Source organism: Patiria miniata, unplaced genomic scaffold (genome assembly GCF_015706575.1).
Source record: "Patiria miniata isolate m_02_andy unplaced genomic scaffold, ASM1570657v1 HiC_scaffold_2, whole genome shotgun sequence".
NCBI classification, from domain to species: domain Eukaryota; kingdom Metazoa; phylum Echinodermata; class Asteroidea; order Valvatida; family Asterinidae; genus Patiria; species Patiria miniata.
The window spans coordinates 12,586,865-12,731,043 of NW_024037058.1; the positions used below are offsets into that span (position 1 = coordinate 12,586,865).

The window sequence follows — 144,179 nt, forward strand, 5'->3', positions numbered from 1 at the left end:
ATTTCAATTTCTACAGAATGAGATTTTTAAGGAGTCACAACTGTCACAGGTATTTTGAATTAAATTATGTATCAATATAAGTTTGAATTAGAATACTTGAACAATAATTATGTTCTATGGTTGTCGAATGGTGGCTGGACTGACAGGTTACCTTTTCAGCCAATCGTCCGATCCGTTCATTCGGTTCAGTCTTTGGTTGGGTGAAACCCAATGGGAAAAAAACTTAAAGTGCATTTTTATGTTCAAAAAATTGCGATAAGTTGTCATTGAATCCTGCATTTCAGTGAAACGTTTTCAATGAATTCCGTATTCCAGAGATTCGTTATAATTAAATGTTGCGTATCTAAGATAACATTATGGTTGAAAGATACGGTTCCGTGATGAAGAATTATTGAATTTTGTATTTTAAAAAAAAAATCTTTGAAATCCGTGTTATCAGGTGTGCGTTTCTGTGTTCCCACGATAAAATAAATGTGGTAACGCGGTAACTTGGATGGTCATAATGTACGCTACTGCACTCATGGTATAGGGATGCAAGACATGGCCAAGTACTTCGGAGACAGGTAAGCATGCACGGTATATTTATAAGTACATATACATTATATAGACCACGTGCCGTGTGACGTCAAACCAACGGGCAACCGAGGGGAAACCGACGGACAACCCAAAAACCTGTGGCACGTTATTTTGCCCACTTTAGAAAACAGTTCATTTTACAACATTTCAAGAGAAACGTGTAAACACATGGGGTGCAGAAGAGAGCAGTTTCCTAAAATTTGGCAGCACGTGACCACACAAACCAACTTAGACCCAAACAGCTGTTAGAACATTACATTGCTCTCCGGTTAGAATGTTACAATTCTCTAAGGAGACTGATACAATTAGAAGTGACATGTAATATGCAGCGTTGAGAATGTTATAGTGAATACTAACTAGAGGTGTCGATTTTTTTTAAATAAATACAAATGGTGACAAAGTACATGTAATACAGTGATCTCGTATATAACACAGTTTTAAACCGCTTTTGACGGCGACCAGTTTCATTGACTCCAGCCTTAATAAGGAAATGCCGTCTAAAGGGCCGTTTTCTATGATGCGCTAATACGCCGTGACGACACAATTAATATTTTGGGCAATTCTGTGCAAGATGGACACGGCTGAAAGTGGAACATTTTGTCTTCGGAATTACAGCATCACAACCTCAATTGTGGAATCACATAAAAGAGGACAACAAAACATTTTTTTCGAGAGATGTGCGTTTTATTTGTTCAAGGCAGAGACAAAATGGTTCTTTTTATAAAAGTATTTCACAGAACTTAGCATACCACGATTCAATGTGCTTTTATCGCATGCAAAATTGACACGTAATTATGTCCATAACAACAAAGTCATGATATTGACCATCAAAGGAGCTTTTTTTGTAAAATGTCATTAGTGTTTGTGTAGAGTGAAGCTACATATCTACCACAACATACTTATTTCATTAAATCATTGCAAGAAACTTATATAACAGTGTAAACTTATGTAACGGTAACGTATATATAACGGTCCTTTACAGCATATGTCATATTACTTCAGCTAACACTAAGTTATCGACTGCATGGTCATGTTACACATTAAGGTCTGAACCTTTCACTGCAAGTAGTTTATTCATTTCCTTTTTTTCAAATTGGTCGGTGGCCTTGCGTGTTACGTCCGTAACGATGCAGTTACCAATTTGCGTTCGCTTTCCAACCGAATACCAAGAGCCGACATCAGGCAATCGCTTTCGAGGCACCAAACCACCCTCCTGTCCTCTCCACAGATGGCACTCAACTCAAAGAGGTGCCAGGCTTCAAATATCTGGGTTCATATATAGCTGACAGCAAGAAGGACTTTGTCACACGAAAGGCACAAGCTTGGAATGCGTGCAACAAACTCCACTCTATCTGGAAATCCAACAAATCTCAATCCACCAAGCTTGCTTTCTTCCGATCCTCTGTCGAAAGTATCCTGCTCTACGGTGCCGAGGCATGGTCTATGAAAGAGCAGCTCAAACAGAGACTAGATGGCACCTATTCAGTGTGGCGCATGCAAAAACATGATATTTCCAAACAACAAAAACATGACATTTCCAAAGCATCAAAGGAGATTTTATTAAAATGTCTAGTGTTTGTAAACAAAGTTGTTTCATTAAATTTCTTGAAAGAAACTTCAGACTTTTATCAATGTGTATACATGGCCCAAGTCAAAACCTATGTAACGTATGTAACGGTCGTTTACAGCATATCTCTCATATTATTTCGGCTAACACTTAAATGTGTCGACTGGTCATGTTACATATTAATGTCTGAGCCTGTACCGGGTATTCATTTCCTATTTTTGTCAAATTGGTCGGTGGCCTCTGCATGTTACGTCCGTAACGATGCAGTTACCAATTTGCGTCCGCTTTCCTACCGAATACCAAGAACCGACATCAGGCAATCATTTTCGATTAATTAACACAACCGGAGTTTCTTAAGTACCTCCTTGCAGTCTTGTCTAAAACGTCTGTTTGCGATTCCGTAGATTAACGGGTTCACAACGTTGTTGATGAACAAACAGGCAAATGAAAAGGACTTCAGCATGCGTCGAAAAGTCGGGTGAATTGGTGCTCCGCCAAGGAAGGCATACTCTACAGCGATGTATGTCCAATACGGCAGCCAGGTTAGTACGAACACTGCACTGGTTATGAACAACATCCTCGTTGTCTTACGCTGAAGGTTAACCGCTTTGACCTTTCGAGTTTGTTCTCCTTTCGCCTTTCTATCCGATGATGTACCTGGAATTGCCCGAGATGACGAGCAAGCATCCGTTCCCTTTATGGTAGACAGTCCCTTCATTTTCAGTGGTGAGGTTTTGACGTCCATCTCAACGGACCATGACACGCCGGAACGGGCCGTGCCTGAAACGTCACTGCAACACCTCTCACCATCATGACCCCCGACGCTCAGCCCAGCTTTAGAGTGAACACCAACTTTGACGTGCTTCCGGATGGCCATGTAAACTAGTTGATAGCATACGGCGATCATCACCAGTGCGGTCACGAAAAGCACAATTTGGAACGCGAACACCAACATTCTCACGACTGCATTTGAAGGGTCGGTGGACAACGCTAAATAAAAGGCTGGGATGTTGATGACAAACGAAAACACAAATGTTATTATGACTGTTACCTGTGCCCGTTTCTTGGTGAAAAATCGATTGCGTGCTCGGCACACGCAGTCGTAGCGGTCGGCTGCAATGACCGCGGTCATCAGAACGGAAACTCCAATAAACGAATTCGTAAATGCCCAGGCGATTAATATAACGCGTGGTGTCTCATGTCCCCCTGCCAAAAGAATAGCTTCTTCTGAAACGCGGTGCCATCTTTGCATGCAGACGGCCAGGTCAGCCCAGGCTAAGGCCATGATGAAGACATGGGTGCTGGTCTTGTGAGCCTTAGTCCAGTAGACTCGGAGAATCAGGCAGTTGCCTGGTACGCCGATTAGAAACACTATCACGTGGACAACAAGCGTGAATGTGTCCCCACCAGCAGCGGTAGATACTGCAGTAGGTAGAACACCCTTATGAGGCAAAGTGGGGATTGCTTTAGAGTGATCTTCCATGGTGATCTCACAATTGATACTGATGAGAAATTAACCATACGGTTGCACTTGTACTAAAGTTTTGCAAGTTGCAATAGGATAATTACTAACATTCAGTTTTGAAAGTTCCTCGACATGTAGGCCTATACTATAGCTGCGTCGGATCGGCGGGCAAACAATTTTGGTCCTTAAATACGTTGTGCAACAATACCGGTACCCCTTTTAACATAAGCTCTCAATTTCACGTGACGTAAAAGGAATTACATGGTAGTAAGTTTAGTATAATGGAGTAATGATGGATAAAATAAAAGACCAACTTCGTTCTCATGATGGTGTCAAGCAGTATGCTGTCACAAAAGTAACTACTCGCACATGGTATTCATTGTTTGGCTTCCTCAAATTCTGATTGGGTTTACACGAGGAGGGGAGGTATTGGCTTTGCTTAAGACGCGTGCTCCGCCACCCCCTCCCCCTCACCCCTCCCCTCTCACCCCCTCCCCCTCTTAGTTATGCCACTGTTCCATGGTATATGGACGGTGTCCTTGGCAAAGTCGAATTCCAAAGCAATTTCTCGAGACTTCAAATCGGATCGAAAAACAAACGATTTTTTTAAAGTTACAACGCGACAATCGTTTTCATCCGTCATGCAATGTTATAAAAAAAATATAATAAATATAACTGAAAGAGTTGAAACATTGAAACCTAGTACACTATACACGAAAAGCTAACCATGATTTTGGTCCGCTGTTGGGACCGACAATGAACCCCGGGACCGAGCAGGTAGAGTTTGAGAGACGAAACTTTGTGCACTCTTTCTCATTATTGTATTCGTAAACAAACCACACAGGACTTTTTTTCCAAAGACTCAGCTACTTATTCAGATGAAAGGTTGTCATGTCAACCAAGTACCTTTCCGTGTCGATGCATTTATGTTCAACTTGCGCATTATCAACGGACGTTGGTAATTGAAAAGGTATACATCAAAAACATACTCATGGGGATTGATTTGAATTCACGAAAAAAATTCGGATTAAATGGGCGTATTTACCAAACTGACTGTAATGTACGATACGTATTGCCCGCGGGAGATTAATTAAAAACTAATCGGATAGATTCTTTTCAAAAACACACAAAACTGTAGCTTAATTTTTCATCGCATTATTTTTTTCTAATGCCCATTAGTCGTTAATGACGTGCAATATGAGGAGTTGCATGCTTTGTTTAGGTATTTTATCGGAAAACGAAAGGGAAGAAGCCTGGTCGTTTAACTTTGTACTCTCAGTTTCCATGAACCTAATACTAGCCTATACCTTCTCATGTACCGAATAAGCACCAGAAATGGTACAGCGTGGGGCTCAGAAACTGCTTGAATATTCCGAGCCCCTCTGACTCACTAAGTGGAACATCTTTTTAAATTTGAACATATTAAGTTGCAACTTTATTTTTGATTCGCCCAGTTGACTGTACCACATAAAAATTGAGTTTGACATTTCCGTTGAAAAATCTGAAAGTGACCGTAGTACGTCCACGATGAAGGGAAACAGCAAATACCTGCTAAAGATGTATACGCGGTGGAGGATCTCGCTCCGCGGGCCCGCAGCGAATTGATTCTGTGTTTACCCTGTTCTGTTGTAAGGAAATGATAATTGACTTTTGTAGAATTAAGGTCTAATTGAACCAGTTGCCATAAACAGAAGAAATGTGGAAATTGTAGATTGTTTTAAATTTCTTGGTACATTTATAACAACACCCTGCCTTGGTCTACTCAAGTAACTGAAAATTTGAAAAAAAGGCCCATCAAAGCTTGTATTTTTTTTACGTAGACTGAAATCCTTTGGCATAAGCAGACATAATTATTTGGATTACTTTGTATATAGATGTGTAATCTAGCCTGACCAGCTGTATTATTGTCTGTTTAATGTCACTCCTAAGTGTGAAATTGATAATCTGAATCGGGTGGCTAAAAATGCGTCGCACACACAGTAAACTCCGACCAGTCGACATCGTGCAACTCGTCAAACTTTCGCTGAAGTCGGCCGTCCGACTGAAGTTCCGATTGTCTCCAATGCTTTTCGATCGGATTTGTTATTTCTAAGTCGGCTTTTAGAAGTCGCCATTTCGCTCAAGTCGTCGTGTTACTCTCGGTCCCCTTTCCATAAAAAGCGTAACAAAATCCCTTGTGTAAGTCGGCATTCAAAAAATCACACACTGGCATCGACTTCCTGCACTGCAGTTGGCAAAAAGTGTCGAGTGAAAATTTGGCCGGCGTGGCCCACGTGATCATGATCATGTCACTGCACAGCCAAGCTTAGGGGTTTCCACTGCATCGTGAGCATATCAAGTACCTCCTCTAGTCGGGTGCATAACTATGTTCCCCAATACGGATGTTCCCCAATACCGATGTTCCCCGAAATCCTTGCCATATAACCGAAATCCTAACCCTAACCCTAATCCTTAGGATTTCGGGGAACATCGGGTAGCCCCCTCCACCTAGTCCTGTACGCATGCGCTCTGTCCATTTTGGGGGTCGTTTTATTGTATTTTATTTTATTGTAATCTTTAACGAGGTAGTCCATTTCAGTTTAAGAAAACTGCTTTCCAAAGGAGCCCTCACATTAAAATTACATGGAAATAAAATTAGACAAAGAAAATAAAATTACAAAAGTAGACAAGACTTTACATAAAAACTTACACCAAACATATAGACAAAGTATGAGTAAAAAACTAACTGATGAGTGGAGAGAGCATTAAAACCACTTATTGCACATTCATACAAAATAATCTGCAGAGTAAAAAAAATATATATGTAATATATATTTACCTATAAATGAATTCTTGATGGAAAAGAATTACATGGAGTCCTCCAGCAGACCTTAAAAAAAAAACAGGTTGTGAAAAAACTTTGAAAAAAAAAAAAAACTCGCACACACACACACACACAGTTTGCCAAAGTGGGAGTTTGCCAAAGTTGGAGTTGACAGAGTTAAAGGCAATGTTTTTGTTGGCATTAGGCCAAGTATTGTAGGAATGAACATTTAAATGAGAATGGATCTCTGAGGACAAGTACAGAGGAGCTAATCGATTAATACAATTGTACATCAAAGTGGCATTAAAGTACATCATACGTTGGTTGATCTTCATCCATCCAAGTTTGTTAAACAGATCATCGACATGAAGGTCTCTTATTTGGCAACCCAAAACTAATCTAGCAGCACGGTTTTGAAGAATCTGAATTTTATTGAGATATTTTTCAGAGGTGGTAAACCAAACTGGGAGGCAATAATCTATGTCAGGAAGAACAAGAGAGTTGTATAGTATATGAAGCGTTGATTGATTGATTGACACAATAACGTAATCATTTGAGTATTCTAAGTGTTTGGGCTAGTTTGTTACACACGGCATCTATGTGTTTGTTCCTCTTAAGATTACAATCATACCACAAGCCAAGGTATTTAAATTCAGAGACAGTCTCTAAAACATAACCTTTTAGTCTAATATTGAAACCATGAGAGGAATTAGTTTTGGTTTGGGATGATCCAAGGAGCATGGTCTTAGATTTTGCGATATTCAGGGTATAGCCTAAAGGGCGAGTCAAAAAAAGCGGAACCCAAACCCCATAAAATATATTTCATATTTAAAAAAAATATGTAGCACCACAAATAATAATGACTGGAAAGCCAATTTCATAAGCTACTTTTAGATGAAAAAGACATTACTGAAATTGCTCAACCCGTTCAAAGAATATCACCATTTAAACACCATGACCCTGAAACCTGTCTCGTCCAAAAAAAAGCAATTCATTGTGTGTTTTGACTGTTTGGAACAACAAAGACACAGAATACTTGTTTCAACAACTGTCACCAACTGTAGTACAGACTATCTTATTCAACAACCATGGTTAGGCAAACAATATGATTTATAAAATCTACTTGTATTAGAGGCAAAGGGATTCTGTTGAATATTTTTAACGTTTAAACTGAGATTGTATCGCTGGTGATATTTGAAGACAATTGCGTCGACAATTCTTGAAATCGCATTTTTTTTTTGCACGAGACAAGTCTTAGGGACATTCTGTTTAAATGGTGATATTTTTTGAACGGATTGACAAATTTCAGTCATTTTTTCATCTAAAAGTACCTTATGAAATTGGGTTTCGAGTCATGATTACTTTGGTGCTACATATTTTTTTAAATATGAAATATAATTTTTTGGGGTTTGGGTTCCGCTTTTTTGGACTCACCCTGAACATCCAGTCAGAGATTGTTATGGTTTCATGGTTGAGAATGCTTTCAATATCAGAAATATGTTCAGAACCATATAGAATAACCGTGTCATCAGCGTATAACACAATCTTACATTGAGAAACAGAATAAGGTAAATCATTAATAAAAATGATGAACAACAAAGGGCCTAGAACTAAACCCTGGGGGACTTCATGTTTTATGTTTTTACTTGCATCGAGTCAATAACAACAATTTGTTCACGATAATTCATGCTAATTCTTTCCATTGGACTCCATACTGAGATAACTTGGCTAGTAGGACATGGTGATCTACAGTATCGAAGGCCTTAGTAAGGCCTAAAAAAAAATCAGCGCCAACTGAGTAACACTTATCCAAGTTAGATAAATTGAAATCACACATCAACATTGGCGGTCAGGGTAGTGCGCTGAGGTCTAAATCCGGATTGAACATGTGAAAGAAGGTCATTAATATGCAAATGATCATAAACCTGAGCGTGTAAAGCCCTCTCAAGAATTTTAGATATGAATGGCAAAACTGAGATGGGGCGATAATTGTTACATTCGATTTTACAACCACTCTTGTATACAGGATGAACAATCGCTTTTTGCCATACTTGGGGTATGCTAGCATATGATCTATAGTCAGATTGATAATGTAAGTCAGGGGAATACAGATTTGTTTAGCACCAACCTTTAAAAGTTTATCAATACCAGTAGGTTTGCCCAATTTTAACCTGGCGAGCTCGTCTGTCACAAAACTAACATCAATATGGTCAAAACATAACTCGCCATAAAACTGAGTAGGTGTGAAACATGAACCAGCATAGTTCAATTTAGAAGCCAGTGTCTTGGCTATGCCAGTGAAAAAAATCGTTGAGAATATTAACAACCGATTTGAGATCCTTCACACAGTAGCCATCAATGTTTAATTCATGAACAGGTTCTTTTGTCTTTTGAGGAAGAGCCGGTTTGATGATTTTCCAATGTTTTTTTTACTATCATGTTTATTTTCCCGAATGGAGCTGATGTAGTAATCACGTTTGGATTGGGTAATCAGATTGTTGGTTTTGTTTCTTGCTTTACGATATTTCGCCCAGTCATTGATATGTTTGGTTCTTTGGGCAACTGATTTTAGATGATCACGATCCTTGGATAAAGACAGAACATCATTAAACCATGGTGGTAAGTGGCCCGTGATCCTAACAGAGACAACAGGAGCATGTTCATCAGAAATGGCAAGGAATTTCTGTTTGAAGATATCCCAAGCTGAATCTGGATTAACAGTGGTAAAAGGTTCGTCCCAATTTACACCATCAAGATCTTATTGGAATTGATCAGAATCAAAATTACTAGATATTCTGGTCTTACAAGAACTACTAGGAGTTTTCTTAGGGTGGAAAGCTTTAATAGCAACATAAATCAGGTTATGAGCACTCAGTCCTGTAGTAATGTTACCAACCGAGAAAACTTCGTTCTTATTAGAGACCATTATCACATCAATACAAGTCGAGCTAGTTTCTGTGATCCGAGTCGCAGTGTTAACGACCACTGAAATTTCTGACATAATCTTTTGACAATCTAATTAGCTGTCTTGGTTACAAGTAAATCAAGATTTAAATCACCCGTAACAACAATATCATGATTCTGAAATTAATCAGTGACGTTGGTCAAGTGATTCTCAAGATTAGTCATATATCGATACAAGCAGATGGTCTGTACATGGTTCATATAAGAATAGGTTTGGTCTTAGGTAAATGAATTTCTGACCAGACAGTTTCTACAGAGTCATCATTAATGTCAGTTCTTGTCGTAGGATGAAGTTTATCCGAGATGTACTTTGCCACACCTCCATTATGTCGATTTCTGTCCTTGCGTAATAGTTTGTAGCCATTGATGACAACTTCATCAGAACTGATGGTCGGAGAGAGTCGAGTCTCATTAAGGCAAAGGACATCAACAGGGCTGTTCCTTAGCTCCAGTCGTACATGTATGGTGTCAATGCGAGCCACAAGGGAGACAATGTTTAGATGGGCAATGATGATCCCTTTCCTTGATTTCAAGGATCAAAGGAACTTGAAGGGATTGGACCAGAGCCATCACCAGTAGCCCTCGCAGATGGATCATGGTCTCCATCGCACGGGTTGGGCTCCTTGTCGTGGTTGATTGATGCATTCATGTCCAGATCATGCAGACACACTGAACCTGAGGGACTCGTTGGAGGAGTCATAGTCTCAGAGCTGGTTGACGACATGAATGAGGAGTTGGAGAAAGGTAGGTTGGCGAGGTGACACGCGTTGCAAAACCAAGGATCCGTTGCGCATGTTGAGTTGCTGAGGATGTCATAAGTTGAATTGTTCATTCCTGTGCATTTAGCGTGATACCAGGATTCACAGGAGTCGCAAAACACACTCTTTGGGTTACGTTTAACAGGTCTATTGCAACCCGAGCTGCGTGGATATTTAAATAAAGGCTCAGGATTCAAAGCAATGTCACCAGACAGCAGGAGTGTAGCCCAGCTGATGATCCGTGTGGCATTAATTCGAAAAGGGCATGCATGCTTACAGCCGCCATCTTGGTTTCACGGCCCACACGAGATCCAAAGGGGTGCGGACAAGTTTATGATGATGGCCAGGAGTGATGAGAAAGTACTCAAATGATGTGTAGTTGCCATCCTTCAAGTTGACATTTGGGAGGGAAGTCTGGGTGACTGATGTTAATGTGCAGATGAAAGTTATAGAGTACGTGGCAAATAATAAGCCACCGAGTCCTAGCGCCATCATAGGTGCACACTGATAATGATGTTAGTTGAACAGGTGAAAAAAACATCCAAAAACGGTACGAAAACGGAACGAAACACTAAAAATATATCCCTGTGCCGGTTCTTGACGCAGTAAAAAAAGCTGTTACCACAAGGTCAAAAACGGGGATGGGCAGATTTTAGAATTTAAAATTTCCGCGATATCATGGGAAAAGCCTGTCTATAGCTTGCGTGACAGCGCCCTCAAATGTATGTCGTCTTGTGTGCGGCCCCCCCCCCCCCTCCCCCAAAATAATGTCAATTACACTATATAATATCGGCCTGTGCACATAATTTTGTCAGAACCAACTGGTTTACGGGGTCCGGGTATTTCTTTTCTATTCTGTAGTATAGTGTTGATGATTGCCGGATTTTAACAGCGCCCCCATTGAAAGTGTGGTATTGACATTAATTAATGACAATAAAAACCTGCACCCCTAAAATACATATATATTCAAATAATACTTCACAAGCGTCCCCCCGGAAAAAAAAAAACAATCCCATAAAAAGTCGTTAATTTCCATTTGGAATGCTTGGTTTATTCAATGTGTATCCTATACTGTACACATTTTTTTGCCGCTTCTTAATGGCAGATCATTGAATTGAACTTTACTCTTTTAACTTCTAGGATTCATAAAAAAAATACAAGCCTTTTTCCCCCAATTCCAAACGGAACTGCCTTGTACAAATAGTGATTTTTTTTCTGCTACAACCAAAAACTACAGCAATTTAAGTTCAATATGTAACAGTTTAAAACAAAAACATTATTTTTATCTTAGGGTCCTCCTGCAGTGCCTAATATGATGTAGACTGCTAGTAAAAAAAAAATGTTTTTCTTCATCGATTTGTTATTGGGAATGATTACGATGCAGTCAGGCACGAATCCGGGGGGGGGGGGAGGAGGAGGAAGCCCAGCTTTGCAAAAAAAAAAAAAACTGTTCAATAGAAATTCATGAAAAAAATGCAACCATACTGAATACACATTAGAGTTGCTTTATCAGAGGCAAAAAAGTGCATCACTGTTGTTGAGGCAACTGTTAAAGTTTAAACAGTTCTTTGAAATTATACATATTAACATCCCTGTGCAATAGTCGCAAAATGTTAAGTCTGTTTTTTTAGGGCTGCACATGCCCAAAACCTAGGATTTTTGTTAAAATAATACACTCAACATTCGTTAGGAGAAAACAGAAACTGATATTTCTTGTAAAGCAAGGATCGTACATCTTGTAGGCAGAACAAAAATGACAAGATATTTGTTTCATAACAATGCTGGCAACCATAATTGGTGACTCACATAAATTGAAAATTAAATGTGGTTTGACGATTTATGGAAAGGTCAAATAAAGTGGTAAGTTTGTAGAATTCAGCGCATCCATGACCAAGTGCAAATCTGCAAATAACCAATCTTGAGATAGGGCTGTCCTGAATATACCAAAAATTGATCATCAAGTGAATATTCGAATAGCTTTTTACCGGTCGGAATATTAGAAGACAAAATTTGTTTGCACATACACACACAACTGTGATGTTGTTTTGTTGTAAAGTTGCAGTTGCATTTTTTGTAGACGGTAACTTTTTGTTGACGTTTCATTATTCATTTCGGTTCATTAGTCCCATTAGCAGGTTAAAATACTTACCGCAAAACACTCCCAAGTAACAGCTCATATTGATCGCCGCACTCAAATTTTAACTTGTGCGCTGTGCGTGTGACTTTTGAACAGCGTGGCACAAAGTTGCAGCTGGCAGTTTCGAACATCCGAATATTCGGTCAAATGCCATTTCAAGCAATCGAATACTAGATTGTTCGAAAATGGACAGGCCTATCGTGAGAATTGCTTTAAACGTTTGGCACAATGTACTCTGTCCATCCTTAGAAGATTGGAAATGATTAGCAACTGTACTGCTTTGTCTTTATTCACTGATGATCCATACAAGTGATACCGCATGTGTCGCCTTCTTCCCCATTAGTTTTGTGTTCATAAAAAGTCAAATTGTTTGCATTTTTAATCAACACTGAAAAACTGCCTGGTTTAATTTTACCCAAGAAAGGGTGAAAACTGCAACTACCCAAACTTGGGTTGTTCTATATAACCAATTGTTTGGGTTAGAATTTTCTGCTAAATTCCACCAAAACTTGTGGTCATTCTAGACCAAATTTGATTTGGTCTTGAATGACTACAACTTTTGGTTGAATTTAACATAAATTCTAGCCCAAACAATTGGTTATAGAACAACCCAAGTTTGGGTAGTTGCAGTTTTCACCCTTTCTTGGGTAAAATTAACCCAGCCAATTTTTCAGTGAACGACCTCATCAATGACCCCTACATGACCTTTGACTTCCAATTTGATGGAGTTGACATGAACCCCCACCCAAGGATCACTCCATCCAAGTTACATTAAAATCCATGAAATTATAAAACATTTGAAGCATATTTGACCACTGACCTCTAATGACCCCTAAATAACCTTTGACCTCAGTAATCCGATGAAGAATTGTGTCTACCAAAACAAGGGTCACGGCAACCAAGTTTCATCAAAATCCGTTTAAATGTTATAAAAAAAATTCAAAACTTAATAAAATACGGGTCTACCTCCGTACAGAAATTAGGACTCTGGTACATGTCTCATAAAGGCTTTGTTCAGGCACAAATACTATAGAGTGCTCAAGCGGTTTAGATACTACAGTGACAAGTGGCCTAAATCTGGTTATATTATTGTTTTGCTGTTTTCGTGATTTTTTATCAGAGTGTCATTAAACTTATCCTGGTAAAGATATCAATGATACGACATTACAAAAATGGTAATTTTCTCTTCACTCTTAAAAACTACAAGATCGATCTGTCTACATGTACATGTATTTGTTTTTAATTACATATTTGCACCATTTACATTTTGTACAAGCCTGTCCACACAGGAATAGAAACTATTGATTAACTCATCTCGCTGCCTCTCTATTAAACTAGTTATTATTAGATTTACATGATAGCATTGTACGTTCAATGTCCGACGTGCATGACTTCTTATAGTAGGTCAATTAGATTCTCCTTGTTGGTACGTGTACCGGTGCTTCCCTGACACACAGCAGCCTTTGGAAGCTGGAGTATTTTAAAAAGCGGAGTAAAAGAAAAAGATAGTGAGACTATAGCAAAAAAGAAACCTAAAACCGCCCAAAAAAGTCCACACTCATTGGAGGGGTCATAATTTTGAGTCTGATCGTCTTATGATAAGGTCATTTATATAGACCTTTTGGGAATGTTGTTAGCTACATTTTGATACCCCGTTTGCTACCAAAGACTGTAAATTGTCCAACATCGACAACAGTTTATGAAAAATCATGCAGTCAAAAGTTGCTATGTGACAATGTTACACTGCTGAAAGGAACGGTAGGGAATACCGATCGCACATGTGCTTGTGTGCATGGAAGCACGCGAAATTGAATTACCCGCGCTTTGTTCGGGCACTGTGCAGTTGATAGGGGCCAATTACGTGCGTGTGTGTTAGCGCTTAGCAATTTCTCTTTAAATTTGCAACTTTTCAAACTGCATCATTTTTCATAAACTGTTGTCAATCGTGGACGATTTACAATGTTTGGTAGCAAACGGGGTATCAAAATGTAGCTAACAAAATTCCCCAAAGGTCTACATAAATGACGTCATCATAAGACGATCAGATTCAAAATGATGACCCCTCCAATGAGTGTGGACTTGCTTTTTTGCGGTTTATGAAAACTACATATTTTTACAATCAAAAGGCCACTTACTTCTACATTTGGATCATTAGTAATACAAAAGTTACATTTTATGATTCACCTTTTCTTCAGATGTTTCGGTCTTGATATCAATGAGCTGAAAGGAAAAAAATATACACAAATATAATCATCTATTCACAAAATGGCTGCATCGAGCTGTATACTCCCCAGAGAGTTGGAATTGGAATATGAGCCCAATGATCAGGGGTGATAATAATAATAGAAAAGGCTTTGATTTTAGTTAAAAGCGCTATACAAAATTCCCATTATTATTATTATTGTTGTTATTAAATACTTAGGACAGTTATACCTATTCCTATAGGTCGAGAGCCCATCAGGAGAGTTTTGGACCACCGTTTAAATACTGCTGAGAAGTGTTTTAAACTAGCCAGTTAAAAACATGGCTCCTGAATCAGGACAACATATTTCTGCTTTCGTATTTGTATTTTATTCATGATTTAAAATGAAAGGGCATAATTTTGTTGGGTGCACCATGAAGTGAAGGATTGTCTATGGACTTTGTGCACATGATACGTCACTGTACATGTACATGGTAAAGGCAACTATCCACGATACGTGAATCCGTGGTGCTACTGTTGATTTATTCTCCAAAGATGTAAGGTGTTGAAGTTTTTACTAAGGGTTATGTGCTGACCGTTAAAGAACTTGTACATTAAAACGGACTACAGGCCTGGTCACAGATAGTGACCCAAGCCGAAGACGAGGCACATTATCTGCGACCAGTCCCCTAGCGGTTTTAAACCTACCTTAAAACCGGCCAAGCACATATTTCAGTATTCCTATTCATAAATACCTTTTAAAAGTCAAAACAATTAAAAGTCAAACGATTTTGTTCAACAATTTTACTTCATATTTGTGAAACTGGCCATATGTCTATGGTATGTGCCTTGCGTGCATACAGTAGTGCTAAAAATCTGCTTACAAGTATATAGAGATTGGAACGCGCGCTGCGCATACTGAGCGATGTGGCGCAGAACGCAGCGGTGTTTTACTGGCGGTTTAAACCAATCACGTGACGTGCTCTCGACCAATAGGAATGGGTAAACCGTCTCAGGTATTTTATGAATAAACGTTTCACATTGCTGACTGCTCCATCACATTATTCCTATGGGAGAATATGGGAGAATGAAATGTTCACTGCACAATTAGAGGATCATGAATTGTACTGCAGCACTTTCTATTCTGAGGGCTAGAATCATTCTTAAGGCAAAAAAAACCAAGTCTCCGGTTTCTGGATTACGCACGCGTCGCCATAGCCATGCAGGGCAAAATATAAAAAAAATTCAATGTAAGATGATGTCTCAAAACCGCCAAACTCACAGGTTTGATTGGTATCCTGCTGTTGCACAATTTTAACGTGTTTTTAGATGGGGTTACGATCGGGTATCAGCTTTATGTGGCCTCTCTGGGCTCCCATATATTTTGCACTAAATTTAGTCAGGCATCATTGGCAGATGGTGTTGCAATTCTGTAATTGTGCATCTGTAAGCCAGACTGAGGGAGCGATGGTCGTGTATCTGGAACATGTAAAGGCTTTTTAATTAGCGCAATTAAAGGGAGCGGACTAATGCCAGCCTGGCAGCACATGCACGATGTCGCTGTATATGGTCTGACGCTGTATATGGTCTGACGTTACTCTTTACTCTGATTTTTGTCTTGAAATGTTTGTGTCGGTCGAGACCATATAAGTGGGTGCAAAACAAACAAAAATCCTGCATCACCGCACCACTTTTGGGGCAAGCTCCGTACCAGAAACCGAAGACTCATTTTTTGGCCTAATCATAAACGTTTGAATGTTTACAATGCATAGTTGGAGTAATGTTTCAATTTAGAACTCACCAAGCCAACAACTGGGGAGCTCTTCCTCTCTCCCACCAAGTTAGTCTTGGTCTCCAGCGCGGGCCTCCCGTTGCGTGGAGTGACCTCTTTGGGGCGGGCTGGAGAAGAGTCTAGGTCCAGCTTGATAGCGCCCTCTTTGGCCGTCGGTGGAGCAGGCTTGTGAGGGAATGGTGAGCCCGAGGGACTGGAGGTAGTGGTGGATGTCCTTTGGCCTCGGAATCTCATTGGACTGAGGATATGAACAGTGACACAACAAAATTGTTTTAGGCATGCACACCCATCCTAATGGGAAAGACCATTGTTTCCCTTCTTTTGTTCTCTGTTTCTATTAAAATCTAAAACTCCATGCCGTTTTCCTAGTGTAAGGCCGATTTCTAAAGACTGACCTGTGGGATCTATTGTCCCTATTGTTATTCTGTGCGCTTGCAGGGCTGCCAACTCTTTCAATGCGCGGGACTCAAGCATTTCAGGTTGTTCTGACGCTCTCACAGGACTTCTCAAATGATGTTTAAATGATTATCTTTTGCTAAAAAGAAATTGGTTAAAGTGGTCAGAAATTGCCTCAGATCGCACCACAGAGCGTCTAGAATGCAAACATTTTCGGGGCCCTGAAGTGGCCCCTGAACCCACGCCGTTAGGGCTTTGCGCTTCGCATTAATGATTAATTCTGATCAAGCTCCATCGCCAAAATTCTCACTCTCGGCTCTTACTCAAAGTTGGCAGCCCTGCGTTTGGTGCCCCACAACGAACCATGTGTATGTACACATGTATGCAGGTTCATGTATGAATTGGCACCACTAGAAATTATATGAGAACGTGGAGAAATATGTGGCTTGGGCTGCTAATTCTCAGTTGAACGCATTTCATACCAGGGCAACTTATGCAACAACTAGTTGCTGCCGTCAAATTGACATATCTGGTCCCATTCACATGAAGTGTGAAATGACCTAGTGGCAATTGGCTGACTAAAGGTACAAACTGTTTAGAACGTTGAACTGGATTGAAATGGTCAATGAGCACGGACGCAAAATGGTCAACTTTCTTAGAAAGTGGCCTCAAATACATATTTTTATCAATCGTAAGATTGCCCCTCATACACCACTACTAATGGGTAAACACTCTTCTGAAGAAATCCAAGGGAGAAAGATTCAGCAGCTACGTACCTTGGATTAGAAATGGTACTACTGGTGGAACCGAGCCTCGAGGTAGATGCAATGGATCGTCTGGAGGGTGTCGGGATGCCAGACCGGCGCCGTGCTGATCCAGCACTGGCTGGAACCACCTTGGAGTCTGAGCGGGATGGCGTAGAAGGGGGCATCAGTTTAGACCGAGGCGTGGGGATGGTCGATGTGCTGAGTGACCTGGAAAGAAGAGCAAACAGTGGTTGGATAATTAGTACAGTGTATGTGTACATTTTTTTCAAGCATGAATTGTTTCTCACAAGTTCTCGGACACATGCCGTGAATCCTATTTTAACAGAACAGCTGGACTTTAGTTGCCCCTCAGCGAAGGCATTCTGAAGGCCAACTGAATACCTTCCTGCAGGTCTCCACCAAACCAACAGGATTTGACCTCCCAAAAAAGGAGTGGTGCCACCTCAAAAGACTCAAAACTGCTGCTTTAACGCCTCCATGCATGCCTGGAATTCTCTCCAGCACCGCGACATGCGAGTGCGGTGCACCTCAGACAGCAGATAACCTTGTTGACCATGTGTACCATCCACCGACTTAAAGGCGGCTGGGACTCCCTAAATGAGCTCAATGAGGAAGCAAGATTGAAGAACCTGGCTTCGATTTGCTAACGTCACAACCTGGGCAGTCCCAATCAGACCACACGAAAGAAGAAGAATAATAAGGACGCTTTACCTTCCCACAGGCTTAGTGGCAGATTGATCACTGCTCAGGAGACGTTTGGGGACAGCCTTCTTGTCCTGGTGGACAGGAGTACTTGGTGTACTAGGCAAACGGCTGGGTGTCTGCCTGACGCTTGCTGCAAGTAACCAAATTAAAAGAAACAGCTAGATAGTGATCGAGGTTCAAATAGCAGATTTTTGGAAAGATTTAAAGTTTCGCTTTAAATTTCATATTTATTGTGGAGAAACTGTTGCAAAACTTGGTCAGGTATGGTATGGTGGTGATTTAACAGATACATATACCTGTCCACGTATAATAACCGATATTAATAAATACCTAAGACAGTGTGCCCATTCCTATTGGTCGAGAGCGTTGGTGGTTTTAAACGGTTGATAAAACACCGGCTGGCTGGTTTTAAACACTTGTCCGTGTCGCATGAAATTTAGACCCCTATGAAATCTGGTCCCTTTTGGTTGAATGTTCACAATTTACACTTAGACAGGCGCAACACTACCGAGGACTCTGTATTTCGAGAGTCCTACATTCACACTACACCGGCACAGCTGCGTTCTGCACCACATCCAACAGTACGCACCATGAGCGCACCAATCTCCATACAAGGAGATGTTTGCGACTTGCGACTTACGGCACATACCATAACACAGCCACAGGGGTGTTTGAAAAAACATGAAGTAAAACTGTTGAACAAAATCGTTGGAAATTTATAATTTTTGACTTGTTTTGACTGTGTTTTAAATATGTGCTTAACCAGTATTAAACAAGTCCAGCTTGGGACATGGTCGCGATAATGGCCCGATCCGAAGCGTAAAGGCCCAAAGCAAAAACCAGCGGACTTGTTTAAAACCAGCTAGGCACATACATTTATTTATTCCCTTATTTCTTTTTAAAAGGTCATGCTGAATCAACCTCTCACTTCTCTGAAACATTCTAAACTGTAGTATCCTTACATGATAGCTATGTATTGCACCACATGAACTAAAACCACACACCCAGACCCAGACATTACCTCATCCACATTGGAATGCATGAACCTCAACTGACTAAATGAATAATGTATAAGGCCCCAACTTAGGTAAGATTACACCCTAGAACACACAGAACCTCGGGTGATGAACTGAGACACAATAAACCAACCAAGCATCAAAACAACAACTATTATCCATGGGCTAGTGACAAGCTCACTACATTACATAAACCAACTTACAATTTCTTTGTACTGAGTGATTCATTCCCAACATGTAAAGACTAATATGCAGTTTTTCCATAGATTTGCTACGTGTGTAACGCTATTAAAAACATAAAAATTGGAGGACTTTTTATGTGTGCTGGAACTTATAATAATAGTAAACGCATTTGTAACAAAATTTCAAGCAGTCTAGCATTCCTCAATAACAAGGGATTGAGCATTGCACCCAGTACCATTTACCTGCTTTCTTAGGTGTAGCTTTTGTGGCTTCTTTGGCACTCGGCACTTTTGCCACTCCGACCACTGCCTTGACCGGCTGCGGCTTGCTGGACAACTGCAAGGACCCTCGTTGACCGGGCTTGACAAGTTTGAGCGGTCGGCTGGCCTGCACCATCCGTCGCTGCAGCGTGCCTTGCTGCAGCAGGCTGGGCTTGGCCGTTGGTGCCTTGATGCATGCCGCTGTGCAGAAGTAAGTCATGGTCAAAGTGAAATATTTGTAATACCTGATTTACAGCTGACCATCATTATATAAATTTGGTTGAAACAAAATTCTTGTTATAGTGCAGAATGAATTGAACTATAGGGCTGTCAAATTTAGTCTTTTTTATTACTCGAAACTGTGTTTGACTATTTGATGTGATCTGACTGTTGGTATCGGTATAAACTAGCCTGTGCAAAGTGATAAAGCATAGCAGGGGAATTTAGTGAATGTTGACTGTCCCAACCTGTTGATTTTTGCTGGTGTGATTCAGCAGATGGGGTTGCAGCTTTTGCTGGCGGCCGTAGTCCACTGGTCCACTGTTGATTAAATAAGATACAATAAGTTCATGTACATGTAAGATTCAGATTTTTTGGTCCCTGCTCTTAATTCTCGAATAAAAAATAACCAAACCCAAATCCTTTGAAGCCACAGTAAATCAGATTTTGTTCATGTTTGGGGTTAAATTTTTATCTTGCGGAGCGCTGTGGTCCAATGGTTACGGTGTTCGATTCATGTGCCAAGGTGCGTGGGTTCGAACCCTGGCGGGGAACATGGGTGCTTGTGTCCTTGGGCAAGACACTTTACTACAATTGCCTCTCTCCACCCAGGAGTACAAATTGGTACCTGTGAAGGTAGAGACCATAATGCGCTGATCTCGAGCAGCTGCAGAAAAATAGTTTCATTCCTGATGAACAGGGGTAATAATTGTAAAGCGCGTTGAGACCTTTGGTATAAAGTGCTATAATAAGCATTACATTATTATCCACACATCCAAAGCTTTGTGAGAGTAAATTTACCAATCGCAACTGACCTTGGGGAGAAAGCTCCCTGGTTGAGGGCGCTTTCCCTTGGGTACTCCCATCGACAAGCCTGCAGTCTCCGACGTCTCTGATGCAACACTGCTGGCTTCCGAGCCCAGATCCTCCGACTCGCAGCTGTTGAGCCGTTTGCGTTTCGGGGGACTGCTCAACTTTTTCCGGAGCAGTTTGTCGGTGCTCATGCCACTTGATGGCTACAGTGTGTACATATGCAGAAGAAAAAATTCCAATTGTGAAATGAATTTCTGCTAATGTAAATGTACTTGCTGAGGGGGCTGGTTTGACTGTTTCTACAAGTGTTGTAGTCTCAAAAAGTCAATCACAAGTTGAGACTTTAAGATGGACAATGTGATGCACTTAACTTCAACGATTTTTTCATGAAGATGAGAGATGCCCTCCATTTAATGAACATACACATATTTATGATGCCATTTTAACTTTTAGAACCCAAATTGTTGGATGTATTCAAGTCACACTCATCAGTACATGTACAATGTACGTTTGCGTCAAACTTGGGTTAAAAAGGAGTTTTTGACATGGAGAATTGAATCTTTAGCATTGCACATGTATACATGTACATACGTGCATAACCCATTTCCCTCATCTTCGACTTTGATCCCTTGAAATACATTGTACACATATGACTGCGGAGAGTTGGTCCTGGGTAGTTCAAAATTCTTTCTCAAAGAAAATGCTTTTCTAATCAGTGGAAAATGGCAGGGCCCTAAAGAGCAAGCTACACGTATATAGATTTTTGTTGGAACATTCCTGGCTCCTCCCAAATCAACTAATGGGCAGGAACTACATGTATAGGAACACTGTTTGCAAACTTTAAAATCAATATCAAGTGTTGTATGTATACGTACAGTGTACATGTATGAAAGAGATAGTAACTGGACCCTACCATGTATGTACCTTCTTAACTCCTGTAAATCCTCCAAAACCATGGTGTGTTTTCTAACGATTCTCGCAAGGATAATTTAACAATCTCTATTCTCCATTGTACAAGACATGCTTTGCATTTATCCATGGACTTACATTAGGAGATGGTATCATTTTCTGCAGTCCACCCTTCGTGGGCAGCTTGGATCTCCTGGTTCCTTTCACGGGTAACTTGGACTGCGGAGCCTTCAGCGACGGCTGCTTGCGACTTCCAACAGCACTGAAATTCAACGTCTCAGGCTTATCCCTAGTCAGTTTGGACACACAATCGTCGGCGGATGGTAAGTGCGGCGGCGGGGGCGTATTGGCCGGGCTGACCGATATCGTGTAGGTCCCGCGACGCGGGCTGCGCATTTCCTTACGAACGAGCCTCTTGAAGGTCCTAACTTCTGCTTTCCCAGGCAGGTTGGCTAGGCCATCCCTCTCCCCAGTCTGACAATCTGATACTTCAATGGAGGGTTTTGTTTCAGAGGACTGTTCCGATTTGTCATCAACCCCACCAGTCTCTTTGTCTTTACTTTCCTGACTGTCAGACCCTTGCGACTCGTCGCTTTCCTTTCGGCTTGTGAGCTCCATGGCCACTTTGTTGGCCTCCAGGAAGAGTTCCACGTATTGCTCAACGTTGAGAGGGCTGAGGGGTTTGCACTCGGTTGGGGATTGGCTTTTCAGCTGTGTTTTCTTGGCGATGCAGGCCTCAGTCAAACCGATCGGGCCGAAAAACACTTCATCGTCATCATCAACTTCAACCTTTGCACTGTCAGAGAATTAAGCCCAACAAAATATGAATGTACTGTACTTTCAAATGTGAAGCCAGGAAATGATACACATGGATGCTTTTGATATTAAAGACTCAGGCATGCAACTAAGAAGTAACAAATAAAAGAGGATGATTCCAAGCTTTCCAAGCCTTTGAGTGGTTTTAACTTTTGATGGCTTAAGTGTGAAGTTATAAATGTGATGCGAACAAGCTAAATGAGTCGTTTGTCGACCCTGGTCAAAATTTGTTTTATTAAAGATTTGAAAAGAGCACAATCTCAGCATTACTGCTGTGAAAACCACATGGTGATACCATCTTAAGTTAAAAAATTATGAAGCGGGAACACCTAGAGATGTGATGAAGTGATAATGAAAATGCCCGACAAACGACTCATGTGACTTGATGGTATCACAAATGAGTAAATTAGCTGATCCAGAAGTTGCATGTTTGAAAACTACTAAATGATTTGACAGTTAATACACGGTACATGCACTTCCACAAGTCAAACCAATGTAAAGAATAAAATATGAGGTAAACTTTCAGAGTGACACAGTACAAAAGTACATGTACATGTACAAGCTTCAATGCACAAAACCCAAAAGTATTAGCAACACATATAGACCCAAATAACATGAATGGACTGGTTTCAGGTAACTGTTGCTCCAACATGTACATTCTAACTGTTTCAAACTCTTAACTTTTCTTTTATTTAATTCAAATCTTGGCAATTGTATGCATACATGTTTGGTCAGAAATGGACGCGAGTTTTGTGTAAGTGTACAAAATGAACTGGATCAATGAGAGAGCTTATGCGAGTCCAAGGAAAATATCCACAACTACACGTACATGTACATGAAAACATGTTTAACCCTCCTGCTCTGTGGAGCCTCCTGCCGAAACCACAGTGATTTTCACAAAGTGTGAGATTCTTACCTCTCTACTGGTGACACTGGCAGGTCAAAATCAAACTGCTCACTCTCAATCAGGTGCTCATCTGCGTGTGCATTATGTAAAAATATGAGAAATACATATACAAGTGAGATCAATGGGACTAATTGTCTATCTGAAAACACAAAAACATGTACCCCCGGTACATGTACATACCGGTACATGTACTAGCACAGTCAATCAATTTGGAGCTGTCAAATGAAGAGTGCTGTGGCCTATAGTGGTCAGGTGCATTGAACTCTAGGGTGTGCATTGATGGGTAGTACAAGAACCGGGTACAGGACTGAAAAAACCAACAACAAAAACATGGGTATCCGGGTACCCGTTCAAGAAACCCAACACCAAACATGCCAAAATTCAAACCTCCGAAGTTGCTGTTGAGTCCGCACGATAATACTACCGCATCAGCGCAGCAATACAGCAAGATACAAGTGTGTACAGTGAGCTAAATCATATAGCTTCACGGTGTAAACTGCAGCTTTTGCGATTGTCATCAATGTGAAATATGTTTTGTTTTCCCATATGGCCTGGTTTTCATTTTGAAAATTCCCCACAAATGACTTCAAAACCTTTCTTTTTCATTGTCTGAGAAATAACTTAGTAATTTGTCAAGTTGGTTATGGGTACCCGATCCCATAGTCTGGAACCGGTTCCTAACATTAACGGTCGGGTACTCGGGTACCCGGTTCCGATGCACAGCCCTATTGAACTCATGAAGATCTTGTGGGTATGAGTATGTTTCATTCTGTTGGCTGCAGGTTCGAGTCCACTCCGTGGAGATGCAATGTGTGTGTCATTGGGCAAGATGCCTTTTCAGTGCACCCCAATCGTGCAAATTAACCCACAAGTAAAGCGCAGAAACTTGTGTTTGAATTAGCCGTGTGCAGTAAAATGCAGTACTCAACAAATCAAAAAAGTTATGTAGTCAACAAATGATCCCCATTGGAACTTGCCTCGGGGTTGTCAGAATAACTGCCTGTGCCATATTTTAACAAAAATGTCTGGTTCCCTACCTGCTACATCTGCCCAAAGTGGGGATTCTTCAGTAGTCCCGGTGTCCTGACTACACCTGGCTGTATCATTGTTTGCACTGTTCTGTTGATCTTCACGTTCTGTATCTCCCCGGTTAGTGGCCAGTTTACCGTCCAGTTTATCAGCTGGAACATGAAGCAATTCCTCAAAGGCCACTTTAGTAGCCTCTTCAGGGGCATCCTCACTGTTGACATTGACTTGGACTGCGGAGTTATAGGGTAACCCAAAATCAAGCAATATGCCCACCTCAGGCTCTGCATTTGAGACAAAGGTCATGTTATTACATTGTACACATGCTGACATGCACAGAGACTGAGAAAAATTACATGATTAAATCTTAATTTTTAAAAGCGTAACAATGTTTACAAACGTGTACATTCGATTTTCACTTGCAAAAAAAAAAGAAAGAAGCAATTTACATGATTTAAATGTACTTCGTAAATTTTGATTTTTTTTTTCCGACACGCTCTAGTTCTTTGTACATGGTGTACATCATGCATGGTATTATGTGACATGTTCTTGCAACATTCAAATGTAGACGCAATGAGGGAAGGGGGAGGGGTGTCTCTAAAGGGTCTCCAGAGTTTAGCATTTTCAGGCACTGATATGTTTTCTTTATTCTAATATAATTCTAAGACAATTACGAGCAATTATGAAAAAAAAATTCTCAAATTTAAGGTAAAGATGACTATTTCACCACCAAAGTTTCATGTTAGTTATAATGTTGGTCCAAGGTTTGACTTGTACTTTACTTCCCTTAAAGTTTAAACAGCCACTCCATAAAAAAACGAGTTCGCTATCAACAAGATGAATCAAATCCAGCCTTGGCAACATTGGCAGCGCTACCCAGGAAATTCCGAGCATAGCTCACGCATGTTGTACTCAAGCTAATGCACCCATATGAGGTACATTTGTAGGCCTGTTGTGCCCATTCTTGAAAATCACGCAATCTTAAGAATGCGCGCGCATTCTTAAGAATGAGCGCGCATTCTTAAGAATGAGCACGCGTTCTGAAGAATGAGCGCTCATTCTTAAGATTGCGCGGGAATATCACGTGCACAATTTATGAATTTTGCGCAATCTTAACAAACATTGCACGACATAATTATGTTAAATGAAATGTATAGCGGTTAAAAGGGAAACAATTCATATAAAGAGGAAAGAAAATGTTCTATGCTTCTGTACTCGTATAACTACGATAATTTGAATCAAATTAAACCTGTTATTATTGCTTTTTTCTGCCCACTATGGGAAGTTTTGTAATAACGGAGGAATGGGAACTACGGTAGTCTGGGAAGTGCTTTGTTTAGGCTAGACAAGTATAAGTCCCTGTATGTATCATATGCATGCCACGAAAAAAAAACGATGTCCAGAAGCTGCCAAAATTGCTCTTTTGACTAGATAGAATCCAGCTCTGCGGCATAATGGTGGGGGTGTAAACAATAAATTGGTGGCAATTTAAATAAGGGAATAAATGTGTGCTCTGGAGGTTTTTATCACTCTGTTTAAGACCACTTAGAGTCTGGGTGCTGATAATTACCCGAGCCGGAGGCCGAGGGTAATTATCAGCACCCAGACTCTAAGCGGTATTAAACAGAGTGATAAATACCGACTGAGCACATATTTATTCCCATTCATAAATACCTTTTTGGTAAAAAATATCAAATAATTCGTTCAAAAAATACCGATTTGTTCAACAAGTTCACTTCATGCTTTTTGAAACATCCCTCTAGCAAAATGATGGAGTGTTCAGCTGGCGAGTAAGATGTAAACAGCCGTTTTATGGAGATTGACGCGCGCGTGGCATGTTCTGAGCGATGTCGCGCAGAACGCACCTGGCGCGTTGCGTTTTGAATTTAGAACTATCAAATTCTGACTCGCTTGTAGTGTTGCGCATGCCTACGTGAGGATTGTGAACGTTCAACCAATGAAACGGTAAGAGGCACTGGATTTTTAGGGGTCTACATTTTATTGTGACACTGGAAAAGTGTTTAAGACCAGCTAGCCATGTCTTTATCATCCGTTTAAGACCGGCCACGTGATGGGCTCTCGACCAATAGGAATGGCTAAACTGTCTGAGGTATTTATTAATGGGAAATAGCATTAGCACTATGGGATGTCACAGTATTCATTCTCATTCTTCATTCTTACGCCCCCCCCCCCCCCCCCCCCCGCCTTTATTATCCCAAAAATCAGAATTCTTTCCAAGACACTATTATTATGTCTCTTATTTTTTTCCCGGTCCCCCCCCCCCTAATACGCGCGTATACTTTTCATATCCACTCTACTTTTCAGCGCCTTGCGTTGCAACAGTATAAATTATTAAGAATCAGTGAACGAGGATGCAGCTAAACTTGCCAAGCGCAGCAGGTGCTCGGCATCGACAAGACCGTTATCTTGTCGCGCATTCTTAAGAATGTGCGCTCAATCTGGAAGAGTTATTTTTTGCGAAGATTGCGCAAGGATCCAGTTGCACATTCTTAAGAATGCGTGATTTTCAAGAAAGCGCACAACAGGCCTACCGCATTTACTATGCTCAGAATGCCCGGACAACGTTGCCAATATTGTCAAGACTGGATTTGATTAATCTTTTTGACATGTTTGATAGAGACCTCCATTGCCATGGCAACTCATGGAGGAAGGATCCCCGTTTGTCAAGTGAGTAGCTGCAAAATTGCAGAATAATAATTCAAATCCAGTCTTTGACCTAGCTGGTTAGTACGGAAGCAATTCTCTCTTCAACTCACCATTACCTTTGCCTGTTCTTGATGAGGATTCCATTTTGAAGTAGTAACGTTACTGTTAAATATGACCTGAAAATGAAATAAAGACAAGAAAAAAGGGACATGTAGATAGGGCATATTTAGCCAAATACACAATGAAATATGTAAGCCTGCTAGAAATGCACAGCACCCTCTTTGATGCGTATACATTGCTGACAAACTTCAAATTCATTCAGTGAAATACTGGTTCATTGTAGAACCAGTATTCTTACCTCATTATTAATGCTTGCTATTTAACCTCAATGAACAATTTTGGCGTCATGAAATTTAATCCGAAATTCAAAAGTTTGGTGTCCGGAAATTGGTCACAAATCGGTTGAGTGTTCCCTAACGAGTAACGTGGCGCACTTGAATAAATGTCGGAAAAAATTCAATTAACATTTAGGAATTTCTGTCAACGTGGTAAAGTGGATAGGCCTACCCTAAATTCTGATAAACCAATACATGTATCTCTGAGAGCAACCTGAGGCTAGATCATGTAGATCAGGGGTTGTGTAATGGAGTTGGATCGAGTCAAGAAAATTTCTAAGTAGGCCCTACATGTATTTTCTAACAAAATTGGAAATGTTTCTTACTCTTATGAATCTGGGCATGCTGGGTCACTAAGAGTCTTAGTGACCCAGCATGCCCAGATTCATCATGTTCATGTCTTTTTAATATTCATCATTTTTGCAATGACTGACCTTTGGCTTCATTCAATAGGATGATATATGAAAAAAAAAGCAGCGTCAAGTTGCAACATTCTTTCCCCCATGCAGCTTCAAAGTGCAGTGTTCACGTGTTGTACGCACAGGCCCGGCGGGACGTAATCTATAATTTATAAACCTATCCTTCCTCCGTGTTTAGACTCGAGTCTTAAATAAACACATAGGCCAGCTATATCCCGGCCGTAAATAACCACTTTTCCCGTAAGTAACGAATAACAAATATATATATTAAATCGATTACAAACAATTATAATAATCCTGAAAGTACTAGGGGCCTAATCATGCTAATGTTTCTTATAAGATCGAAAGAACTCACCACAATTCTTGTCCTATTTCGTTTACCAGTTTACTGTTTTAAAACTGGTACGGGTTTTTAATTCATCATGTGATGATTGTATCCGTTTGTGATTGGAAGACCAGTTAACCCCCTTCTCAAGGTGGGGATCCAATTTAAAAACATGAAAGTGTAAATTATCTAATATGGTTTCAAAAACACATAAACACTTTGGAAAATGAAAAATATTCCGGAAAAAAAAACAATCGGTTAATTTCTTTGCGTGTTACATCGAGTAATTATCAGGTGAGGATGTTTCTTGTCAGATTTTTTTAATATTTAAACAGTGAAGATGGGACCTCACCTAACTAATAATGGTCTAGTCCAATTGGAAATTTTCAACAGCGCCACCACCTTTTTGTCAGCGACGACTAGCGCGTTCACTGACAAAATGACTGATGTGTACTATGTGACAACACTTGCGTAGTTTGCAGAGGTAACTTTACGGGGTTTTTGGTGGATTTAAACTATTCAAGTATCCCGCCGACTTGCGTTGTCAGGATATACATGCTTTAGAATGATAGTCTCGTTGTAATGTTTTTTGAGAACCTGGGTTTCGTAAAATCCACATGGATTATTAGGACTGTCACTTGATGCCACACCCAGTTGCCTATGCTACAACAAAAGTACAAGTACAATGTGTAGCCTATGCAGTTTGCTTGCTATGCCCAGTTTACGGACAGAATTCCAAACACTGCTCTTTTTCAACCCTTTTCTTCCTGAGTCCTAGTCCCATAAATGTAACTGAAACTCTGGACCACCTCCGTCATGTCCGTATTTTCAGTCACACTTTGTACATATGCATGGATAATCCCGCTGCTAGGGGCCAGGAGCCGAAAATCAATTTATGATCAAAATTATTTTGTCACTTGACAATGACATTCAGTGACATAATGACAAGGGTGAACATGGTGAAGAGGGACAGTCATGACAGTTTTCGTTTCAGTACCTGAAAATGTGTATAAATAATGTCCTTATTGTTTTTATTTTTGTGTAAAACAGGAATACTTGCCGACATTCGCCCGATGAGAGAACACTTGGACACTGGAATATTGAACAATAAATACCAACGTACATTACATTTGAATTGGATTATTGTTTTTGTGTGCTAACTGTATAGGCCTACCTGTACCGTAGGCATGGGCTGTAAAGGGTCCTTTGGTTGTGTGCTGTCAGTGGCTGCCAAGGTCTTGTGCATCCTTGTGCTGATAACACAATCAGCGTTGTTGGATTACGTCATCATACGGTTGGACACCACGGCATCCGATGCAGGACGTTACATCTGGATAGCCCTGGATTCCATCGTTGTCATCTTCTGGATAATTGCCTTGGTTCTTTCTTACCGGTTTTTCCACTTTCCAAGCCAAGAGAAAGTGCCAACTGAAGGATACAGTGGAAAGCAGATCATCAAACTTGCCCTGAAGGAGCTCCCGTTTGCATACGTTTCGTGGCTTCTGTATGCCGTCATCCTCGTCGCAAAGATCAATCGAATGTTTGTGGCATTCGCCGAGGATTTAACATCCACAAATGAATCCCTGCAGACAAACACATCCCTGAAGATCATCCTCTCTCTGGCTGGTGTCATCTTTGCCCTGCTGGCCTACGCTCACCATAACGAAGCCCATAACTCCAAATACAAACTCTTGATCGAGAAGCTGGGCACGGCCGCTAGTATTGACCTCCTGGATGTTGTCATGTTGCTTGACATTTTGTTCATTGAGGACAATCGCGTGGAGATTACGTTTACTCTGGATAGAACCATCCGGGTGTTTTCCTCCATCTGCATCCTGCTGCCGGTGTTTCCACTCATCGCCTTGCGGGTGATATCCTCCAGCGGGTCGGCGAAGACTGACAAGGTCTTCCCGATTGTGATGGTGCTCAACACCGCCTTGTACCTCTTCCTGGTTAACATCCCGCTGTTGAGCATCCGGATGTTCCTGTGGTTTCACCACGACGTGGACATCACAACCTGGCTGACCAAGAACGTCATGGCCATCTGCAAGGGGGTGCTGGACATTTATCGGGAGCTGGTGACCTGGAGACGGGAGGTAGCCAAGGAGGAGCATGGTACAGATGATGCAGTTCAGATGGAGCCGGTTCCTGTGTGAAAACTCCTGCAGGCACATGTACATGGCACTTAGTGACCACTCAAACTGGGAATGAAAATGTTGAGAACAGATACATGTCCGTGTACATGTACCCGGTACCGGGTAACATGAGGTGATGATGTACTCTGTTGATTCCATCATACATCTGTTGTGTACGTATATTGTACGAACTACACGTACATGTATTGGAGTATAAATGTGAGGTCCAAACGTGTGACATTTTGGCATCCCTGTTACACCTGACCTGTGTATAATTTGATATGAAAATATCATTGAAATTGACTTCAAACTACATGTATATTAAATAGTTTAGCAGGTAATTTGCAAATTTCATAATCACTCTTGGAGGTAGAAGGCATGAAAAAACATATTCTAAATTTACAAGATCTGATGTCGATGTAACACGGACATCAAAAAAATTGGACCCTAAATGAACTTTTCTATACCAATTAAATTTTACAATCTAATACCGTTAGGCATTGTATACTTTAATTAATTAACTCCAGTGTACAGGTGCCTGAATCCCTCAAAATCCACATCCCTGTTTTGTAGGATTTCGGTGGATTCAGTATACCTCCACATTGAAAATGTTGGGGGATTTTGATGGATTCAGGACAAAGCCAAGTGGTACTGCAGGATTTTGATGTATTCAGGATACCCCCACATTGAGCAGTTGGGGGACTTTGACAGATTCAGGATCTCAACAGTTCAACTCTGGCTACATGTATGTTTGGTGTGTACGAGGTACAATGTACTACAGTGGTGGATTCTGATGGACTCGAGTGGATTCTGATGGACTCAGGACACCAACATTTTTTTTTGCATGACAAAATTGGTGGATTTTGGCGGATGCAGGATTCTTTCTAGTAAAAGTGCTCAAGGGGTTAGGGTTAAGTTTGTGACCTCATGCCTCATTCTCCACATGAACAATGTACATGTATTGCCCCAGAAGGCAACCAATGTGAGCAGCGCAAATGATGTACATGTACATGTACCAGTACATGTACATACATGTACCTTGTACTGGGTACATACATGTACATGTACAATCAATTCTCCATCAGCCACCCTGAAGAACATTTTTTAATGGAATGTTATGCTGTGTCTATTGGCCAATTTCATGTGTTTGAGGTATGGCAGACACAATACATGTACATGTAGGAGGGCGGTGCTTGATTTCCGTAAAGTCTTTTAGTGAGTTTTACCTGCAATGTACATTGTAAACTAAATTGCTTCCTCATATGGTGTCAGCCATAAATATGGTGTCAGCCATATAAAAATAGGCCAATGACATTTATTTAAAATGCATGACTAATAACCTAAACAAGTGTGATTACATGTGTAATTGTATGCTGCATGTTTTTATATTGTGCTGCACTGCATGTACATGACGTGTACATCATGCTATCAGTATTCATTCTTTTGATACCGTATGTTTATAAATATAATGCTGAATGTACAATGTATTACGAAATGTATTTTCAGTCTTGTATTCAGGGAGCTATTGTAGTACATGAGTTTTAACATTTGGGTTCAACATGGAGGTGCAGGTACATGTGGGAATCCTTCATGGGTTCAGCCTCTTACCGATCCAATTTTATCAATTGATCTGTTTGTTTCTCCTGTTGAGTACTCAGGCTGCTTTCATGTGTGTCATTATCTCCTTGAAACCAGAACATTGAATGTAAAGAGTCAATCTGTAATTTTAATTAACCATTTGCATCTGTTCTCTTGCCTAAGTTGTCTTAACCTTGAAGACTTGTTTTCAAGTGACCATTATGATCTGAAGTGAAAGCTAATTAAACAGATCCACAACTGCGTGTGATTGATGTCCATTGCAACATGTATGTCCGACATGCGTGCACAGTACTACATGTACAAATACATGTAATAAGATCATAGTGACCGTTTTAGCCAATTTTCAGCTTTTTTGTTGAAAAGGAGTTTGACAGAAAATTTGAAAGAATGGATTTTTTGGCAGATTTCTGGCAGAATTATGCAAAAATGGTTGTTGGACAAAAAAAACATACATGTACAATGTAGCAAATTTGAAAAAAGATACATTTGTTAAAAAAAAAAAGCTTCAACCGATCTTTCTTAACAAACCCTTGCATAATGGGACAGATTGGCTGGTGTACAAATGCTGTAGGAGCTGAGGTTATTATTATTATAACTATTATTTATTGGGCATTAAAAATAAATAATAATAATAATAATAATTAATAATCTCAGCACCTACTGGGAACCGGACATTGTTGTAACGCGAGTCGTGCGACAGTGTTTTGCCTGACATTTACGCAATTTCATAACATGTTTATGTGGCAATAGAGTGTTTATAATGTAATTTGAAACTTCGTACATGTAGTTGAAATTCATAGTATCATGTACAATCTTAAATTGTATTTTTAAGAATGAAATGTTTGTACATGTATGCTGCAACCTGTACATTTACGCAAAGGTTTGACTTTCCTTAAAAGTTCGAATGGGTATGTCTGTACGTGTACCCGCACATTTATGTCAGCAGTGGCAAGGGTCATTCAATAAAAGCATGTGATCTTCCTTTTTCTGTACTTTGCTCGCTGTTATAACAGTATGCCATTGCAGTGCTTTTATCAATCATTCTGTAAATAGTATGTAAATTTTTATTCAGCCCAAGGTGAGTCAGTGTCTTGTGTATTTAGCTTGATCTGCAAACTTGTACCAGTGTGTAGTCCGTACATTTGTAGGTGTGCATTTGTAGTCATAATCACTGTAGTGTAACTGGAAGTTGTGAATGTTCATGTAAATAGTTCAAAACAACAAAGTATGGCATATATATTATTGTTCCCTGGTCATGCTGGTTGGGGAACAACAGTGTGTTGAATCAGCTGTGCACATGGGGATTTCATGAGTATTAATGGTACGTAGTAAAGTGATGTAATTTCATGTAATTCATTCATGTAATTTTGTGCATCTACTTTGTACATGTATTACTGAATTGTTTAAGTTAGTAAATTCTCAACCGCTGCACTCATAACTTGTACATATATACGTATATGGACTCTATGAGCTCCGTGCGCTACCAAAAGAGGGCACCCTTTTACCTAGCAACGACGTCCCATTGGCGGTACATTTCGCTGGTTGACGCGCACCGTTCCTTGTGTGTGACGCGCGTACACCAGGGGATTTGTTCTATGTACACGCAGTGGCCGCGCACCCCCAACTGTACTAATCCTTTGCCGGTGAGGGGGTACTTGTGAACGGAGCGGATAGGGTTGAACTGGATGGTTTCATTGATCAACATGATCTAATTGCAAAATAGCAGCAGCAGTGCACAGTTTCAGAAAAGTGCTTACATACATGTACTGTTACAGTAAGCAGTAATTATAGACCCAACAAGTCTGATGTTTCATGCAGTTAAACTTCATTTTGAGATGGTGCTTTATAAAAGTTATGAAGCTACATTTTTATTATTAAAATTGCTGAGTGAGAAATACTTTTTAAAAGAATGAAGAACTGTTTCTTATTTGAAAGTACATTTGTATCACGCTTACATGTAAATGTTAGTCTGAGTATCACCCATTATCCACAGAGCCAAAAGTCTCCTGTATAACAACTGATATAGGTAGACATGCAGATTGTACCGGTATACACAATGTACATGAACATGCAAGATCGCTGGCCAATCGGAGTTGACTTTACTAAATCTTGACGTCATTTCATTCCCAAATCAGGACTACATTGTAAATGGTTTGATTGGTCAATTCGAATGCAGTGTTTTGTAATACAACAGCAGCCAGGCGCATTATCGCGTAACATGATACAGACTCCTGAGCGCGTGACACAGGGTTTTTTTCTCCATTGTCTATAATGCGCAACGGGTGAATGACCAAAGACCCGATATATAGAAAGCGCCCGCTTATTGGTCAAAACCTAGAGGTCAAGAGGTGGTTGTCTTGCCTAATTAATCAGCGAATCTGCTCACATACAATGTATATCATAGACCTATTGCATGGACTACATGTACCTGAATGCTTGCATGCTACCATATGGGCTTTACAATGAGCAGACATGCCTATTTTACCTGTACTTGTATACTGTCTACTTTCAGGAAGCCTTGTTCCTAGTACACCATGGCCATCTGCAAAAACTTCAAAATTGGCTTGAATGCTACAGCCAAAGTCATCTCTGTTCTGCTGTTGATCATCCAATCCGCAATTCTTGACTTCATCATCCTAAAGTTGGATCATTTGGCTCCCAAGCCAAGCCGCTATGTGTGGCCAGTCATAGACGCCATCGTCGCACTGTTCTGGATCCTCGCCATGGCTGGGTCTTTCTGGTACTTCACCAAGCCCCCGGAGCTGGAGGTGCGAGGCCGGAAGAAAATGGTGAAAGTCGTCATGCGAGAGCTCAGCTTCCCTCACGTTTACTGGCTGGTGTACTCGGCAGTCCTCGTGGCCAAAATACAGCGGGTGTTTGAGTTCAGGGATGACCTGTTCAAAGTTGACCCGAGTTGCCCCATCTGCACTGTGACGACGTTCAAGATTGTCCTGTCCCTGGCTGGGATCATGTTTCCTCTCTTGGCTTACAGTCGCGACGAGGTAGGCCATACCGAGAAGTACAAATACCTGTTGAGACAACTCGGCACATCGGCCAGCCTCGACATCTTGGATTCTGTCATGGTTCTGGATATTCTTTTCACCGTGTACGATGACCAGCCTCTGGATAGTGCCATGGAGAAAGCCATCAACACTTTCTCTTCACTCTGCCTCTTGCTTCCCGTCGTGCCACTGCTTGCACTCCGCATCGCATCCACTATTGTCGAGTCGGGACAGAGCAAGATTTTGGACTTGGCCCTTGTGATAAACTCCACCCTGTACCTCATCACTGTAAACGTGCCGTTACTCTGCATCCGCCTGGTGCTCTGGGCAAGGCGCGACATCGACGTCTCAACATTTCTAATCAAGAATCTGATTGGCATCATCAAGGGTGTGATGGACATTCACCAGGAGGTCAAGATCATCAGGGCATGGAACAGTAACCAAAACGCATGCGATGCCACGCCCAGAGACACGCCCACAAACATGCCTACTGACATGACAATGAACATGCCTGCTGGCGGGGATAAAACATTACTGATAAATAACGATGCCGATTACCAGTTCATCTAAATGAATTACATGTACATACATGTACATGTACCCTACCCATAAAAGTATTAGCATTTGTAAATAATGTGCCATCAATAAGTATTCTCCTTAACCGGTGTATCTGTCAAACCTGAAATTTGCTCTAATACATTAAACACCAACATTTCTTGCACCAGTCCACCGCATCTTCGGAAACTTGTGATCTTTGAAAACTTGTGATGTGCATGTACACATAGCCTCTTGGTTTGGAAACAAGACTACCGGTATATGGACTCCGTGCACAAGTACCCCATCAACGGCCAGAAAAAGGAGAGTTGGGGGTGACCTACATGTAGACTGGTTCCCAGTCCACCCACTGCGTAATTCAAATGATCCAAAGTTATTGGGGTCAGGGATTAGTCTGGGAGACCATCGCTAGTTAAATTTGAATGTTTTGAACGTATTCACGCGCCGACGACGCATAACACTTGCGCGAAGACACTGTGGCTTGGCTTTGTGCGTTCAAATTTTTTTTAAAAGTCGTGCCTACTACGCGCACGAATTACACGGGGATAGTGCCGTCCAAGGGGCTCTCAGCAGTGGCGTCGCCAAGGGGGGGCCAGGGGGGGCACGTGCCCCCCCTGGAAAACCTAGTGCCCCCCCGAGTGCCCCCCCATCTGAGATTTGGGTTGGTAAAAAAATATATATATATTTTGTTATATTCAACTCCCATCATCTGAGTTGGTTAAATAGCAATTTCTGGAGATATCTTCAGATCGAATTTAGCATCAAATGTGGTACCATTTTGCATCTAGCCCATCCTCCGTATGCGAAAATTTTCCAAAGGGGAGGGGGGCACCCCCTCCCCTTAGACCCCTCCCCCAGGACGGCGATCCGTATCCACCTAAGTGCCCCCCATCAAATGCTGGTGCCCCCCCTGTGCCCCCCCAGACTGAAAAGTCTGGTGACGCCACTGGCTCTCAGAAGTGGTAAAAGTGCGCCCTCTGTTGTTAGCGTACTCAGCCTATAGGCTTACCGAGTCCAGCTGTACAAGGAAATCGTAGTTCAGGAATTTTTTTATACTAAATGACTCAGTCAGTCAGCCAGTCAGGCTTGTCCTTCCGGTCCAACAAAACTGGGCAATCATAATCCGGATAGACTTTCAAATAGACCATTCAAACTATATAATTTTATTTACAAGCCATTTATAATTACAACAAATACTCTCTTTTTTATATATACAATGTATTTTAATATTAACGTTTACACTTGTCAAGTTCCGGTCAACCAATGCAAACGGGCAAATACATCTTACCGGTACATTTCACCATGTTCATGATGTTCACACAGATAAATCTGTTATGTTTGTTAAATTATTCCACTGAAACAACAATTTCAGGGTTCGACTTTAGCGGTAGCCCACTAGCCAAATCCTAGTCAAAACAGTGGGTTTTAAGCTACAAGCACTTTTAAGTTTTGCTTTATTGGATGCTACGGTATTCTATTACTACATGTAGGCTATGTACATGAACATTAGAACCCATTCATGCATGCCATGTGCAGCCCGGAACTCCACCATGCAGATTGCCTGTAAACCCATTTGTCAATCGTGTCTTGGATAATGCAACTTCATTGCTTAAATACACTGCCTTTCATAAAAACACCAGGTTGCATTTACATGTACATGTACATGTGCCGGTAACTTATACAGGGTGAGTCAAAAAAAGCGGAACCCAAACCCCAACAATTATTTTTCATAATTAAAAAAATATGTAGCACCAAAAATAATAATGACTGGAGAGCCCATTTCATAAGCTACTTTTGGATGAAAAAATTACTGAAATTGGTCAATCCGTTTGAAGAATATCACCATTTAAACACAATGACCCCTAAAACCTGTCTCGTCCAAATATGCGATTTCAAGAAGAATCCAATCGTCGTCACAATTGTCTTCAACAAATATTCAACAAAGTCCTTTTGAAGGCCCGTCTTTTAAAAAAAAGTAGATTTGATTGTCTGCCTAAACAGGGTTGTTAATAAAGATACTGTGTACTACAGTTGGTGACAGTTGTTGAAACAAGTACTCTGTGTCATTTTCTTTGCTGTTCCAAACAGTCAAAACACAGAAAAAATTGCTATTTTTTTGGACTAGACAGGTTTTAGGGTCATTGCGTTTAAATTGTGATTTTTTTTTAACGAATTAAGCAATTTCAGTAATTTTTATATCTGAAAGTAGCTTATGAAATTGGCTTTCCAGTCATTATTATTTTTGGTGCTGCATATTTTTTTTAAAATATGAATTAAAAAATTGTGGGGTTCCGCTTTTTTAAAACTCACCCTGTACAGCCTGTCTCAAAAAAAATGGTACAATCAGAAAAAAAAATGTTTAAATATGAAATTTCAAAATAAGTCATTCTTACTTGGCATAATATTAAAGAACATAGACTGGGCTTCCAATAGTATTTGTTTGATCTTATTTGCTTCTGTCAATTCAGAGATATAAGCAATCTAGTGCGATACACCAAAATCGATTTTGTGCCACTTTTATGCATGGGCAGAGTTGTTTCGAGTACTGTGCCATGCTGTCTTGAAGCTCACAAAAGATTGCAACTTGGCAAAAGAAACAAACTCGATTTTTGTGCTCCGCAGTAAACTGGAGTTATCTCTGGATTGACAAAAGCAAATGAGATGAAACAAAAAGTATTGGAAAGCCTGGTCTTTTTTCTTTAATGTGATGCTCAAAACGACTTACTTATGTTGAGATTTAATATTGAAAAAAAAAAATGTTTTCGATTGTACCATTTTTTTTAGACAGGCTGTACTACCCACGTTTGAAGGGCCTGTGCACCTTCAGAGAACTGCAACTTCACAATCTCATGTCTGGCACTAAAGCTTACAGTAAAAGGTTCTAATGTAGTGAGTCAAAAACCTTTATCTTTGTGACTTCTTGGCATGATTGAATTTACAAAAATAGTTGTTGAGTGATGTGATGTGGCGTTTTTAACCCCCTCGGGGCACATAGCACCCGAGGCGATGTATGTGCCCCTCGGGTCCTACGTGCCCTGCGGCAAGGGCGGATCCAGGGGGGGGGGGGGCCAAAGGGGGCCATGGCCCCCCCCCCCAAACGAAACCAATTTTTTTATTTTTTTTATGTGACATCGCAATAAAGGCAGGCAATGAGTACACCACCATCTTTTCTTCAAAAAAACATTGGTTAAAGTGGTCAGAAATTGCCTCAGATCGCACCACAGAGCATCTAGAATCAAAACAAAATTTCGGGGCCCTTAAGCGGGCCCTGAACCCCACGCCGTAATTTTTTTGACCCACTTTTTTGGGGGACCAAAATTTTTTTGGGCCCCCCCAAAAAAAATTGTGTTCTGGATCCGCCCTTGCCCTGCGGGTGTTACAAACACCATACATGTATCCCACATCACAGAAGTTAACAATACTCATGCCTAAAATGGTAATCGGGAATAGCCCATGTTAAGACAAATTATGGGTTCTTAATAAATTGCAAGAATTCATGATCATCAACTTGCCAAAGCTATCATACATGAAACATTTTCAACTGATTTTCACAATTCACTGCCAAATTTGCTAGGCTCAACGTGCTCAATGACCTGAAAAGTTGTAAAGTATTATTCCAAGGCTAAAACATTTGTACATTCGCTACATTGAAGTATGCTGTACAGTGCTGCTTTCTGAAGTTTGACCGTTGAAATCACACTGCCCACACTGATACATTCCTGTAAGAGTTACTTTGCTTGGAAGAACATCATATGATATACATGTACAACTGTACGTGTAAAAGAAATTATACATATTAAGAAATGTTGTCTTATAAATAACCGAAAAGAACATTGTGAAAATTACTCTCAATGAACATTAGCTTTTAAAGTTGTAGTTTATTGTAGATGTACATGTACCTATGGAACTCAAGTGGATAACGCATTGTGATATCAGCACCTCACACCATTAAAGCTACAGTCCATTATTTGCAGCTATCCAAAAAGAAACTGACATAATCATTGTTGAAGAGCACTTGGTTGAAAGATAGTCCAAAGACGCATCTTTGGAAATTTCCGTTAGTAGTTGGTTTTTTTATTCGGCAAAGCGCATGCAAGCGTTGACACGACGCACACGCGCCAAGGTTGCTATAATTCGTCGGATCAGTGCGCAACATCGTGTAGCTGCAATCGGCTAGTGAGAACGTGTCTCGGACGTTTAATTCAGGGCCAATCAAAACATGTTTCAGCAGCTTCTGATTTGAAATCGAGATCCTAGAATTTTTTTTCTCGAAATATACAGCTAAGCTTAGCTGAAACTTCATCGGATAGTTGTTCAGCGCCCTTCTTTAGATTTTGAGAACTTTTGTTGCTTCAAACGTCCACAAAAAATCCACAAATTACAAATGATGGACTGTACCTTTAAATCAAGAATGCTGAAGATTATTAAAAGTCCAACCTTTCTGAATCCACCAAACCTAAAAGTGGGCAATTTGTGTTACATCTACCGGTAGGCAGAGAACAAAAGACATATGAAAACAAAAGACGTTTGACAAAATGAGATGGAACTGGGCACAGGTCATATGGAGAAAAATGAAAAAATCTTTTTGTAATTTGTAATCTTTTATACGTCTACTACACATATTTTCAAAGTCGTGGAATAAAAGTGTTTTCAAGGAAAAACAATTGGCATCTTTCGTTTTTACAAATAGAAAACTCAAAACATTAAAAGGCTTTTTTCTCTGTATTTTTTTTTTTTTTATATGTTGACAAATGCAAACCTTAATATAAGCGGCCATATCTTCTCAACAAAACGTCCGCTTGCAGTGCAATAAACAGTATTGTAAAGAAACTTTCATTTCTTTCATAATACCCGCAAAACCTCATTTCGCCCCTTGCCCAGTTCTGCCTCATTTGCCAGAACGCCTCAAAAATGTCAACCAAAGTGGGAGGAAGGTACTCATACCTGGGGTTAAGGTTGGCCTCATTTGCACAACCTTTTTTTGTCTATATGTAAGGAAACTCTTCAATTGCAGGTTGCACTTTTCCCAAATGTGACCAACTCATATAAGGTGACGTTTGAGCTGATACGTCCGCTGGTTGTCTCTAGCAGGCATCATTTTTAGCTGATTTATCGGCAAGCCATACACAGAGAGACAACTCGACTGATTCATAACAGGAACACCTGCAAGCAAGCTTCAAATCAGAGGCAGTTCCGTCTCCTGACTGGCCTCCTTCAAACCAGGCTGCACAGCCGACCTGGTCAGACCCCAGAACATCTCAGGCTTGAGTTTCCTCTTGGCGGCCGTGAACTTCCAGCCCATGTGACGGGTGCAGCGCCGGCACTGCAGGATGGTCCAGGCATAGCTGGAGGAATAAAAAATGTAGTAATAATAATTATAATAATATTAATAATAACAAGTTCTTATATAGCGCTTCTAACTAAGTTCAATGCGTTTTACATTATGATTACCCCTGATTATTGGGCCAATTAAACATTCCAAATACAATCTCAGCTCCCTGGGGAGTATACAGCTCGATGCAGCCTGTTAGGCGCAAGGAAGCTAATTCAATCACAAGAACCATCTCTGCCCTCACAGGTACCCATTTACTCTTGGGTGGAGAGAAGCAATGAGTGACAAAGTGTCTTGCCCAAGGGCACATGCACCATGACCCCAGGCTGGACTCGAACCCACAACCTGCAGCTTTACTCGCAGACCACGATTCCAATGCCCTTAACCACAAGGCCACAGCACTCCATAAGCAAAACAAAGTCCACTGAAGGCTTCATACTTTCCATAAATCTCAGAGTTTACTCTAGTAATCTTTATCATTTTTTAATCACAAGTCATCCAGTTTCAGGTTACGTCACATGATACTCAACTGGAGCATGCCATCAATCAATTTTCAATCAAAATCATCCAGTCTCGATGTCGGTCACAAACTATTCAACTTGCATGTAACTGTGACAAAGGCATTTTCTTTGTCACTGCTCATTGTTACTTCTAGGGGTGTTGCATTTATGGGAATTGGGTGGCCGATTAAAAAAAAACACGGGTACCTGGGTACCCGTTAAAGAAACCCAACCCCAAAGTTTAAATCTCGGAAGTTGCCGTACAGATTGCTCATAAAGGTCCGCACGATAATACTAACACATCGGTGCATTTTATATAGCAAGATACAAGTGTATAAAGTAGCTTTACAGTGCATTAACCCTAACAGCCCATAACCAATCAAACTCCAACAGTAGGTTAGTGTTTAAATCTGTTGGGATAGGTACAGTACCCCTAAACAGATGGTCTTTTACACTGGGGTTGGCATACCTCCAGAAACTAAGTCCAACAGTGTGTGTGTACAATTTGCCATGTGGGTGTTGGAATTTGCCTGAATGGGTATGGTTCCTAGTAAATTAGGCTGGGGAGTTAGGGTTAATTGCATTTGCGCACGCATCATAAACGTGAATTTGTTAGTTTTTTTCCATGTAGCCTGGTTTTCATTTTTAGAAATTCCCCATAAATGACATTCAAAACCTTTCTATTTCATTGTCTTAGAAGTTACTATTAAGTAATATGTAAAGTTGGTTATGGGTACTTGATTCCATAATCTGGAACCGGTTTCTGACATCAGCGGTCGGGTGCTCGGGTACCCGCTTCCGATGCACAGGCCTAGTTACTTGTCAACGGCCTTTGAAGTGACTTGTAATGTGAATTGTGAATCGCAACAGCCTATGACTGACCAGGTTACCACAAATTTTACTTTTTGCAAAGGATGAATGTAATATTTAAGACAGGATGGCAGTGGTACAACACAAAGTTTAGATCTTTTTGAGCTTAGATCTTTTTGAAGTTCTATTGTATCCTGTTCAGGTCTACAAACTTTCACAACTCTCTCACTGTTGATTTTATGAAATTCAGAGGTAATTAATGTTTATTTTTTAAAGCCTGGGGGAAAAGACATTAAACATGTACAGGTAGGCTCCAAAAGTAACAATTCAAAAATTGAATATTAGGAAGTACTGCAGAAGAGATGTACATTTTGTAAAGTCAAAAAGTTATTAAATCGGAATATGGCTCCCTGATCACAATTGACCTATTGCGGTAGAATTGCGTTGGAATCACGTCAACGCAGCTTGTGAAATATTGTCCAACTACAAGATATACACATAGACGCGGAACGCGCAAAGTCTGAGACAAACAAAAACTTAATGCACAAAATTCCATAGGGTTGTCTAAGGGGCGTGGCTAACTCGCAAAAGGTGATAGGTCCATACCAAGTGAAAGTGACTGACATATATCACCGGAGCAAAGTTAAATCAGTGTTTTAAGAACTAAGGGGCCCTCCCTGTCAATCAAACAGTGTGCATTGACCAATCTCACCATGACTTTTGGTCAGATGACAACGGTACTTGGTTACAAGCATCATCAGAACTGTACACAAACCAAATGTGGGTGGTGCTTTAATAATTATGGCAGGATTTGGAATGGTCCATTAGTCAAGGCCCATCATGCCCATTAGCTTTGGTATTTGAATCTAAGAGTGTGGAACCAATGAACTTACCCAGGGAACCAGCTGTGTTCCTGTGACGGTCTACCAATCAGGACCATGTTGTGAGCACGGTATAACGTCAGTGTATCGTGAACAAAGCCACCTGGGTTGACGTAGGCTGCCATTGGACCGTCAAGTGACATGCTGCAGGTGAGATCAACGTACTTACTATGAGCATTCAATAACAGACCAGCACCCCAATTTCAAGAAACTCATCATAACCTACGATGCATCTCGGCACTGCCACATGTGGTACGTATCCTTAGATGCCAGGCTAATTCGTATTTGCCTGGATGTATTTTCTATTTACAATATCACACACATTGCCTCGGTACTATAGTCTTGTTTATGTAATTTTTATGGCATAAAACTGCCTAAGAAAAGGACATTTTCTTATTTTATGCATCGTGTTTTAAGCCGTCAAAGACGCATTCAACACATCATAGGTTTTGGGAAATGGAACATACAACTCATTGCAAGCTGTGACGTGTCACGCGTGGCATCTCGTGTTGCGACCCATCGCAGCGCTTCGTGAAATCAGCTGCAGGGGTTATGTGTTTGAACCATTAATTAGACTCTGTACTGCCCCAAACCGCCCTGCCTATATCCTCCCTGTGCAATAAATGCCCAAGCTGGAAAAAAAATGGTTTTATTGTTCATCAGCAAGTAGGTACCACATGTAGGTACAATGAAATACAATGTAGCACATGTGCCAATGGGTTGAAAAAGCGTTTCACAACATAGGTTCTTTCGTTTAGCTCAGCCATGTCGACTCGGGTAGCGCTGTGCTGTGCGATTGGCTTGGACATCAGTCATCCATATTTAATATTCGTGTATTTTACTGTATTTGTTTCTCTAACAGACTCACCTGAAAACATCACTCTTTTTGGCAATATCCTGGCCACAATCGGTGCAGGTTAACATTGTACACTGTATGTAAAAAATGGAAACAATCAATAATTGGTTAAAGAATTTCTTCCATCATACATGTAATTAAATTCTAGGTTTAAGTGTGAACAAAAGGTTTAAACAACACAGTGACAGTACAATGCTTTAACAATGCCGAAGCATCGATCAGTACAACTTGTGACTTTCAAACTTTTGGGGGCTGGACATTTTGGGAGATTGTGCATATTATCCATAGAGCTATATTAAATTACTAGAGGATTAACTCTTCATTCTTGCGCGCGGAGAAGTTTGAAGTCGCTCTGGGCACAGACATTTTGAATTTATGTGCGTGTTTGTAGAACACAATCAAAACAGATGGACTGAATTTTAAAAGTGTACTCCAAATGCAACGTGCAAGTAGAAGATACGCAAACAATTTTAGCGCATCATGACGATTCAAAAAACGTCACAGCGAAAAGCACCTGCAGCGGAGGGACGCGCACGCGTTGCGCTGTTTGCGTAGAGCAAAATGAAACGCTCATTTGCTGATCGTGCGTTTCGGTTTTGGACGTATCGGCTTCGATGACGCACCAGTATGGAATACAAATGCAGATATGCAAATAGACGTACAAAATACGTACACAATTTCCAGTTCTCCAGGTTTGTGTACAAACATGGATGCGCCCAGCAGGCATCACTTTGTACATAAGTAAGCGCTCTAGTAATTTAATATAGCTCTATATTATCATAGGTAATACTCTATTATTATACTCGAGAGGGTTGTAGTCAGAGGCAGAATGCAAAATGCTGTATAATTTCAGCTTTGATTTGAATTCATTTAACCAACAAAATCGAGCAAATAAAAAAAGGGTCACTGATTTCAGTACTTGCCACTATGAACTACAACTAGGAACAACTGAAGGCAAAGCACACAAGAGTTCCAGTGTGGGAAACAAAATGTGAGCGTACTGCAGTCGATTTCAAGAACATTTACGCAATGGCACTACCTGCCATTTATTCCACATTTTATTGCTTTACTTGCGCAACATTTCAATCATTTCAGCTATAACATGTGAAACATTTCAGCCATAACATATTTCAACTTACTCAACAGAGATATTTCAGACCAACGCAACAAATTAAGACAAATGTTACGCAGTATATTTTCAGGTGGTGCAAGTTATGGTGTAGCAAATTACAACAGACTATTACACTGACCAAGCGTGATCAATGTGGAGCCTGTCACTACTCAATTAATCAAGGTCGATACAAGAAACTAACAGCTATTTTAGAAGCAAAAGAACTGCTATTCTACCCGTGGCAAATTATAAGAGTTGCCACATGATTCCGAAGAAAGTCGGACAAATCTAGTTTCTACATAGCAGGCGGAGGTGATTTAACAACTGTTTCGTGACTGAACAGAAATCATTAACAAACAAAAGCTGTTATTATCCTTGTCCCAGATGATTAAAAACAAATCTAAAACGTTGCACAGCTACATGTAGTTTCGTGAAATCGCTCTTAAGTTTATTGCGCCGCTGCGTAACAAATCTGCCGCGTAAATCCTACACATGGCGTAAGTAACACACCAGCTGGTTTGAGCGTGTGTGGTGCAAATTAATTAAGTACACCTAATTGTATGTCTTCCGCATAGCATATTCTCGTGAGCGTCAGAGATGCACCAGAAATGCGTTCAAGAGACGGACCTACATGTAGCTCTCTTATTATAAGATAGCACTGGGTCCATGGGTTTTAATAAATTTGACAGTACATGGGTAATCGGTTGGAACAATTCCTAAGTTTAACAGGTACCTTCCGGAGTGTATCCAGTTCAAGCCTTAACCTCTGCACAGGGCAATTGATCTGGAGTAGCTTCAGCCGCTGTGTGTCATTCAATGGCAGATTACTGGCAACCCAAAAGGAAAAGTCTGAAATCAATCAGAAAAAAATAACCAATAAAAGATCCAATAAAGCCTTTTGGTTTCTTTCCCAAAGGACAAACTTCATGGAGTTGTTAAAAAAATAAAAGATTTTGCTTGGCAAATAAAGCTGGTTATACCAGCCAACAACGATCACTGTATAAACGCCTCACTATATAAGGAGCTGCGGTATCGCCTCAGGAACATAGGACCTCTAAGAGCAGGATTGACCATCTTGGTGAAAGAGCATCCACCAGGGTATCAAGCATTTTGAAGAACAACGTGACGAATGCAAACTTCAATCCCGCCTTATCCTTAGTCAAGGCAGTCGACGATAGAGTCCAATGATCGATTGTTGGCCGTGAATAACAGTAGCCGTACGCTATACACACACTCACATGTACTGCACGAAGCACGAACAGCGACCTCAAGCGGCTAGGCTATAATATGCAAATCAGTTGGTGCTGAATGAACGCCTTAAACTGTGCACCTTAGCTTTGCTCAGGGGCGGTGGAATGCTTTTCAAACTGGGGGGCAACACCAAATAGGGACACTTGCTCAGAAAAAGGGGCACCTTCTGCGGTGTGAAAGTGGAGGAAAAAAATATGTCCTGTTCATTTCACTATAAACCTATATGACGAGGAACAAATTATGAACACGTTAGTTATGTAGAGAGACCATTTTTTTTATCACCAGAGGGACACTGTTGCTTTTGATGGCCAGTTCAGTTACCATTTTATTCGTGTGAAGAGCACTATTATTTTATAGGGGCCAGTTTTCCATCTGAAGAAGAGGGGGCACAGTTTTAATGTTGCGAGCAGGGCACTTATTGTGCTTCCGAGGGGCAGTTTTCCATCTCGAGAAGTTATCACGAGAGGAGCACTATTGTTTTTGAGGGCCAATTTTCCATCTCGAGAGAGGCACAATTTTATTATTGCAGGAGGGATATTTGTGCTTTCGAGGGGTAGTTTTCCATCTAAAGAAGTTGCACAATCTTGTTAATGCGAGAGGGGTACTTGGGGTTTTTGAAGGGCAGTTTTGCATTCCAAGAGAGGAGACAATTTTATTTGTAGCGCGATCATATGCTATCATACGTGTGCATTTGAGGGGCAGTTTTGTTTTCATCTCGAGGGGACAACCACGAGAGTGACACTTTGTTGGTCTGGGAAAATGTGGGGGGCAACTCCCCCCCCCCCCCCCCTCCTTCCAGTTCAGCTGCCCCCGTCTTTGCTTATGTTTTTCTTTATTTTTTGGCTGGATTTCCAGCGATGACCCCGTATGTGAATAAAGATCAGATTATTATTCAGTACACGACACACATGCGCGTGGAGATCTGCTATTATTCGTCTACTGCTATTATTCGGCTGAATGAGAACGTGTTCCGGATGCTGAAGTTCGGGCGCAATTCAAAACATGCCTTGGCTACTTTTAAATTGAAATCGAGATCCACAGCATTCACAGAGCTAAAACTTCATCAAGTTGGTTGTAATTATATATTACTCGTCTTTAGATTTGAGCACTTTAGTTGCACAATGACAAATGATACCCATTAGTCCGTTTGCTGCCCCAAAACAACTTTCCTGCTTCTCCCTGCACTGGCCCAAATTGCCCCAGCACTGTATGGTTTATGGATTCATCATGCAGGAATACAATGTAACACAATGCAGCACAAGTGTTAATGGGCTAACATGTCAAATAACACACATCTTCAATTCAAGATTAGGAATGGAGTGCATTTAAAGCTACAGTCCATCGTTTGCAGCTATCCAAAAAGTAACTGAAAAATAGAATTAGCTGTTTACCAACAAAAAGGACCTATGGTATAAATGCAAAAAAAATAGTTAGTGGCCTGACGTTTCGACCCTAGCAGAGTCTTTCTCGAAGGCTGAATGAGAAAGCCTTCGAGAAAGACTCTGCTAGGGTCGTAACGTCAGGCCACTAACTATTTTTTTGCAAAAAGTAACTGATGTAATTATTGCTGAAAAACATACTTGGTTGAAAGATAGTAAGGGGACTAAACTCTCTGTGAAATTATTCTTTCTGGCATGCTGTCATTTTGAAGAAATCAACAAAAGAAGGCCTTTCCAATGATGCATCTAAAGACGCACCATTGGAAATGTCCGTTAGTACATGTAGTTGTTTTTTTTTATTCGGCGAAGCCTGCGCAAGCGATGACATGACGCACATGCACGGGCAGTTGCTATAATTCATCAGATCGGTGAGCGACATCACGTAGCGGCTCAGAACGTGTCTCAGACGCTGAATTCAGGCCCAATTCAAAACATGATTCAGCAACTTTTGATTTGAAATCAAGATCCTAGAATGCTGTTTTTCTTGGAATATACAGCATTCACTGAGCTGAAACTTCATCAGGTTAATAGTTGCTCATCAGCACCCTTCTTTAGATTTTGAGCATGTTTGTTGCTTCAATTGAACAAAATGCACAAATTACAAATGATGGACTGTACCGGTACCTTTAATGGGCTAAAATGTCAAAAAACACACATGTAGGACCTTCAATGCAAGATTAGGAATGCAGTGCATTTAAATATATGTAGCAGCATATATGTTTACCTGAGGGTTTGGATGGCACCGTGTGGAACTTGACTGAGTCCTCAAACCAACTCCTCAGTTCAGCTTTGATGTGATGCATCAGAACTTCCTAGTGGGTGAACAGGATAAAAGGCATGATCTCCACAATTTGTTTCCAACTTGTTTGAACAAAGAAAAATGCCTTAAAACAAATTTCAACTTGCAATCAAAAGAGTACATGTAGTTGTAACTGGCGCTCTATCAACCAAGCTCTCCATATACTAGCCCTAACCGCCCTGAATCCTTCAAAATCCTCTTTTCCAAAGTGGAGGAATTTGGAGGATTGAGGTTACACGGCAAAAGTGCACTATCGTAGGATGCACTTTGTCAAGGTCTTGGGCCGGACCTTGTGTTGTTTTTGCTCAGTCATGCATAAATATAGGCCTGGATTATGCTGGAAATCCTCAAGTCACTGCTGCAGGATTTTGCAAGATTCAGGCAGTGGTCACCCTTCCACAGACTATATTCAAGAAATAATGGAGGAATTTGCAGGATTGAGGCTGTATGCTATTTTTCCATGAGGCCAATTGGAGGGGTTTGCAGGATTGAGCCTACATCCTAGCCAAAAGGCCTAGGGAGTTAGGGCTAATAATTGATTGATTGAGGTACCTGCTGCTATGTTATATCTGAACCGGCCAGCCGACCCCTACAATCTCGGTGGCTGAGTAATATGACATCTGCACTAGTTACTTTTGGAATGTAAGTGGAGTCAGACATTTTTGCCTGAAATTTTAGGTATAAAGGGAAAGTATGCACACATGTGTTGTGTCGATATGTTATTTACAATTTGAAAAAGAGCCTGAAATCAGGCAATTGCAGGAGGACTTACCGTAAATCCCTGTAGTAGGCAGAAGGTTGTGGTTGCCCTACCCGAATAATAAGCTCATTAATTTTTCTAGTAAGGTCTCAGAAATCACTGACTGCACATGTACATGTACAGTACATGTACTTATGAAAAGTCCAGAAACCTGATATTGAATTTAAAATCTCGCCAGTACGAAAATGTGACGTGGTATGTCAAAACCAGGCAGATTTAGGCAGAGCTACAAATGGGAAAACAGCTGCAAAATGACAAGGGGGTGATTTTCAGTAATTTTGAGATTTGGCATGTTTGGTAAAATTTGTGATGCTATTAATGTTTAAAATATTCTGTAAAAATTTCAAACTGACATGTCTATGACAAAGTATTCTTTAAAACACTTTTAGAGAGACATGTCATTTCACAACATGACACTTTGTTCAAGAATTTGCTTTGAAATGACGCAAAATTAGTGCGACATTCACGAACAGTCCAATTTCAAAATTTAATAACTTGGCTTTGGAATGTGCAGAGTTCGATCTTAACTTTTTTTCACTAGCCAGCCGGGCTACTGAAAAAGACTCTTAACTAGCCCGTGGGCATTTTTACTAGCCCGCATGGTTTTCTTTTATAGAGTGTCTCATAAACAACAATGTGTATACATGTACAATGTGCATACATATAAAACGTGTATCCTGAAGGCAATCTTGTCAGTGTTTTTAATAAACAGATCTTATAATTTAACCCTAAACAGTTACTAAAATTAGACACAAATTGATACAGATTTCCTTCTGAATTTAATGATTTATTTCTTCCTGTCCTTTCATCTTTGCCATAGCCCAATAATTTTTAACTCGCCAGCCGGGCTACTTAAGGAATAGTTTGACTAGCCCGCCGCTGTTTTGACTAACATTTGGGTAGCGGGCTACCGCTAAAGTCGCACCCTGGAATATCCAATTTCAAAAAACAAAGCGGTGTTTGAAAGAACAAGGTTTATATTTTACTAATATTGCAATAACTCAGCAGTGACTTCTTGCCCACAAGTGCCTGATTTTGATATACCACGTCACAAATTAAATCCTACAAAACAATACTTTGAGACTCACCGCATCGTACATCTCATAGACCCAGGGCTGCAGCCAGGTCCATCTGGCTGCTGACAGGTGTCTTTTCCTCCGCTGTCTCAGCCAGGCTGCGTCCCTCTCAAGCCCGCTGAGCTGGCCCAGGGAGGGCATCAGCCTGAGTCGGTTCTGTGAGGAGAGCTGAGCGCCCTCTAGTGCCCCGGGCAGCTCAGGCTCGGCGATGATGCGAACTGTACCGATGAGGATCCTTCGGAGAAAAAAATGAGGACATTCGCTTATTTGAAATTGTTAATAATTTAGAACAGCTACAAAACAATGTGCAACAGAGTTTGAAATGTCTTGTGTTCTTCCAAAAAGAACCACTCTTGATTTACAGATATTTAATTTGAAAATGGACTCTCCTTGTCATTATGACATAAACATGTATGCCCATCTGAAGGTAGTTTTGGCCCAAGGCGCTAGTGATTAATAGTGGACGGTGAATAGTGCGCCCTCTAATGGCACAACAATTAGATCAGCGAGTCTACTCGGCCATTTTGTTTCAGCGGTTCAAATTTTTCTTACTTTTCTCCGTAGGATTTTCTTAAGGAACCAGTCAGCCACAGAGAGAAGGTTCGATGGCTTCCCCAACAGTGTTAAACATACGCGCGTCACGTGGTACGTGATCGAGCGTTAGCGCTTTCCTAGGGAACCAATCAGCGATCGAGACTTGAGGGTTCAATGGCTTGCCCAATCGACGGTTGTAAACATACACATTCCACGGTAAGTTATCGAGCATCATATCAGCGCTTTCCTAGGGAACCAATCAACGATTGATATGCTGCGGTGATCATACATGGAGCTTTATTAAAACAGGTTTATTCCAATTTAAACAGACGGTCTTATTTACATAAAATGGCCCCGCCCCCATTGCTACGAAATGACCAAGACAATAGTGCGAGAAAGTAAAAAAAAACAATTATGCAAGGGTGCTACACAACAATGCAACTATTGCTCTGGATCACTTATGTCTTGGGCCAAGACTTCTCTGAAGATTGTGAAACCACTCAGGTGGTAGCAGAAAAACTGCTAGAATATTTTTGCTCTCGCATTTCTTGCACTACCCGTTGAAATACCTCTCAACAAATCACACAAAATCACTTTTACAGACAAAATAAATGTCTCAACTTTTACAGTACATTTTTGACAGATTGTTGACCACGAATTTGCAAACACTGAAAGTAAAAAAAATCACACCTGCATCTCTCCACAAAATGAAACCAAAAAATCCATACGACTACTCAACCCATTAGCACTTGTACAACATTGTATAACACTGTATTTATTCATTTAAAAATCTATAAAACCATAGAGAGCTCAGGCAGTTTCGGGCGCTACAGTGAGTAACAGGCAGGGCGGTTCCGGGTGCTTCTGTGAGTAATAGACAGGACGGTTTCAAGTGACTATAGGGTTAACATGAACTTTGTGCCAACTAACTGGAAGCACCATGACTGAAAACAACGAGAGTTGACAAAAAACGCTTCATCATCTCACCCGTCCGTTTGCCGTCTTGTCTCCATGACCTGGAACCGTTGCCTTCCCATGGCCTTCACCCTCATGGTCTCTATGCCTGTGTCGTCATCCTCCTCTTTGGAACTGAAGATTTCAGCGGTTGTCCCCCCAATGGCTGCAATGCTCCCCTCCTGACCTGGACCCCTGTCATGACTGACAACAGAAAAAAGGAGTAAAATAGATAACAAAATTTAGTGTCACCTATTGCAGAGTTGTAATGACTCGAGTCAATGACTCGACTCAAGTCAGACTCGAGTCACAATTTTTGGTGACTGGGCTCGACTCGACTCAAGTCCCTAAGGGTAAATGACTCGAGTCACTGCCAGCAAATGACTCAACTTGACTCGAGTCACTGCGAGCAAATGACTCCGTCGACTCGACTCCCTCATCAGACATGTCAGAAGACTCTACTCAAGCGAATTAAGGCTATAAAGAGTCCCAAAAATATACGCAAAAATTTGTGAAAAGTAATTGCAATGACTCACGGTGCAAAACAGCAGCCATTCGTCATATGTACAAAAAAAACAACGTGTCACAGACTCCCACTTCATGGTTCTAGAACGCACAGAATACTATCCAGGAAACGGACTTTAAACACATTTTCCAATTTGTTGTTTCATCATTGGCTTTGGGTGATTTCTTATAAAGCTCTTGGATTCGAATGCAGTTAAAATATTACAACATAACATTGTACATAATCATAGAGTGGGCTTGTCATTAACATTTTATATAGCCGTTTCAGGAATTAAATAAAGATACATGTAATATCTTTTCCTTTCATTTAATTCAGAGTTTTATACCGTAGCTGTCATCTTGTGTCTTCCCCCAGCTGCACTCCACACACACTCTGGTGTTTGCAAGTCACTCGAGAACAGGGTTTCAAATACGCAGATGGTATGTAGCCCCCCCCCCCCCCTCCCTATGCAATTTTTTTGTCACATCCCCTTTTCAAATTGGTCTTGCAATGCCTGAAACCCTCAATCAGGGGTTTTAACATCTGGAGATGAAACCTACATAAATACACCTTCAACACTAACCTATCATGAATCATGCCAAACGTCCTGTTGTTCTGTATGACATGTTTCATCATGGAGATGATCCTCTGGTTGAAGAGCTGGAGGGGTAACGTCTGGCCAGGGACCAAGATGACCCCGGGGAGGTGCAGGAGGGGTAAGGATATAAAGCTGTCTTCATCAAGGACTGTCCGGCCACTGTATTCCTCCAGGTCACTGCCAAGATACTGTGGACGAGAGATCAAGTCCGCAGCCTATTTTACTGTTTTGTATACGTCAGCTGCCCCGAATTTACCGAATATTTGAATATTCGATCATCAACTGAATATTTGAATTTAGCTTTATGCCGGTTAGTTGAATATTCATAAATAAACTACATGTATGCATGCGCACATAAGACTGTGTTGTCACTGTAATCATAAAACTGCATTTTTAAAGCTCTGGTAAGATCGGTCGAATCAGTTCTGAAAATTGACCAAAAGTATAGTGTTCCATATATGTGCCATCGGGGCCGAATTTTACGGCGCCTCATTTTTAAGCTCTGGCAGGGATCTTTTTGATCAATTTCATGCAAGACTTCTTGCAACACGGCCAGAGTTTATTGTGCACTCGCACTTGTTATTGTCAGATGCCACTTTTTTGTCGATGGTAACTTTCTTGTCGACGCATTTTTATTGGTCCCATTCTTTCAGCTGGGTAAAGTCCCTGGACACTCATGCAGTACTTATACTGTAAAACACTCCAGCAAACCGTAATAGCCATCGACGAATGCAAGTTTTAACCGGCGCACTTTGTATGCAACTACTGACCAGCGAGGAAGGCAGCTGTCGCTGGTGTGTTTAAAACTTGATCAGCGAGTTGCGAATATTCAAATATTTGGTCAAGTGCAGTTTCGAATAACCGAATACTAAATTATTTAAAAATGGACAGCCTACACACTATCCCACTTAAGCATAATCAACAGTATGTACATTTGTACATGTATGCATCATAATCCTAACCTTCTAGGGTATTTGGACTAGTACCCAGTAGAAACCCTGATAAACGCAACAAATGCAACACTTTTCAAATGAGAAGCCTGAATGCCCACAAGTATAGCAAGATCCATCAAGTCAAAAACTCAAAGCCAAAGTGTGTGGTCACCAACTGCAGCAGGATACAGGCATAAATGTAGTTCAGTGGGGTTAGCTCCAATTCATGCAATTGTCTCAAAATATGCTGTTAATTCCCTGGTGTTTATGGCTCAACATAGTTAAGTCCCACAGACTATACGTGTACCTGGATGTTGAACTACATGTACACATACATACACCTGGATGATGAACTGTACGTTTACATGATGATGTACATGTAGCCCCCCAAGGGTACATCGCCTCAGGAGACAGCTATAACAGACTTCATCCCCATCCATCCCGGCAAGTACCAGCCCCACGCAACATGGCAGGAGACCCTCCTCTCTCGGGAGTAGGCACTGCGCAATCATCACATGCGTACTGTTGAGCGCCTCACTGAGCACACCCGAACCCTTCCTCCGCTGATATCATTGGGGACTGTGTCTGCATCCAGAACCAGACCGGCCCCAATCCCAACAAGTGGGGAAAAAAAATGGCATTGTGGTCAAGGTGCACCAGTTTGACCAGTATGCGGTTTGAGTGGGCGGCTCTGGATGTGTCACACTGCGCAACAGGAAATTCCTTGTAAGTACCTGTCCGTCATACCTCGTACATCATTGGCCATGGCACCTGGCTAGACGACAGCCTCGATTCCACCAGCCCAGATGGCCAAGCCTGCAACACCTCAGTTGTTCCACATCAATCCTCCCACCAACCAGCCACCAGCGACACACCAGCCACCCCGACACCACCTCCAACAACCACCCACCCACAGCCATCCCAGAGCCCGACGGCCACCAGCCCTGTTCCACAAGCTCTACGGGCCCTCATGCCGCACAATGCCCCCGACCTGCAGCCTCCTCTACTCACTCACCCACACCTACCACGGATCACTCAACTCAACAGTATTATCGTTTACCTGATGGTTGTATTTTGTTTGTTATCTTGTTTGTTGCAGACGCTGTTGTCATTGCTTGAGAACAAATAAACAACTATTGGAAAGCAAATAGTGTCATACTTATTTAGGAACTTACATACATATGTATGTTCAATTACCAATTTGACTCATCAGTATGATTTACTTCAACACTATCACACACTTTATAATGCAAAAGAATATACCACCAAAACAACAAAGAGCCACTCAGTCTTTGGTTACAGTGCATTCATGGACTTCATATCATGTACTTACAGAATGTGCAGTTGGAAGTGATGGGTCATACGTTATCTGTGTCGGCCGCTTCTGCACCCGATCACGGTCTGGTCTGCCTCTGATACGCAGAAGACTTCGCAAGAAACCCCTCCGATTATTATTTTCCTCCACTTCTGTCAAATGATCGAAACGATTTCCATCAAAGTCAATAAGCATGCATTATGGACAAAACATGTTGTAAAATTTGCTTTGTGTCCATGGTCTCTGCAAGTGCAATGGCGTAAAGCAAAATTATTGTGCGTCAATTTTGCAGAATACATGCTACATATATTTTAGTATACGTCAATGAAATATAGGCTGAGTGCTCACATTAGCATGGTGGTTGTAGGGGGGGGGGGGAGAGGACCCTGAGAAGAACGCGAACGATGGTCTGTGTGCATCTTCCATTCGTAAAAAAGGGGGTGTCCAAAATGGTGATAAAGCATTGAGCGCGCATTCTTAAGAATGCACGACAAGATAACGGTCTTGTCGATACCGAGCACCGGCTTCGCTTGGGAAGTCTAGCTGCATCCTCGTTCACTGATTCTTATTATATAACCGACATACAGATCCTTGTCATTTGATTGGTGGAACTCACATCACGTGGCATTCGTTATTGCTCCCATTCATGCCGCGGCTCAAAAAGTACTATCCGCCCATGGGGAATGGGAAATACTATTCAACAGTTAGGATCATGATAATACTAATACTGTATTGGAAAGAATTAATTCTGATTTTTGGGATAATAAAAGCGCGGGGTGGGGGCCGTAAGAATGAAGCATGTGAAGAATGAGAATGAATACTGTGACATCCCATAGTGCTAATGCTATTTCCCATTTAAATTGCCACCAATTAATGAATGTCAGACAAGTCGACCGTTGAGACAACTCGACTCGGGACAAGTCGACCGTTGAGACAACTCGACCGTTGAGACAAGTCGACCGTTGAGACAACTCGACTCGGGACAACTCGACCGTTGAGACAGCTCGACTTAATGGAAATGTATACACGTGGCGGCGCGGGCATACTCGATGCACAGAGGGCGATCCGATCCGGTGGCCGTCGCGTTGGGCCGGCGCGCCCTGCCCGCGAGGATCGGGCCCGGCCCGGCACGCGGGCATGTCAACCGGTGCGGCAAGTGGGCGCACAGGCCCGGCAAAAACAATCACGCTGCGCTATATCGGCTCTGTTATATGCAACAAAAAAACCTCATGTGTCATCACTCCCAAACTACGATCAGCCGCCGTCAAAAATCCCCGGTACTATCCCCAAAACTAGGCCCAAAAACATGCGAGGCGACTTGTCTCAACGGTCGACTTGTCTTTCCATTTATCGCACATACGGTCGAGTTGTCTCAACGGTCGAGTTGTCTCAACGGTCGACTTGTCCCGAGTCGAGTTGTCTCAACGGTCGACTTGTCTGACCCCCCTTATTAATTGTTCACACCCCCACCATTACGCCACAGAGCTGGATGCTATCTAGTCAAAAGAGCAATTTTGGCAGCTTCTGGACATCGTTTTTTTTTTTTTTCATTGCATGCATATGATACATACAGGGACTTGTAACTTGTCTAGCCTAAACAAAGCACTTCCCAGACGGTACGTCCCAGACTAGTTCCCAGTCCTCCGTTATTACAAAACTTCCCATAATGCATTAGTTGGCAGAAAAAAGCAAATAACACTAACACTAACAGGTTTAATTTGATTCAAATTATTGTAGTTATATGAGTACAGATGCATAGAACATTTTCTTTCCTCTTATTATGAATTATTTCCCTTTTTAACCGCACTAATACATTTCATTTAACATAATTATGTCGTGCAATGTTTGTTAAGATTGCGCAAAAATTCATAAATTGCGCACGTGATATTCCCACGCAATCTTAAGAATGAGCGCTCATTCTTAAGAATGCGCGCTCATTCTTAAGAATGCGCGCTCATTCTTAAGAATGCGCGCCCATTCTTAAGACTGCGTGATTTTCAAGAAAGCGCACAACAACAGGTCCAAGTTACTCGCGGACATGGCCATGGAGTACATTGTATCACTCACTGAGTGACTCAGCGCATGGCGCGGCGGATTTTTGGCAAGACTGAGATTTGAAAACAAACATGACAAAATGGGCCAAGATAATAACCCTGAAAGCCTTCCTCTTCTGGAGAATCAGACTCTTCTTGATCTTCGCTGTCATCCCCGTTTTCCTCCACGTTTAACTCTTCTTCGAGCTCATCATTCAACAACAACTGTTCCTCATCTTCGTCCATGTCGTCGGCCATTGTTTGTTTACTTTCATCAATGTCAATGAACTTTGCTTTTCACACTGATCTCGTAGTTTGGCCGTCTCTGACGGTATTTTAAACCACGTGGTATCATTTGACCAATGGTGTTTCACCCCGTGTAGCAGACGATAAGTTGATTTGGTGTGGTATCCTTTTCGCTTATGGCATTGAAGTATGCAAACAGATTGTTTACTGAGGACTGTCAAAATAAAGGCGCCATACTAGCGCACGTTTATTACATGTAAAATGTTGACGTGTGGCTATTTTTTTGTGCAGCCTAGCTGGCGATACGCCGAACTTCACTCTACCGGCCTCCATGCCCCACGGACACTGGTGCTACGAAGTAGTAAAGTACGAGTGCGACTGCGAGCTAGTTATTTGACCTTCAGCGGCTGGAACAACTGGACTGATTTTTTTTTCAAAAGTTCTCATTCTCGAAGTCGAAAATACTTTCGACAGATTTGTTGTAGGCCTAACTGGTAAGTACTATTGTTAACATGGTTAATGTTAGCTGGAGTTACCCAGCCTAGCCCTAAATGACAACCCAATGAAAATGTCAACGATACAATTTAGGGCTGGGTAACTCCAGCATGTCCAGCTAGCCGGTACAACTATAGAATGCAGGGCCACTTTACTCTACATCCGCGTCTCCGTACGGCTGCGTGGAGGCGTGGAACCGCAGTCGACCTACCTCCGAAAATCGATCGTGGAGTCGTGGAGCCGCAGAGAATTGCGCCCTCTATCGGTGCGCGTCTCTGCGACTCCGCGACTCCGCGCCTCCGCCACTCCAGTGCCCCGCGTCTCCGCGATTCTGCGACTCCAAGACTCCGCGCCTCCGCCACTCCAGAGAGTGCCCCGTCGCCCTCCTCCCTTCCTAATTTGCGCGCCCATTTAAAGCGATTCTGCGACTCCAAGACTCCGCGCCTCCGCCACTCCAGACAGTGCCCCGTCGCCCTCCTCCCTTCCTAATTTGCGCGCCCATTTAAAATGGGTACGGATGCTTCGTTCTCAAAAACATTCCGCCGAGAATTGCGCCCTCTATCGGCGCGAGTCTCTGCGACTCCGCGACTCCGCGCCTCCGCCACTCCAGTGCCCCGCGTCTCCGCGATTCTGCGACTCCAAGACTCCGCGCCTCCGCCACTCCAGACAGTGCCCCGTCGCCCTCCTCCCTTCCTAATTTGCGCGCCCATTTAAAGCGATTCTGCGACTCCAAGACTCCGCGCCTCCGCCACTCCAGATAGTGCCCCGTCGCCCTCCTCCCTTCCTAATTTGCGCGCCCATTTAAAATGGGTATGGATGCTTCGTTCTCAAAAAAATTCCGCCGAGAATTGCGCCCTCTATTGGCGCGAGTCTCTGCGACTCCGCGCCTCCGCCACTGCGGCCACTCCATGCCCCGCGTCTCCGCGACTCCAAGACTCCGCGCCTCCGCCACTCCAGACAGTGCCCCCAACACATTTACAAGCAAGTGCATTCCTTCGCTGTACTTAGCACTTTTTGCAGGTTTGCATATCTATTACTCCTATTCCATCCATGATCCACGCCTCCAGGCAAAATAAAAAACCTTGCTTCGGCGTGGCCCTGCATTCTATAGTTGCTCCAGCTAGCCTATTGTGCATTAATTGTGCATATTTTGTCCTAACGTTTCATCTGTTTATCAAGTTGAGCCTCCATCTCCATGATCTCATCTTCGCATTTAGCTTGACTTGAGTAACTCCAGCTGACATGCTCCATTTTCATTCACATGTGAAAATGGAGCATGTCATTGTCAGCTGGAGTTACTCAACTTCTCAAGCTACTTCGCATTTATTATTAATTTAACGCTTGCATTACGCAAATTAAATGTGAGTGCGTAGAAATAGGACCGCGTAGTTTTTTTAAAGGGTCTGACGATTCCTGACGCTATGACTTGTAAAAACGTCAATTTCACTCGAACCAACTCGACCGTTCACTAATCGCTACTTCTAGAACTTGAGGAGTAAACATTTAGAAGACACCCAATCCATCATGTTCATCATCATGTGCACACGGATCGGGTGCCTTCTAATTAAGTAACCGTTCACCAACTCGACCGTCATGTTGTAGGCCTTGGCCCTACCTGCTCGATCATTGACCAACTCGGCTTCATCTGGACCGTTTGCCAACTCGAGTCAACCCGTCCGTCATGATCGTACAGCTGGACGAGTTGGCGTACGCTGTATGCACTGCCATACGTCAACTCGCCCAGCTGTTGTACAACTTGACTAATTTATAAAAGTTCTGTTTAGGAATAGGAAAGAATGTTGACACCTGATCACACCACTTCAGCAATTGTGTATGTAAGGCCCAAAAAAAAAAAATTCGGTCTCTGGTCAGACCAAAGTTCCGGAATTGACGCGGCCACGCGGCTTTTTTTTTTTTTTTTGCTTTTTTTTTTTTTCTTCAAGCTTGGATTGTACAGACAAGGTTAAATTTAAATTCTTTTATTTTGGCAAAAAACAGACAAACATACAATGGTATTACAAACAAACGTATTACATGTAAATACAGAGCCAAGGATAACCCGAAAAGCTGTTTATAAGACGGCTTAATTCCATCTGGGTCCTTAAAAACACACATACAAGTACAAGTACAAATAAAAAAGTTCAATAAAAATTGCACTGGATCTAGCAACAGAAAAATAATTTAAAGAAAAAATCACAGAAAGCACAAACATTTCGGCTGCTTAAAAAACAAAATTAATACGAAGAGAGATGTTCTTTCACTGCCCTTTTAAAATGAGGAAGATTGTTTGAACATTTGATGCTGTTTGGAAGTAAATTCCATTGATGAATTCCGGTATAAAAAAATGAAGTGCACTCTTGCCCTTTAATTCTTGGAACAACAAAATTGGTGGAACTTCCCCTGGTAGAATAATTGTGCATATCTGAGACCTTCCTAAATTTATGACACAGAAAGTCTGGTGCCATTTCATGAAAAATTTTTAAAACATGATTCAGCTTGAGTTGTGTGACGCGGTCATTAACGTTTAACATGCCCAGCTTGTTCAGTTCTGCTTGACCAATATGTGATCTGGAATCCATGTTTAAAATAAACCGGACTAATTTATTTTGGGTAGTTTGGATCCTTTTCTTCAATTTTACCGACAACGCAGAGTACCAGGATGAACAACAATAGTCAAAATGACATTGTATTAGAGCAGAACAGAGTGTTTTTCGGGATCTCTCATTCAAACAGTTAGCATGTCTGTATAAAAATTGCAATCTAGCACCTGCTATTTTGATTACAGAATTTGCAGTGTCCTCACTAGTTAGACTCTGATCGAGTTTTATGCCCAGATATTTAACTGAATTTGAAGGAGTAACAATCTTTCCATTACAGCACACGTCAAATTTGTCAACACTACTAAGTTTCTGTTTGGATCCGAAGAGGATAGACTCAGTTTTGCCAAGATGCAAAGACAGTTTGTTATCGATTAGCCACTGCCTGCATGATTCAAGTTCCCTACTCAAACTGTCAGCTATTACTTCCGGGTCTTTACCCGAAATGAATAGGGCGCTGTCATCAGCATACAGCAGCAAATCAGATTTAACGCTCATTTTCATATCATTTACATAACAGAGAAAGAGAAGTGGCCCTAATACACTGCCCTGTGGAACACCACATGTTATACCCATTGGTTGAGATTCAACCTGGTTGACACTGACAACTTGCTGTCTATTACATGTAGAAAGATATGATTGAAACCAATGAATAGAATCCGAATGAATACCCATAGCTAGTAACTTTTTACATAAGATCACATGGTCTACAGTGTCAAAAGCCTTCTGTAAATCCAATAACACCATACCTGTATAATTACCTTTGGCCATCTGAGATCGAATGTGATCAGTTAGATGAATCAAGCAAGTGTCAGTTGAATAGGAACTTCTGAATCCAGATTGTAGATTATAAATAAGGTTGTTGTCAGTGAAATATTTGTCCAATTGATTGTATACAGCTCTTTCTAACAGTTTAGCTATTGCACTTAGTATGCTGACCGGTCTGTAATTGCCAACATCAGATCTACATGTACTATTTTTCTTAAATAATGGCCTAACTCTAGCAAACTTTAGTTCAGTGGGAACAATATTACTGGTTATTGACAAATTAATGATGAATGAAACAGGGTCTTGTAGTACATTAGCACCATCTTTAAGGAATTTGACCGGTATATTGTCTGGACCTGTGCTCTTATTAGAGTTTAATTTGAGCAATTCTTTATACACAAAATCAGTAGTTACAGCAGAAAGCTTGAGGCAATCAGGAGTGACACCTTTACTTTCGTAGTAATCCTTGAAGGCTCTGGATTCAGTCCCAAAGGTTTTATTGGCACTTGGCAGTTTGTTCACCAATTCAGAGGCAACTGTGGTATAGAACTTGTTGAAATAGTTGGCCACTTTATTTGTATCAAAACAAAATTCGCAGTCAACCTCAAGAACCACTCTAGCTTGACCCTTAGCCTTATTGCTGTAACCAAGTGTTTTAAACTGTTTCCAAAGTTGTTTTGAGTTATTTCTGTGTTCTTCGATCTTACGACTGAAATAATTAGCTTTAGCAGACCTTACATCCCTCTGGATTTTATTTCTGATTTGACAGTATGCTTTATAAAGAGCAGACTTATTTCTGTCTTTCCTGAATTTGTGCAGGAGTTGGTCTCTTATCCTGATATTTTCAAGAATCTCATGATGGAACCAAGGCTCCGTCCTGGTCTTTAATCTAATCTCCTTTACTGGAGCAACAGTGTCAATAATCTGCAAAAGGGTACATTTAAGGGTGGGTACTATTTTGCTTTTTTGGTGTCCTCATGTACATTGGTGTCCTCCATAATTTGCCTTGGTGCTTTCGATCATTTGCCTTGGTACAATTTCCCATTCCTTGGTGCTCTTTGGTAAAAAAAATTGAGAGGGCGCTGTTGGAGCTACCGCGGAACATTTTGGAAAAAAAAAAGATCGACGCGCATGATTAAAATGGACGCGCGCGCTGACCAGAGACCGACTTATTTTTTTGGGGGGCCTAACCTGGAAAACTGACACTATGAGGAACTCACTCTAAAGACTCTGTGGGGAGTTTACTAATCAAACTAAACTAAACTCAGGATGTTTGAAAGGAAAAGTCGCGAGGAAATTGAATTGATACTAATAGAGACACAGACACAATTTTAGATTTCAAACAAAAAAAGGAGAAAAAAGAATTTATGGAAAGGATTCCCATATATCTGGCCATCACTTGTCACCCTGTGTACAACACCCTATGGGACTGTTCTGAAAATTTCTAAGTGTTTTTTTTGTAAAAATTCAAAATTTTTCCTTGCTAATTTTGACTTTTTGTTATCACTTTCTGATGGGATAGGTCATTTAAGGGGAAAATTACTGATGGCCAGATATGGAAATCTTTCCGAATTGATATCGAAGAACTTCAAAAGTAAAGCAAAATGACAACAACAAAAAAACACGAAAATCAAGACTCAAAGTCAAACCAAAAAAAAAAAATAAAACCCTAACACCAAGTTCCAACACAGTGAGAATATCTTTCAACACTCAAACAGGAACAAGGTCAATGAGAATGACTTGACGAGCAGACAAATCCAACCAGGATACACCACTCCAGTTAAGATGAACTTGAACTTAAAATGAAATACTGTGTACTGGATGTACACTGCTGGTCTACTGGCTAAAAACTAAATGTGTCTTGACCATGTGGTACATGTACATGTACCAGCAGCTTATAGGGGGGCTTTTGGGTTACGTAAACAAACAGGGGGACACACTTCCAAGAAAGGGGGGGGGCGAGCATCTAAACTAAAACTAAAATTATTTGCTTTTTCTAAGGGGAGCTACTCCTATTTAATACACTATAATAAATCATAAAAAGATACAAGTAAAACTTGGCCCTGCCACATGTACAGGGTCTATATGGAGAGTCAAGACAATTTTCTAAGTATTTCCTAACAAAACTGGAAATGTTTCTAGAAACATTTCCAATTTTGTTAAGAAATACTTATTTGTCCTCTGCATCAGGATCCTTGTTCTTGTCTGGATGATACGTGACAGCGAGTTTCCGGAAAGGTTTCCTGAAACATTTCCAATTTCCAATTTTCTGAGTATACAGTGTTTAAAAACGTCGGTGAAGGGCAAAACCTAATTTGATTCATTTCCAATTTTGTTGGGGAATACTTTGAAAATTGTCTTGACTCTCCATCCCAGATTCATGTCATTTTTGCAATGACTGACCTTCATTGTGATGATGTGAAGAAAAAAGTGGCGTCAGGTTGCAACATTCTTTCCACAGTTTAAAAGTTGGAGCTACAGTACATGTAGTCAATTGACTGTCCAAAATATGTCCAGGTTGTGTGACTTCGTGCTAGCCCTACAAAGAGGGCTTTGTCTCTCTATTCTCTGTCGCCTTCCGTTTAATTTTCCCTGGTTTAAATTAATCAGACTGATGACCAGTATACAAGTACATTTCAGACTCAGTACGTACATACATGTATGCTTGTAGCTAAACTTAGAAATTATCATTTAACAGGGTGCCTCTCAAGAAGACTTCAAAATGCAGTACCAAATTTTCCTGAAGATTGGAGCCGTATGTTTGACAGTTCTTCTGTTGGTGGTGGAAGGCAAGGAGGAAGACTACTACAAGCTCCTTGGGATAAAGCGCACAGCAACAGACAAGGAGATCAAGAAAGCATTCCGGAAACTCGCTGTCATATATCATCCAGACAAGAACAAGGATCCTGATGCAGAGGCCAAATTTGTAGAGATTGCAAAAGGTACACAATACTTTCAAGAACACGTATGTTAAATGTGGCATCATATACACCAGTATTCCATAATGATTTCGCGTTTGTACTGCATACGTGTACATGTAAGTGCATCCAACTTTCAATTGACCTAGATCGCAGTAGAATCACGTCAACGCAGCTTGGGAAAAAATTGTCCAATTATAAACAAATCAACATGAAACGTGTAATCTCAAAATCTCAAAATATACAAAATTCCATTCTAAGGCCAAAAAAAAGGAGTCAGTCTCTGATCAGCGCGCGTCGATTTAGATTATACACGTCATTTTTTTGGAGGGGGGGTTCAAATTTTTCGGTTTAAAATCTACAACAGCTTCCACTATTGTAGCATCGCCTCAATATGTTTACCAAGGAGCGCCAAGCAATGGGGAAGGGCACAAAGGCAAATGATGGAGAACACCAAGACACAGGATGATGAAGGACACCAAGGTACATGAGAAAACAAAAAAGCAAGCATGAAAAAAAAGCCTCCCCCCCCAAAAAAAAACCCCGCATCATCGCATCAATTTCGGAAAGTTGGTCTGACCACAGACCGCCTTTTTTTTTTTTTGGCCTTTGAAGGGGCGTGGCTACATGACAGCGAGCGATGCTGTAGGTCAGTTACAGGCAGGGCAAACATGAACTATTTTGGATTTTAAAATTCATCAAAGGAACAAAAACCAAGTTAAAGTTTCAAAAGCAAAAATGAGCAAAGAAAAACACGGACAATTTATCTCAATCTTTTGACTGACATTGTAGTAACACTATCACAATCAAAGTGACAAGTGTGCATGTACCAGTAACCTTGCATTTTAGCAATACTTATTAATTAACATGTACAAAAAGGAGCTTTGTAATTGTGTGCATTCAATTTTAACCTGAAAATCAATTTTCACTTGAAGCTACATGAAGGTTATTTTGTGATGACTTGTCCTGGTACCGGTACTGTAAGATAAAGTGGAACCAAGATTCAATTTTTATTGCATGCGGTAAAAAGAATACAGAGAAAAATATCTACACTTCCAACTATCATAATTGACCTATCGCGGTAGAATCGCGTCAAATCTTAGACAAACAAAACTTAGTGTACAAAACTTCCATATGGTTGTCTAAGGGGCGTGGCTAAATCTCAAACGGCGATAGGTCAATTAACAATTGTGGACTGCTGTGAATGTGGGATATGATGTTTTTAACACCAGAGGGGCGCATAGCACCTGAGGCGGAGCTGAGGGTGCTACATGTATGCGCCCCAAGGGGGTTAAAAACGGCCTATCCCACATCACAGCAGTCAACAATTGTTTTGTCAAATCATGCCAATAACTCAAAAAGATAAATGGTTGTAAACAATTTAAATCACCGCTTTGTAACCTTTGAAAACTGAAGGTTGTGATGTCCTGCTGGACATGAGCCTGAGCAGTTGACGTTGCAGTTCTCATTGCGCAAAGTTAGCGCACTGGCAGGTTCCAAAGGCACGCCCAACAAATGCAGTGCGATATCACCCTCAGTGTGTGCTTTGTGGCATGCGTTTTTATTGTCCAGACACATGGCCGTCCTAGATCAATGAAATTTCAGCATCCAAGCACACGATACATGTATAACAAATGTATTTAATTATATTTTCTGAACTCCAGCATATGAAGTTCTGTCAGATCCTGAACAGCGGAGACTCTATGATCAGCTGGGAAGGAAACAATTTGAAAATCGCGGCAATCACGGCAGCAGAGGAGGAACGAGACAAGGATCTCAGCAGAGAGGAAACTTTGATTACAAATCCTTCTTCAGAGACTTTGACAGCAGTTTCAGCAACTTCAGGAACAGGAGACGATCAGGAGGTGACAACAGGAGGGGCAATGGCTTTAACTTCTTTGGAGATGATTTCTGGGAGGGATTTGACGACGATTTCTTTGGCTCTGGTGCTTTTGAGTCCTTGCACAAAAACAAAGCAAGAGTAAGTCCAAAAATGGCCTGTAATCTATTGAAAGTGTATACATGTAGCCATGGTTTCTTCAAAATTTCTTTTCCCGTTTGTGATTTTGTTTTGGTCAGTTTTGCACCAAGTTTTGTACAATGAAATAATAATATTAATAATAGTGCTTAAATAGCACTTTACATCATTTCAACGATCTCAAACCTCCCCAATCATTTAAAATCCACTGGAAAGTTTTGAAGGAATGGTCATGCACAGTGGTGAAGTTTGAATGATTCATCATACACTGGGGGGTGTGATTTTTTGGTCAGTTTACCCCAACTCCCTTGAAACTATTTTTTCAAGGAAGCTTCAAATCCTACAAATGCAGGAAACGAATGGAACTTCTTTTAACTTGAAAGGGGTCATACGTGTATACACGTACGTTTGTAAATATAAAGTGGCTGGGCTCCGTGAATCTCAATTCTACAGATTCCTCCTCAACCTGCTGGATTTAGGGTCAAAGGTATTATACACAACAGTGGAATTTTTGTATTAATTTCCAACAATTGTTGGCCCACCATCATTGGAATGTTTTTTTGTTTTTTTTCAAATACTGCCCCCAATCTACATGTACCAAATTTAGTAAGTCCACATTTTGTTTGCAATCGATTACACAGCCAGTTTGTCCTGTTCCCTGACTGGACAATTTCCCGAAGTCTATAATTGCTCTGTTTCGTCTGAAGGAGAGTCAGAGAACCGGACTATAAGAACAGCGTTTTTTTGTTCGCTTTTCCAGCATTTATATAAACCCAAACCAGGTCAGTGTAACAATGGTTGCTATAAAATACTAACCCCAAAATCTGTCCATTTCTGAAAATTCAGCAAAAGCAAATGTTGTTCGAATGTATAATACCTTTAATCACGATAAGCATTGAGAGTGTCATTCCAATTGAAGTTTGAAAGATTACACCCCACCTTGTGATTAAAACTCTCTAATTTGTTTACATGTACTCATTGCAGAATCACAGAGGAAGCCACGACTCCGTCTTTGGCAACGCATTTGATGATGTAACATTCCCCAATATGCACTCCAACATTCGTACCTCTCATTTCAGCACGACAACACACAGACATGGTAAGCTTATGCAGTCATCACTGCGATATGAAGTTTGAAAGGCATTAGGACTAGATTCTATTTCTTGGCATGTTTGCCAAAAGGAACACTTGACAGTTCATCTGTGTTAGGCTAACAGAAGGGAAAGAAATGAGCACATTTTTATATTTTTGTTCTTTCATGTATGTGATGTTATTTAGCCATCATCCAAAGTTTTGAAGGTGTCTATTAAATAGAATTGTGAGCTTGTCTTACATACGCAGTGTGGACTTCCGAACAAAAGACGTCCACATAATGTAGGTAGCAGCGACGAAGTGTGGACTTGCCCACGTCCACACAGTGTTTCCCCATATCTGGAAAACAGGTTTAGAGGCATTTTGGGGTTAGGTTTATCTGTAGCAGAATGAAGAGAAACACTAAAGGGAATCATTGAAAAAAAATTGGGTTGTAAGAGTTTTCACAGTTTGAGAAAAATGAGTTTTTCCACTGGTGTTCCTTAACTACACGAAAAGAAAGGAAAGTCCACACTAGGTATGTGAAACAAGTCTGGGTGTGTTTGTGTGTGTGTGTGTTTTTTTTGGGGTTTTTTTTAGTTTAGTTTAGCCTTGAATGTTGGTCTGCTCTGATCAGTTGCTAGGTAACTATGTACTTAACATGTAAATGTACATGTAGCTATGAGCAATATCAATACACGACAGATGCTGCATACAGTATGTGACACCATCCCAGATGTTAAATTCACACTCAGTGAATAACCACACTAAAAAGTACATTTACATATAGACAGGTATATCAATTTCCTCCAAAATATTGAGTGAACATTATATTGTGCATAATGAACAGGTACATGCATGTTATCAATTGGAAAGAATACAAAAAGTAATAGGAAGCATGACCCATCATAATTAGTTTGTGCACGTTAACTGATATACATCTACATGGACATGTACCAGTGGGGAATCTAGCTTTTAGGAAACGGTTAGTTGATATATAAGGTGGGGGGGGAATGAATGGCGTGCTAAAGGCATGCCCTGCCCCCCCCCCCCCCCCCCCCCCGAAAAATTTTGAAATCCACAATGCTTTCTATCTCCTTCATTCTAAGGCATTTATGGAAAGAAATTAGGAACATAAGCATTCCGTTTACAACATGTACATTTTTGGTCCCATTTCACTAGTATATTATTAGTCAGTGGCTGCGGCCCCATTTTACCCCTCCCTCCCCCCCCCCCCCCCCTCTAGATCCGCTACTGAATAACATACTGGCTTTTTTTATTAGAAATAATATTCAGCAATTATATTTTTACACTGGAAATGATTATTGGGTCCTTCTATAAATTTGGGGTCCCATTTTTGTTGGTGTCCCTGTTACATCTGACATAAGATGTTGTCAATTCAGAATGCATTCTTTGGTGCCTCCAAAAGTGCTTATGTATTAATGCAAAGTACCTGCTAAACAGTTCAAAGTAGTTTAAAGTCCATTTCAATGATATTTTCATGTCAAATTACATACAGGTCAGGTGTAACAGGGATGCCAAAATGTCACATTTTTGGACCCCAAATTTATAGAATGACCCCGTTATGCAGTGTTTCAAGTACAGCCACCTCTCGTTAATACAAACACTGTTAATACAAATTCTGGTTATAAAATAGCAAACACAAAGCCTTGGTCCCCACTGTGCACATATGTGCACATAACAAGGAATGTGACTGATGTTCCTCTTAATACAAAATTTTGATATAACAAACAATTTGGCTAGGTCCGAACAAGTTTGTATTAACGAGAGTCGACTGTAATAGGCCATGATGGAAGCTTTCAAATCATTCCTTGGGAACCTCATCAAACGTCTCCATCACAGTCAACAAACCCTCCTATGGAAACATGCATTGTCAGCCTGGTTATTACTTGGGTCAATATTGGTCAAGACCCCCATTGGTTTGAACACAGTAGGCCAGGAGGTGAGGAAGAATATTTTGACCATTGGTGACCTCTTAAGCAAGAGGAGGGTTAACTTAATTCTATTCCAAAGCTTAATACATGTATTTAGCCTCTTAATTTTTGTTCCTATGACCAGGATAAAAAAAGTGTACATACTGTATTACAATTCGGTATGTATTGTGATTTCCACAGCATCAACAACTGGACGGACGTGCAGAACAGTGACACAACGGGTTGGCAACACAATCACAACGTACACAGATTGCTCATAGGAATTTGGATTTAAAGAAGGTGCTCATAAGATCAGGATGTGCTGCAGCAGTTACAGCCTTGTGTAAGCCACTCAAACAACAAACACACACTTCTCGTTTAAATATCAAATGAATGCACAATTTCTTTTGGCACATCCCATATTTCTTTTAGGAGCCCTTATTGTGTCAATGACTACTATTTTTCTGTGACTGTTGGTATGGACATCTTACATCCCAGTATCACTAGCAATTATGGATTCATCTGGAAACAGAACTGAACAAATTCTACTATACAAATATTGACTGCTTTGAGTGGTGAAGTAAAACTAGCCTCCAGAGGTGATCCATGAAGCATTGTCATAGAATGCTCCATGGATCACCGAGGGAGGATAGTTTTACTACACCACGAGATAAAGCAGTCAATGTTTGTATTAACATCTCTCCCACAGATTCTGCTTGATTTTAAGCGATAACCCATTAATTTAATCTGAATACAATAAAACTTTACTTCTATTTGAATCCAAATTAGTTGAAAATTAACTTGCAGTTTTTCTAACTACCCCTTCACGGAATGTTGAACCCAGCTCCGTAGCGCTCCCACTTGGAAACAATACGCGCAAACGTGCAACGTGCAACGTACCCCTATGCATTTTGCACACAGTGCATATAGTACTTTGGTTGCCATGAGTATAGTACTTTGGTTGCTGTGGGTATTTTTGGAAGTGCACGGCAAGATAGCAAAAATAGAAAGTACCATGTGACTCGCTCTCGTCCAAACAAGACACAGAATCTGTGGGTGAGGTGTGATAGCGTTAACTATACTGCTCCAGCCTTTTCCCTTTTGTCTGAAAAGTCATCAATATCTTTATCATTCTATATTGAAAGATTCTGTGAAACCAATTTTTCTTAGGAACCTATTTTGTGCAACTTTCTACTCCTCTTAAATGTTCGTGTATGAAAACTATTTGACATCTCTTTTTGGTTAATTTTATTGAAAAGTACACTTCTTTTAAACGTTTAAAATTGTCCATGCTATTCCAGACAACTGAGGGCGCTGTTGCCATCATGTAATTTAGGAAGACACTGTTCAGTTTCGGGGTTTGTTGTTCATGTTGTGAACCCTAACATTTGCGCACTGACAACATTCGTGAGAAAAATTTGCTCACTGGCTTACTGCCATGCACTTACTCAACGACGAATCAAAGGAGGCTAATTTAGGACAGCAAAATATGCAAAAAATCTGGCAACCCTTTGTGCTGAAATGGCTGTGGCATTGAGGTTTCGGCCTGAAATGACATCACACTTTTGCTCATGAATATGGAAATTTGATTAGCATAAAAACTAAAAAGGCACCAAAATACCCTTGAAAATGGCAAAACAAAAATTGAAAATACATGTTAAGGTCAAATATGCGATACAAAGGTGTGTTTTCAAAGATTGCATTAAACAAATTACATTCCATGGGCCCTTTAACATTTAAATCTAGTATTATCATTCATTCTGACATATTTTTTTTTTAATGAGAGAGAGGGAAATACCCTGAACTATTTTTCTTTTAACTGTATTGGACAAGAGAAAATTCAGTGTTTTCACCATACATGTAGAAAGGGTCCCTGGTTTGAAGACAAAGGTATTTTGCCAAGTTTGCAATTTATCCTGACCCATTGAGGGAGTCATATTGTGTCTCTGAAGTCTGTACTTTTTAAAGTTATCACAGACTTTAAAGGGAATGTACAACATCTGCTTTTGCTGCAATTTTCAGAAATAAATGAATTTGGGGGATCAGTATGTAATAGCAAATATTGTTAAAATGACTTGTTTCACGTTTTGGGCTTGTAGATGCTGGGAAAAAAAACAAGAAAACCAATCATGTTCTTGTACTTCCCTGACCCCACTTAAGATGAATCAGAGCAATTTATAGACTTTGGGGAATGCAAGGTCAGAGAATCAGTCTAGAAGGCTTGTACCCCTTCACAGGTGTGTAATCAATTGCAAAGAAAATGCGGAATAACTAAATATGAAAAACTACAAGCAGTTTTTGAAGAAAAAAAAACAGTTTTCTCCAACGCAGGTCGGCCGACCAGCGTTGGAAAAATACAATTTTTCTTGAAAATGTCAGCACACCGGGAGCCACGATTTTACAGGATGCTTTAGACTTTCATTCCCTAACAATCCATTAAAGTATTTCGTGATAATTTGATCATTTCGTTTTGTGATGTTTGTAAATGTTGTATCTTCCCTTTAACCAGAGGCCTGTGTTTTCAGTGTTCTGGTGATGATGGCAATCTTCTTATCAAATAAACTTGCTTTCTTTCCTTTTTGTTTAGCTCATGATATTGGAACCGAAAGAGTTTAATTTGAGCAGAAATATTTGACAGAGCATGCCACTATTTTCAGTGTTTAGATGGAGCTGCGGAGATAATTTTGTTTCAAAGTTGGAGCAATTTTTATTCATTATTTATTTCTTATAGTATTGTGTATAAAACAAGAATTTCTTTATTTTGGATCAGTACATGTACTTTTCTGCCTATCTGTAAAAATCCTGCGAACATAATTAATACATGTACATTGTAAATATGGTACAAAAGATTTGCAATAAAGATAATTATAGTTTAATAAAGTAATTTTTTAAAGAACAAGGTTCTTTGAAGGTTCTTTCTCTGAAATAGTAAATCGAGTTTTAAAAAAGTACTTCACTCCCTATATAGGTCTAAAGGGGGTAGTCTGAGTATCATCCGTTATCCACGGAGCCAATCTCCTGTATAATGAACGTCTTATATGTCAAAAGCATGTGCAGATTTATGCGATCTTGCGCCTCAGCCAATCGGAGTCGACTTTACTAAACCTGTGATTGGTTTAGAATGCAAGGAGCTGCTGTACATGACAGCCTTCGCCTCCAGCTGGCCCCAATCTCAAATTGTAAAATACATGTACATCCGTGGTGAAGACAAATTTGGACAGTTTCATGTATCTCCTGAAATATCCATGTACATTGTGTATTTTCTTGCACCCCTATAAAAACTAACAAGCTAGCCCCACCTCCCCCACCCTACCTATTGGTTTTCGGATTCCAAAGTGTCCGGAGGAAAAAAAACCTGTCTACATTTCAGAATGTTTTGCTGATGACCCCTCCCCCCCCCCCCTTACGAAAATTCCTGGATCCGCCCCTGTCACCTGTTGTGATCCACGCTTTTGAGGGGTCGTTTGTTTTAATCATCGGACTTTTTGCAAGGTGTCAAAATGCCACTTATAAATGGACGAGCCATCGACTAAATATCACGCTGCCATAGCTGCTGGGACGTGGACCACAGGGCTTCCCGATCACTCTGGGCCGGTGTAGCGTGAATATCCGACTCCATGCAAATGTGGACTCGTGCGTTGGTATTGTTGCGCATTCGTACAAGTACGAGAATATGCTTTTTGAAATTGTAGGATCACCTACGGGAGAGTGACCTGCCACGTGCGAGGGATTATCCAAAAATAGGGAAAAAGAGTCCGATTGTCGCATTTTCATATGACACCGGCCTCCAAAAATAATTCCTTACCCTTTCATTCTACATGACCTACAGAAACTTCATTTGGGTCGAAATAGTGATTAGCCGACATCACAATTCATATCAATTTACCAATTTAACAGTCTTCAATTAGCCTGTAATCAAACATTATTTTCCTGAAAAAATAATGTGAGCAGTACATCTTCATCCTCAATTCTATACAAATTAAAACAAAAACAAAAATAACCCTTTAGGCCAAAAAAAAAAGTCTCCGGTTTCTGGTATGCGCGCGCGTCGCCGTAGCCATGCGCGTCGGCAAAATGAAAAAGTTTTTTTTTTCAATGAAAGATTATGTCTCAAAACCGCCAAACTCACTGGTTTGACTGGAATCCTGCTGCTGCACAATTTTAACGTGTTTTAGATGGGCTTATGGTCGAGAATAAGCTTTATGTGGCCTCTCTGGACTCCCAATCCCATATAGGCCTATTTGCACTGAGTTTAGTCGGGCACCATTTGCAGTCATCAGCCGACATTTGAAGCAAAAAAATCAGGTAAAAAAAAACAAAAAAGCCGCGTCGCCGCACCACTTTTTGTGCAAGCTCCATACCAGAAACCGGAGACTTTTTTTTTTGGCCTTATAAAAGGGCTGGGTTATTTTGACCATCTCACAGTCGGGGAGGGGGGGGGGCGGATTTTGGAATTATGGCTAATTAATTATTTATATGAACGAATGGTAATTCTGCTTTGTGTATACGTATGGGGAAATTCAGTTTTCACGGTGCGTAGCGTGCACCGGTACGGGTGTGCTACAACCCCGCGCTCCGATTTTTGTTTTGGGAATCAAAAGATGCGCAAAGACTCGAGGCTAAAAAAGTCAGGACAGCTCGGGTCGCGAAAATATTTCTTTCCAATTCCAAGGGTATCGCGGAGAAAAGTTGAGGTGGAAGGGGGGGGGGCGGATTCCGCCTCGGCCCTTTAGGGTTAAAAATGTAGACGAAAACATCATCAACCAGGACACCACATTACACCCGGGGGTGCTTTTCATGATGTGCATCATAGCGCTTCGCTCGTACCCCCGCCCTAGCCCTGCAAACGGCCTAGGGCGCTGGGGGCCGGGAAGAGATGATGAGCTTCACATAATCTTGTGTATGAATTGGGGATGTCTTTAAGGGTAACTAATCAATGACATATTATACTTGTATAAAGACATAATTATAGCTGCAGCTTTTTAAAGGGTGCAGGCCAGTAAATCACGATTTGCATGCCCTCAAATTCTTCGGTATTTGAGCATATTGTGCATGTGAGCCATGTACTTGAGGGTTTGTAAAAAATATGGATGAAGCCTTGCACACGTCTGTGAACTTATAGTCCTGTGCAATCTGGACATTTGGGCTCCAAAAGCGCTCTATTTTGCAATGGAGTGTAGGCATCGTTTTTCTAAATGGCGAAGGGCTTCGGGACTACTTTAAGGGGTGATCATCTTCGGATGGAACTTTCTCCTAAAAGTCACAGGTTGACCCCCAAAAATTGAAAAGAAAACGAAAGGTGATGAAATATATACGCTTAAATTTGATGTGTGTCTCGAACACCTTGGAGAGTGAATTGTGAGTATTTTTCCTGACTTATTTAAGTGGGGATATTTATCATTTGGGTCTATAGCAATTTATTGAGCCCATACGGGTGCACACCGGTAAAATTAATAGGGTCAGTAAATCCATCCGCCGAGGTCATGAATAAAGTTATACCCTCAAATATTCCATATTAGAGAGTTCTGAGAGCCAAAAAATTGGGGACTAATTGAAGAGATATGGCAATGAACCTCTGGCCCGGACTTGGGGCTTTGAATTCTGAGCATTTTGGATGCAATTGGGCTCGTAAGTGGCGCTTTTTTGCCATGTTGTGGAGGGATTGGATGGCCAACCCACCCAAAAATGAAAAGAAAAATGAAAGATGACATGTTGATCTTCATTTTTTTTCTGTGCAGCTTAATACCTGTGAGAGTTCTTAGTATTTAAAAAAAAAAAAAGAGTTAAATATGGGCACTTAGCACTTGTGTCTATGGGAATTTTAATACAGGGTTAAGGTTGCAGCCATAGGACACTCTCGTAAAGTAGGTGGCGCTCTTCATCACTGCCGACTGTGACTTCACTCGTACCCCCCGCCCTACAAACAGTTTGCAGGGCGGGGGGTACGAGCGAAAACTATGACACGCTTTTTCCGACAGGCCGATTTTTCGCCCGGCCCGAGTTTGCTTATCGCGCGTCCCCGCGGCCTGGCTCGCTCATAAAATGAGCCGGTTGCAATTTGCCAATCTGCAACAAGCCCCTGTTATGCCACTGGGTAGTATATGAAAACCATTCTGTGATATAGTGTTATTAATCGTCGGATTTGAACAGCGCCCCCATTGAAACTTAGAGCCCCACAATATTCAGAGAGGATGTTTGAAAAGTATGATATTTTTTTTTTGAATCTCCTTACATGATGCACGCTTTGATAAACCCCATTCCCACATAGACTGGTTCCCATACGTAGTCTAATATTTGAAGAAGAAAAACTGACTCGAGACTTGACTTAACTTGAAAAAAAATAGACTTGGGACTAGACTTGACTTGTGAAAAAATATTATTGACTTGAGACTTGACTTGACTTGGGAAAAAAAATGACTTGGAAACTTGACTTGGCTTGCTAAAATTTGACTTAGGACTTGACTTGACTTGTAAAAAAAATGACTTGGTTACAACTCTGACATCTGTGGTTAAGATGAATTGGAACAGCTGATATGCTCTTTGCACGTGATGACGGCTAGACCTGCATGATTTACCACCTATAAGATGCGCAGCTTACCAAGATGCGATGAAGAACATTCTGGTCAAGTTGTGATTTATTAGCATAATTATTCACAGCGCTCGCGCTGACATCACTTATGGTGCTCTTTATTGGCTAAGGTCGCCCCTGACCATGTATAATGTCATTCCTCCCTCCCGTCCAAGTGAATGACGACGCTGAGGAATGCAACCCAAACAACTTGAAGTATGCCAGGCATCTGGCCTGCGTATTTTGGGCCTGAGTATTTCCGGCCATAGACTTGTGCAAGTACCCCGTGCATTATCATAATCATATCCAAAATAACTCCCCGTAAATTAATGTATGAAACAAAACAAATAACAGTGAGAAAATAGTAATTAAATGTAGGTCGCATTTAGTTTGATTGTAATTTATAATCATGGAAGATGGTGCTTTTAACACCGTGAATGACAATGGATGGGAAAATATTACAATCTTCGAAGACTTGAAGCAAGTCAAATGACCCTGGCGATTTCGCTGGTTTCCAACACAAAGCCATGTGAGGTTTTACCTTGAATCGGTGCAATTTATAGCCATGGGAACCTGCTAAGAAGAACTATAGTCTTGTTCGTGTCGTCTGGGCCTTCGAAGGACAGGCGCGATATGACGAAACGCTATCGGCAACTCTCTCTTATGATCCGCGCTACACACATACCCCGCGATGTGACTCAGTATCATAACCACATCGCTGGAACGTCTCAATGAAGTCGCTTGGATACAGGCGGAACTCGTCAAACTCCTGTCTTCAAATCGGCAAAGATTAGACGTAATCTGAAATAAAAGCCCTCATCGGAACTTTGCAACCCAATCCGATTTCTTTTTCTCTCCGGTGGGTGAAACCCAAGCGCACCATGAGCGTGCAGAGCCCCAGAACTGGCCCGTGTAAGAGTGACACGGACCCCGGGGTGGCACCGGGTCCGGGGCCAGGGAGCGACGACTCTACCTTGACCCAGACGCCCACAACCGGTGGGGATACTACCTCGGGTGCCGCGGCAGACTGCAGCATGGCCACCGATAGCGGAGGAGGGGAGGACTCTCCCAGCGACTACAACAAGCGGAAGTACCACGCCAGCAAAATGGATCTGAATCTCAAGATTCTGCGAGATCAAATGGTGAGTTCAAAGTGCTGTCACAGATTTGCGCATGATTTGGTTAAAATATGAATGGGGTCCAAGCATGGACATGATGGGGAAAGGAAACAGACGCCGGAAAGAAAAGTCAAATTAATCAGTGATATGATCCTCCGAATACTATTTTTGTTTAAAGAAAAGCCTACAATAACCAACGATTCACACAGATTATTCGGACATGTCGGAATGTTTTGATTTTGCAAAGTCTGGAATTTCGTATATTTCGTTTGTAACTTTTTTCATTGAACTGTTGAAGCATGAACAAAATAATGTTGTTACTGATATGGTGTTTTCGCATACCACAATATTACTTATTAAAATACAATTGCAAGAAATACCTTTGCTTTGGCGCCGTCGGGGTCAGGTTCAAACAAAACCAGAGTTTTTCCCGATTTCGCCAGAGGGCATTTTGAAGGCCTACTCGCGGTAGAGCTTTAACGATCGGGGTCATTGGATCATAAGATTGGGACATTAGTATTAGTACTTTATACAGTCCTGAAGTGTGTAAACAATAGGAGTCGGTGTCCCACTTGAATGGCCTTGTACAAAAGTCGTGGACGTACCACATCACGTACATGTACATGTATGTATATACCTATACATGTATATGTTTCAAGAAGTTTCGGTACGATTATTTATATTTTCTCCTCCATTTGACTGTCGTGAAGTAATTTATTTTCGTGTAAAACTTACGAGTCCATCATTCTCACAACCATATACCAGTGTAAAATAAAAAGCTAAATACGCAGTGCTTTAAAAGAGTATTTCAATATTCTCAACTGAACCAATTACTTTCATTGTTCTTCAATGAATATATTCAGGCGGTCCATAATGATAATGCACCTTTAAATGCCACATCATCAACGCCAGAGAATTCAGGCCAGGCTGATGACGCATTATTCAGGCCGCAAATATTTAACGTGAGAGATTGGCTTTCACAGGCTGGGTTCTTGCTTGGATTTACGGTGGCACAATTCCTTGATGAGTACTCATCGGGGAGAAGTCGATTTCAACATGTGGAAACGATCACTGGCATTACGATCTCAGGCCTGTATCGATGTTATAGGAATCTAAAATTAGGCCACTGTGAGACCACAATAGCTGACACGACGAACAACACCAAAATGAACCCAAACAAAATCAAAACTTATATTTGAAAAGTAAGGCCTATAATGTTGGCATTGCAAGAATTACACCAGGAACCTGACATAATCAGGACCAATTTCAACATTAGTATTTGCCTTCCACGGCCGGATAAGCATTGTTTAGTCGGAGGCTCTCTGGCCGGAGTTACAAGAAAATTCACAAGCTGAGTCGGGTGGGACTCGAACCCACGACCTTCTGCGAAGCAGTGCAGACGTCTTGATGAGTTGGGCCCATCTGTCCCTGTCAAGCATAATGATGGAAAGAGATGGACCGCTCAGACCAGTTTCCAACTCGATGGATGTTTTCAGCGTCATGTTGGGACGACCTCTACGACGAGGGGCATCAGGATTCCAGAGCCGGCTCGTTATGGCGAAAAACGTGACTGGCTAGCCGAAAGCGACGCTGTCTGATGATGGTGGAGATAGGGGGAAGGGCACCATATAGAACAGAGATGGGGAGATGTTGTTGCCAAGAAACGTTCTGTGCAGCACGCAACATCCGTCTACGTTTATAGGTGACATCAATAGATGTAGAGATTTATTTGGTCAGGGACCAGGACTCACAATCGTAGAGGAGGATGGATTCCACTGAAGTCTTATTAAAGATCTTAAGTTTGGTGGCCTTGAAGATCGAGGGTCGCCAGACTTTCGTCGAGAACAGAGCAGACCAAGCTTGAGCTTTTCTACACTGAACGTCATGAGCCGTAAGATGTTAAAATGTTACAATTTGGGTTTATAAGACATCTGCACATAGCTTTTTCTCCCAGCCTTTGATCAGCTTTGCAAATTCCAGTCGTCAGCATCGGATGGAATAAGTCCACCATGTGAACCGGTACGTTTACCAATAATTGAAATTTCTGATGACATTAAATGTAATTGAAATTCCAAATATCTCCCACAGAGTCTATACACAAGGTCGACGGATTAAAACAAATTATGTCCTCCAGTTATCTCTGGCGATGTCGATGGTGGCTAAACAAAATAATGTACACCTTGTTTTGTTTAAAACAAAATGTTGGTCGCCTGTTATGTTAATATTGACATCTTTGTTTGTTTAAAACAAAATTGTAGTCGCTTGTCATGTCACTCTCGACATTTTTCCCACACAAGTTAAATTTTTGTTTAATAACATTGCTCATATGGTTTTTTTTGTACATGGGTCAGAACTATACTCAACCAACTCAAATAAGTTTGAGCTTACCAATTCGGGGAAGACGAAGTGGCCTCTGAAATGTTCGCATAGACGAAATGTGGACGATTACACCATGAAACTCGAAGATGAAGATTTCAGCGATAGCTGTTGCTCAGGGGGCGGGACTATGTAATATTTTCGAGCTAACCGTGTATACTGCTAAATATTTTCATCGTGCATGGTTATAATGGTTAAAATTCTCGTAAATAGTTTCGGCTAACCGTGTATATAATGCTATAATACATGCATTTTCATCGCGGGAGAAATAGGCAAAACTATAGCCAGAATTTCAATGAGTGTATAATCACCAGAAAGGGAATCCCCTTTCGCACTTGGTTTCTATCTGCATTCAAAGATCTTGCTTAAGGCCTATTGCTAAATAATTAGTGTGACTTCCTGTCCCTGTATAGTTAATTTTCATTGCAGACATGTTTTCCTAGAATTCGCAATTTCGCATACAGCATGTAGTTTGAGTGGCCGCATCCGGAAATGCCCATCTGATCAGACCAAGATGACTCAGTTAATGGATTTTGCTTTCATAGTGTCGAACACCAAACCAGAACATACCAAAATAATATCAAGAGCAGGCGCATAATTTGCCGGTTGCTTGGATGTTTGAATTTCAGAAACTCCTCCCACATACACGCATTACTATTAACGGAAGCAATCTTCTTAAAATTTTCTCAAGATCAGCTTACATCAGGATTGATTATGATTAACAGACCCCTTTTCAACGCATAGTTTTGGTCGAATTCCTTCTGTTTTCCTATTTTTTGTCCTCTTAGAATAATGAGGTTTTGAATATCGGGGTTGGTCCCTAAACTAGTCTTGTCCCATGGGTCGCTGGCTAATTTTTGCCATGCACTGCCTACGATCAAATTCTTGTGGTTTCTACTTGGAAGTGCGTCCTGATTTATGCTCGTCTCAAACTAAATAGGAATGCAATAATTGCGTTGATACCAACATCGTAGCGGATATATTTTTTTTATTTAGGCTTTCAGGGTATATCTGCAAACTCTCTTGTGTTTCAAAATGATTTTGCGGCTTAATACCTTTTCACAATTCAGTCCATCCTCTAGGATTCTCTTAAACAAAAACAAATTGACTGATAGCCTAGCGTCAGCTTTCGGAACTTTAAAGTTTATTCCCCGTTCTATTTTTGAATTTCATCCCGATAAAATAGATTCCTTTCCCTAAATTGCTATTTTCTAGAGGGATACAAACTTTTCCACTTTTAAATAAAACGATTTTGTCAAGTTCGGTCCATGATTCATTCAAAAGTGGATAAGCTTTGTTTATATAGGGCCTAGTTATTGAATTATTACTGAAGACAGGAGTCCCGTTCTAGCGGAGTAGGCTATACACTGTAAAAACGCCTATACAGATTTGACTTTAAAAAAAAAACAGTCAAACGCGCACCCAGCTGACTACAGCTAGGGTTAACTGGATGCAACTTGGACTGAATTCTAGTCAAATTTCGCCAGAGTGTTTTTAGAGTGTAGTTCCTGCCTCACAATCAGTATCGATAGTGTACGGACCGGGAGCCAGGTCTGCTCAGAAGGTGGATCTGTTAATGCCCAAAACTAAAAACTTTTTTTTTCTTCTAGAGGGTTGTAGACGCCATAAAAGAAACAAAAATGGTTGGAATTAAACAAACAATAAGTTGACAATTTATCAAGAGAGAGAGAAAAATTGAATTTGTTGAAGAGCACGGGGAAGAACTTAAAGAAGAGACAAGCCACTGTCCTTATTACTTATGGACTGGTGGTGCGCATGTCTCTTTTAACTCAGTAGTCCTTTTATCTTGACTTTCGTTGCAGTCCTAAAACTGAAACCTCTCTTTTATCGTCCCGATTCCCGCGAGTCACCCCTTGAACATTGAAAGTGACACTATAAATACCGGTGATGACTCTGGCGATTAATGTGCCGTCTGAAGCCGGCCTAGTCGACCCGTGCACTCACCGCTGACCTCCGGGGTACAAAACTCCTGCGATCCGTCAGTCTTCTCCGGGATTACGCCGGTGAATTTCTCGCGGTTTTCGGTCTCGGAGACCGGTCGTAAATCACTCTCTGATATGAGACTATTTTTTAGTCCGGATCTGTACAAGGTCTCGGCTTCGCCTCTGGCGTAATAAGGGTATCGGCTGTCGTCACCTTGACAGTTTACGATGGCAGTCGATGAGGGAGGTGAAACCAGTGTGTCCCCAGGCTGGGCAAGTACGGGAAACCAGGGCCGTGCTATGGGTAATTCGATTTTCAAGAGATTGGTCCACAGTGGCCGAAATTCTAGTCAGGAATTTCGGAAACGTCCTTTTGGAAATTCAGTGAAACTCCAGTTAACTCGGATCGGTCATGGTGCTTGTTGTGACGACTTCATTTATTCACATTAGGCCAACAGTGGAATGCTGCAAAATCTCAACATCAAGTGGAATGTCGATGATTCGGGATCGAGTGGCCATTCATGTCCTTGTTTTTGACATAATCAATCGTGATACCTCGTTGCTCTTGTACTTTTGTAGCCGTTATGAGACGGTATGCTAAAGGAAGATTCTGCTAATTGCCATATCACTGCCATGTCTGACCTCGTCATTAATACAGTATCTTTCACCGCCAGACAGGCCTGGCGTCAAAAATTACTCCGTCAATTTTGAGAATTTTGGAGAAAGGGTTCTCAAATCCTCCATGGCGCTGTCTTGTTTATGTTTTTGAGGACAACATCAGTTCAATGGCACCATGGCTTAATTTATTGACGCCCGTTTTCAGTTCATAAATAGCCACGAAGGCCGAATTGAGTCTATGTGTTAAGTTATATATCACTCTAAAAAAGCATTAGTCAGATTTGACTAGAAACCAGTCAAATTTGACTAGCCATTCAGGGTCAGCTGGGTGCAACTGAAAATCAGTCAATCTGACTAGAGTTTTCCAGTCAGTATTATTGACTTTGGAAAAATGGTTATGCAAGAAACTGAAATTGGAGTCGAACCCAACTACTTTTTCCAGTCAAAATATGAAGCTTTGCAACTAAATTCCTAGTCAATTTTCAATAACTAGGAAAACCAGTCAATATTTTGACTAAGTTGTTTTTAGATATAGCCAAGTCATGACGCACAACGGACCTTAATACTGATTAGGACATTCGAGAGCAACTATATTAAGTTTGGCATATAAAATAGTCATATTTTCTTTTGTTCTGAATTAACACAGACTATATTTCTCGGGATGTATCATTTTAAAGAAAAGAAATACACCATTGAGACATATATACCCATGAAATTTATAACGGCAATACATATGGTTCAAATTATCTGCTAGTTTTCATTCAACACAGAAACGTGAGAAATCACATATTGGGAAAAACGATTAAACTGATAAATGCAGCTAATGTTTATATGCCAGGCCAATGTGGTTTGATTGTTAACAAGAAATGTGGGGAAATGTTGATTTGCGAAATTTAAAATCTCCAATTAAATTCTTCCTATTACTGTTTCAAAACTATAAAAGTCATCTTGCAGTGGTGTCAAAATGACACTCAGAGTCGAACATGAACTGAAAATGACAATACAAAGTTGAACGGAAACGACGACATAATTAAACTTCGTCAACCTTTGCTTTTTTTACCGTCTGCGTGCTTGCATGCCACGTTCAAGCACAGTTCAAAAGGAAGTGTAATCCAATTTTTAAAAAGGCCCATAATTCTCAAGATTGTTTGGAATTCATATTTATTAAATATGCTGTTCTGTGTCTACTTTGTATCCTGCAGGCGAATCTCACGTCTTCCGGTAGCTCTCTATCCCGCCAGCTGGCCTCCGTGCAGCGCAACATTCAAGAGATCAAAGATGACGACGACGACGGTGAAGAAGCCGACTCAGAGTATGAATCTGAGGACGAGCAGAAAATTGGCAGCACCAGGGACGCTTTGGACACAGAGGATGACGTCAACAAGATGAGCGACCTGGAAAAAGACTACAGCGAGCCCAAAATCAAAAGGTCAGTGTCCACCTCCAGCCGAAGTAAGAAATCCAAGACGGCTGCGCGGGACCCTAACCCCAACGAGGTTGGGCATGATGGCAGCCAGGCACGACATGGCAGGTCCAACAGCCGCCAGGAGTCCGTCGAGTCGTATCAAGACTCTGATAGCGAGTGCAGCCAATGTCTGTGCTGTAACTCCATGGCCTCATACAGCAGCACTCCCTGGAGGTATATCAGCCGAGGAGAAGGGTCCACCATGGACGAGGACAGCGACAGCTCCGAGTACTTCACAGACGATTCTGAGTACTCCACCACGACCTCCAACATGCCCGCCGTAGATATCCACAAACGTCTCAGCCCTTTTTATTGCCCGAGCGACCATGGGGAATCGGGCTCGCACGGTGCCAACGAGGAGGGGAGATTTGATGATGCCGATCAAGAGCAGGTTGTGGATCATCGAATGAGCCCACTGGGTTGCGAAAGTCCTCGCAAATGTAGCTCGCAACCAGAACTGTCTAGCATGGCCGGCAAATCTGATAAAATGGCTGTTGAAACCGACAAGCCTCAATCTGAAGAGAAAGCAGGCGAGACAGTGGAGACCCAGGAGGGGGAGGAAAAGGCACCCAAAGCATCCTCCCTGATAGGGATTTTCAAGGCGCAGGAGTCGAAGGCTAAGCAGGAGGAGATGGCATCCGTGGCCAAGGCCAAACGTGTTGAGGAGCTTCGCCGCAAGAACTCTGACATCCGTCTCAAGAATGAGCAGAAACGGAGAGCCGAGATGGAAGAAAAGCTGAAGAATAAACCTAACGTGGACACGGACTCGCCAAAATCATCTCCTCTCGTTTCTGAGATTGAGGACGGTGAAAAGGTGAACATTAAAGACAGAATTAGCTGTTTCGAAGGTCAAAAGAAAACCAAAGATGAAGAGGACACCGATAAGGATGGACTGAAGAACTCTAAAAAGTCACCGAATGTCGAAAAAGGGACTAATACGGAACAAGATTCCATGCAGCAAATGCCCGACGTGATACCGGGTGTCACAGATGAAAAACTGAGTCAAGAGGAACCTACAAAAACCCAAGGTGATCACGACCAACACAAGTCTCATAAATCTAAGCACAAGATTGCCAAAACTACAATTGAGATCCCTGTATCTTGCCTACCTGAGGAAATAATTCATCCAGAGCCTGGGATGCCTTCTGACCATCCGACCATGATGACCTTCCAGGTACAGCCGGGAGATGTTGAAGCTATGAGTGGCCCTATCCTTGTATCCCGAAGTCCTAAGCCGAAGAGAAGGATGTCTAAGACTATTGTTAGGTTATCGTCAACTGATGCCTCTCCGTCCAGCATGTCCGAGTCGACATTAGTAGCGGACACCGACAAGGTCCGTATGGGTGCCAAAAAGCCGTCCGGTCATTCTCACAGCGTCTGCCCCCACTGCCAGAAGAAGAATAAACCAGGAGAGTCCAAGAGAGTCGTGAAAGTCCTCCAACTCCAGCCGGTACCGGAGAGTCCTCAGTTGTCGCCAGTGTCCACCATGGTTGGGGATTCTGCGCATGTCTTCCAGCAGCCAGGTGGTCGCATCATCAAGATGATACCGAGTAAGACACCCAATGTGGTCCAGAGGCAGGAGTCCAGCAAGGACGGGGTTGTCTTCCGATTCAACATGGGGATGCCGGAGAATGCGCCTCTACAAGTCGGTGATTACATCCGCATCCCGATACAACCTCAGCAGCAATACCCACCAACGCAGGTCCGGCACGTCCAGCAAGGTAGCAGCGGAGGTCTGGTCATCCGCACAGAAGGGCAGCCCAGACGGCAAAGGGAGGTGATCACCTTCCGTCAGTCTTCTTCCCGGCCCAGTGCCGGTAATATCAGAGTCCAGCAGAGACAGAGTCCCACGTCAGGCGTGACAGTCCACACAAGCCAGCCCGGAGTCAGGGTGATGCCTAGCGAAGGGGGAGGCGTGAAGCTTGTGTTTGGCTCTTGACTGTCATCGAGATGATCGAACAATACTGTTCTCTGATGGTGAACGTCCTATGGGCTTGAAAAGGCTACAAATTGGTCAGTAGTCGTGTTCTCTCCGTAAACAATATTCATGTGAAAGTAAACTTACTGTTCGAGAAAGGAACACAATGCGTGCATTGTCAGCAGCGAGGTATTTCAGCCACAGACGTTGTGTCCACATTCTAAATCATTTTGAACTTAAAAGAAGCACAAAAGCAATTATATAAAATGGTGGGTCAGTGAAGACCCATTAAGGGCCTGAGGGACGAGGTGATTCATAGCCATGCAAGGCTGTCGGGGACGTTTGTTACTAACCAACTAACCAACGAACCCTTACTAACGGAGAGACACGACCATTTGTTGAGCTGCTCAGCCGCAGCTAAAAACCTTGAAGGATATTTAATCAGATGATGTTATGTTAGACAGAATATAAACGCACACTGAGCTTTCAACTGAACAGTGGTTGTCCAGAAACACCATCACGAGTTGAACGATACCACGCGCATGTGCCGAACCCGAGACAACTTGTAGTCGAGTTTAATTTAGTGAAGCTCATGAATATCATGACTTGCGGTAATATTCTCATCGATCGTAAACGAAAGAGAAGAAATCTAGTTTTCGCAAGAGATTTTTGTAAATTTGTGTAAATAAGGTGAAGAGTGTCTTTCAAGTTTGAATTTGGGAAAAAAAGAATTCCACGGTTTTGGTATGAATAATGTTCGCAATTCGCAGTAGTTATAGTCAGCTTGGTAAGTTCGGTAGAATAGTGCAGGTTTTTTTTCAAGTAAAATATTTCTTGCTTTTGGAAGACGTTGGCCAATGAAATGCCATCAGGCTAGAACCCTCCTCGAAGGATATAAATAACCCATGGGATGTGTTCGCGTATCGTGTGCCATAAATTAGAGGTCATACATTGCAAATAAAAATAAGTGAAAAAGTAACACGTAGTTGCTTTTTATACATTTCTGACGGATATATGATGCAGATTAAAGGCCGGTGTAGCGTAAATATCTGACTCCATGAAATGTGGAATCATTGGTAGTATTGCGCATGCGTAAGTACGAGAATATGCTATTTTTGGATCACATACGGGAGAGTGACCTGTCACGTAGGAGGGATTAACCAATAATAGGGAAAAGGGGTCCGATTTTCACAGGAGTCAGATTTTCATATGACACCGGCTCATACTTCATGCGAACGCGAACGCGATGCGAATTTGACGTTAGGAAGCATTCGCTGCGAAATTCGCCTGAGTTGAAATGTGTTCAACTCTTGCAAATTCGCAGCGCGAAAAGTTAACCTGACGTCACAAATTCGCGTTCGCTTTCGTGCCGATTATGAACCAGCCTCATCTCTACGTCCACAGTTTTCTTATTCTCAAACGCTCATTCAGTGGACAAAGCAAGAGTAAACGTTTGTTTTTAAATACGTAATTATGCCAACTGTTTTCACTCGGTCTTGTAACAGATTTTGGTCTCAAAGCCATTTTGTTTTTACAAATCTACCAAATCAGATTTTAATGCAGAAAACAAAATCGTTCAGAGATGAAGTTTATTCTTGTACTGTTTCCTCACGACACCATGATCCACACGATATCAATTTTCCTCGCTTGAGACAATACATGCGGTGACATTTGGAAAGCTAATGATCACATACCACAGCCGAAGTGCCTATAGATGCATGTAGTTCCATGATATGTGGACGTACGAACCCTTGCCTTAGCCGTATGAGTGACGTGATTGCGTGTCCACCTGGCAGGCCAGGTAGAGAGTTAATGTCAGATATGACGTGTTAATTTGTGTCGCATTCCAGTGTGAGTGGGAAGGCATTTACTTGTGGTTTCAAAATCTGTGTTTAAGTTTCACAACAAAACAATGGCACTATGCAACTTCTGTAATGTGTGTTCTTAATCACAAAGGTCAGATTGAAATGTACTGATATTGTAATTCGGTTTTTGAAGGTTGCTTTTCGAAAGTATTTTTCAATATGCATTTGGCAGAAAAAGTGTGCAGAGTTCATTGTGTGTTTATGTTAGTTAAAGCATCAGGAAATATTCAGGACTTGTGCACACAGTTGCAATGCTTCTTGCCTTAAACTTTTCTGGCTAAACACGTCACCAATAGTACGGCAGATAGGTGATGGGATTGTGCCTTTGATGATACAAGCATGGTATTTGGCACACAGTCAGAGTATGTCATGAGATAGATATTTGGCTATGTAGGCCATTGCAGATTTGCCCTTTGAAAAAAAATATAGGTAGAATAACAAGCAATGGCAGCCATTTTGAACATTTTGAAAATTGCTTGTTGTATGTCCCTATAGCTAAATATCTTTCTCATGACATTCTGACTGTGAGCCAAATGCCATGCTTGTATCATCAAAGGCACAATTCCCCTACATATTTCCCCTATCTGCCCCACTACAAAGACTGACACTGAATATATTTTGATCAGTCTTATTTGTGAGACATCCTTGAATATTACTATGAAATTCTGGAAAGAATGATGCAACGTCATTTTTTAATTGACCGTCACTTTGTGAGGATACCAGAGAGGAAGAAGAAACCAGTTGCCATATTTGCATGAAACTTTTTGAATATTTTTATAAGCTTATTTGATTGTTAAAAACGTTTTTCCGAATAATATATAATACGTACATTTAAATACGTGTACGTAAATATAAATACGTGTACGTTAATATAAACATGTATTTTTCATCGGATTGTTTCATATATTTGCAAAAAATGACTTTTTCCATTCATTTTAATTAACAGGAACGAGTCTGGGGCGATAAAAAAAAAAGAAGTGAGCGTTGGTGTTAAAACAATTATTAAACACAATTTTTTCCGGTCAGACATGCATCAGCTAAAAAAAAATCTACAGGCTTATTTTTATTTTTTTTTTTGGTTGATTTTTTTTGTTTAAATATAAGTTGGTAGGCCTAAGCAATATCAGCATGGTAGTTAAAATGCTTCACATGCAAGGAGAGGGGGCGTGCACCACGCCCCTTTACCACTTCTCTCTGGACCCGTTCCTGGTATAGTGTAAGTACAAAATGTATGCAAGTTTTGCGAGGCTGTAAGGCACGATTTGTAATTCAATACATTTATGTAGTATATTGTTATTTTACAATTTCTGACCGCAGACATACAGGCATTCGGCCCAAGGCTTATTATGGTAATTATGCTATGTACCAGACCAAAACTGAGGGACTGGAGTAACTCTAGAAGGCATGTACAACCCCCTGGAGTGCCTGAGACGATTTATTGACATGATCAAAACCGACAGCCATTTTGTCATCCTTATATTAGAGATCTTGGTTGCGATAACCTTCACAATTATTCCAGAGTTACCGTGAATTTCCATATTATTTATGTGCACAACAGAATTGTAAACAGGACTTGGAGTTGAAACCTTTGTTTACTAGTTTCGGAAAAGCTTCTTTAGACAATACTCTACTTACGCATAGCTGACAGACGGACGAGGCTGGTGTTCTGGTCACTTTTTTTGTTTTTTTTTGAAGTAACTGCAGCTCATGCAAGGAATATTGTTTTCCATAAAAAAGCCAAATTTGTAAAATGTGCTGTATTTAAATGAAATCCCTCCCTTATTGCAGTCGGTTCACTGTAAATGTTACGGACACTGTAGATTCTATGCTGTGAATTACAAAATGTACTTAGTGCGTAAACGTGTGCTTGGCCGGTTTAAAACACTTTGTTTAAGACTGGTAGGCGTCTGGATGCTGATAATTACCCGAGCCGATGTAATTATCAGCATCCAGACTCCAACCGGTCTTGTTTGATACCGGTCAAGTACATATTTATTCCCATACGTTTTCGGTCAAAAAGTCAAAACAAGGAAACAATTATAAATTTCCAACGATTTTGTTCAACAATTTTACTTCATGTTTTCCGAAACACCCCTATTCCTATTATGGTATGTCCCTCTACAACTTATTGCCTTATATGGAGATTGGCGCGCGCGTCGCGCGTACTGCCCGATGTGGCGCTGAACACAGCTGTGCCGGTGTAGGCCTAGTGTGAATTTTGGACTATGAAATACTGACTCACTGGTAGTATTGCGCATGCCTATGTGTGATGATTGTCAACGTTTAACCAATGAAACGGTAAAAAGCACCGGATTTTATAGGAGTCCAAATTTCATGTGACACTTTAGAAAAGTGTTCAAGATCAGCCAGCCGCCAGCCGGTCTTTATCAGCCGTTTAAAACCGGCCACGTGACGGGCTCTCGACCAATAGGAATGGGTAAACTGTCTTAGGTATTTAAGAATCTAAATTCAAACCCAGTGCCTATTTGATGTATACTTTTACTAAATGCATGTATATCACAAAGACTGCCTTGTTATATCACTTATTGTATCATTTGTTACTTTTTGCTACATTTTTACGTGATTTATTTTACACAAAAAATGTAATAAATTGTTTTGCCTTATTATTTTGTCACAGTCTTTGTTAATTTATTTACAATTACTTTTATATAGCTGTAGTCGTATTTTTTCCCGCTGAAAGAAAAAAAGTTGAATAATAATTTTTGGAAGCTCAAAAAGTTTTCTGTCTCCCCCCCCCCATCAAAAAAGGTTACGCCCCTCGATAATAAAAACTTATGGGCCTAGTCGCCAAACAACGGACAACTCAATTTATTCTTTCATAGGGCAAGGATGGTTTTCTTTAAATAAATGCCATAAATCTCGGTTTCAAAATGTGAAGGTCAGAAAACCCATAAACTGATAAAGATGGAGTGTCAAACCTTCTCGAGACATATGTCTTTCAGCTTGTAAAGAGTGTGCATATTAGACCGATGGTATACACTTAAAGGCCAACTACCGTATAAGTCCATCAGCCGTCAGTGATTTAAGTACCAGAGCTGTTGTGTTATCGGCCGAGGGTCGTGGAGAACCGATGTCTCCGTGTGATTGGGCGAGCCAGCCTCGGCGCGGGGCGTGGGTTGGATGCCGAGCATAGCTGCCGCAGCATAGCTGCCGCAGGAACGCGCGCTCTTTGTATAATGAGATGCTGGCAAGAATCCAGAAGACGAGATTTGTCGCTGGATGATGATCTCCAGCATGTTAAATAAACACTATAATAGCATGATGAAGGAGGAAAAAATAGAGGCAAAAAGCTGTCGTATATAATGGAAAGCTCAAATGTGGCTGTGGAGACATTCACGCTGTGAATAGCAGTGTGATGATGTCTGGACTCACTCAGAAGTTTTTTAAGCTTTGAACGGGGTCCGCTCATAAAGTCCGACGCCTCATAGCTCCGACGCCTCATAAGTCTGAATCAGCGATTGTCCATTGTCGTCCGAAATGTCAGACTTATGAGGCGTCGGACATATGAGGCGTCGGACTTATGATACGGACCCCTTTAAACAAGCATGTAAAAATTAGAGATGCTAAAATCTAGCTGTTGCCTTGGTGACGATATCAGACTGAAAATAATATATTACATCCACAAGAAAGATTTCAAACATTTAATAAAAAGAAGTTTATATAGGTGTCGAGAGAAAAAGCAGTGATTTTATTGATATTTTATGTTTCTGTTTTTGTGTTTTGCTTCGTTTTGTTGAGGTTTTTAAAACATTTTTAAGGCTCATCAATATTTTATCGAGATATTTAAATCGTCAAACCTGAATGCACCCACGCGCGTTTTAAAACTGAACTGAACTGGCGTTAACGATAAGCCAGTTCGGTATTCCAACTGCGCATGTGCACATCAAGATTTGATGATTTTTTTTCTTTCGGGCTAAACATTTAATCGTATGCGTGCAAAAGCATAGCGGGGTACCAGCACAATTTAAGAGATCGTCGTGTTCTGAAGAAACATTTTGCAAAAAACGTTTGGACAGCGAAGTGTTTTAGGTGGCTTGTGTGTCCAAACTTCTGTGCGAACGAAAGTTTCCATCTCTTTTCGATTGCACGAAAAATTACACAGAATGCAGATTTGGTTACCACGTCCCCCATTGCCCTGTGTGCATTTATCTGCCACGTTTATCCCGAAAACATTGTCGAATCTTGTTGTGCACCAAACTATTTTGGAATACCGAACTGGCTTATTGGCAAAAACGAAAAAGACGTCCGATCCATGGTTAAGTTAAAAACAAATAGATAAAATAAAAGGTGTTTCGTAATGTACGGATATCTTAACAAAATATTGCAAATAAACACTCAACATATTTATTCACTCCTATTTTATTGCAAAATGTTAATTTAAAAGCAAACAATAGTAAAAGAACTTGACACTCAAGATAGATTTTTTCTTCAAGCTGCCACTGGAAACTCATTGTAACTGTAACAGCACACAAAATAATAACAACTGCAATCAACAATTAAAAAAAAAAATCTATATGGCAGAAATAAACGTTTTGTTCCGTGGAGCCAAACCTGAAATCCAGTTCAAATCCTATTTGATATACAATATATTATACAAAGTAAATTCTAAGTCACATTCACAATTTCTTCCTATATTACAAGCTGATAACCGCTTAAAGATGCATTCCCCTTGCTATTAAAAATATATTATTTTTACCAATTGCTTTTTTTCCTAGCCATATAAAAGTTATTCACTTTTGAATGAGACACTGAGGAGAAAAAACAATCCACCGACTTTGAGTCATTGAATTATTTCTTCACAAAATTTGAATTATTGGCAGCAATAAATTGTTCGGCTCTCGTAGTCGGGGGGGGGGGGTAAATTGTGTGCACAAAATTAATCCCTTTTAGCTTTGGAGGGTTGCAGATGCCCAAAATCGGAATACATTATTTCTTTTTGTAAAAACAAAACATACAAAGTGAATATCCGTTCGGAGAAAATCCTTTTTGAAGAGCATGGGGTATACATCTTTAATGTAATGTCTAACTGTAGCCCAAGAAGAAGTACACTTTGCGTGGGGATGTTGTATATACACTGTGGTTCAAAATAAAGGAAATCCATTTTGACAGCAATTTTCACCTACTTATCATTAACTATATCGTAAACTAGTTTCACTTGTTTCTTCACATAGTCTTCCCATAGTAGTTTAAGTCGCAAGAATAGTGAAATTGTGCTAATTTGAATACAAGTCACCAAGATCAGTCTTGTCCATGTGTTATTCTATGTAAATTTGACATGTTTTTGTTGTTCACAAAAATTAGAAACCTTGCCAACAAAATGTTTTGACCTGGTAACTTTTATTATTGAGGCTGTCCGATTATTCATGTCAGTGTTAAGATCATCTACCCAAGGAGCTGTAGGCTTAAGTTGCATAACACGACAGAACAATCAAAAAGGAGTAGAACTAACAATCCTGGTTTGAAGCGTGCTAATATTTTGTCATCAAATCAAGCTCCGATAGCTATAAGCTCAGTCTAGCGGATGGAATGTATACCTCTGTGGACAAACAGGTTTCGCACATGAAATGATCAAACTACCACAGCTCAGAGACAAAATATGCAATTGCAACGATGAATTCGTTGCTTACATACATGCCTAAAGACCCGTACTTTAATATAGCTACTAGGCCTAATCAAATTTAAAATAGTTTTTAAAATAGGTAAAAATTGCTGTCAAAAGTGGATTTCCTTTAGTTCGAACCACCCTGTATAACAATCTATCAATTCTTGCGCGTGCGCGATATTATAACCCGGTTTTACAGCAATAAAACTACAATCTTGAATACTTTTCTTGAAATCAATCAGCAGCATGCAAATTCCTAGAAAGTCCCTTTAAAATTGGCACAAAAAGAGGAAAAGATTTCAACCCCGATTTAATAGTCATCATTGTGCACTTATTATAACTTATAGACAATGTCCTTATGGGAATCCAAAGTAAATTGCACTTGCATAGCTTACACTTGCCGCGAGAAGTAAACTTATCATTGCCATGTTTCAACACTAAAAAAATAAAGTATGATACAAAATATCAGTTATGACTCTGTATATCGTTCAGTTAAAATGGAGGTGATTTCCCCCATAATATCATTGCGCTAACTGTGCCACAGCCACAAAATAAGCAGCAAAATGAACCAAGCAAAGATTATTCACTTGGAAACTTTTGGACTAAAGTTACACCAAAACGGTGGAATGTTATAAGTCAGCCTGCAATATTTGACAACTGACAGATCAACTGAGTGGAGATTACGGTAAAAATGATCTCTTGTATTTTGTACTTTGTCTTTGAGCAATATACTCCAGTTATCGTTCTGCAAAAATTTCATACTCTACATTGTACTGTAGTAGAGTCAGTTTTCTACTGTTCACAATCATGTACAAGTGCAGGAAATGATGATGTTAACAATCATGTATCATGTCTACCTCTGAATACCCGCCTATAGCCACGATGGGAGCATGAACATAATTGCCAGGAGCTTCAAAAACAATCCGAACAATGTCATCTCTGTATTTCGAAATTTTCAATCGGTCATAGAGGTCAGAAATGTGTATTGGTGCCAAACTGCCGGCCAAGTATTTCAGCTATGAATACAGAATGCAATTGGTAAAGTACATGTATACATCTCTCACATAAATAAATCTGAATACACATATTGAATACGATGTGCATAATAATCAAGTGGGGATTTTGGGCACTCGGGTATTGTTTACCACTGAGTGCATGAAAGGTAGATGTTGTGACTTGGAGAATGAAAGGGAAAAACAGTATATGTGTTGAGAATTAAAATAAGAGGCCTCCTGTGTGCAATGTATTAACACGGTTTGCTGATAATTGAACGGCATAATGCAACCCATGTGGTCTGAGAGTTCGATAAATAAATTATTAAAAGGTGGTCCAATTACTTCTGAGGAAATGTCAGACAACAATCTGGTTTCCGAAACTTCCTTCAATGTATACAGATGTAACAAATTTTCAACAAACATGATTAAGTACATGTATGGTCCATTGTACATCTCTCATACATACATGTACATGTATTGTACAAAATAAACATGCCAGTACAAAAAAGTAATATTTCGCACACTTTACTTTGTGCTTAGAAAAATACTGTTTGATATTTCTTCAAAATTCCGTGTGAATAAATTAAGTTAAAAACTTCTTCATCGAAAATTTAAGTTCAGTTCGAAGATTCTAGGTTTCCAATGTTTCATCCAGTTAAAGGGAATATACATCATTTGCTTTTGCTGTAATTTTCAATAATGGATGGAATTGGGGGGTTGGAAATATATAGCAAATATAGTTACACTGACTTTTTTGAGGTTTTGGGTTCGAAAATGCTATAAAAACCAAAAAAAACGATCATTTTCCTGTAGTCTGGTTCCCTGACTCCATATAAGAAGAAACAGAGCAGTTTACATACATTGGGGAATTGTAAGGTCAGGGAACCAGTCTAGCTGGCTCGTACCCGTTCATAGGTTTGTAATCGATTGCAAACAAGTGCGATGGTCAATTGGGGCCAGTATTTGAAAAAAAGCCAGTTGTTTCCAACGCTGATCGGCCGATCAGCGTTGGAAATTGATACAAAAATACCACTTTTCTTGAAAATGACAGTATACCAGGTGCCATGATTTTACAGGATGCTTTACACTGTCATTCACTAACAGTCCAGCAAGGTATTTCAAAATGATTTGGTAGTTTTATTTTTTGATGTTTGCAAATGTTGTATTTTCCCTTTAAGAATGGTTGAATACAAAAGTGTGGGCACACATTTCATATGCATGTACTTTCAGAAACTTTATTTGTACAGGGCTGGTGCCATTGAAGTATGTACATGTACCTGAACGATGTGCTTGTGTATGTGCGTATGTACATGTACATGTACACGTAAACAGTTAGAACATGGTGTGAGCAGGAATGTTCTTCGCTGGGTTCAAATATTTCACATTCCTCCCATTTGTCTGTTATGATGCATTTTCCTGTTGTCCAAATTCCTGAAGGAAATTACAATCCGGTCAAATGGGGGAAAACACACCCGCTATTTAAAGGGGGATACATTGTCAAGAAAAACAAATAATTATCAATACTGATGAAGTCTTATTAAATAATGATAATAATTGTGGAGTGCTGTGGCCTCGTGGTTAAGGGCACTGGATTCGTGGTCTGTGGGTAAAGCTGCGGGTCGTGGGTTCGAGTCCAGCCGGGGGTCATGGTGCATGTGCCCTTGAGCAAGGCACTTTGTCACTCATTGCTTCTCTCCACCCAGGAGTAAATGGGTACCTGTGAGGGCAGAGATGGTTATTGTGATTGAATAAGCTTGCTTGCGCCTAACAACAGGCAGCATCGAGCTGTATACTCCCCAGGGAGCTGAGATGGTATTTGGAATGTTTCATTGGCCCAATGATCAGGGGTAATAATACATGTGTAATACTGTAAGCGCTGTGATTTAGTTTACAAATAAGAGCGTTCTTAAATGCTGATTATTATAAATAATGATGCAAACCTAGAGTAATACTTCTGCGGCGTGGAAAAGTTTGGAGGAATGAACATATGCATGTACTTCAAATTCAAATCACTATCCTACATGTTAACAATAATAAAACTTTTGTTTAGGCTAAAGGCAAACTTTTATTTCCTGAGAACACGTCACGACTAGAAAAATTCACTCAAAAAAAAAAAAAAAAAAAAAAAAAGAAGATCGAGATCCTTGTTGTAAATGTATTATATAATGCCTGAATTAGTCCCCATCATCTGATTGGTGGGTTTTTGATCACGTGTCATTGAATTATTCGTCCCAACGCACAGCGCGGCCGCACGGCAAAAATAGAAGTTCCATTCCATGGTAAATGGAAGTTCCATTGCATGGTCATACTTTTTGGCAGCCCTGACCAATCAGATGACGAGGATTTATTCAGGTGATGTGTACAAACAAATAATGAATGTTTCACATTGGAAAGAATCTTTTCATTTGGTGACGGATGGTTGTCACACATTGCAAAAAGACACAGAAAAATCTATGGATGACTATTTTCCATATCCTAATTTATATACATTGTTATACAAGTGCAAGTGTATTTCATCCTTTACATGTCCAATATATGTGACCCGCTCTGCAAAAATGAGTCTGATGTCGCATAATTTGAATTCAAGCTTTTGCCATTTTGAAATGGAAACAGTAAAAATTTGCTCAAAATTTGGATTTTTTGTTTTTGTTTTATTTTGGTTGTTTGATAGTTTTAGTTCAAACATCTTACACAGAAATGTAAATATTGTAAGAAAAAGAAAAAAAATTATGAATCTTTGGTGCTTTTCTTGGTTAGTTACAGTGTATTTGTCATTTTTCAAAGCCTTTTTTCTACATTGAGACACTTCTAGCTTTGCAAAAACTTTACAGAATGAAACAAGCACAACAATGCAACCAAATGTCCTAGAGAGGTCCGTGATATACCAAATGAAAGCTTATTTCATTCCCATTTTATTAATATAGTTAACTCAAAATGTCAGTTTTGCCACAACAGACTCATTTTTGCAGAGCGGGTCACATATGTGCAAGTTGTTCTACTTTCCTCAGAAACATGTTGACATTATGCTTGTTGAAAAAAAATCTAAAAAGTAAAATATATGATTGTTGGTACGCGTAATAAATACTTAATCATATTAGATACTTCAGAAAAATACAATGATTGCATTTTGGTCCCATTTTGTCCATGATTACAAAACTGACTATACATGATTTTTTAATAAAAAGATAATTTGCAATGTTTGTCTTATCTGTGTTGATTCAAAACAAGTTAAGGTACCATGGAACTTCTTCAATTTTGAATTAATTTAAATTTTAAAGCAGCTTGGATTTTATATGGTCCACTTTTGGCAAAGGAGACACAGAGACGATAACAAACACAAATCCACACAGGATTCTTAGCGATGGTTCTCAACCACTGTAATGATTAATGATGGGCGGTTAATAAAGAGGAGGGTGTTTTTAGCCTGCCATCACACTGGATGAACAACACTTACATTTTGCCAGTCCATGATCATTGTTGCAACCCTCCTATGCAAACAATCATTCTGTGCCAAGTCCTTTCAGTCAAAAACAATCAAGTGACTGTTTTCAACAGTTAAGAGCTCCCAGCCTACGCAAAGCAGGATTGACTGGCTGTGAGTGTTTATGTAACTTAATACTGCTATGCTTTGACTGTAGGTGATTGATAAGACAGTGGTTTCTACCAGTTGGCTGCCTTTGTCTCTTGACTGAATTTGACTAGTCAGAGTGCTTGCTCAAAATATGATCTTGCTATTGGTGACTAGCCTGTGTAAAAGGCATGGCAGGGAGAAGTGGATGGAATTTTTGACCGTCTTGACTGTTCAAACAGTAAGAGGGTTCAGGATAATATACAACATTTGCTTTTGAGATGAATTTCAGAAATGAATGGATTTGGGGGTTAGTATTTTGCAGCAGATATCGTTACACTGACCTGTTAAAAGTTTTGTGTTCTTAGATGCTGCAAAACCAACAAAAAAATGCTGTTCTCGTAGTCTGGTTCCCTGACACTAACTCAAATGAATCAGAGAAATTTATAGACGTCGGGGACTTGACAGGTCAGGGAACCAGACTAGCTGGCTTGCACCCATTCACAGATGTGTAACCGATTGTAAACAAAATGTAGGCTAACTAAATTTGATCAATTTGGGGTCAGTATTTGAAGAAAAAACCCACAAAATAATGTACTTTTTGGCCTTTGGTGTTGGCCCCTTCGAAAGAGTTTCCAAAGGAAATGAAGTCTACAAAGCTTGAAAAGTATCCCGGAGGAAAAGACACTTTTAGGGGCAAAAATATATATAAATCTTGGTAAAATGCATGTACCGGTACCTGAGCTCTTCAAAGGAGTTCCACCCCTTCTCCTTAAATCCCACGTTGCACCATCTCCCTACAGCTCCTCTTTCTTTCGCCGGCCCAGCTTCCAGAAGGAGTACAGCTTGTTCCAGAAGTCCACCTTCTCTACCTTGGCGTTCTGGGATACCTGGGGGCTCATGTCCAGCTCCAGGTACTTCTTCTCACTTAGTTCATACTGGGGCCAGTACAGGAGGGGATGGTCGGCATCATCAGCTGTGGAAACACCGTTGGGATTGCTGCCATGGGAAGAAGAAAACAAATACTGCAAGTTAAACTTGTGCGATACCCCTGGCATGCTGGCAGTATTTACACATTCAATTAGTAAGCACACTTTTCAGATGACCTAGCCAAAAACAACAATGACCTCATTTGACCCCTAGATGACCTTTGACCTATAATGTCTCAAGTCATCTGAAGTCCCCCTACCCAAAGATTATTGTCACCAAGTTTGGTTGAGATTGAAGTCTGATTTTTCATATGACAGCACTAAGCAGTTAACCTAACCAAAATGGAACACATGGACACACAAGCAGAATACACTATCTACCGCAAGATCCCCCTTTCTTGGCTTAAAAGCCAGGGGGATAAAAAAAAGATGAATTAAATGTGTGTTCTCCAAGTGTACTGAAATATAAATTTCTATACAAATAAAGTACATGAAACTGTGCTTTGTCAATGATAGCGTCTAACCCTTTAGTAACTGTAGTGCCCGAAACTGCCCTTCCTATTATTACTCACAGTCTGCCAGAAACGGCCCAGGCACCCTATGGTTTTATTGATTCTTGAGTGAACAAACATAATTATGTAATACAGTGTAGTAGGTCAGATGCAATTGGGTTAATATCTGCACATTATCATTGGATTAACCTCAAACTTCCCAAATCCTCCAAAATCCTCTTTGCAAAACGGAGGATTTTGTGGGATTGTATGAGGCTATACAGCTAAAATGTGCTGCTTATTTTGGAGGATGCACTTTGTCAAGGTCTCAGGCCGGACCTTGTGTCGTTTATGCCCATCCGTACATACATTTAGTCCTAGATTATGCTTGAAATCCTCAGCACTGCTCCAAGATTTCACTGGCTCTGCCTCAACATATTAACAGTGATTGCTAGAGGATTTTGCAGGATTGAGGCAATGGTCACCCCTCCAAGGACCACATTCAAGAAATAACGGAGGATTTTGCAGGATTGAGGCTGTATGCTATTGTTACATGGAGGCAGTTGGAGGATTTTGCAGGATTGTGGTTGCATCCTAGCAAAAATGCCTAGGCAGTTAGGGTTAACCCTGGCTCCCTAGGAAGTGTGCAAAATCGTAATAAAATTTGAGGATTCAGGAATGTGAGCGTAAAACTCAATGGAATTTTAATGACAAATATGACATTACAATGTAGTAAACATTAATTTTACTGAAAACCCTATTCCTTCTCTTGTTGGAGATGCTCTTCACATAATATCCCCCTTGGTCCAAAACTGGGATCAAGCTGGATGTGTCACTAATGTGGGGTGGAGGATTACTCACCCGTATTTAGCAAAGTTGGTCCAGTACAGCATCATGGCCTTGGACAACTCCCTCTCCTCCTCTGTGAACTTCTCAGGCCCCGTCCCTCTCCCTTCCATGAAGGGTTCGCCCCAGACGTAGGCCTCCTCGTCCCTGTGGTCTGCCTTGGCCCAGTGGGGGATGGTGGAAAACGAGGATCGGTGGCCGTACTCATACAGAAAGATGGTTAGTCCATTCTCTGGTGGCGTATAATGATAACACAAAACTTGGGCTGGTTGAAGAGAGGTGTACATCAGGGGTGTGATTGGACAAAAATGAAAAATCCACGAACTTCGGTTGACATGTAATATACATGTACATGTACATGTATTATTGTACATGTACTTGTATAGATGTACATGTATACATATACATGCACGTATGTCCATATATAGGCCTAGGGCATGTACATGTACTGTAATTTCTGTAATGTTAGCAAATTTTGTCGCTTCAGTAAAGAAAACAAATGGGGAAAAATTAAGAAAAAACGTCTGGTCATTAAATAATATAATCCATGTGATTGATTCATAGAGGCTTTTTCTGTGTGTGATGTTATTACTTTTGCATGTTGCAGAGAGAAACGATTCACACAAAACAATATGAACGGTGCTGAAAAAGTTTAATCTTACTTTAATTTAAACTCCAGTCCCAGGCTTCCAAAACATTTTTGAAATTTTGTGTTGGTGGTGGCTATTTTTCAAAGCACTTCTGCAGCTCAAACTGATTTCCATCCACAGTGACACTTTATTACCAGTTCTTCCAGCCATACTCTTGAATTCCTTGACAAAATGATCGCAGCAATATTGACACCAATGTGTTTGCCAATTGCTAGCACACGATCGTCACTGCACAGTACATGCACAATACACACACACATATCCACACGCGATATACAAACACGAGGTGCTGCAAACCCATTGAAAATTATTTTTAGTCTGGTCCTCAAGTACTCCACTGCGCATACTGCATTAATGTCTAATAGGTTCTTGACCGCACTGCATTAGACTTGTCACCAGTCCATCCATTATCGTAAATTAGAGCCTATATTTCGCCAGAAGTTTTTGGGCGATATTATTACGGAAACAGAAAACGTTAAAAATCCGGAATCCGCAAAAAAAATCCGCAGACGTTGATGAAAAATCCGGAAAAATCCGGAAAAATCACACCCCTGGTACATGTTTAACATGGTACATGTATTGATAATTGAGGTGAAGATGGTGACTGATACTGATGATGATGATTTTGATGCTGATGATTGTATTGTTAAGTGTTTTCCACAAGGCGTTTTGGATGGGAGGGCTGTCCTGCTAAACTTCGACCCATGTTGCCAATTTACACCAATACCCGAATGTTTTTCAAACCCGCTGTTGTGTTCTTACATGTAAATCACTCATTACAAATTTTAGTAAACAACAAAGAAAACTATAATGGGCATTTCCAGGGCTATGAAAGGAAGTGTAATGTCCGTGACAGAGCCAATCAACCACGATATCTTATTAACAATTCAGAGAATGATACTTCACGACACAAGTGCTTGTAATCCTTAATTATGGACGATACTCTTTATTAGTATCGTTCTCGGCTTTGGAGGGGTCTTTTTTTTTCATGATTTAAAGTTTGCAAAGTAGTTGGGTCATTCCACCGGGTTGGGGAACAAAGTGTGACATATGACCATATTAAGAAAAGCATGAATGCCTTGCTAGCAGTTGCTCTACATAATATTTGTTGTTGGGTGTTTCACTTCTGCAGAAAGTTTGAAATCATTTCAATGTATTTTGTCAAAAATATGAGCAAAAAATGTCATTTTGGACGTAACATTGACACCGTGTCAGTGTTACGTCCAAATATGACATTTGTACCTTTTTATAAAATTTCTGTGAAACATTACCCAAATTTACTTTGCGTACTGCTTACTATACATGCAACACAATAAGAAAAGCTTTTGTTATGGTAGTCAGACATCAAATGGAGCAGAAATGATAGCTTGGTTGTGTGGACGTAACATTTACACAGTGTAAAACCCAAATGTCACACTTCCATTGAGTGATTTGTACACCGCTACATCCACACTTGAGGTATTGTTTCTGCTATATTTGAACCCCGACTATACCAAAACAAAAGCTTTTCTTGGTGCTTAGGTGTCCAGTTGTAAATATGCAATGTCAGTTTGGGTAATATTTTACATACGTGTAAAATATGGCAAAAAAAGAATTTTTGGATGTAACATTGACACGGTGTCAATGTTACGTCCGAATTAATACATTTTTGCTCATATTTTTGTCAAAGTACTTTCAAATGATTTCAAACTTTCTCAATTATTGAAACACCCGAAGACAAATATTATGTTGAGCAATTGTTTAGAATGCATTGATACTTTTAATAATATAACCAAATATATGGATGTAACATGCACTGCTTCCCAACCCAGTGGAATGACCCAGTTACATGGGGCAGGAAGCTTGGGCTTTTTGACATTAAATATTCAAGAAATCTGGCGCATATTTTACTAACCCGCATAGATAAGATTGTAAATCAACAAAGGATTAAACTGCTAGTTATCTAAAGCCTGCCTCACACCTTTTTCGATTTTACCGGTTCACCAGATCACCAGATCAACAATACGTTTTTTTTCCCCACCGTTGCGGATGCTCGATTCCATTCTATAATCGGTCACATGATGACAAAATGGCAGCCATCAATTTCAAATCATGTACATGTAACTTCCTTCGTGAATCTGATTGGTTAACACAAATATCACATCTGGTGAAATCGGAGTGCTGCCCGCACACCTTTCCGGGTGAAATTGGATGCGAAGAAATCAAACATGTTTGGATGCATCTGGTTGCCTGGCGTACGGTCAGATCGGTCCGATTTTTCAGCCCGCACTTCTCAAAACTGTACGTCAGATGGCCTGATGATCCGGTGAACCGGTAAAATCGGAAAGGTGTGCGACGGGCTTAAATTTAGTTTATTAATACAAGATATATAATGCAAGCAACAGGACAAGCCAAAAGGGCAGTGCTTTTTCTGAGTTGGGCCCTTCTAACTCGGAAACCTCCTAGAGGAATGTGGACAGCATGTGCTGAAGTCAAGACAGTGATGACAATGATGAGAATGAAGATGATAGTGATGATGATGAGGACGGTGGAGATGATGATGATAATGATGATGAAGGTAAATCGGGGATGCTAATGTTGCCAGATTCCTTTAAAATTAGCCCAACATATCAAACTTACTGCTGAGAGTGTTAGCAGTGGTTACCGCTGGCGCCACAAACATGCTGTCAGTGATGACATCTGAGACGGTCTTTCTAGCCTGATCATCGTCTTTAAGTGACCCTTCTCCAGTGTAGATTTTGGTGATGGCCCGAGCAAGGGGCTTGATAGGCAAATCTTTTGGGACCGTAAGATAGAGCTGCAAGGAAAACAAAAAAATTATACAAGAGGTTTTATTACAATGTAGGAAGAAGCAGAACAAGCAGAGAGCTGAACCTCCTGGACTCGTTTAATTAGCATATTCTAACCCCCCCCCCCCCCCCCCCCCCCCATCTGAGGATCAGACATTCACGTGGGCAAACTTCTGACACATATATATCACAGCATGTAAATTTTATGCGACCCTGCCTGCCAGCCAAACGGAGTGGTCTTTAGAAACTGTGACATCAGTTCGATCAGAAACGTGGACTAAGCTGTGGATTGGTCAATCTGGATACCATGTTTTCATAATACAATTTGGGTTATGGAAGACCCACTAGAAAGTGCCCGCTGGATAAATGGTCAGAATTGTAAAAGTTTTATAAAGACCCACAACTGCACTACAGTTTGATAAAGATATCGTGCAAGGAAATCTGCTCTATTATGTGTTATCCTTACCAGTTCTTCCAGGAAAGTGTCAAATGTCTTAGCTGAAAGAAACTTGAAAAAATCCTTTGAGCCTCTGCTGTCCAGAATGGATTGTCCGCCCTCATCACTGTTAAACCCGAGCAGCAACTCCTTCCTCGGGACCTGGTACTTAGTCTGGATTTCCCTGGGATCGTCTTTCAAGTAGAAGCCATCCACCACAGGGCCGAACTCGATGGGGCGTTTGGTGAGCTTTATCTGGCTGAACTTCTCGGCCGGTTTCTGACGAAGACACTCCACCATCACTCTGGTGTTGTCTGTGGGACACTTGAGCGCATTTGCCAGTTTCTCGGCCAAATCTTTGGGGTCACGGACCAGCGCCGTAGGGGCATTGGCCATCCCACTTTGGGCGATGGCTCGATGGAAGAGCCTCTCGTTGACATGAGATAACATGTGGAAGTGTACACTCATGGCTCCCGCTGACTCTCCCATGATGGTGACCACGCTGGGGTCGCCCCCAAATTTCTTGATGTTTGCACCGATCCAGCGCAAGGCAGCACCCTGGTCTAAGAGGCCATAGTTCCCTGGCGACGTTGCATCAAGGGTGCTCAAGAAACCCAACGCTCCCAGCCGATAATTGACAGTCACGACCACCACTTGGTGATGGGCAGCAAGGGCTGTTCCATCATAGAAACCCGCTCCCCCGTTGGCAAACGCACCCCGGGGAAGTGAACTATGACCGGCAATTTGGCCTCGTCATCAAGAGATGGGGTGTGGATGTTGAGGTGGAGGCAGTCTTCGCTCACTTCTCGTGTCGGCATCGGCAGCCCAACAAATGCCTTTTCCGCCTGCTCTATGTCTTGGGGGCAAAGCGGGCCAAACTTGGTGGCGTCAGAGAGGCCCTCAAAGGGCTTCCTGCGTGCGGGGGGAGCGAAGCGTCGCTTACCGGTAGGGGGCGCTGCATAGTAGATGCTGCGGAAGTTGTAGACTGGTGTCTGGGAGTCGACTGCCCGTGTGATGAAGCCTTTTACAGATGACGATTTGCCAAGATGCACCACTGGACTATCCTCGCTATCAGCAGTCACTACTGCAATTTAAAAAAAAAATCTCTGAAAATATGAAAGCAACTAATGAAGTTATAACAGAGAGCTCAATAATTAGTTACATTATACTGAGAAACTCAAACTACTCAAACCTAGTGGTTAGGGTTCGTGACTCATGATCAGAGGGTCAGGAGTTCGAATCCAGCTGCTATTCATATGTTGTGTCATTGGGCAAGCCAGTTCACCCCCACTTGCCACTCTCCACCCAGGAGTATATATGGGTACCAAACCAGTGGTTGGGGACAGTAGTTTCATGCTACTGAAACCAGAGATAAGCCCAGGCCTGATGGGCCACATTGGCTCATGACGGACTTTACTTACTTACTCAGTCAGTGATGCAGACAGTATACTGCATGTGCACATCAAACATGAATGTCTGGTGTCTATTAACTTGTTAAGTGCATGCAATTTTTCAAGAATTGAACCTTCTATTTTGACTTAGCTCATAAGGAAAATGGGATTTTCCACTGTTTTGCTGGTTTGAAATGTTACGCTGTCATTTGCAAGGGATCTTCCGAATACTCAAAATTCCACCACAGTGACAGATTCTTTGTAGCATAGGGGCGTATTTGAAACCCCTTCCCATGTGACTCGAGTTGCCGGTTACAAAAGGACTTCTTTCAGTGGGGGGGGGGGGGGGGGGGGGGGGGGGGGGGGGGGGGGGGGGGGGGGGGGACTTATTTGATGCTAGGGGCGCATTTTTACCTTTTCTTATCTCTAATATTCAGTATTATTTCATAAATCTGTATGGTTCAGGGAATTAGCTTCAAGTTAAAAACTATTGTTCTACATTCCCCTTTTGTTAATTTACTTTGAAAATGACACTTCTTGGGCAGTTTTTGCTTTTATAGGGGGTGGGGGACTGGAATTTGTAGGGGTGGGGGCATGTGCAACCCAGCCCCAGGAAGTGAGGAGTAAAAAGTGGGTTGCGCACAACGTTGTGTGTCCACGCATCAGGAGAAGACTGGGTTTCGAATGATGTCCGACCAAGAAGCACCAAGCTCCATTTAAATAAAGTAACAGTGGCTGTGCTCTTCCTTAATCCTGCAAAATACAGAACTCCCAACTAGCTGATGGTGAACATTGAATGCCAAAGCTTAGTAATCATGGGCTACAGAATCTTACTTCCAAAGACATGACATCTATGTACCTGCAATAAACACTGCAATAATGAATGGCGGTGAAAAGCCAACCATGATTATGAATATTGACTGTGAACAAGCTGCAGCTGTTGTAATTCTGTTGTGTACTTCAATCACGCTGGACTGTGCCACGCTGCAACAAATCAGAACAACGAAAAAGAAAGGGAAACAAAACTGTCAGTCTGTAAACTTACAATGCATAACAAAATCCAGAACATTGCTGTCCTGTCCAGAATGCGATAAGATACGTTGCTACTGGGAACAAAAAGGAATTCCAGTGTGATACAAGTATAGGGGAGTGAGTGGGACAGATGTTTACAACCATGGAGCACCGGAACACCGACAGAAACATAAACAACTATGGCAAGTGCTTTCAACAAGCGGTGCAACTATATTGGGGGGTTGGCTTGTGCCCCCCATATACCATTTTTACCTCCGCCAAGGAGGTTAGGCCCTATGTTTTCACCGGTGTTGGTTGGTGTGTCTGTGAACAGGATAACTCAAAAAGTTGTGGGCAGATTTTCATGAACATTTGTGTAGGGGTGGTCCTTGGTACAAGTACGAACCCATTAGATTTTGGACGTTATCCGGATCCAGGATTTTTTTTAAAGGATTCTTCACCATTTTGTATGTGCAAATATGCCATAGGCCATGAAACTGGGGCACACCTCCCCCCCCCCCCCCCAAAAAATACCCAAACTAATGGACCCGTCCATTTCTGGGCCATATACTGTGCCCACTATGTTCAAGTACAATGCCACACATGACCCGTTGACCATCCTTTTTTATTCTGATTTTGATATTTGTTTTTAGTGCATTGCTTTTGTTGAGTCAAATAAAACAATGATGATTATCATAAGAAGAAGGCTGGACACTGCTTTAAACAGATTTAGAAACAAATACTCCAGCACATGTACCAGAACAACTGGCAAAAAGGAGGAGACTACATGTAGAGCAAAAATGGAATGAGACAAAGAGGGACTGGCAGCTAGTCTAAACCCACTCTAGACAGCTATTCTGGAACACTCACACAAAATCATGCAATTTGCACAAGAAAATCACGATTAAAAACAGTTATCAGAACCTTTTACATACTTTAAAAAGCTTAGACAAAGCTATTTCTTTCGCAAATTGATTTTTGCAGTATGCAACAGATACTTGGAGGACTAGGAACCAGTCTAACATTGCTGCCGTGGCGGCCATTTCCGATCCCGGCCGTTCACTGGAGGTAGGAGCTATAAAAAAAACAACCAAACAATGACGTCATCGCCATCATTCGTGACGTAATTGACGTCATCATTGCTCGATCGAGCGACCGTAGCACAATCTAGTGACGTCGCTAGATTGAGCGCAGGTCCCGGACCTGATACTGGCCCCAATTGACCATCGCACTTGTTTGCAATCGATTACACACCTATGAACGGGTACAAGCCAGCTAGACTGGTTCTCTGACCTTACAATTCCCCAATGTATGTAAACTGCTCTGTTTCTTCTTATATGGAGTCAGGGAACCAGACAACAGGAAAATGATTGTTTTTCTTGTTTTTAATTTTATAGTAGCTGGAGTTACCCAGCCCTGAGTTTTATCATTGGGTTGTCTATTAGGGCTGGAGCGCATTTTTCTCAAAACTTGTAGTATTTGCAAAAAAAATTTGGAAAATGTTCAATTTTGTCCCCGTTACACACTAATTGCAACTGCAACTCACCCCAAACTTGCCTGGAATAACCATTACACAGGTCCTTGAAGTAAAAAACGATCCACGATGAAGATTCAGCCTACAATTGCAGTGAAAACAGGAGGAATAACCGCTAACTTGACAACCTTGCTGGATTGGCCAGGACCGCTATTGGTTTGTGCACAAAAAAAATTGTGTACAATGAATGGCGGTCGATTAACAGGCACAGAGAGCGATCGCTGTCAACTACTAGTTTTTGCCGGCTGCGCTGGCTGTTGGCACATGACGTCACGCGGAAGCGTAACACCCGATGACTGTTTCATGCACTAGTATAAGGTTTACCACTCGCATCACAGCTTTGGTACTGGAACCGCAACCAATAGTGCATGAAACAGTCATCGGGTGTTACGCTTCCGCGTGACGTCATGCGCCAACATGCCAGCACAGCCGGCAAAACCGAGTAGTTGACAGCGATCGCTCTCTGTGCCTGTTAATCGACCGCCATTCATTGTACACAATTTTTTTTGTGCACAAACCAATAGCGGTCCTGGCCAATCCAGCAAGGTTGTCAAGTTAGCGATTATTCCTCCTGTTTTCACTGCAATTGTAGGCTGAATCTTCATCGTGGATCGTTTTTACTTCAAGGACCTGTGTAATGGTTATTCCAGGCAAGTTTGGGGTGAGTTGCAGTTGCAATTAGTGTGTAACGGGGACAAAATTGAACATTTTCCAAATTTTTTTTGCAAATACTACAAGTTTTGAGAAAAATGCGCTCCAGCCCTAATAGACAACCCAATGATAAAACTCAGGGCTGGGTAACTCCAGCTAATTTTATAGCATTTTCGAACCCAAAACCTCAAAAAAGTCAGTGTAACTATAGGCCTATTTGCTATATTTCCAACCCCCAATTCCACCCATTTCTGAATATTACAGCAAAAGCAAATGATGTATATTCCCTTTAAATAATAAATTAAATACTCACCTCCGCTGTTTAACGTTACACCAGCCGGCCTGCAGTCACTGTACTCACCACACGCGCGCCGATCAGGATAAATATCGCCCTCTATCGGGGAAACCTAGTAAAAAGAGCCGTATTACATTAGACTCGCAAAAGTCAACAGAGGAGTCGAACAAATTTATCTAACATAACAGAAAAGGACAAGTTATTTGTTAAATTTATTTCTGAACACATAAACTACATGATTTTTGAAGGGAAATAGGCAATAGAATTTTAAGAGACCACGATAAACTTGAGAGGGGGAGCCCACTTGACCAATAACTGAGAGTAATCAGGCGCAAATTCGGTTCGAAACCAGTGATGAATCTTAGGTCAGGCCAACCTCGTGCCCCGTGGGTACGATCTTGCAGCGCCATGTTGTTTCCTATCATGCCTTGCGCGATCGTTAGTGTAAGGAACGAGCACGCGCCCCTGGAGTCGAGGCTGAGGTCAGGCCATTGATCTCCATATACACAGACTGTGTATATGGAGATCAATGGGTCAGGCAGCCTCCGTGGTTAAAAATAAACATGACGACATTGATGGCCCTTTTTCAAAGCTCGGTTTCGTTTCCAATTTCGCTTTATCGCTTGTAGCTTTTAATGTTCTGATCAAATTTTTTAAATAAATCACTTGCTTCGTAATATCATTCAGTTATGATTATACAGTTTGTTGTTTCTGTAAGATAACATTGACTAATGTTGATCTGGAATCTTCAAAATTAGGCACCCAAATAGCACTGTTAGCAGGCGGAGCTGAATGAAGACCGAGTTTTGGAAAATTTCGGTAACGGTCGTCAAATTCAAAATTGTACATGACGCAACAAAAAGTTCGCCCATACGATCCGAGTATATTTGATGCACAAAATATTCGTTGAAATTCAAGTTTTCTAAATGAAAGCAATGAATATTAATTATCAACTCATTTAAAATAAAATTAATAAGCATTAGCAGTTAATTAAACCATAGAGCAAGGAACCTATATTATATACTCGGAAATACTCGGGCGCTATCCGATTGTCGACGAAACGACTTCGGCAAACTTCGGAAATTTTCGGAAAAAAGGAGGAATTCCTCCCGTTTTAGTCACGTGACGTAAATTGTAATACAATGTATTACCGGAGGCTACCGGACCTCAACCTCGTCCCCAGGGTGTCGAGCAGTACGCGCCCACCACTAACTGCTCTCTCACCCTGGTATTGGATCATTTGCATGTGCAAGATTTTTGAACACGTATGCAAATGAGGAACAGTCTGGTGCCTGGATATGCGTTACACATTAACGTTTGTTTTTGTATGCGGTGTCTGGGGTAAAAACTACGGTGGCCCACAACTGTCACGGCAAGCGCAAAAGCGCCATGGCAAGCGCAAAAGCGCCGCGGCAAGCGCAACAGCGCCGCGGCAAGCGCAACAGCGCCACGGCAAGCGCAAAAGCGCCACGGCAAAAGAAAAAGCGCCACGGCAAAAGAAAAAGCGCCGCGGAAAAAGAAAAAGCGCCACGGCAAAACAAAAAGCGCCACGGCAAAAAAAAAAAGCGCCACGGCAAAAGAAAAAGCGCCGCGGCAAGCGCAAAAGCGCCACGGCAAGCGCAAAAGCGCCACGGCAAGCGCAAAAGCGCCACGGCGAAAGCAAAAGCGCCACGGCGAAGGCAAAAGTGCCACGGGTTTATTGGGAAGGGGCGCAATCATACATGCCGCTACTACATCAAAAAAATAAAATGGGAAGGAGAATGGCCGCCACCAGGAATTCTTATTAGGCACAGAATTTAATGCTTTGAGAAGTGATTTTATGGCTGAGAAAATAGCAAGGCCAAGGAAAACCGGTCAGGAAATAAATCGTCGATATTAATTTGTTGTAGGATAATTATTATTCCAAGAGAGTTGCTGCCGTGAATCAGAGTTTATCAAGGAGTGGGACTCGCTATCAGCACCATCAGGGCCGTTCCTCATTTCTTTACATTTCTTGGGATGCAAACAATTACGAGGACGGGAGGCTCTGTGAGCTGATGCATTTTTTTGAAGAGTTTTTTTCTTCCGACTAGCATGCAGAGAAGAGTTCCGTTAATTTGAGACTTAGTTCACCCATGGGCGTCGCGAGGGGGGCAAGGGGGCGCTTCCCCCCCCCCCCCTGGAATAGCACACAAAAAAGGAAGGGGAAAAACTGAGAGAAAAAAAGAAAAGAAAAAGAGGCGCGAAGTCATAGTGGTGTAAATTGAATGAGTTGGGGGGGGGGGCAAAATGTCCCTGCCCCCGTCTAAAACTGAGAAATCGGGAATTTGTTCAGAAATACAAGAATTTTTTGGGAAAAATATGTTTTGCCCCTTTAGAAAAAATTCGCCCATGAGTTCACCGGTGTGTATACCAGTGTAGGCACACAATTGAGCTGCCCAGAGTTTGGATATAGAATAAGAAAGAAAGAAATTAACTCAGAACCTAGAACTCATTGGCCCACCCACCCCCGGCTCAAGAAACCAACAAGCCGAACAAGACCTCATGATGCTTAGCGATAGCGATGATGAGTTGCCCTGTGGACAGTCTTCCACATCATCGCAGAATCAGCCTGCAGGGCAGAAAGAGGGCTTGTTTCCGGCATCAAATAGTTCCGTATTCACTCGAAACAAAGCAAACGGCTCTTTTCAGAGCCACCAAATTTTCATAGAAGAGCTTAGAACTGGGCATCTCAACGATAACACTTCTCCTTTGTTTAGTGTCTCTCCCTTACCCCCCCCCCCCCTTTTTAAGTTAATTTCTTTCTTTCTTATTCTATATCCAAAGTCTTCGCCTGTGTTACGTTCCTTACATGAAATCCACGACCTAACCTCCTCTGTCGAAAGCGTTGCAACTGTCTAATAGAACGATCCATTTCTCGATTTGTGAGTTATCTTCAACTCAGTCGTGTTTATTGGGAAGGGGCGTAATCATACATGCCGCCACTACATCTAAAATTAAATGGAAAGGAGTATGGCCGCCACCATGAATTGAGAAGTGATTTTATGGCTGAGAAAATAGCAAGAAAAACCGGTCAGTGCAAGCAACGTTCAGCGAAGAGTTTTGAAATTCCAGCTCTCTGGGAATTTCTAACCTAATGGGCCCGCGGGCGAGTTACGTGTTGACAAGCCTTACCCACCCACTGCCGCAGCCCTGCAGGAGAGACTTAATCGACTTCCTAGATGTGTATGATATGCTGAAAAAGAAAAAAAAAATAACTCATACACTCTGGGCAGCTCACTTTCGTGCCTACACTGGTATACACACCTGTGAAAAAAAGGCTCAAATTAACGGAACTCTTCTCTGCATGCTAGTCGGAAGGGGAAAAAAAATGTCTTCAAAATTGCATCAGCTCACAGAGCCTCCCGTCCTCGTAATTGTTTGCATCCCAAGAAATGTAAAGAAATGAGGAACGGCCCTGATGGTGCTGATAGCGAGTCCCACTCCTTGATAAACTCTGATTCACGGCAGCAACTCTCTTGGAATAATAATTATCCTACAACAAATTAATATCGACGATTTATTTCCTGACCGGTTTTCCTTGGCCTTGCTATTTTCTCAGCCATAAAATCACTTCTCAAAGAATTAAATTCTGTGCTTAATAAGAATTCCTGGTGGCGGCCATTCTCCTTCCCATTTTATTTTTTGATGTAGTAGCGGCATGTATGATTGCGCCCCTTCCCAATAAACCCGTGGCACTTTTGCCTTCGCCGTGGCGCTTTTGCTTTCGCCGTGGCGCTTTTGCGCTTGCCGTGGCGCTTTTGCGCTTGCCGTGGCGCTTTTGCGCTTGCCGCGGCGCTTTTTGTTTTGCCGTGGCGCTTTTTCTTTTGCCGTGGCGCTTTTTGTTTTGCCGTGGCGCTTTTTCTTTTTCCGCGGCGCTTTTTCTTTTGCCGCGGCGCTTTTTCTTTTGCCGTGGCGCTTTTGCGCTTGCCGTGGCGCTGTTGCGCTTGCCGCGGCGCTTTTGCGCTTGCCGTGGCGCTTTTGCTTTTGCCGTGACAGTTGTGGGCCACCGTATAAAACAGAGTCAATTCGTAGCAGCGCGAGCACGGCGTGAGTTACGAAAACACGATTTTTGAAATCAAACTGTTACGATCTTATCGAGACAACATGCAGTATCATATTTCATATTAATATGAGCAAATTGGAAAGGAAATTAGTATTTTCGAGAAGGCGTGGACGAATGATAGCGAAAACACGTACTGCACGTTGTGAAAAATAGCACCAAGTACACGATAAAAATCCATTACTAGCCATTTGCGGTATCCAATCAGGATACAGGAAGAAAGTTTCCTATCCAGGGTTTACTATTGCAGTGGAAACGCGGTTGGAAATAAAGTAAGCACTGGGGACGAGGTTGACCGGACCCAGTAAGAATCTTTTGGTCTGGGCATGTTTCCTCCCTCCATGGTCTGGGGAACCAGACTAGTACGATACGAACGAACTGCCTTTGAGGCTTGTGCGCCGGTGCGCCGCGAATATTGCGCATATACGCGCATGTCACGTGTATGATCATGTTTATTGTTTTTGTGAACATTTCCACATGAACACACACACAAAAAACACGTGGCAGGCTAGGCGCGGTAACTTGTACTTGTAGTAGTGCACGCATTTTAGGGATATTTGCTTTACAGGTGACGGTGAATCATATCGGCATACTTATTTTGTTGACTGAAAAGTGTGCATACATTCTGCCGACTTTTATCAGAGCCTCAATTTCAATTTGTATTTAACCAGGCAAAGAACTACGTAACACAGTGGAGCCTTCAAATTATTTTAATCCTGTTAGAATTTAACGGTAAGTGATGTCTTCTGTAAGATGAAAATGTTGACACTTTCTGTGTAAAAAAAAGAGTCAAAGTTGTAGGCCTCCGTCAGCAATAGGAAACTAAGATTGTACTATGCAGAAATCTCAAATTTGAGTACTTTTGTGTTTGACACATTAACATTTTGATTTTCAGAGCCAGGGGGTATAGGCCTATTGTGAATAATTTAGTTCATTATTCAGCGGTGTGAAATCTGAGCTTTAACGGCTGATTTCAGCTGATTTTGTTTTGGATTTCAGCTTTTTTTTCAGCCCTTTTTCCTCACTTGCAATGTGCAGATCGAAGTATAGGAGATTTCCAAAGTTCAAATTGTTTACATATTTTTTTCATCAGGTGTTTTCAGCTCTTTTTATCAGTGAGCACTCACCCCCTTGCTTATTAACTGGTAGTTATTACAACTCTAAAATCACACTTTTCCTTCCAAAGTCTTTTATAATTTTCCTCAACTATCATACTTTTTTTCAGGATGAAAAACTGTTCAGTTAGATTGTGATATTGTGAAGCAGGTGTTCTCAATTGCCCTTTGTTGTGATTGGATTTAAATAACATAACCTGCCCACAACTAGCCCCATAAATGTGGAGAATTTACTGGACAGTACATCTGTACCTCCGTAAATAAAGGCCACACTTGGAACATGTACCCAAAAATGTCGAACTTGTCAAGTTCTTATATCCACATTTAGACTTTGTTTATAGTTTATTTATGCTTTAGAAGCACACTCACCCGCTTAAAGCGATATAAAATTAATCCCCCCTTTTTCAGACGCCTATTTTTTTGTGTAATTTCGTGTAGGAATTTAAATATGCTAACGTGTGCAAAATGAACCTGGAAATTACACAAAATATAGACGTCTGTAAAAGGGGGGATTCATTTTCTAGAGGGTGAGTGTGTGCGCTCTTCTAAAGCATAAATAAACTACAAAATTTTAAATGTGAAAATGTAAACTTGACAAAGTTCTACATTTTTGAGTGTGGCCTTTATTTACGGAGGTATAGTCCAGTAAATTGGCCACATTTACGGGGCTAGCCCACAACAGATTCACACTAATTGCAGGAAAGCAGGGAACTCAAACGCCAAACCTACACCCAATGAATGGAACAAAACCTCCTCCACCAATTGGCAATGACGTTGGCGAGGATCGGGAGGGATCAGCCAACTCGGCCGATGATTCAAGTGAGACAGGCTCCATCCCGGAGCGGGATAATTGGACCAACAAACTGGATTTTCTTCTGTCCTGCATCGGGTATGCCGTTGGCTTGGGAAATATCTGGCGATTTCCATATCTCTGCTACAAAAATGGAGGCGGTGAGTACTTAATGTCATTTCAGGAAGACACTGTTCACTTTAGGGGTTTTCTGTTCAAAATTATTGTGAACCCGACATGTACTCATTGAAAACATTTGTGAGAAAACTTTGCTCATTGGCTTAATACAGTCATGTACTGAAACAAGAACAAATCAATAAAGTAAAGAAAATTTACGAAAGCAAAATATCAGAAATCTGGCAAATTTTAGTGCTGCAATAGCTGTAACATTGAGGTTTCTGCCTGATATGACATCACACTTTTGCTCATGAATGTGGAAATTCTCATTAACATAAAAACCAAAAAGGCACCAAAAAATGTCCATAAACATAGTAAAATGAAAATTGAAAATACGGTGAAATGAGACACAAAGGTGCATTTTTCAAGAATTGCATTAAAGAAATTACATAGGGAATATACATCATTTGCTTTTGCTGTAATTTTCAGAAATGGTTGGAATTGGGGGGTTGGAAATATAAAGCAAATATAGTTACACTGACTTTTGGAGGTTTTGGGTTCGAAAATGCTATAAAAACCAAGAAAAACGATCATTTTCCTTTAGTCTGGTTCCCTGACTCCATATAAGAAGAAACAGAGCAGTTTACATACATTGGGGAATTGTAAGGTTAGGGAACCAGTCTAGCTGGCTCGTACCCGTTCATAGGTTTGTAATCGATTGTAAACAAGTGCGATGGTCAATTGGGGCCAGTATTTGAAAAAAAAGCCAGTTGTTTCCAACGCTGATCGGCCGATCAGCGTTGGAAATTGATACAAAAATACCACTTTTCTTGAAAATGACAGTATACCAGGTGCCATAATTTTACAGGATGCTTTAGACTGTCATTTACCAACATCCTATTAAGGTATTCGCAAAAACTTGGTAGTTTTATTTTTCGATGTTTGCAAATGTTGTATATTCCCTTTAAGATGGACTCAACTATACAATACTGATGGGCCTTCTGATCCATTTCTCTTCTTGCAGGTGCCTTTTTAATCCCCTACTTCTTATGCCTTCTGGTGTCCGGCATCCCTATGTTTCTTCTGGAGGTCAGTCTTGGGCAGTTCATGTCCAGGGGCTGCATCATGAGCTGGCAGATATGCCCACTCTTTCAGGGTAAAGTATCATCAATTCTTGGTCAATTTCCAGCAATGATAAATTTCTTGTAATGGCCCAGCGTTTTATTTTTTTTAAGCATGTCAGTTACATATAGAGTGGGGTTTGATTTAAAAGAATGTGATTCCAAAGGTTTGTTTCCTTCAGCAGGATACTTTACTTTACTTTACTTAGTACCGATCAAATTGCTCACTCGTGCAGAACCTTTGGGCAATTCCATGGTTAGTAACGTTACATTTTTAGCAAGTTATCATATCTTACTTGACTCTTACATGTACATGAGTTTCAAGTCACAGTTATGTTTAACCTTAAGTACATACTACCTACTACTGTATTTTAAGATACAATAGTTGGGATGGTTACCATGTATGGATAAAAGTGTAATGTCTTTGTGTAAAAAGTTTCCTCAGAAGGGATACACCTAAAGCAAAGTGTCATATTTATATTACTACGTGCTTGATGGGAAATGTTTTGGCAGATAATTGTATTCAACCAGTCTCTTTATTTTGAAGCAAGACCAATAAATGGTGGTTAGTCACGTAATGGTTAGTAAGGTTACAGCTGAGTTTGTCCGCCATCTTTGGCACCAGTTTAAAGATATGAGAAATTAATAATCAAACAAAAACCATCCTTTAGTATAGAATTTGAACCTTTCCCTATGCCTTGAAAACAAAAAAACGCACAATAACACTCACGTTTTGCATTTTAAAATAAGGTGCCAAAACGAGTACCAAAAATCCATGATTTTAGCAAAAAAATGCCAGTTTTTTTTAAACCCCAAATCATGCTAAACTACATTCCATCTCACTGTCACACCACTCAAATAAAAGGTCTTGTTGTCCTCTTTAATTTGCTGGCAAACTAGTTGTTGTGATGCTTGTAGTTCTAAAGATATAGCAAAGTTTCTTTCTTTTTTTATTTTTTTTATTTTTAAATTTTGTCCACTTCTCGCTAGAATTGCCCTTTGATTAAAATAGCAAATATCACCTTTGTTCATCACCAGGTATATTGACTCCTATTGCAATCTCCAAAAATTGTGTATTTTGTAATACGTATCATTGGTTATGATTTATGTAAAAACTGGATTTTTCTGGTTCAAACAGGCCTACAACAAAAAGTTCTAAAGGGCAACCTTGAGTTTATAACTGTATACTTATATATAAATAGCACATAAACACAACAAACAATCAAGTTAAATCCACTGTGTCCTTCATGCTATCAGAAAATCCACTTGTGATGTTTGATTTGGGCCAGCCTATTCCAATCCATAACTGTTACTGATAATTTGAAGGCTGGAATATTGATATCAGAATTTGAAACCAACCCCCCCCCCCATTGATTGAGCACAGTGTGCCTGCAACACCCATAAACCTCTTTAAAATCCATACTTTTAATGTGGCAGGACACTTTACCACAATTGTTTCCCTATTCACAAGGATATGGCTCAGTTTACCTATGGATTTGGCTGAGAGTCTCAATACAGAGGTTTAGTATTTCATTTTGTGTGTGTAATTGAAGCCAATTAGTGGAGTACCATGGCCTCATGGTCTGGGGCATTGTCACTCATTGCTTCTTTCCACCCAGGAGTTAAACTTGAAGGGAATATATATATTTGTAAACATCCAAAACCAAAACTACCAAATTATTATGAAATACCCTACTGGACTGTTAGCGAATGACAGTCTAAAGCATATAAAATCATGGCACCTGTTGTGCTGAAATTTCAAGAAAAGTGGTATTTTTGTATCAATTTCCAACGCTCGATGACAGTAGAAATGGCTGCATCTAGCTGTATACTCCCCAGGGAGCTGAGATAGTATTTGGAATGCTTTAATTGGTCCAGGGGCGGATCTAGGGGGGGGGGGGCAACGGGGGCCTTTATTGACTGCCTTTATTGTGACGTGACGTCACAATAAAGGCAGTCACTGTGTACACCACCATCTTTTCCTAAAATAAATATGGTTAAAGTGGTCACAAATTGCACCTTAAGCGGGCCCCGAACCCCTCGCCGTAACTTTATGGACCCACTTTTTGGGGGACCAGATTTTTTTTGCCCCCCCCCCTAAAAAATAAGGTGTTCTGGATCCGCCCTTGAATTTGTCCAATGATCAGGGGTAGTAATAATTTCAAGCACTTTGATGTGAGTTTAAAAGCGTTATATAAGAACATGTTGTTATTATTATTATTATTTATTAGGAGTAAAACAGCCATTTTTACCAATGCTCTCACCATGAATTAAGCCATAGATACCATACAGAGGGATTATAGCCATGTATGCAACCTTAAAGTTGGTCCAACAAAGTCCAGCAGTGTGCAGAGGAAATTTGTTGGTTTCAGAAAAGGTATCCTAATGCAAAAAAGTACCCCTATTAAATTGTGTTTAATTTTAGCAGAATGATTTTCTAGAAAACTTTTGAAAAAGACAGAGTGTGTACTGTGTAAGGTGAATTACCATGAGCACATAAATCTGACGTGGAACACAGTAGCACATTGGGGTACACTTTTCTCATGACCATGGCACACACTAGTTTTTCAATAATGTGCAGTGGGCAAGCCCATCTGAATATGCTCAACATTGCAGTGGAAATGGTGCCGAGTGAAGTTTACATGTACTTTACTTTATTGTTTTTTTTACTACCAATGGAAACTAGTAATACATGGAGTCAATAACTTCAGTTGAGTTTGTTGTCCTTCCAAGTTTAAGTGGACCCTGCACACAGAGAATAACAACTAAAATTCACGTGTCAATATTAAATTTAGGACTACCCTTTGTTCCCTGGAAAAATTAGGTCACAATCTTGACTGTTTGTTCCCTGTCAATTTATAACTTATCAGAAAAATATGACAGGTTCATTGAACATGTTTTTACTACTAGATAAACTTCCAAATTCTGTGCAAATATAACAACCAGGTGGTCAACGGAAGCCAGGGAACAATTATGGGGGGGGGGGGGAATCAACTTTAGTGGTACACTTCTTAGGGTCACTGACTTTCTACTCCACCGGAAAACAGAACAAATTCCAACATTTTTGAAAAAAAAAACATATTGAATGCACAAACGAGATACATAAGAAATGAAAAGAATTTCTTTACACATTTTTAAATTCACAATGTTTGTATTTTGTTGATTCAAATTCTGCAGCAAAATTGTTTGATGGAAAACCTGTCTCATATAGTGGGCAACCCATTTTTTAGCACATTTTATTCAGTGAAACAGAATTTACAATTATATTGAAATGAAAAAAACAATCATTTTTGCAGGATCCACCACTTTTAACACCTGTTCTGCTTAATAGAGTATTCAAAGATCAATTCAGTAACTTGTAACTAACATAAATATATATTCTGATGACATAAACTTCAACTGGGAAGGGGTCTTTCTTTGCCAAAATGAAGAGTGAAGTTGCTAATTCGAACTTTAACAAGTTAAAGGGATTTGAAAGAATGCTGAAAAAATCCTAGACATGCAATGTAACTCGGAAATGTAGCCATTTAGGGGAGAAAAGGGTTAAGGGTTATTTAAAAGTACACAAAAGTGTATGCTTTTTAATCTGTAATTTTCATGTTAAATAAATATACATGTGATTGAATTCCAAGATTAACAACCTTTTTTGAGTATTTGATCTTTTAAAATACAGGTAATTTAACTTGAAGAATAATTTTTTTTCTCAAAGATGACGATTGAGATCTGGGCTGTTTTGCCAAAGCCATCATTCATGTACCATACATACGGTACCGTGCTTACTGCAGCAGATGATTTTGCATTAATAAAAATATATTTCATGGTTTAGCAAGGAGTGTTTACTTGTGTGTAAGGATTCTGTGCTTACCGGTGCACATATTCTGTGATTGTTCTGTGAGCAAATTCCATGGTTCGCAGAGCCATGAAATTGGGCTGTGGTCTTGGATCACGGATTACCCGCATTACAAACTATGGTACCAACGGAAATGTCCAAAAATGCGTCACTTGACGCATCTTTGGAAATGGCCTTCTTGATTGTTTTCTTCGAAATGACAGCATGCCAGAAAGAATAATTTCACAGGGAGTTTATTGCCATCCCCATCTTTAAACCAAGTAAGCTTTCAAACAATAATTTCGTGAGCTACGTTTTGGATATACATGTACATGTATGTACAAATGCAAATGATCCACTCTAAGTTAATACAAACCTGACAATATTCTATATATCTTGCAGGGGTTGGGTATGCAACGACTATAGTGGCCACTCTCTGCAATCAGTACTACATTGTCATCCTAGCCTGGGCACTGTATTACTTTTTCAAGTCAATGACATTGGAACTGCCCTGGGCTACCTGCGGAAATACGTGGAACACGGATCAGTGCATAGAATCCAAAGAGGAGGTGATGATTGTAATGCCTTTTCTTAAAGATGCGTTCCCGTGCTATTTCAAATTTCGAAATTTCGAAGTTTATAGTTATTGAATTATTTCTTTTTTCTCCAACAGTCAAATTATTTGTGGCTCAACAATAACTCTGCTCTCACAGGGCGGGGTCATTTGTGTGCAAAATGAAAGCCTTTTTTTTTACAAAAATTGGGGGAAAAGTATTTTATTTATCATTGAAAACAAAATATATAAGTTGAACAGTCTTCTATGCAAACAAAACAAACAGATCTTCCCTTTAACAAGTACAGTTTAATTTTTGAAAGCAGACTTTCCTTGGCATAAATGCCTAGCTGCAGTTTGTGACGTCACTTTAATAGGTGACAACAGAGGAATATTTGTTTAAAAATGAGTTTCATGCATTCCTTGAATGAACTGATACCCCTCTTTCGTACAGCTTCCAAACTCACTGTTAGATGCAAAATTATAGTCTAAAACTTTATAGTATAATTTATAATGTAAACAGTTGATAACACAAATTTGCAAACCTGAACATTGTTGTTTGGTCGTTTCTCCATTTCAAGCTCTACCCATACAAGCATCTGGTTTTAACAGTTGTAACCGTGATTGGAGCAAAGGCTTTGACCCTCAAGGCCAAGGCCAAGGCCAAGGCTTTGACCCTCAAGGCCAAGGCCAAGGCCAAGGCTTTGACCCTCAAGCCTCGAGGCCAAGGCCAAGGCTTAACCCTCAAGGCCAAGGCCAAGGCCAAGGCCCTGTTTTATGAAATGACCACTGATATAGAACTAATTATAGTCACATGAGTGACACATCATCACGCAAGGGCGGATCCAGAACACAATTGGGGGGGGGGGAAAGAAATTTTGGTCCCCCAAAAAGTCGGTCAAAAAATGACGGCTTGGGCTTCGGGGCCCCGAAAAAAATTTGGATTCGAGATGCTCTGTGGTGCGATTTGAGGCAATTTCTGACCATTTTAACCGATGTTTTTTGAGGAAAAGATGGTGGTGTACTCATTGCCTGCCTTTATTACGACGTCACATAACAAAAAATGGTTTCGTTTTTTTTTGGGGGGGGGGGGGGGGCATGGCCCCTTTTGGCCCTTATCTGCCCTTATCATCACAAATTGCTCGTTACGAAGTACAACATTTCTTTAATTGCAATCAACATGCTCGCATAGGTCTACACCGTGTTATGACTGCACTGTATCTATTAAAGTATAAGTTCAGGTCTTCATTATGGTTTAACTAAACAAAATAATGATTTACTTCTATATTGACACACAATTCTCCCAAGTGTAACAAAAGGGGGATCCAAGAAACTGATTTGGGAATTTTTTATTTGCTGGCCCAACATGGTCAGAAATATCAGCATTATCTAAAACAGATACATGCAAATCTTTAGCACTTATCAGGGAGCCATATACAACCAATCAGATCTATTCCATAGTTATATGCAATTAAAGTGATCATCTCATTAGCCCCACAAGTGTACGGAATATTTTTGCAGCAAATCTACTACAATGGTAACATATGTGATGCTACAAAAGTGGAAGAGTGCCCAACACACAAATCTACAGGGTGCTTCCCTCCTCCATGGTAATACAATTAAAATGGTAACAGCAAAATTTCGAACAGATTTATCTGGAAAATGCAAAAATCTATGGGCCTTGAAGAGCCTTGACTCAAAATTGCAAGGCCCTGAACCCTCAAGGCCAAGGCCAAGGCCAAGGCTTTTGCCCTCAAGCCTCGAGGCCAAGGCCAAGGCCCTAAAATCCAGCCTTAAGGCAGCCTTAAGGCCAAGGCCCAGCATCAAGGCACTACATCACTGACCGTGACACTTGTTTTCTAGGGATCTAAAGTTGAATGCATGAACTACACTGTTGTTAACGGAACCAACTACACGGACTACATGTACGCACTGCCTGATGAATTCACAGAGGAGGTGAATCTCACCAACTTCAATGAAACACTGTTGCCTGACTGTGCCGATGTAATTGGGTCCCGTGTGTCTTCTGTGCAGGAGTTCTGGGAGTAAGTATTAAAGGGCCTGTGCAATGTAATTCTTTTGATGCTATCCTTAAAAATGCACCTGATTTCCATTTAACCTCATTTTCAATTTTCGTTTTGCCATTTTGGTGCCCTCTTGGTTCTTATGTAGCTGGAGTTACCCAGCCCTAAATTTTATCATTGGGTTGTCATGACAACCCAATGATAAAATTTAGGGCTGGGTTACTCCAGCTAGTTCTTATGCTAATGCAAATTTCCTTATTCATGAGCAAAACTGTGATGTCATTCCAGGCAAAAACTTCAATGCTACAGCGATTTCAGCACAAAACGTTTCTAATATTTTTGATATTTTGCCGCCATAAATGTCCTTTCTTTGGTGATTTGTTGCTGTGTAAGTACATGGCAGTAAGCAAATGATCAACTCTTCCTGACAAATGTTTTCAGTGAGCAAATTTGGGGTCCACAATTTGAACAGAAAACCCCTAAACTGTCTTCCTGAAATGACATCATAGCATCAGAACTCTGAGTCGGACTCGAGTCGAGTCATTGACTCGAGTCATTACAACTCTGAGGGATGGATGGTTTGGTCTACGCATAATTGAATAGGAGCTGGTTGGATTTTGCATATAGCAGGTACCATTTCGAGCTGATTTTTTTTCTTGAAAGAAACAAGGTGCTGCAGTTATCAGGAGGACTTGATGAGATTGGCACGCTGGTCTGGCCCCTGGTGCTGTGTCTCTTTCTAGCCTGGGTCCTTGTGTATTTCATTGTATGGAAAGGGGTCAAGAGTTCAGGCAAGGTAAATGAATATTCATAAGTTACTGGAATGAATATTAATATGTTGCCTGGAAGTTTAAATATTCATGAAGTTAGGCAAGGCCTTGATCATATGTAATTTAGACATCAAATGTTTCAGTTTTGAAGAAAAAGCTCCTAAATTCCAGAAAAAGAACTTTGCTTAGATATACTTTGTAAAATGTATTATTAAGGTCTGAAAGGAAAGAGAAGTAAACATTTATTAAGCAAACTCTAAGATAAAGTGATGATAAAATAATAGTGTAGAGATGATAAAATAATAGTTGTTGGCACAAATGTTTAAACACATGCACATTTATATAGTACCACCGACATGGAACTAAATAGTAAATGGTGAGGAATATGATAAACGTTTTTCAGTGAATGATGGATGGCCAGCAATAAGGTTCCGGGCCTGGAAATTTGAGCAATTCATGACTTTTTGTCCTGCAGCGCCATTTCAATCCTGATCTTAAACTGCTATTTGAAATTGTAGTCCAACAGCAGTTGTTTGTTTTGCTGCTAATATGCTAATATGAAACAGTTCAGCGTGTTGTCTGTACACTTCTTGGGAGTGTACCACGTAAGGGATTGAAGCATTCATCGTGGCAGCGTATGGTTCAGAATAACCCGCACACTGAGCAATAATTTTGGACAATAAACTTACACATGTACTACAGCCGTTACTCTAGGAGGATGCTTCTGAGTGACACTGATCACTTGCTCAGATTTGTCTGTAATTATTTCTGCACAGGTTGTGTACTTCACGGCTACCTTCCCATACGTGGTACTGACCATCATGCTGATCCGTGGTGTCACACTGCCTGGAGCTGGCACAGGGCTCTTGTTCTACCTCAGACCTGACATATCCCGCTTGAAAGATGCTCAGGTACAATTTACATGACATTTGCTGTTTCTTGAACACTTGCAATGATGAATGAGAAAAACGTAAAACAGCTCTGTACAGGAGTGCTCAATGACTGACAACTTCATAAGTTTGTACACGTTTAAAGTCCAAATGTTCCTCATTTTCAAAATAAATATGTGACAATTTGCTCTGAATCACTGCTTCCGCCCTGCCTTTGAATCTCAGTACACTCTTGACATTTTTGAATTGGGATGAGATATGACAAAAGGCATAGTCTTGTCACTTTCACACATATGCCACTTTGTCACTCAATGTAAATGAAGCTATGACCAAAAAAGTGCTTGATTTCAAAGAGTGCTTTTGACCGGACCACAGAATAGGGTAAAAAAAAATGTCTTTTTAAAACTGATATTAACGCCACCAGTGAAGTGTTATTACTTAATAGATGAACAATAATTATCATACTTTTTGAAACGTTACTTTCTTCTCTTGTTGGAGTTAGACTTGAAAATCTTCATTGTTGTCTAAGATAAAGCCACATAATTATCGAAACATCTTTAAGTTGCTGCAGGCTGGGATACAGATCAGACTTTTCAAATAAACATTTTACAGTATAGCTCTTTTTATTGGAATACTGTTTCAATTTCAGATGTGTATGTTTTCTCAAAAGACATTATAAAAACGGCGCTTTAAATAGGCATAAGTTAGTATGTGTAATAATTGGGCTAATCTATCTAATTCATGCAGATTGTGACTATTTTTCACATACTACCCGCCAAACCCTACCCCCCCCCCCCCCAAATGCTTGTTTCTCTTCTGTAGGTGTGGATTGATGCCGGGTCACAGATATTTTACTCCTATGCCGTTGGCTTTGGGACACTGACCGCACTTGGCAGCTACAATAAATTCCACAATAACTGCTACAGGTATGACTATCCTCAGTTGTACAAATCCCTGTTTTTATTTCCCGTCGAGTTGTGGGGACAAGGTACAAATGTTATTATCTTACCCATTGATATCCCCGATTATGGGTTAAAGAGCAACATTTCTTCACATCTAGAGTTTTAAGTATGTCTATCAAGTTTTTCTGTGAATCTGAATGTTTTTACTGTGTTCCTATGCAGAACATATCATCTGAGAAGCTTTTATTGACTTGTCTTTTGATTAGTTTGCTCATTTCTTTATGGGCTCCGTGCACAAGTACCCCTTGAACAGTAAAGAAGGGAGAGTAGGGGGTGACTACATGGAGTCGTGCATACTTCGAGCTGTATGCCCTCGGATCCAAGGGGGCCAAGGGCGGATCCAGGGGGCCAACTGGGGCAGTTGCCCCCCCCCCCCCCAAAAAAAAAAAACGAACCCCTTTTTTTTTAAAGTGATGTCGCAATAAGGCAGGCACTGCGTAGGCCTACACCACCATCTTTTCCTAAAAAAAATAATTGGTTAAAGTGGACAGACATTGCCTCAGATTGCACCACACAGCATCTCGAATCCACACATTTTTCGGGGCCCGCTTTTAAGTTTTTTGACCAACTTTTTGAGGGACAAAATAAAATTAATTTTAGGCCCCCCAAAAAAATTGTGTTCTGGATCCGTCCTTGGCGGGAACCAGTGCGTGCACACTGAGTGTGCCGTCATGGGGCTCCATCTCGAAGAAGGTAAAGAAGCACACATTCTTGTTTACGCATGGAGCCTATTTCTAGTCTTTTCGGGTTATACAGTGGAACGCCGCCATACCGAACACTGCAATGCCGATTATTTGGCTATACCCAGCATCCTTGGCTCCCAGTTTTAATGTACAAAACGTACCGAAAACTGTTGTTGAGATAGTCAACAAATCTACCAGTTGTATTAAACGCTATTTGGGCCACTTTTAATTCCCGAACATCAAACTACATGTAGTTCAGGGTTCGACGTTAATTTTTATTTTCACTAGCCAGGCGGGCTACTGAAACAGACTCATAACTAGCCCGCGGGCATTTTCACTAGCCCGCATGTTTTTCTCATAAACAACAATTTGCATATATATAAAACGTGTATTCTGAGGCAATCTTGTCAGTGTTTTTCATAAATGGATCTAATAATTTAACCCTCAACGGTTAATTCAAATTAGACACAAATTAATACAGGTTTGTCCTTTCATCTTTGCCGTGGCCAAATAATTGTTGACTTGCCAACCGGGCTACTTAATGAATACGTTGACTAGCCCGCCGCTGTTTTGACTAGCATTTGGCTAGCGGGCTACCGCTAAAGTCGAACACTGCCATAGTTACATCATGTTCGAATGTTGAAGAGCGATAGATTTTTTTCCCAAGGAATAGAAGGGAAAACCACTCGTTGCTATTAATTTCGTGATGACTCCTCTTGCGGCCGCGGGATGTGAGAAATGCCAGTTCACTATTAGTCAAAAGAGGGTACCACTGGTTCAAAATCGCTATACCGAACGATTGTTATTACAAACACTCTCTGTGGATCCCGTAATGTTCGTTAAAAGCGGCGTTCCACTATATAATGTTAGTATTCAGTTGATCATAGATATGGTAATATTATAGCAGATGCTGCTTACGACACCGAGGTTGTCTTGCTCTCAAATGATAAAGCGAATGATCAGTTAACCAGTTAAGCTGTTTGTTGATGTTTGTGTGCTGATAATGTTTTAATATCGGACTTCGAGCTTCCGTGTTTTAAATGTGTAAACACCGTTTTACCCAGTTCTGTCTGAAGGCACATTCGGTGTCAGTGTTACGTCTAAATTAATACATTTTTTGCTCATATTTTTGTCAAAGTACATGTACATTCAAATGATTTCAAACTTTCTCAATTATTGAAACACCCTAAGACAAATATCATGTTGAGCAAATTGTTTAGACTGCATTGATACTTTTAATAACATAACCAAATATTTGGATGTAACATGCACTGTGTCCCAACCCGGTGGAATGACCCACATAGTGTACATGTATGCAAGATTGCTTAGACTTATTTTTCTTTTCATCCTTTGGAAATAATTTTTTTCAGTTTGTTTAACCTTACTATTGACAGAGACACACTGATTGTGACAGCTTTCAACTGCTGCACCAGCCTCTACGGAGGTCTGGTGATCTTCTCAGTGCTGGGCTTCATGGCATATGAGCAAGACGTGTCGGTTGGGGAAGTTGCCAAAGCAGGTAACGTTAACTTAACCATTGCTATGGCGCCACACTATTGTTAAAAGTGTGGATTCTGCGTATAGCCGTCTTCACACGTTACCCGGCCGCCGTGGGTTGTACCACTTGGTACTTGTTTATTGTCCCTTTTTGTGTACATATAGGTCCAGGGCTTGCCTTCATAGCCTACCCCAAGGCAGTATCCCTGATGCCTGCTGCTCCGTTCTGGTCTTTTCTCTTCTTCTTCATGATACTGTTAGTTGGTTTAGACAGTCAGGTACATTTTTTTCTTTTCACTTCAAAATCTCAGCAAGGATATGGTTAAAGAAGAAAATGCTGGCAAGAGTTTCATTGATGCACCACTTTCAAAATGTAGGATATGAAAGCCCAATGCATAAGCTTTCTTTTAGTACAAGAATCATTCAAATCATTCATGTACTTTTCAAGTTACGGAATTTAAACACAACCACCAGTTTAAAGTTCTGTCCACGGATCACAAAAAGGTTCTTTCATCAAAACGAACACAAAGCACACAGGGATATGTGTGAATCGTTTTCATTTTGCTGAAAGAACGCACACCTTTTGTGTGATCTGTGGACACAGAACTTTAAAACGGTGGTTGTGTTTAAAATTTCGTAACTTGAAAAGTACATGTGTGATTTGAATGATTCTTGTACTAAAAGAAAGCTTATGAATTGGGCTTTCATATCCTAGATTTCGAAAGTGCTACATGCAATAGTCCCGACATTTGGGTTTCATTTCTTTTGACTCACCATGTACATTGTATGTACGTGTATGTATTTATTGAACTATTAAAAGTGCCAAACTTCACAGTAAAAATGGCAGCTTCCTTAATAAGGGATCTATCTGCTACATGTACATGTAAACAGTATACATGTACATTGTCACAATTTGTGTATAGAGTCCAAAACTAGCAAAATTTTGTAAACTTTTTAACCTTTGGCCTTGTATACAAATAATGAATGTTTGTGAGTGCAATGGTAAGAATAATTTCATGAGGTGACAGATGAAATTATTCTTTCCATTGCACGAACGTGAAACATTCATTATTTGTTTTATATAACACCTGATAAATCCTTGTCATCTGATTGGTTGACCTTTAATAGCCAATATATTCAGGTAAAAGTTTGACAAGTTCATCATATTTATGTTAATGCAAACTGTTCAGCAGGTTGAGAACAATCATATTTAATTCATCTCGATTTAAAACAGCGCCACCACCAGCAGCAGAGACACCGTGCAATGGAAGTTCTATTCAGCGTGCAATAGAACTTCCATTGCACTGCGTGCCATGCGTGCGCCGTTCATTGGTACGAATAATTCAATGACATGTGATCAACGATCCACCAATCAGATGATGGGGATTTATTCAGGTGTTGTATAATATCTATTAAACCATTGCTATGACGTCACACTATTGTTAAAAGTGTGGATTCGGATCTACGAATCTCTTACACTGGTCACAAAGTGTGGATTCGGAACGAAGAATCTTTAGTAAAGTGTGGATTCGGAATTACGAATCCACACTTTGAAAACGTCGGACAATTGTAATTCTCCATAATGAGCATGAATAGGACCATCTGCGTGAAAATTTGCTTTCCGAAAATTACCAATGCATCTTCACTGTCAGATTTTCCGCCGTCACTGCAAAATCTACTTTAGTCAGAAAGACATCGTAGTCTCAACTATCCATTTTGACGTATGTGGCGATACACATGCTAAACACGCCAGGAAACAATGTTGCAACCTGACGCCACTTCCGCACTTGTGTACAACGTTTATGGAGAGTCATTTCAAGTATTTCCTAACAATTTTGGAAACATTTATCAGTCCCAGATTCATGTCTCAGTCTTATTATCAATTTTGCAACAACTAAAATGGCCTTCATTGAGATGATATATGAAGAAAAAAGTGGCGTCAGGTTGCAGCATTCTTTCTTATACTTCTGTTGACGCAATGGTTTAAGTCGAAGAATACACTCGCAAGTGTGGATTCTTAATTTACGAATTCACTCGGCGCTTCGCGCCTCGTGAATTCTTAAATTACGAATCCACACTTTCTCGTGTATTCTCCTTAACTTAACCACTGGTTTTGGATTACAATTTCTGCATCATGGTGTCGCCTTAAATTGTTAGCTATCCCCCAACATGCAAAGTAACGAGCTGTATATTGCCATCATTTCTCCCGCTTTTTGTGCAGTTTGTTGCAGTGGAGGGCCTGCTCACGGCCTTGGTGGACATTTTCCCGCGTCAACTCAGTGGCGGGCGCCGGCGGGAAATCTTCACACTTGTCATTTGCTTTGCAATGTTTCTGGCAGGCCTTATCTTTGTCACAAATGTAAGCCTCACTAAAAGTGTATGTCTACGGAAATGCAGCATAATTGTATCTAACCTTGTTCATTTACACCTGTATGCACCAAAAGGTAAGCTCCTGTTCACAATGCAATGATGTACAAAGGCACTCGCACATCAAATTTGTTTAAAAGACAAGATGGGTGCTTGAAGAACTCATTTTAAATCAGCAGAAGTTGTAGATTTATATTATACTCACGACTGTCACTTATAATAATACAATAATATCTAGATTTATGTTGTGGAAAAACACCTGGCTGTTTCGGCATTTAGTTATACATGTATTGCATTTGTATGTCATGTTATAGACTGATAGGACACGTACATGTGCAGTAGAAAGTTGTAGAGTGATCAGGAGCAATAGTTCTGTAGATATAGGCCAAATAGAAAAATGCATCTTTAATGTGACGTCACGTCATGTGATGACGTCATCATGACATCACTTCAATTTTCATCTAAAACTCATCCCGGCTTAGGCTCGTACCAAGTGACAACGAAATTGGACATATAGTTCTAGTGCAGACATAGGCCATACAAAAATGTACCTTTAATGTTACATCACACAATGTGTGATGACGTCATGATTATGTCACTTAACAATTCATCTGTAACACATCCCAGTCTAGTACATACCAAGTTATAACCAAATCAGGCCTATATAGTTCTATCGATATAGGCCTTAAAAAAATGCATTTTTAATGTGACGTCACATGACACATGATGACGTCATCGTTTGTCACTTAAATTGTTATCTACAACACATCCCGGTTTGGGCATACCAAGTTACAACCAACTCGGAGCTACATGCATATAGTTCTGCAGATATAGGTCTTAGAATAAATGCACCTTTAATGTCACATGACATAAAACGTGATGAAAGCAGCATAACGAATCTTCAGTTTTCATCTATAACACATCCCGGTCTAGGTACATATAACCAACTTTCAACCCAATTGGACCTGTAGTTCTGTAGATATAGGCCTTCAAAATATGCTCCTTTAATGTGATGTCAAGTGACTCACGATGACGTCAATGTTTGGCACACATCTGCCTGTGCTGGTCTATGTGGGTGTGTGCCAAGTATAAAGACAATCGGATTGATGTAACGTACATACAATGCTATGGGCATGACTGAAAAAAAAAATTCTGTTTCGGCAAAGGTGCTGAAACAGCCAATTATCGCTTCACAATTATTATCCCTAGTCATCAGGAATGAGACCCTTTTTCTGCAGCAGCTCGAGATCAGCGCAATTTGGTCGCTACATTGTACCTTCACAGGTACCCATTTATACTCCTGGGTGGAGAGAGGCAATTGTAGTAAAGTGTCACATGCATTGTAATACACGTTTGAACAGTACTTCATTTTGTTTTTCTTTTTCAGGGTGGGATGTATGTCTTTAAGCTGTATGACCATTATTCCGCCAGTTATCCATTGTTCCTGATTGGTGCAGTGGAAGCAGCTGTGATAGCATGGGTGTATGGTACGTAGCACACAGCCATAAAGGGTGCAACTCAGTAAATAGGCCAAAAATCTGTCGGCCGAGCTCTTAAATAATTGCTTTACATTTGTTTCCAGTAAGCCATTTGTGAGAGACCTATTCCCTTTGAGATTTAAATTTGAAAAAAAAAAATCTGGTACACTGACTTGCTCAGAATGCTAAGCACATTTTAACATTGAATTCTCCAGACCAAAGACACTGTTGCTAATCACATGATTTGGGGCAAGCTCTTGCATAGTTACGAAAGAGACGCTCCGCACTAATACATTGTTCACAATTGGTAAGAAAGGCTCAAAGACACCAGACCATGCCAGAGCTGGGCATTGCTAGTATAAGGCTTGCCCCGAATCACGTGATATAGTAATAGTCTCTTTGGTCGGGAGAATGCAAAGCTAAACGTGCAAAGGGTTAGATTAAGTCAGCGTTCCAGATTTTATTTAAATTTAACTTGCAAATGGCTTATTCTGAGCATTTCAGATGCAATTTGGTACGAAAGGGGTGCTATTAAACCATGTTGCAGAGAGATCCTTTTTTTTCAAAATGGCTACTTTTCCAGTTTGGGAAATATCATTCGTTTTAAGGGTGGTCTTTTTTGGGTGAAAATTTCTCCAAAAAGTCATTGGTCAACCCATCAAATATTGAAAGGAAAACGAAAGATGACATGTTGATCATCATATATCTGTGCAGCCTGAACACCTGTGAGAGTTCGGAGTATTTTTAAAAGAATTTTGAAGTATAGAGAAGTGAGCATACTATGGCCGTACAATTCACAAAAGCCCCCCATCAATGGCCAAAGCATTGTGCAAGCATAGGTGCAAGCTATCGTACAAAACAAGTGCCCATGATGGATTATCTGAACAATAGCTGGCACAATGCCTTCAACCATTGAAGGGGGCCTCCATGAGCTCCGAATCATCTATACCTGGAATTGTTTTTTGTCAAGATTTTTTTAAAAGGTTTTCTGGTTCGACTTTCCAAAAGTGAAAGGTACTTACACTGTACACATAACTTCAGTTTGCATAGCCGCCAACTATTACGAAATCATCGTAATGATTACGAATTAATGAAAAAGAAATACAAAAATACGAATTCACTCTTGAAAATTACGCATTTCAACCAAATGCAGAATTAAGTCAAGGCATTCGGGTGGATACTTTTTTTCTCGTGTACTTACGTTGATTTCATTGCAAACAAAACCGAAACACAGAAAAATCGGTAGTATAAGTATCAATGTACTGATATTACCTTGTTTTCATTGCAACAAAACCGAAACGCCGAAAAATCCGTTTGTATGGAGTACCGAAGTGAATACGTCACGCGCACAAAATGTGTGTAAAAAGAAATTAGCCTGTGATTCAGCCCGAGAACCAACACGCGCGCGTACTCCATTCGTTTGCACTACACTTTCTGGTTCTAAATGACGTCACACTTTGGTACTCCATAGTATTGATGTTGCAGCACTTGTTTTGCAAGGTACCGGTATATGTCGACAGCATACATGTACATGTATGTTCATCGCACGCGGCGGCCGTAATGGTATTGTGATACGTGATATTGGTATAGTTGGTACATGCACTGTTATTTTTAGTATGTCCGCGTAGTTGAAAATGCATGACCGTACGGGTCACTTGCTAATTGGAATTTTGAAAAGTTGGCAGCTATGACTTTGTATGACCAGGGTTTCAATTCACTTTGTCAAATAATTGTGTTCATAACAGTATTGGAAAAGATTTCTCCTGTCTTCATAACAGGAGTGGAAAAGAATTTTCCTGTCTGCTAATATAAGTCCGCTACATAATACATGTATATTCTTTAACATAGAAATTACATGCACTTTAGATTGACGTGGTTGCGTTATTTCAGGTGCCAACCGATTCTATGACAATCTGGAATATATGATTGGCTATCGTCCCTTTATCTGGTTCAAGATCTGCTGGCAATTCCTCATACCTCTGGTTGCATTGGTAAGTATGTTCGTAATTTGGCAGCATAAACTATATTGTACTACATGTACATACACACGTATGTACAAAATGTAGTTGATTATATGTCCGAGCAGTTCTGGTGTCTAATTTCACCTTTTGCCAAACTACAGCTGTAAAAAAAAATTGAAGATAAAAGATTCCATTCTATTCCAATCTTTTAATTCAAATTTTAATTTCATCATGATTGATAATTTTTAAATTAAAATTCAGCAGTGTATAGCCAGCTTCATGTACATGTACATATGAAGAACTGGTTCTGTTAAATGTGTTGCCCATCTGAGAACAGAGACTAAGAGAATGGCATGTTGGTGTTCAGACACTTTTTTTATCTGTTGGTTAATCTAAGTCAGTTATGCATAAATCTTTCAATCCCTTATTACGGAAAACCTGTGTAAATTAAATGTTCATGCCATCAGATCCCACGCCTAGAGTATCCCATATTGATTTGCATATTGTAGTGTGCTAATTACAACCAGAATGGTAGTCTGCATAACATTGCGTATCATCACATCAGCGATTTTATCCGAATGTCCTTTGACCTGAACTACTTCATCGAGATATCGAACTGGCTTTTCAGGACATCAACGGTTGGGTACTCGAGTACCCGGTTCTGATGCCCAGCCCTAGCTTTGATACCAGTCAAAAGCGCTATCCGCTCCGTTCATAAGTACCCCCTCACCGGCAAAGAGAGTACAGTTGGGGGTGACCGACCGACGCCATCTTGCCTGACTGCATTATTGGCCACTGCGTGTACATAGTTCAAATCCCCTGGTGTACGTGCGTCACACACAAGGAACAGTGCGCGTCAACCAGCGAAATGTCCCGCCCATGGGACGTCGTTGCTAGGTAAAAGGGCGCCCTCTTTCGTCGGCGCACGGAGCCCATATAAGTATCCATTATGAAAGTACATGTGTGTGGGACCAGGAGTCCAGCTGCAAGTACTGTCCAACTGAAAGGGTTCATGACCATAGAGCTATATTAAATTAGTTGAGCGCTAACTCGATGTACAAAGTAATGCCCTGATGGGCGCATCCATGTTTGTGCACAAACCTATGGAGACCTAGAAATTTTGTACGGCTTTTGTACGGCTATTTGTATATCTGCGTTTGTATTCCATACCGGTGCGTCATCGAAGCCGATACAACCGAAACGCACGATCAGCAAATGAGCGTTTCATTTTGCTCTACGCAAACAGCGCAACGTGTGCATGCACGTCCCTCCGCTGCAGATGCTTTTCGCCGTGACGTTTTTTTAACCATCATGACGCGCTCAAGTTGTTTGCGTATGTTCTACTTGCGCGTTGCATTTAGAGTACACTTTTAAAATTCAATCCATCTATTTTGATTGTGTTCTACGCACACGCACATAAATTCAAAATGTCTGCGCCCAGAGCGGCTTCAAAGCGTCTCCGCGTGCAATAATGAGGAGTTAGCGCTCTAGTAATTTAATATAGCTCTATGTTCATGACCTTGAGAGTTTGCAGGATTGGGTCCCATGCATGTTCTTGTATGTTGATTCTTTCTTCAATAGGGCATCTTAGTCTTTGCTTTGGTGAAGCATGAACCGATGGAATACAACGGCTACTCCTACCCGCTGTGGGGCACCCTCATCGGTTGGGCATTGTCTGTCTTGTCTGTTATTCTGATCCCCATTACATGCTGTGTGTTGCTGCTTCGATCAAAAGGGAGTTTACGAGAGGTGAGTGTGACTACATGTCAATGTGAATTGTACTGAGCAGGAACAGTAGATGCTGTTGCAACTACTGGGCATGTGAGCCCAAAGTTGCAGTTTGGGTGCACACAGGCTCATATGCATAAACCAACCAATAGGACAGGCCCCGCATCAATTTGAAAAGCAGATGGCCCGTAAATAAGGCTCTTGTGAGAACCAGTATTACATGTACCGGTACCTGCTTAGAACATGTAATAAGAACAATATTCTCAAAAGCGAACAAAGAACTGACAGAAATGCAGCACTGCATGGTATTGCCAATGTGGCAGGGCCAAGTTTCACTTGTATTTTCAAAGCTTTTTTTTGTGTTTTTCTTAGTGTTTTTAATAAAGTAGCACCCCTGAATAAATCTGGGTAAAATTACTGTTCACTATTAACTTTATGTCACCAGTCAATGCCTGTTTAAACTTTTTCTTTTACCCTGGGACAAGGACATTCGGCATGAAATAAATGACTCAAAACATGTCTTGTTGTCATACATGAACATGTTGTGACATGTACATTTACAGCGTTGGTGCATCTTGACCACACCACGCCTGAAACCACACCAGATGCGACCCACCACCGACACCAGCAAAGATCCAGTCAACTTGGTCTCCTACAAAGAGTACCCTAAGGAAGACGGGAGCCTGTCTGAGAAGGAGAGACTGGAGCTAGGCCTGGGTTGAATACATTTAGTTTTACAAGGGAACCATTTCAGTATCGGCGAATGACTAAATGTAATGGTAAAGGATACAACCAATTCAAATGACAGTTGTTGACTAGTGGTGTGCATTTACGGGTAGTACAGGAACCCGGTACCCTATGGAAGTAAAACACAGGTACCAGGGTAGCCATTAAAGAAGCCCAACCCAAAAAATTCAAATCCTATGAATTAGCTTTACGGTGTAAACTGCAACTTTCGCAAGCATCATCCATCGCGCATTAAATTAGGCGTAAACATGAAATCTGTTTTGATTTTCCATGTAGCCTGGTTTTTATGTTGAAAATTCCCCGAAAATGGCTGCTTATTCATTGTCTGAGAAGTTATTAAGTAATTGGTATTTGGTTACCCAATCCCATTATCTGGAACCAGTGCCTAGCATCAGCGGTCGAGTACTCGGGTACCCGGTTCCGATGCACACCCCTATTGTTGACTTTGGCAGGCCAGCCAAGTGAGCAAACTCTAGTGTTGTATGCGAGAAGATAAAAGTACATGTACAATGTACGGTAGACAGATTTGGGGGCATGGAAGAAATGCCATGGGTTACAATAGGCAGAGCCACGTTTGATGATCAGTGTGAAAGGTGCTTTCCCTCCTGATTGATTTTTGTGATTCTTGTTGAAGTCTACAGCCTAGTGTCCTCACAATACCTGACTTACCGACTCCCTGACTGACTCTGGTTGTGATAACTGGTGAACACAGCTAGTCAGTGCTGTCGTATTGGATTATCCTGTAATGTGTTATATCAGGCCCATACACTTTTTTCACAATTAAGCCATATTTGAGCGTTTTCCCTGAATTTTGTTTACACATGTACGCGATTTTGTTGTCACGTGATAATGTCGCACGTGTTTATATACACGCACAAATCAATGAGCACGTTTACATTTACGGGACAAAGTCATGCGACTTATTGTGCTAACTATTTCAAAAATCCTGCAAAATATCATGTGTTCGTTCACACACACCCGTGTACAACATTGCCGCGCGACAGTCGTTGCAACAAAATCACGTATGTGTAAATAGGCCTTGTAAACCGTTAACTGGGATGGTGCCAGACTATTTATGCGTTCCAAGCCTAATTTTCAAATTTTTTTTTAAATGTGACTTAAAACAATTAGCGTATCATTAATCACAAAATTTTAATTTTTCGTCGGATCAGACTGGTTTAAATTTGTAATAAACTTTATTTCATTACTTTCATTTCTATTCCCAAGTTCCAAAAATGAAGATTTTACCTCGCTTTCAATATAATATGGCCGACCCGTGAATCAGGCCTATTTGTGTAGACCAGATGCATGAAAAGACTTCCAGTGAATAGCCATTCAGAATCAATTAAGTAGAATTGTGTGCTCTCTGGGACCAGCTCTACTAGGCTTGCTTTGTCTTGTTTGCAGTCTTTTGTTTCTTCATCACACAAATGCATGCCCTGTAAGGTTCCGTGTCTGAATGTTCTCCGATCATTTTATTTAGCTGATGCAATCTATGATCACCTAGACGAACATGCTTATACTTTTCAAGAAATGTTGTTTTGTTACAAAGTATAAATTTGTATCTGGAACCCAAACCAAGAGAATTATAGTATAATTACATTTCTTTAAAAGTTAAGTATATGTGTACGGGTTATTTTATGTACTCATGTGCAGCACAAAATTAAAGGTACACATCTACCGGTACAAGTACAATGTTCATGTACGTTTGCCTACAGAGTAGTGCAGTTCTACAAAATAAAATGAACTCTGTTGTAACATGTACTGTATGTTATTGCATAAACTTTCATATATCTCCAAACAGCATTTTTAGACTAAAGTGTTTTTTTTTTAATTCAAACATAGGCTATGCACAAAGTGCAAATCTGTGTAAGCATTTGTTAAGATGTTCTCGTTTTAGCAAATGTATAAAAAAAACACGAAAATGTATTCGTTACTAATAGATTGAAAATGTAATTCAATAACATGGAACAATTTATAATAGAGAACATTTCAACTAGATAAATCTGTTTTACAAAAACTATACTATATTTGGTTAAACCAAGGATTTATGATTGTACTTTGGAAGTATATCTAATGAGTACTATAATTGAAAGATCTATTTAAAAAATAAATGCATCACAAAAAAATATATCCTCAACCAAAAAAACCCAATTAAGCTGCTATAATTGGACAATCTGTGCACAGAAGACGAGATTTAAAGAGAGAAAGAATCATGATTTGTTAATATCCCCACTACACACATCCTTCATCATTCAATGTTGAACCCTTTCCTTACCATGGGCGACTTTTGTCGACAAGGAAACCACACACAGAACACACTCGACACAGATTTATTCACTGCTTTCAGCAAGCTGGCATATTGGTATGTTTTGCCACCCATACATACACCATATTTATCAGATGAAAGAGTGTTTTCGGATCGTTTTAATGATGTAGTTAATTATAGTGTTGCCATTACAAACATTTAAGAAAAGTGCTTCTTTGAGGTATAGAGTGTCATGTGGTGAAATGGCTTGCAGTTTGATAATGGGACCAGATACCAAAAAAAAACAGGCATAACTTTCTTATTTTTGCACATTATGGCCTTGGTTTTTACATCAAGAACAATCTTTACACACAACACCATTGATTTTAATCACTCCTTGGCGGTGACTTTTCAACTTGTGGGCCATTTCTCATGTTCTAGTGATTTCCGCACGACTGAGCACACAATTTGGTTCCGGGGAGAGCCAAGTCAATAAACAATGTGGTAAGGAAAGGGTCAAGTTGGGCGACACTACATTCATGGTGAACATGGCACTTTCGATTAAAGCCATGTTCAATGAATATGTGCACATTGTGTTAGCTTGACATCAGCTGCCATTACATTGGAACTATGTAATTACTATCAGCAGTACAACATGTAAATTGTGCGTGAATTACATTGAACACTTGGAGGGACAACTGATTACTACATTGCTTGACATCAGCTGCCATTACATTGGAACTATGTAAATAGTATCAACAGTATAAGATGTAATTGTGCGTGAATTACATTGAACACTTGGAGGGACAACTGATTACTACATTACTACTATTCTGTATCACTTAACTGGAGAGCTAGTAAAAAACAGTATAGTCGGACTCCCTATTATCGCGGCATCGGAAATTTCTCGTTTTGCGTTGCCAAAACTCCTTCAAGTGGAAATTTTTATCCAGTTCACCAGGCATTAAGGACTTTCTGCCCAGTTGTATAAAAAGGACGATTACAAAATGTTGTGTCTTTCAGGACTTTTAATGATTTTTTTAATAAATATTCACGTTTTCCAAAACTTGAAAATGTTTCCTCACCGTGTCTGCTAAAAGTTACCGTATATATTTTAATATAATCTTTAATGGTGCTCTGTCAATGAAAGTTCCATTGCTGAAAATGCGAAATGACACTGAAGGACGATATTTCCAGCGCGAAATCGTACATTTTTTTACAGGATCAATAAGGACAGCGCGTCCATAAAAAGAAAAAGGCACACTGTGTAAAGTGAATGGCGCCCCCAATTGCCAATCAGTGATTTTTGTTCTCCTTTTGGGGGAGGGGCAGGGCCTTAAGAAATCATCCTGCAGGCATAGTCTTTAATCAACTTGAACGTTACAGGGGAAATATCAGACTTTATTCAGGGGATGTTTGGTCAAACATTAACTATGAAAAAAAGTTGAGATCATTATAAAAACCACTTCCCGCATACCGCGATAATAGGGTGTCCACCTCGGTTCGCACACTCCAAGCATGTCTATTTTCACAGGCATCGTACACGGAATAAACCACACCACCGTCGGATTTGTTTATATCAATTTGAAAAGGAAGAGTTATACCACATAAAAGACAGGACAATTCAGGAAGGTTAGTGGGCAATCTCTATTCCGAACGAGAAACCGCGATAATACGGCGTCCCATCCTACTACTGTTTTGGCCCGTAAAAGCTACTGCGTTGTTAGCATGAAAGTTAGAGTGTCTTAAAACACAGGTGAGGTATAGACGCACCTTTTGGATTGCATATTAAGGGAATGACCATTCAAACATCCATTTGTACCCCTATGGGTCACTTAAAGGAAATCAATATAGGCTCCACAGATTGGTTGGTTGGAATCCACATGCAGTTGGAAAGGGTCCACACAAACCTTTGGCCTAGGCCAGCAGCTCTTTGACGGCTTCCTTGATCTGCTTGGCACTGATGCCAAAGTGGTCCATCAGGAAGTCCTTGGTGCCACTGCGGGGAACCTCGCGGACGCACAGGGACTTGATGACGATGCCAGAGTGGGCTGCGAGGGCGCCAGCCACTGCCTCCCCAATACCACCTGTAGAACCGGCAGAAGGTACTTTCAGATATTTGCCTCTGAATTTTGCCTTACGTCAATTCAGAACCCAACATTTAAATATGAGAGATTGATTGCGATACAGCAAAACCCCACTATAAGAAACACAATGGGGTTGTGTTTTTAGGAAAACAATGCTCGGTATTGAGAAATCGCGCGAGATGTCACAGGTCAGTGGTCACCCACACGCCTGCCATATTGGACATCTGCACTTGCAGACTAGTAAATAAGCTGCCATAGACCCCTGTGACAAATACGCCCGCTTCAGGAAAAATACTCGCAACTCTCTAAGGTGTTTGAGACAGATGTCAAATTAAGGCTTATTCATCATCTTTCATTTTCTGTTCAATTATTGGGGGGGGGGGGGGTTTAACTAAAGATTTTTCGTAAGAAAAATTGGATATTTACATATATCGCAGAACATGCATGTTACACATAATGCAATTTACACGAACTGTACAATTGATCGAGCACGCTAGACGTCCAAAATGGCGGATCTTGCACCGTTCACATGATAATATCACATGGATGCAAAACCTCAATACATATAACTGTGCATAGAAGTTAGGAGCCACAGGGGAGGTTCGCTATAACTAAATGTTCAGTGTAGTGGCATTCACTATTGCGGCATCCAATCCAATTCGAACCACCCAGCCGACACCAGAAAGCCCAGTGCTTGAGTGGCTAAGACATCTGCATGTGTCAGCTGGACAGCCCCACCAAGTCCCACCTGAGCAAACTTGTAAATGTTTCTAGTAAGCTGTCGGATGGCACTAAGTATACATGTACAGTGGTTGTAAAATTACATTGAAGGGCTACACGCAGTATTTAAAACATATATTGGTGGTAAAAAAGGCTCCAAAACACTACACAAACACTGGTCGGCTAATTGCTGCTTAATCTTTCTGGGGCCTTGTCCAGTTTGATATTTCAACTGCGCATGCGCACAATGATATGGGTCACAGGTCATTTGGGATAATCGAATGCTCATCGAAGGCGCATGAATGCGCAGGGAGACAGGCGCACGATGCTCATGTGTTAATATTAATTACAAACAGAACGGGTGTCAGTGTAACATCAGGTCAACAATTTTATCCGAAATGACCTTTGACCTGGGCTACTTCATCGAGATACCGAACTGGTTTATTATGGACCCACAAGTTTTAGAAACATGACCTCTCAAAGGTAGTCTTTATTCACAAGAAACCAAAAATGAATGCAAAGGCAATAAAGTATGGACTTTAATTTTTATGTTCAAAGCTACAGGACCCACAGACACTCTCCGTCTAGGCGCCAACAAAACCCACACAAATCTCTAATTCTAAACACCCTTCTTGACAAATCAACACTGAAAAACTGAAAAACCATCAAATCCTTCAATGAGGTCAAGGACTGGCGTCCCCACTTCTCACATACCGTGTGCATAGTGATCCTCCACAGTCACCACCTTGCCACCGGTAGCCTTAGCCGCAGCCAGGATGGTGTCCTTGTCCAGGGGCTTGATGGTGAAGGGGTCGACCACCCGGACGTTGATGCCCTCCTTGGCTAGGTCATCGTAGGCCTTCATGGCCTCATCGAACGTGATGCCGGCACCGATAACGGTCACTTTGTCGTCGGCACTCTGACGCACCACCTGTTAAGATTACAAAAGATGCTTTACTGTATGTCCCTTACCACAATGAGGTGAAGGTATTGTTTTGAAAACGTTTCTCACAAAATCTTGCGAAATAGCATATACTAGTTGACTGTAAAGTGACTTGAAAGACACATGTACATGCTCCTCAAATTGCTCACATTGTAAAATAAACCTGGGAGGTGTTTATGTGAAAACTCTTCACCCCTAACCCATCACGTATTCCTCAGATAGCTTGCTAAATGCAACAATATCCAACACAACTGAAATGTGAACCCTGCTAAATTCAACAAACTGCAACAGCGGATTCAGTTGAATTGCGCAGTGAACCCAATATTCCCCAGCATTGGCACCAAGCAGTTACCCTGCTAACTGCAACCAAATGCAACAGTACATTCTGTTTGTATTGTTTGGGTCTATGAGCAGTTACCCTGCTAAATGCAACAAGATGCAACAAAGCACAGGGAATTGAGTTGGCTGCTAAATGCAACAACTTTTTTTTACCTTCTTCGCTTTCTGTTGCAATTAGCAGGGTTAGGGTTTAAGACAAGAACAGGCAAACCTAGAATGGAGATAATGATTGAGAAATGCTACACTATGATGAAAACATCTAAAAGTCTAACCCTATGGGCTCCATGCACCAAGAAAGAGGGCGCCTTTTTGCCACTTTTGAGAGCTCTTTGGATGGGACACCGAGCGTGCTGGTTCGCGCGCGAGGTACACACGACTTCCTGAATATGCCATAGCTATCAGCCACAGCATCTTCGCATGGGCGTCTGGCGTCGTCTGCTCCGAATGCGTTCGAATCAAACTTGCAATTTTCTCCTAGACTAATCTCCGCCCCCAATAACTTGGATCATTGGAATTACGCAGTGGATTAACCGGAAACCAGTCTAGGTCTCCCCAAACTCTCCATTTCTGGCCGTTGAAGGCGTACTTGTGCACGGAGCGGATAGTTCAACAAAATTTCCGAATCTTGAATTCACCAGTTTTATTTTAACCATGATTATCTTACATCAATCATTGTAATGTACATGCACTCCATTATCAAACAAAGCACTGATTACAATTCACACAAGACTTTGTTTCGTTTCTTACCTTGGCCTTGCCGACTTCAAAAGGTTCAGTGCCACTGTAGAAGACCGGGGTGGCTGGGCGGCTGGACCGGATGAAGCAGATGCCCTTGGTGTTGGCTGCCAGTTCAACGGCTCGCTCGCAGGACACGGCGTCGCTAGGGTAGAAGACCGTAGAGCCTGGGATGGCACGGAACATAGCGATGTCCTCCAGGGCCATCTGGGATGCACCGTCCTCACCTGGGGAAGGGTAACGGTCAGTCTATGGGTATACATGTATCTTCAGTTGCAATGGACCCTTCCAGCCTGTCACTAACTACTGAACGACTGCGTACCATATGAAATAAACGTACACAAACATGGCGACAGCTACCTACCCATCCCATGCACACCACATCCATGGTAGGGATGCTTGGTATGCCGTCCGTATCGCGCTTCCCTAACATTCACCAGTGAAGGTATGCTGGTGTATCCCTTACCGGCATACGTATCGCTATTGAACGCACCCCGGGTGTTCAATTTTGGAAGAGTCAGGGTGAGTTCAGAGTCACCTCATTATATAGGTATAACTTGCGGAATTCTGAACATCTTCACCAGAATCTTCCTGCACTGAAGCCGACACCATTGTTAACAACCTTATAACTTGATTTCGGAAAGTTGTTCAGAATCCTGCAATGGGCCTATCAAGGATAAACTTGTCCAAACTAATCCCGGGTATTTATACATGAGATGACGGCCTAGGTTGGAATCAATCCAAACTCACCAATAGAGATGCCAGCATGGGAGCCGCAGAAGTTGGTGTTGGTCTCCGAGATAGCGCCCATCCTGATCTGGTCGTAGGCCCGGCTCAGGAAGCAAGCAAAGGTACTGACGAAGGCCACATTGCGGTTGCGGGTGGTGGTGCCAATGGCCACGCCCACAAGGTTCTGCTCGGCGATGAAGCACTCAATGAAACGGTCGGGGAAAGCTTTGCGGAAGGTATCAGCATAGGTGGAGTTCTTGGTGTCGCCGTCCATGGCCACCACGTACTTGTTATTCTCGCCGATCTTCTTCAGGCCAGTTCCGTAAGCCACACGGGTAGCAACCTTCAAGAAAAGATACTCATGTAACTTAATATTCATGTACATGTAACATATTAATCATGTAACTTAAAGGTAATATACAACATTTGCTTTTGCTGTATTGGATAGATTTGGGGTTTAGTATTTGTATTTTATAGCAAATATTGTCACACTGATCTGTTTAAAGTTTTGTGTTCATAGATACTGGAAAAACCTACTAAAAAATGCTGTTCATGTAGTCTGGTTCCCTAGCCCTGCTTCAAACAAAACAGCAGTTTTTAGACATCAGGGAATTGTCAGGTCAGGGAATAGTCAGATCATGGAACCAGACTAGCTGGCTTGCACCCGTTCACAGATGTGTAACCGATTGCAAACAAAATGTGGACCAACTAAATTTGTTCAATTGGGCGCAGTATTTGGAAAAAGTCAGTTTTTTCCAAAGCTGGTCGGCTGACCATCGTTGGAAATTGATACAAAAATAGCATTTTTTTTTTTTAAATTACAGCACACCAGGTGCCATGATTTCACAAGATGCTTGAGAATATTATTTACTTTACAGTCAAGTAACGTATTTCATAATAATTTTGTAGTTTTGTTTTTGTTTGCAAATGTTGTATGTTACCTTAAAATTAAAATTACAGGAGTGCTATACAACAGCCACTTGCAAAGTATGGACCCCGTACATCAACAGTACATGACACTTTATAAACTCTATTGCAGTCTTCATGAAGTAAATCACACACACGACTGCTTTTACTCTGAATGGGAGCAAAGTGGTAGGGCCTCGCATGAGCGCCCAGCGTATAAAAGTAACGGCGTTAGACTTCTGTACTCTTGTCGATGTTGAGGGGGTATTTCTACAAAGAGTCGGAACTTTGTAAACTTGAAATTGTCAAATGATTTCTGCATTCTCTATTACCCACCTTCTGTCCCAGGGTGTAGTCGGGAGGAGAGGATAGCTTGATGTTGGAGATGTCGTGGACTGGGAGTTCTTGGGATGGGGAGGAAGCCTTGAGGGCGTTAGGCCCCTTGTTGTTGATGAGGCCGCTGATGGCCTTGATAGCAGCTGCGGCTTTGTCTCCCAGCGGCTTGCCGTGCCAGTTCAGCTCATTCTCAACACCTGAGGACGAACTCAGTCGATCAGTTAAGAGTATACATATCTACATGTAACTGCCCTAACCTTCCCAAATCCTCCAAAATCCTCTTTGCAAAATG

General features: G+C 40.9%; 10 protein-coding genes across 15 annotated transcripts in view; 5 read left to right on the forward strand and 5 right to left on the reverse strand.

Annotated features, from left to right (window-relative positions):
- Window positions 1–2,477: 2,477 nt before the first annotated feature.
- LOC119726371 (gastrin/cholecystokinin type B receptor-like) lies at window positions 2,478–3,626 on the reverse strand. The gene has a single exon (XM_038198026.1). The coding sequence runs from the start codon at window positions 3,624–3,626 to the stop codon at window positions 2,478–2,480; it is 1,149 nt and encodes a 382-aa protein (XP_038053954.1).
- A 9,744-nt stretch (window positions 3,627–13,370) lies between these two features.
- On the reverse strand, window positions 13,371–28,204 carry LOC119726536 (G2 and S phase-expressed protein 1-like). Of its 2 annotated transcripts, none has more exons than XM_038198264.1 (13): window positions 28,098–28,204; window positions 27,045–27,104; window positions 24,273–24,545; window positions 23,245–23,305; window positions 21,651–22,308; window positions 20,606–20,806; window positions 20,039–20,111; window positions 19,554–19,772; window positions 18,119–18,242; window positions 17,417–17,614; window positions 16,254–16,482; window positions 14,455–14,490; window positions 13,371–13,740 (listed from the first exon to the last, which is right to left on the reverse strand). In XM_038198264.1, the coding sequence occupies exons 2-13, from the start codon at window positions 27,070–27,072 to the stop codon at window positions 13,666–13,668; spliced, it is 2,175 nt and encodes a 724-aa protein (XP_038054192.1). In that variant the 5' UTR covers window positions 27,073–27,104; window positions 28,098–28,204; the 3' UTR covers window positions 13,371–13,665. The 2 variants fall into 2 exon arrangements, with proteins under 2 accessions (XP_038054192.1, XP_038054191.1); XM_038198263.1 differs by having other exon boundaries at window positions 27,039–27,104.
- A 274-nt stretch (window positions 28,205–28,478) lies between these two features.
- On the forward strand, window positions 28,479–31,884 carry LOC119726537. The gene is made up of 2 exons (XM_038198265.1): window positions 28,479–28,551; window positions 29,118–31,884. The coding sequence occupies exon 2, from the start codon at window positions 29,255–29,257 to the stop codon at window positions 30,221–30,223; it is 969 nt and encodes a 322-aa protein (XP_038054193.1). The 5' UTR covers window positions 28,479–28,551; window positions 29,118–29,254; the 3' UTR covers window positions 30,224–31,884.
- A 2,315-nt stretch (window positions 31,885–34,199) lies between these two features.
- On the forward strand, window positions 34,200–35,863 carry LOC119726538. Its single transcript, XM_038198266.1, has one exon. The coding sequence runs from the start codon at window positions 34,336–34,338 to the stop codon at window positions 35,371–35,373; it is 1,038 nt and encodes a 345-aa protein (XP_038054194.1). The 5' UTR covers window positions 34,200–34,335; the 3' UTR covers window positions 35,374–35,863.
- A 4,205-nt stretch (window positions 35,864–40,068) lies between these two features.
- Window positions 40,069–57,430, reverse strand: LOC119726539 (protein cereblon-like). 2 transcript variants are annotated; one of them, XM_038198268.1, is made up of 10 exons: window positions 57,164–57,430; window positions 55,030–55,160; window positions 52,750–52,952; window positions 51,695–51,865; window positions 50,186–50,408; window positions 48,263–48,350; window positions 45,582–45,697; window positions 43,750–43,811; window positions 42,894–43,025; window positions 40,069–40,703 (listed from the first exon to the last, which is right to left on the reverse strand). In XM_038198268.1, the coding sequence occupies exons 1-10, from the start codon at window positions 57,300–57,302 to the stop codon at window positions 40,535–40,537; spliced, it is 1,434 nt and encodes a 477-aa protein (XP_038054196.1). In that variant the 5' UTR covers window positions 57,303–57,430; the 3' UTR covers window positions 40,069–40,534. The 2 variants fall into 2 exon arrangements, with proteins under 2 accessions (XP_038054196.1, XP_038054195.1); XM_038198267.1 differs by having other exon boundaries at window positions 40,073–40,703; window positions 55,030–55,163.
- A 204-nt stretch (window positions 57,431–57,634) lies between these two features.
- Window positions 57,635–71,153, forward strand: LOC119726540 (dnaJ homolog subfamily B member 9-like). The gene is made up of 5 exons (XM_038198269.1): window positions 57,635–57,784; window positions 63,849–64,092; window positions 65,733–66,049; window positions 67,031–67,145; window positions 69,253–71,153. The coding sequence occupies exons 2-5, from the start codon at window positions 63,873–63,875 to the stop codon at window positions 69,330–69,332; spliced, it is 732 nt and encodes a 243-aa protein (XP_038054197.1). The 5' UTR covers window positions 57,635–57,784; window positions 63,849–63,872; the 3' UTR covers window positions 69,333–71,153.
- Window positions 71,154–76,232: 5,079 nt separating this feature from the next.
- On the forward strand, window positions 76,233–87,832 carry LOC119726542 (NK-tumor recognition protein-like). The gene is made up of 2 exons (XM_038198270.1): window positions 76,233–76,761; window positions 82,877–87,832. The coding sequence occupies exons 1-2, from the start codon at window positions 76,501–76,503 to the stop codon at window positions 85,076–85,078; spliced, it is 2,463 nt and encodes an 820-aa protein (XP_038054198.1). The 5' UTR covers window positions 76,233–76,500; the 3' UTR covers window positions 85,079–87,832.
- A 9,660-nt stretch (window positions 87,833–97,492) lies between these two features.
- Window positions 97,493–108,219, reverse strand: LOC119726543 (fatty acyl-CoA hydrolase precursor, medium chain-like). The gene is given in 7 exon segments (XM_038198271.1): window positions 97,493–98,107; window positions 99,390–99,606; window positions 102,644–102,821; window positions 103,280–103,968; window positions 103,971–104,333; window positions 105,500–105,624; window positions 108,198–108,219. Coding segments are annotated over 6 exon segments (1,695 nt in total). The 5' UTR covers window positions 105,546–105,624; window positions 108,198–108,219; the 3' UTR covers window positions 97,493–97,905.
- Window positions 108,220–112,604: 4,385 nt separating this feature from the next.
- Window positions 112,605–138,257, forward strand: LOC119726544 (sodium- and chloride-dependent creatine transporter 1-like). Of its 3 annotated transcripts, none has more exons than XM_038198274.1 (15): window positions 112,605–112,944; window positions 114,010–114,278; window positions 115,259–115,390; window positions 119,587–119,753; window positions 121,601–121,782; window positions 122,425–122,557; window positions 123,308–123,442; window positions 124,244–124,347; window positions 126,437–126,585; window positions 126,729–126,841; window positions 128,785–128,922; window positions 130,318–130,417; window positions 132,299–132,399; window positions 133,951–134,118; window positions 134,661–138,257. In XM_038198274.1, the coding sequence occupies exons 2-15, from the start codon at window positions 114,062–114,064 to the stop codon at window positions 134,817–134,819; spliced, it is 1,998 nt and encodes a 665-aa protein (XP_038054202.1). In that variant the 5' UTR covers window positions 112,605–112,944; window positions 114,010–114,061; the 3' UTR covers window positions 134,820–138,257. The 3 variants fall into 3 exon arrangements, with proteins under 3 accessions (XP_038054202.1, XP_038054200.1, XP_038054203.1); XM_038198272.1 differs by having other exon boundaries at window positions 114,027–114,278; XM_038198275.1 differs by having other exon boundaries at window positions 112,606–112,944; window positions 114,027–114,278; window positions 126,461–126,585.
- LOC119726545 (transketolase-like) overlaps window positions 136,301–144,179 on the reverse strand; it is a 22,078-nt gene continuing 14,199 nt past the window's right edge. For both annotated transcript variants that reach the window (XM_038198276.1, XM_038198277.1), the window contains exons 7-11: window positions 143,888–144,084; window positions 142,667–142,988; window positions 141,929–142,143; window positions 140,614–140,830; window positions 136,301–139,179 (exon numbers count right to left, since the gene is read on the reverse strand). In XM_038198276.1, the coding sequence (XP_038054204.1) occupies window positions 139,010–139,179; window positions 140,614–140,830; window positions 141,929–142,143; window positions 142,667–142,988; window positions 143,888–144,084 (1,121 nt within the window). In that variant the 3' untranslated portion in view covers window positions 136,301–139,009. The remainder of the gene's footprint in view (window positions 139,180–140,613; window positions 140,831–141,928; window positions 142,144–142,666; window positions 142,989–143,887; window positions 144,085–144,179) is intronic.

Excerpts from the sequence above, each read along its gene's own strand:
- LOC119726537 (XM_038198265.1), top strand. The coding sequence starts at position 29,255 with ATGGGCTGTAAAGGGTCCTTTGGTTGTGTGCTGTCAGTGGCTGCCAAG.
- LOC119726371 (XM_038198026.1), bottom strand. The coding sequence starts at position 3,626 with ATGGAAGATCACTCTAAAGCAATCCCCACTTTGCCTCATAAGGGTGTT.
- LOC119726536 (XM_038198263.1), bottom strand. The coding sequence starts at position 27,072 with ATGGAATCCTCATCAAGAACAGGCAAAGGTAATG. Across the intron at positions 18,243-19,553 it reads AGCTACACCTAAGAAAGCAG|CAAGCGTCAGGCAGACACCC; the intron begins GTAAATGGTACT and ends GGTTACTTGCAG. Across the intron at positions 14,491-16,253 it reads GCTCCCCAGTTGTTGGCTTG|CTCATTGATATCAAGACCGA; the intron begins GTGAGTTCTAAA and ends TTTTCCTTTCAG.
- LOC119726538 (XM_038198266.1), top strand. The coding sequence starts at position 34,336 with ATGGCCATCTGCAAAAACTTCAAAATTGGCTTGAATGCTACAGCCAAA.
- LOC119726544 (XM_038198274.1), top strand. The coding sequence starts at position 114,062 with ATGAATGGAACAAAACCTCCTCCACCAATTGGCAATGACGTTGGCGAG. Across the intron at positions 114,279-115,258 it reads CTGCTACAAAAATGGAGGCG|GTGCCTTTTTAATCCCCTAC; the intron begins GTGAGTACTTAA and ends CTCTTCTTGCAG. Across the intron at positions 119,754-121,600 it reads GCATAGAATCCAAAGAGGAG|GGATCTAAAGTTGAATGCAT; the intron begins GTGATGATTGTA and ends CTTGTTTTCTAG.
- LOC119726539 (XM_038198267.1), bottom strand. The coding sequence starts at position 57,302 with ATGGCCGACGACATGGACGAAGATGAGGAACAGTTGTTGTTGAATGAT. Across the intron at positions 55,164-57,163 it reads AGAAGAGGAAGGCTTTCAGG|AAGTGGAGGAAAATAATAAT; the intron begins GTTATTATCTTG and ends ATCATTTGACAG. Across the intron at positions 50,409-51,694 it reads ACAAGACGGCAAACGGACGG|GATCCTCATCGGTACAGTTC; the intron begins GTGAGATGATGA and ends TTTTCTCCGAAG.
- LOC119726542 (XM_038198270.1), top strand. The coding sequence starts at position 76,501 with ATGAGCGTGCAGAGCCCCAGAACTGGCCCGTGTAAGAGTGACACGGAC. Across the intron at positions 76,762-82,876 it reads AGATTCTGCGAGATCAAATG|GCGAATCTCACGTCTTCCGG; the intron begins GTGAGTTCAAAG and ends TGTATCCTGCAG.
- LOC119726540 (XM_038198269.1), top strand. The coding sequence starts at position 63,873 with ATGCAGTACCAAATTTTCCTGAAGATTGGAGCCGTATGTTTGACAGTT. Across the intron at positions 64,093-65,732 it reads ATTTGTAGAGATTGCAAAAG|CATATGAAGTTCTGTCAGAT; the intron begins GTACACAATACT and ends TCTGAACTCCAG. Across the intron at positions 67,146-69,252 it reads CACGACAACACACAGACATG|CATCAACAACTGGACGGACG; the intron begins GTAAGCTTATGC and ends TGATTTCCACAG.